Here is a 144,179-nt window from a genome sequence, read left to right as displayed (position 1 = left end):
GTAGCACATCCATAATTTTATTAATAAAATTACTAATTAAATTTAACAATTTTCTCTTACTTATATTTTAACTTCCAGCTTTAATCAGACACTTTAAGACCAAGGTACAGAAATCATATTTTATTCTTAAAATATATGAACTTCTTTAACGTTATTATATTATTTGTTGTTAATACCAGGAGTCCATAAACAATATCAAACTGTCGGTCTAGATTGGTCAGTGTAGTTAAATTTCATATGAATTATTTATATTTCAATCTAATCAATCTTCAAGCAGAGTCCAAATAGATGAATTGATTGATTAAAATAACTGAATTCATATGATAAATAAACAATATTGTTAATATCTTCAAAAAACTTATAATTGGAAAATTTATTACTTATCCTTATTTTTAAATATTAATTCTAAGGGGTACAAGTTGACTTAAGATATTTTTCTAAAAATGACCATTTATGTTTCCTGTCTTTATTGTCCTGTAATCTTTAGCTCTGGAGCCATTTACTCCCTATCTGTAACTTTACTTCAGGCTCTCTGACTAATGCAACTCCTATGAGGGCACATATAAGGAGTCTTGTTTACATATCTCATTCACTGAGCATTCATTCATTCAACAAACATTGACTGCCTACAATGTGCTTCACATTAAGGACAAAGTAGTGAACCAAAGATCATCATCACTGCTTTCATGGAATTTTGCTTTTGGCTTCCTCTTACCCTTGTACCACAATCCCAATAACTGGATCTATGTTCTGTCCCCTTCAAGTTATCTATCTATTACCTATTTAGCAATCATCTATCTATCTTTATCCTCTGTCAGTATGTGTATGTATATCAGCAAGTTTATTAATCTCATATCTTAATTCCAATAATTTACCTGATTTTTCTTGAATTTTCAATGTAAACAAGCATACCAAATGAAAATGATGTTTTTTTATGTTTTCTTTCCAAATATGATCATTTTTATTTATTTATATTTGCATTACCACAATAGGTGATACTCTCAGTGCAATATTAGATAAGAGTGGAGGTAGTGGGTATCATTATCTCATTCTAGATGTCAGTGCAAAATCTTTCATTTCACCGTTAGGTGTGTTGTTTGCTATAGGCTAATTAATAGATATCTCTTAATATTGGATTAAGAAAGACCCTTTCTATTTCTAGTTTAAATAACTTTTTATCATAAATAGGAGCTGGATTTTATCAAATGCATTTTCTGTATTTGTTGAAGTGATCACATTCTTTTTCTCTTCTTTTCTGCTAATGTGATAAAATACATAGAGTGATTTTCATTTGTTAAAACAACTATTAATTCCTAAAATAAACCAAAATTAGCTTTACTGTATTACCCCTTTCCTATATTGCACACTTTGTCTTGTTAAGATTTTATTTATAACTTTTGCATTTACCTTCATGGATGAGACTGTCCTATGGTAAGATTGGTACTATTTCTTCCTTAAATGTTTGGTAGATTTAACTATTAAAGCCATCTTGGCCTGGGTTGCTTTTAAGAAAGATTTTTCATTATCAACTGAATGTTGTTAATAGTTATGGAACTAATCCCAATATATGTTTCCCCTATGGTATTTTTATTAGAATTGTTTCTATTTCATCCATATTTCCAATTATATGACATAGAGTAGTTTATGATAAATTCCTGCTAAACTTTCTCATGTACATAGAACTTTTAATAATATCCCCTATTTTAAGCAAGATATTTGTTTTTGTTCCTTTACATTTTTTTTATTTTTTTCATCATTCTAGCTATAGATGTTTTGATATTATTATTATTTCAAAGAAGTAACCGTTTGTCATATTGATCCTCTGTTTTTATTTGTTTTCTTCTTTTTCTGTATCTTCTAATGTCACTTTTGTCTTTATGTGCTTAATTAGCTGTTTTTTCCTAACATTTTTATATGTTTACTAAGCTCACTGACTTTTCAGCCTTCATTCTTTTAAACAATGTGTGGAAAAAGTTAATGGTGTGTCTGAAACTGCTATCCTTAAAAGAGACTTGCTTGCTAGATTAAACATTGGCTGGTATCTGGAAAATTAACTGGGAAACAGTTTCCTACATTAACATAAAATGCATCCTAAATAATTAGAGTAGTTCACTGTGCCTAAAAATTTGAATAAACAATGTGGTTTATATTGAATGCCTGCTTTACTTCTGGGAGTTTGGGATTTGGTATGTGCTAGACACAACATTGCAACATGGCTGATCTTTAATTTAAAATCCCAAAGGTCACAGACGGCATCATACTCAAAACACGAAAGTGTTTCTTCTAGTATCAAGAACAAGACAAGGTGACTCACTCTAACCACTTTTTTTCAACATAGTACTGGAAATCTTATCTGGAGCAATTAGGCAAGAAAAAAATAAAAATAAAAGTCATCTAAATCAGAAAGGAAAAAATAAAACTTTCTCTATCTGCACATGATATTATATATTGAAAACCCTAAACATTCCACAAAAAAACTTAGAAATAATAAATGAATTCAGTAAAATTGCAGGATGCAAAATCAATATAGAAAAATCACTTGCATTTCTATACACTATGAATGAACTATCAGAAAGAGAAATTAAGAAAATAATTCCATTTGCAATTGCAACAAAAAGAATAAGATACTTAGGAATAAACTTAACCAAAGAGGTGAAACATCTGTACACTGAAAACTACAAAAGTATAAGACACTGATGAAAGAAATTGAGGATGACACAAATAAATGGAAACATGTTTCATATTCATGGACTTGAAGAATTAATATTGTGAAAATTTTCTACTCCACAAAGTAATCTAAGGATTCAATGCAATCTCTAAAAATTTCAGTGGCATTTTTTCACAGAAATAGAACAATTCTAAAATTTTTATGAAACCACAAAAGATTCCAAATAGACAAAGCAAGTTTGAGAAAGATTAAAGCTGTATGTATCACACTTTCTGATTTCAAACTATATTACAAGATCTATAGTAATCAAAATAATATGGCATTGACATAAAAACAAACACACAAATCGGTAAAACAGGATACTCCACAAAGAAACCCATGTCTATATGGTCAATTAATTTATAACAAAGGAGCCAAGAATATGCAATGGGGAAAGGGTAGTCTCTTCAATAAGTGGTATTGGCAAACTGGACAGCTACATGCAAAAGAATGAAACTGGACACCTATCTTAAACCATACACAAAAAAATCATATAAAATTGGATGTAAGACTTCAATGTAAGACCTGAAACCATAAAACTGCTAAAAGAAAACGTAGGTGTAAGCTTAACATAGGTCTTGGCAATGATTTTTTGAATTAGACCCTGTAAACAAAGGTGACAAAAACAAAAATAAACAAGTGGGATTACATCAAACAAAAAAGCTTCTGCATATCATTCATGATTAGTGATATTGAGCATATTTCCATGTGCCTGCTGGCCATCAGTAAGTCTTCTTTGAAAAAATGCCTGTTCAGCTCTCTGACCATTTTTTAATCAGTTTGTTGGGCTTTATTTGATATTGAGTTGTATGAGTTCATTACAAATTTTGGACATTTACCTCTTATCATACATACCTTTGCAAACACCTCTTCCCATTCAGTAGGTTGCTTTTTTGTTTTGTTGATCGTTTCCTTCTCTGTGCAAAAGCTTTGAAGTTTAATTAGGTCCTATTTATTTACTTTTGTTTTTGTTTCCCTTGCCTGAGCAGAGAGATCAAAAAAAAATATTGCTAAGACATGTCAAAGAGTGCACTGCCTATGTTTTCTTATGAGAGTTTTATGGTTTCAGGTCATACATCTAGATATTTAATCCATTTTGAGTTTATTTTTGTTTATGGGGTGAGAAAATGCTCTATTTTTATTCTTTTACATGTAGATTTCCAGTTTTCCTAACACCACTTACTGAAGTGGCTGTCTTTTCTCCATTGTATATTCTTGGCTTCTTTGTCATAAATTGACCATATGTGAGTGGGTTTACTTCTGGGTTCTTTATTTTAGTCCATTGAGCTGTGTGTTTGTTTTTGTGCCAGTACCATTCTGTTTTGAGCTTTGTATTATAGTCTGAAGTCAGGAAGCATGATAACTTGTTCTTTTTTTCCTTAAGATTACTTTCACTATTTGGGATCTTTTATGGTTCCACACAAATTTTAGTATTATTTGTTTTAGTTCTGTAAAAAATGTCATAGGTATTTTTATTGGGATTGCATTAAATCTGAACATTGCTTTGGATAGCATGGCATTTTAGGGGCAAGATAGGTGAAGGGATTAAGAGGTACAAACTAGTAGGTATAAAATAAATAAGAAGGATGCAATGTACAACACAGGAAATATAGCCAATATTTTATAATAACTTCATATGGAGCATAATCTGTGGAAATACTGAATCATTATGTTGTACACCTGAAACTAATATAATATTATAATCAACAATACTTTAATAAGAAAATAACCCACAATATCACCTCACAGCTGTTAAGATGTCTATTATCATAAAAACAAGAAATAACAAGTCCTGGAGAGGATGTGGAGAAAAGGAAACCCTGTATATTGGTGCAGCTACTATGGAAAACTGTATGGAGATTCCTCAAAAAATTAAAAGTGGCACTACCATATGATCCAGCAATTCCACTTCTGGATATATATCTAAAGGAAATAAAATCACTACCTTGAAAAATATCTGCATCCCCTTGTTAATTGCAGCATTATTAACAATAGCCAAGACATGGAAACAACCTAAGTTTCCATGGACAGATGAATGGATAAAGAAAATGTGATGTATATATATATATATATATATATATATATATATATATATATATATATATACACATATATAATTTTTCAGCCATAAAAAGAAAGAAATCTTACTTTTTGTGAGGACGTGGACCTTGATGGCATTTTGCTAATTGAAATAAATCAGATAGAGAAGACAAATACTGTATGATCTCACTTATATGTGGAATTTAAAAAAAAAGAATTAGATACAGAGAACAGATTAGTAGTTGCCACAGGCAGGGGTGGCTTGGAGAAAAGGGGTGAAGGTGGTCAAAATGTAAAATCTGGTTATAAGTTCTGGGATGTAATGTACAGCGTGGTTATTATAGTTAACAATGCTATGTGGTATATTTGGAAGTTGCTAAGAGAGTAGTTTTTTTGGGGGGTGGGGAGTAGGTATTAAGTGTTCTCATCACAAGAAAAAAGTTTGTAACTATATAAGGTGATTAACATTAACTAAACTTATTGAAGTTATTTATTTTTTTTTTATTTTTGAAGTATATACACATGTCAGATCATTAGACTGTATACACTCTTCCTGCTTGCATAGCTTCTGAAGAGAAGCCCAATGTAATTTTTATTCTTATTCCTCTATAGGTAAGTTTTTGTTTTGATTTACTTTATGTTTAGTTTGGTCTTCTGGCTTCTTTCAAGATTTTTTCTTTGTCTTTGCTATTCTGCACTGTTCTGTTCCCATATTTCTTCTCCTTTTCTTATTCCTATTATGTTTATGTTACACACTTTATAATTTTCCTACATTCTTGAATATCCTTTTTTTTTTCTTTTCATTCATTTTCTCCTCACTTTTTAGTTTGGAAAGTTTATTTTGACATTTCTTCAACCTTGATAAATATTTCCTCAGCCATGTCCAGTTATTTAAAGAACTTATCAAAGACATTCTTCATTTTTGTGATGCTGTTTTTGATTTCCACCATTTCCAATTAATTATTTCTTTGAGCTTCTATTTGTCTGCTCATATGTTTATATTACCCATCTGTTTTTGCATAGTTTCAACTTTTTTCTGTTAAAGCCCTAGTCTATTAATCTTTATTGTTGTATCCAAGTCTAATAATTCAAAAATTTCCATAATATATAATCCTGTTTTGATGTTAGCCCTGCTCTTTCAAACTGTTTTGTGTTTTTTAGTATGCTTAATAATATTTTTGTTGCAAGCTGTATAAGATGTACTGGTTAAAAAACTGAGGTTAGTAGGTCTTTAGCGTGAGGTTTCATGTTTATCTGTCTAGGGATTAGTTTGTCTTTACTGTTTGCTATAGTTTACTTACAGTGTCAGATGCTAAAATTTATTCTGTTGTCCTTGTTTTTGTTGCCCCTGTTGTCTTTGGGTTTCCCTTGAGATTTCTTAAAAATCATAGGGAACCTACAGTTTTTTAACTTGTATTCTGTTACTATATAAGAGCCCTATTGATGTAGAGGTAAGGCATAAAGAGAGAAGGGAGGCATTCTATCTACCTATAATTGTCTCAGTCTTTCACAGAGCCTGTGCCCCTGGGCTGTGGCCTTTACAAGCATATCTCAGTTTTTCTATTTTGTTTTTTATGGTGAGTATTTTCTTCCTTTTCTTTATTTTATTTTATTTTATTTTTTAACATTTGTATTGGAGTATAATTGCTTTACAATGGTGTGTTAGTTTCTGCTTTATAACAAAGTGAATCAGTTATACATATATCACCATATATCCTCCCCTTTCATCTCCCTCCCACCCTCCTGATCCCATCCTTCTAGCTGGTCAGAAAGCACTGAGCTGATCTCCCTGTGCTATGTGACTGCTTCCCACTAGTTATCTATTTTACATTTGGTAGTGTATACATGTCCATATATACACTACCACTCTCTGACTTTGTCCCAGCTTACCCTTCCCCCCACTGTGTCCTCAAATCCATTCTCTAGTAGGTCTGCATCTTTATTCCCGTCATGTCCCTAGGTTCTTCGTTTTTTTAGATTCCATATATATGTGTTAGCATATGGTATTTGTTTTTCTCTTTCTGACTAACTTCACTCTTCATGACACACTCAAGATCCATCCAACTCATTACAAATAACTCAATTTCATTTCTTTTTATGGCTGAGAAATATTCCATTATATATATGTACCATATCTTCTTTCTCCATTCATCTGTCGATGGACACTTAGGTTGCTTCCAGGTCCTCGCTATTACAAATAGAGCTGCAATGAAAATTGTGGTACAAGACTCTTTTTGAATTCTGGTTTTCTCAGGGTATATGCCCGGTTGTGGGATTGCTGGGTCGTATGGTAATTTTATTCTTAGCTTTTTAAGGAACCTCCATATTGTTCTCCATTTTGGCTGTATCAATTTACATTCTCAACAATAGTGTAAGAGGGTTCCCTTTTCTCCACACCCTCTCCAGCATTTATTGTTTCTAGATTTCTTGATGATGGCCATTCTGACTGGTGTGAGAAGATATCGCACTGTAGTTTTGATTTGCATTTCTCTAATGATTAATGATGTTGAGCATTCTTTCATGTGTTTGTTGGCAATCTGTATATCTTCTTTGGAGAAATGTCTATTTAGGTCTTCTGCCCAATTTTGGATTGGGTTGTTTGTTTTTTGGTTATTCAGCTGCATGACCTGCTTGTAAAATTTGGAGATTAATTGTTTGTCAGTTGCTTCATCTGCAAATATTTTCTCCAATTCTGAGTGTTTTCTTTAGTTCTTGTTTATGGTTTCCTTTTCTGTACAAAAGCTTTTAAGTTTCAATAGGTCCCATTAGTTTATTTTTGTTTTTATTTCCATTTCTCTAGGATGTGGGTCAAAAAGGATCTTGCTGTGATTTATGTCATAGAGTGTTCTCCTTATGTTTTCCTCTAGGATTTTGATAGTTTCTGGACTTACATTTAGGTCTTTAATCAATTTTGAGCTTATTTTTCTGTATGGCTTCAGGGAGTGTTCTAATTTCATTCTTATACACGTAGCTCTCCAATTTTCCGAGCACCACTTATTGAAGAAACTGCCTTTTCTCCATTGTATATACTTGCCTCCTTTATCACAGATAAGGTTAGCATATGTGTGTGGGTTTATCTCTGGGCTTTCTATCCTGTTCCATTGATCTATATTTCTGTTTCTGTGCCAGTACCATACTGTCTTGATTACTGTAGCTTTGTAGTATAGTCTGAAGTCAAGGAACCTGATTCCTCCAGCTCCGTTTTTCTTTCTCAAGATTGCTTTGGCTATTCGGGGTCTTTTGTGTTTCCATGCAAATTGTGAACTTCTCTGTTCTAGTTCTGTGAAAAATGCCAGTAGTAGTTTGATAGGGATTGCACTGAATCTGTAGATTGCTTTGGGTAGTAGAGTCATTTTCACAATGTTAATTCTTCCAATCCAGGAACTTGGTATATCTCTCCATCTGTTTGTATCATCTTTAATTTCTTTTATCAGTGACTTATAATTATCTGCCTACAGGTCTTTTGTCTCCTTAGGTAGGTATAGTCCTAGATATTTTATTATTTTGTTGCAATGGTAAATGGTAGTGTTCTCTTAAGTTCACTTTCAGATTTTTCATCATTAGTGTATAGGAATGCAAGAGATTTATGTGCATTAATTTTGTATCCTACTATTTTACCAAATTCATTGATTAGATCTAGTAGTTTTCTGGTAGCATCGTTAGGATTCTCCATATAGTATCATGTCATCTGCAAACAGTGTGAGCTTTACTTCTTTTCCAATTTGGATTCCTTTTATTTCTTTTTCTTCTCTGATTGCTGTGGCTAAAACTTCTAAAACTATTTTGAATCATAGTGGTGAGAGTGGGCAACCTTGTCTTCTTCCTGAACTTAGTGGAAATGCTTTCAGTTTTTCACCATTGAGAATGATGTTGGCTGTGGGTTTTTCATATATGGCTTTTATTATGTTGAGGAAGGTTACCTCTATGCCTACTTTCTGCAGGGTTTTTATCATAAAGCAGTGTTGAATTTTGTCAAAATATTTCTCTGCATGTATTGAGATGTCCATATGACTTTTCTCCTTCAATTTTTTAAAATGGTGTATCACATTGATTAATTTGCATATATTGAAAAATCTTTGCATTACTGGGATACACCTCACTTGATCATGGTGTATGATCCTTTTAATGTGCTGTTGGATTCGGTTTGCTAGTATTTTGTTGAACATTTTTGCATATATGTTCATCAGTGTTATTAGCCTGTAGTTTTCTTTCTTTGTGACATCTTTGTCTGGTTTTGGTATCAGGGTGATGGTGGCCTTGTAGAATGAGTTTGGGAGTGTTCCTCTCTCTGCTATATTTTGGAAGAGTTTGAGAAGGATAGGTGTTCGCTCTTCTCTAAATGTCTGATAGAATTCGCTTGTGAAACTATCTAGTCCTGGGTTTTGTTTGTTCGAAGATTTTTAATCATAGTTTCAATTTCAGTGCTTGTGATTTGTCTCTTTATATTTCCTATTTCTTCCTGGTTCAGTCTCGGAAGGTTGTGATTTTCTAAGAATCTGTCCATTTCTTCCAGGTTGTCTATTTTATTGGTATAGAGTTGCTTGTACTAATCTCTCATGATCCTTTGTATTTCTGCCGTCTCAGTTGTTATTTCTCCTTTTTCATTTCTAATTCTATTGATTTGAGTCTTCTCCCTTTTTTTCTTGATGAGTCTGGCTAATGGTTTATCTTTTTTTTTTCTTAAAGAAAAAGGTTTTAGTTTTAATGATCTTTGTTGTTATTTCCTTCATTTTTTTCATTTATTTCTGATCTGATATTTATGATTTCTTTCCTTCTGCTAACTTTGGGATTTTTTTCCTCTTTTTTCCCTAATTGTTTTAGGTGTAAGGTTAGGTTGTTTATTTGCTATGTTTCTTATTTCTTAAGGTAGCATTGTATTCCTATAAACTTCCCTTTGAAAACGGCTTTTGATGCATCCCATAGGTTTTGGGTTGTCGTGTTTTTATTGTCATTTGTTTCTAGGTATTATTGACTTTTTCTTTGATTTCTTCAGTGTTGTCTTGGTTATTAAGTAGTGTATTGTTTAGCCTCCATGTGTTTGTATTTTTTACAGATTTTTTCGTGTAATTCATATCTAGTTTCATAGCCTTGTGGTGTGAAAAGATACTTGATACAATTTCGATTTTCCTAAATTTACCAAGGCTTTATTTGTTACCCAAGATATGATCTGTCCTGGAGAATGTTCCATGAGCACTTGAGAAGAAAGTGTATTCTGTTGTTTTTGGGTGGAATGTCCTATAAATATCAATTCAATCCCTCTTGTTTAAGGTATCATTTAAAGCTTGTGTTTCCTTATTTATTTTCATTTTGGATGATCTGTTCATTGGTGAAAGTGGGGTATTAACTCCCCTACTATGATTGTGTTACTATTTCTGCTTTTATGGCTGTTAGAATTCCTTATGTATTGATGTGCTACTATGTTGGGTGCATAAATATTTAGAATTGTTATATATTCTTCTTGTACTAATCCATTGATCATTAGGTAGTGTCCTTCTTTGTGTCTTGTAATAGTCTTTGTTTTAAAGTCTATTTTGTCTGATGTGAGAATTGCCACTCCAGCTTTCTTTTGATTTCCATTTGCATGGAATATATTTTTCCATCCCCTCACTTTCAGTCTGTATGTGTTCCTATGTCTGAAGTGGGTCTCTTGTAGACCGCATATATATAGGTCTTGTTTTTGTATCCATTCAGCCAGCCCTTGTGTTTTGCTTGGAGCATTTAATTCATTTACATTTAAGGTAATTATCGATATGTATGTTCCTATAACCATTTTCTTAATTGTTTTGGGTTTGTTATTGTAGGTCTTTTCCTTCTCTTGTGTTTCCTGCCTAGAGAAATTCCTTTAGCATTTGTTATAAAGCTGGTATTGCCGTGCTGAATTCTCTTAGCTTTTGCTTGTCTGTAAATGTTTTAATTTCTCCATTAAAACTGAATTAGATCTTTGCTGGTTAGAGTAATCTTGGTTGTAGGTTTTTCCCTTTCATCACTTCAAATATATCCTGCCACTCCCTTCTGGCTTGCAGAGTTTCTGCTGTAAGTTCAGCTGCTAACCATCTGGGGATTCCCTTGTATGTTATTTGTTGTTTTTTTTTTCCTTTCTGCTTTTAATATTTTTTCTTTCTTTTTAATTTTTAATATTTTGATTAATATGTATTTTGGTGTTTCTCCTTGGATTTACCCTGTATCAGACTCTCTGTGCTTCCTGGACTTGATTAACTATTTCATTTACCATGTTAGGGAAATTTTCAACTATAAGTTCTTCAAATATTCTCTCACTCCCTTTTTTTTAACTCTTCTTCTGGGACCCCCATAATTCGAATGTTGGTGCATTTAATATTCTCCCAGAGGTCTGTGAATCTCTCCTCAATTCTTTTCATTCTTTTTTTCTTTATTCTGCTCTGTGGTAGTCATTTCCACTATTTTATCTTCCAGGTCACTTATCCGTTCTTCTACCTCAGTTATTCTGCTATTGATCCCTTCTCGAGAATTTTTAATTTTATTTTTTTTGTGTTGTCCATGATTGCTTGTTTGCTCTTTAGTTCTTCTAGGTCCTTGTTAAAGGTTTCTTGTTTTTTCTCCATTCTATTTCCAAGACTTTGGATCATCTTTTCTTTCATCATTCTGAATTCCCTTTCAGGTAGACTTCCTATTTTCTCTTCATTTGTTAAGGCTGGTGGGTTTGTACTTTGCTCCTTCAGCTGCTGTGTGTTTCTCTGTCTTCTCATTTTGCTTGAATTACTGTGTTTCGGGTCTCCTTTCTGCAGGCTGCAGGTTCATAGTTCCTGTTGTTTTTCATGTCTGCCCCCAGTGGTTAAGGTTGGTGCAGTGGGTTATGTAGAATTCCTGATGGAGGGGACTAGTGTCTGTGTTCTGGTGGATGAGGCTGTATCTTGCCTTTCTTGTGGGCCGATCCACGTCTGTTGGTGTGTTTTGAGGTGTCTGTGACCTTGTTATGATTTTAGGCAGCCTCTCTGCTAATGGGTGGTGTTGTACTCCTGTCTTGCTAGTTGTTTGGCATAGGGTATGCAGCACTGTTGCTTGCTAGTCATTGAGTGGAGATGGGGCTTGGCATTGAGATGGAGATCTCTGTGAGATTTCTGCCATTTGATATTACTTGGAGGTTGGAAGTCTGTTGTGGACCAGTGTCCTGAACCTGGCTCTCCCACCTCAGAGGCACAACCCTGACACCTGTCTGGAGCACCAAGAGCCTATCATTCACCTGGCTCAGAATAAAAGTGAGAAAATAGGGAAGAAAGAAAGAAAATGCTAAAATAAAATAAAGTAAAATCGTTATTAATATAAAAAACAAAAAAAATAATTAATATTTTTTTAAGTAATTAAAAAGAAAGAAAGAAGGGAACAACCAAACCAAAAAACAAATCCACCAATGATAACAAGCACTGAAAACTATACTAAAAAAAAAAAAAAAAGGACAGAGAGAACACTAGGTCAAGTGTTAGTAGCAAAGCTATACAGACAATATCACACACAGAAGCATACACATACGCACTCACAAAAAGAGGAAAAAGAGGAAAAAAATATATATGTCGTTGCTCCCAAAATCCACCTTCTCAATTTGGGATGATTCGTTGTCTATTCAGGTATTCCACCGATGCAGGGTACATCAATGTGACTGTGGAGATTTAATCCGCTGCTCCTGAGGCTGCTGGGAGAGATTTCCCTCTCTCTTCTTTGTTCACACAGCTCCTAGGGTTTAGCTTTGGATTTTGCCCTGCCTCTGCATATAGGCCTCCTGAGGGCATCTCTTCTTTGCTCAGGCAGGACGGGGTTAAAGTAGCAGCGGCTTCTGGGTCTCAGGCTCTCTCAGGCTGGTGAGATGGAGGGGTGCGGAGTTTGGAGCGAGTTTGCAACAGCAGAGGCCAACATGACGTTGCACCAGCCTGAGGTGCGCCGTGTGTTCTCCTGGGGAAATTCTCCCTGAATCAGGGGACACTGGCAGTGACAGGTTGTGCAGGCTTCTGGGAGGGGAGGTGTGGATAGTGACCTGTGCTCGCACACAGGCTTCTTTGTGGCAGTGGCAGCAGCAGCAGCCTTAGCGTCTCATGCCCATCTCTGGGTTCCACGCTGATAGCCGCAGCTCGCGCCTGTCTCTGGAGCTCCTTTAAGCAGCGCTCTTAATCCCCTCTCCTCCCGCTCCAGGCAACAAAGAGGCAAGAAAAAGTCTCTTCCCTCTTCGGTAGTTCCAGACCTTTTCCCGGACTCCCTCCCGGCTAACCGTGGTTCACTAGCCCCCTTCAGGCTGTGTTCACACAGCCAACCCCAGTCCTCCCCCTGGGATCCGTCCGAAGCTGGAGCCTCAGTTCCCAGCCCCCGCCCATCCCAGTGGGTGAGCAGACAAGCCTCTCGGGCTGGTGAGTATGGGTTGGCACCGATCCTCTGTGTGGGAATCTCTCCGCTTTGCCCTCTGCACCCCTGTTGCTGTGCTCTCCTCCACAGCCCCGAAGCGTCCCCCCTCTGCCATGTGCAGTCTCTGCCCACGAAGGGGCTTCCTAGTGTGTAGAAACCTTTCCTCCTTCACAGCTCCCTCCCATTGGTGCAGGTCCCATCCCTCTTCTTTTGTCTCTGTTTTTTCTTTTTTGTTTTACCCTACCCAGGTACGTGGGGAGTTTCTTGCCTTTTGGCAGGTCTGAGTTCTTCTTCCAGCGTTCAGTAGGTGTCCTGTAGGAGTTGTTCCACGTGTAGATGTATTTCTGATGTATTTGTGTGGAGGAAGGTGACCTCCATGTCTTACTCTTCCGCCATCTTGAATCTCCTCCCACTTCCCAGTTTTTCTTGGTTTATTCCCCCTTAAGTAAAATAGAAAGACTATTGGGGGCTAGAGTTGGGTATATTCCTCTCTGAAGATGAGTTAGGCTTTGGTGAAATAGTTTCTCTCAAGAGCATATCTTGTTAAGAAGAACAGAATTCTCTGGGCATATTTTAAAATGGCTTCTTCTTCCCTACTTCCACTGGAAGCAGAGGAGGAGTTTTCTCAGCTTTCAATGTAATAACCTGGTTGAGTCCTGGTGGTAAAACTCATGAAGGTGTGGGGACTCACTTTTCTTCCCCACTCCCTGGTACTTTTACTCTCAAACTGTCCACACTGATCCTCCAGTAGTTTTTCAGTTACCATTTAATCATTCCTATCTCAGTAGTAGTTTTCATGGAATTTTCTGCTCCAGGACTTCTGCTCAGGTAAGTTGTGTTTCTCTGTATTGTTCTGTCTGTCTCTTTAATTTTGAGGACAAGTGATTTGCCCTATGACCTCAGTTCTCTGATTGACCTAGGCAGAGTTGTTGATTTTCCATTTGTTCAGCGTTTTGTGTGTGTGTGTGTGTGTGTGTTTGGTTAGGAGGGGTGGCTTCCTAGCTCCATACTTTCTAGGTCAGAAACTGAAAATCCCCACTGATCTTTTTAACATCTTTATATTTTGAACTTTTCCAGAATATCATATAATTGGAATCATGTAATATCTAGCTTGTTTAGAGTAGCTTCTTTCTCTTATCAATGTACATTAAAGATACATTAATTGGGGGGCATTGAGGATGGTGCTTGGTAGCTTATTTGTTTTAATCATTGAGTAATATTCCATTGTTTGGATGTACCATTATTTCTTTATCCATTCATCAGAGGACTTATTGGGGACTTCCAGTTTTTGTGGACTATGACTGTAGCTACCATATATATCTGCATTCATAATTTTCTGTGGACATAAGTTTTTAACTCATTGCGATAAATACCCAGAAACATAATTCCTGGATCACATGATAGTATTATGTTTAGCTTTGTAAGATACTACTAAACTGTATTCCAAAAGGGCTATACCTCTTTACCTTCCTACCAGCAAGCAATAAGAGTTCTTTGTACTCCACATCCTTACTAGCAATAATTATAGCCATTCTAAGAGGTATGTAGTAGTATATTATTGTTGTTCAATTTGCATTTCCTTAATGATAAATTATGTTTAGCATCTTTTCATATGTTTAGCTTATTTGTTGAAGTAAATACATAGATTTTTCCCTATTTTAAAAATTGCATTTTGTTTTTTCTTATTAGTCAGCTTTTAATAGCTATTTGTACACTGTGGACAAAAATCCTTCATCTGATATGTGTTTTCCAAATATTTTCTGCCAGCCCAAGGCTTGGCATTCTTCTTCTAAGAATATCTTCAACAAATCAAATATTTAAAATTGTGCATTAAATTGTTTTTGCTCCTTTGTCAAAGATAAATTGATTATATTTGTGTGGGTTTATTTATGGACTGATTCTATTCCTTTGACATATATGTCTATTCTTTTGCTAATACCATATTGCCTTGATTATTATAGTTTTAACGTAGTGAAACTAAGTAATCTGAATAACCCAGCTTTGTTCTTCATTTTTGTTTTTAGTATACTAAAAAATGACTATATAAACTTTAGAATCAGTTTCATGATAGGTATGAAAGTGTTTACTGGGACTTTAATTGAATCTATAGATCAATATGAGAGAAATTGTCATATTAACAATACTGCATCTTTCAATCCATGAACCTGGAATATTTTTACACTTATTTAGATATTCTTTAATTTCTTTCACAGTTATTTAGCTTTCCCCACAGATTCTATACATATTTTATTAGATTTATATCTATGCATTTCATTTTTTTGGTGTTTTGTAAATAGCACTGTTTCTTTTGAAATTTCAACTGTTCATTGCTAGTATAGGAAGGCAAGTAATATTTGTATATTAACCTTGAATCTCACAACATTGCTATACTTACTTATTAGTTTCAGGAGTTTTAAAAATATATTATTTGGGTTTTTTTACATATGCAATTGTATAATCTGTAAATGACATTTTACACCTTCATTTTCCATCTGAATACCTTCTATTTACTTTCTTATCTTATTGCACTAGCTCCAGTATCAAAACACACTTTTTATTATGTCCTAAAATTTTTCTAGGAAACTCTAACTTGGAAAATACTGTCCTGCTGAAGACAGGAGCTGGCAACTGAAGCACTTTACAAAAATTCTGCTATGCAAGCAAAGAAAGAGAGTTGCTGCTTTCCTTGCCCTGAGGAGCAAAAGTCTAGATTTCCCAAAATGCATCATAAGGTGAGTACAGAATATTCTCCAATAATTACACAAATGTACAAAGAAAATTATTTTTGAATGGACAAATATTTGCTAGAACCTGGACTGAGGCCACCAAACTCATTTTCACACATAAAAATAGCTGCCTTTGAACTCAAGTGTTAATAAAAAGTTTGAAGGCCTGTTTTTGTCAAAAGAGTTTTCACCTTTACATGGCAAAACTTTACTATGAAAAAAGCTGTGCAGCTTGTCAATTATTCTACACATTTTTAAATTGCTCATTTCAACATACAAACCAGCTTAATAACTGTCATCAGTTTGAGCAATGTTTCAGATTTTTATAGTCTGTATTTCATATGGATGAGTAGATCCAATAATATTAATAATAAGAAATATGTCTCTGAATGCATAATTTGTCCTGTTTTATTTTTTTTTGTTTCTTTTTATTTCTCTTAATATAAACCAAGCCTAAAGATATATATCCCAAATGCTAGGACATTCAAATATGACCTTATTAGTTAGTCCCTAATATGCAGCTACAACTATGACTCTTGTTCTACTGTGTCATAGCAAAATGGGGGAGGAAAATAAACTTGGATAATTGCATTTAAATATTTAATTTTACTTTTTGATGCATTAAATCTTGGTGATACTCAATGACAGGAAATGAATATTTGGAATCAGAGCATTTCCAAAGATCCCCATTAAGAAACTTACTGTTCTACAAGTTTTGGTACATATACACCAACATGCAAAATTATTAAAAATAATTTTAAATTAAAAACATTGAATGGTAGTTATAGACTATAATTACACTAGAATGGATCAGGACGAGATTTTTCTCTGCACAGCAGAGAATATAATAGAATGAACATCAAGTTCATCATACAACCTGAATGATCTTCTGTTAGTGGAACAACAGCATTCAACTTTCTAAATTTACATTGAGAATATAACTCAACACTTGCAAATATTCTCAGTACCCACGAGACACTATGATTGTGGGGATACAAATTTTAACACATTTTGCATATCAGTTTTTATCCCATAGCACTTCTTAACACACACGTTACCTGAAAAAACACACACTTCCCTTTAAAAGATTAATAAATGAGAGTTTGCTAGTGTGAAGAGATAGTAACATAAATATACATAGAAAGTAGACTTCCAGGTGCTGAAGAGAAGGATATCAGTTACAGCCATAAAGAACAGCAAGAAGGTCGGGCTTCCCTGGTGGCACAGTGGTTGAGAGTCTGCCTGCTGATGCATGGGACACAGATTCGTGCCCCAGTCCAGGAGGATTCCACATGCCACGGAGCGGCTGGGCCTGTGAGCCCTGACCGCTGAGCCTGTGCTCCGCAATGGAAGAGGCCACAACAGTGAGAGTTCCGTGTAACATTAAAAAAAAAAAAAAAAACAGCAAGAAGGGTAAAATAAAAATAAATCAACACATGGAGGGTGGGAGGGAGGGAGACACAAGAGGGAAGAGATATGGGAACATATGTATATGTATAACTGAGTCACTTTTTTATAAAGCAGAAACTAACACACCATTGTAAAGCTGTAAAACAATTATACTCCAATAAAGATGTAAAAATAAATAAATAAATAAATTTTAAAAATCAACAAAAAGTTTATACCCTCATTATAACTTGAAGACAGAGAAACCCACTTTAATTCTAAAAATTAAACACACACACACACACACACAGTTATCTGTAAAGAGAGAGCACAAACTACAGTGAAAAAAAATGCATGTGCTTGCAGTTTCCACCTGAGAATGTGGCTGGGAAAATCACTGCTTCCAACATTACAATGAAAAAAAAGAAAAGAAATCAGAACAATTTAGCTGTGATGACTGTAACATTCTTACTAAAAATAACTCAGACTAATCATTGAAAAAAATCCGGACACACCCAATATAAAAGGGCGTTCTAAAATATAGCACATCAATACTCTTCAAAAGTTATAAAAGGCAAAGAAAAACCAAGGGACTGATCTAGATTGGAGGAGACTAAATAGATATAAGTACTAAACAGATATGAACTGTGGGATCCTGTGTTGGATCCTGGACCAGATAAAGGGTATTAGGGAGAAAACTCATAAAATAAATTCTGTAGATTAGTTAACAGTATTGTACTAAATTTAATTTCCTGCGTTTAATAAGTGTCGATGAAAAATTAATCAGTCAATCTAAAAAAGAAATGGCATTTTTTATTTGAGCCAAATTGAGGATTATAACCTGGGAACTGCGTCTCAGAAAGCTCCAAGAACGGTTTTGCCTGTTAGAAGTCAAAACACAGTAATATAAGTTTTTTCAGACAGACAGCTCTATATTAAATAATGTGTCTAAGTATCATCATGGCCCCTTACAAAATCAAGAAGGAATGTTATCTTTAAGGAGTTGTCTTATTGGTGCTAAGAGAATGTTGCTCTTTATAGTCGAACAGGTAATTCTGCCGATGGGGAGGTTTGGTCGATGAATAATGCAGATACACAATGCACAGTAGAGGGGAAAGAGGGGACCAAAGGGAAGAGAAAAAATTTTATGTTTACATTTTTCTTATCTTGCTGTAAAATATGAATTTTATTTCACATAAGTATACTACGGTTATGTAAGATATTAACATTAGTGGAAATTAAGTAAGGGGATAAGGAAACCTCTGTGATATTTTTACAAGTTTCTTAAGTCTAGATTTTTTTCCATATAGTAATATGAAATATCTGAATAAAGATATTTAACTTATTATATATATATATATATATATATATATATATATACATACATTTTAAATGAGAAATATCTCAATTATTTCAAAAAGTTCATTTTCAGAATTGGAAAGTAAATCAAATTAACTTTATAGTAATAAGCACTTCCTACTTACTATTGCATATTTCTTAAATTCCTCAAAGGACATTCTAATAAATTATCTCACTTGCCACTTACATCAATCCTGTAAAGAAAATATCAGATCCATGTTACAAATTAGGAACAAATGCTCATTGAGGTGACAGAATATCTTGTCCAAGAGCATACAACAATTTGTAACAGAGCTGTGTCTTAGTTCACTGCCCTTTACCATGATATCCTGCTGCTTCCAAATGCCTACTATGTGCAAGATACCCTGCTAGATTATCTGATATGACATTTGATACATTGTTAAAATAAAACTGCACAGAAATTTTAAAAAGCGTATTCTAAAACTGAAAGGCTTTGTTGTAGCTTGTTGAGAGCATTAGACATGGATCAAAGATGTGATATCAGGTGATGATAAAGAAGTAGTCAACTGAGCAGGCACCTTTGATCAGGAACACAAGAGTGTAATCTCTCTTTTATTATGTTGTAGCCTCAAGCTCCTCAGATTTTAGACAGACTCTGATACTTTTCTGAGCAACCAAGTTGCTTTTTTATTTTTTTATTTTTTTAAGATAATACAGCATCAATGATGGAGAGAAAACCAATTTGTTCTGTCAAAATTCACTTATTGTGCACTGTGGGTGTTTCTCCATTTGGCAGATTTACGCTTCATATTAAAACTAAAAGCAATACAATTGCCAATTGACATACTTATCTTTGACATTTACTGTCACACTTCTCACTGCTCAAAGGACAACAACAGCTTAATATTTCTATTTTGTTGATGTTAAATTACTAACCTACTACCAAATCTTACTCCCTCAAGATATTGAGCAGCACGGTGAAAATCATCAGTGGCAGAAGCAGACATAGGGCTAGTAATGCTATCTTTTGTAAAACATATAATCCCTAGTTGGAATGGATGAAAGAAGAAGGGTGATTATGTTTGAGAATGTTTTTAGTAAAGCTATCACTATAGAAGGTGGCTAGTTTGACAATGCAGGCAAAGCCACCTTTTAATCACACCAGAGTTACAACCTGGAAAGTGTCAGAGAAAACTGCTCCACATTGTGTTTTCTAATTGTTAAAAGTCACTCTTGAAAATGTTTCATTTTTGACCACAGTAACTTGGTTCCTTTAACTGTCAGGACCAAGTAAAGTTAGTGAGTCATCCTAGCTTTGATTTTAGGGATACAAATTTACTAGGAGCTGTACTGAAAAACTCAATTTACATTAAGAATTCTTAAAAGAGCTTCACAAGTTTTGGTGATAAAGAGTAGGTGAAAACCATTTCCTCTGGCGCCTTCATTCACTCAAAATCATTCTTTCAATGATTATTTATTGACTATATTTCATATGCTATGCACTTTTCTAGATGCTAGAGAAAAGGCAGTGAATCAAATATTCAAAATCTCTGCTTTCAAAGGCTCACATGCTTTTGGGAAGATGATAACTAATGTCAACAGAAAAATTAATCAGTTGATCCAGGAAAGAAATGGAAAATTTTATTCAAGCCAAATTGAGATTGTCACCTGGGAACAGCATCTCAGAAATCTCCAAAACTGTTCCACTCATTTGTAGTCAAAGCACAGCTATACAAGTTTTTTTTTTTTTTGAGACAGAGAGATGTACATTAAATGAGGTATTATTGACAGTTTATACAATTCAGATCTGCAAGTACAAAGTGGTAGGTCATCATAATCCTTTACAAGATCAAGAAGGAATGCTATCCCAAATTAAGAGTTTGAGATTAAAATATACAGGCTATTACTATATATAAAATAGATAACCAAAAAGGACCTACTGTAGAGCACAGGGAACTATAATGAATATCTTGCAATAACCTACAATGGAAAAGAATTCTAAAAAAGTATCTGTATACATATGTATAACTGAATCACTTTGCTGTACGCCTGAAACTAACACAACATTGTAAATCAACTATATTTCAATAAAATTTTTTTAAAAAGAAAAGGAATGTTATCTTTTAAGGAGTTGTCTTGTTGGTGCTATGACAATGTTCCTATTTATGGTTGAGCAGGTATTTCTGCCAATGCAGGAGGTTTGGTCGATGCATAATGCAGATACACAATGCATAGTAGAGGGAAGAGAGGAGGCCAAAGGGCAGAGAAAAATTTTATGTCTAAATTTTTCTTATCTGGCCATAAAATATGAATTTTATTTCACACTAATATTTGTTAAGGTAGTATCCTACTTCTAGTCATTTAATTATCACAGCAACCCTATGATATATATATATATATATATATATATATATTAAGAACCACCTTAACTAATGCTTCCATAAAATACACAATTGGAGAGAGTTTTTATAGTATTATTGCAAGAAATCTGTTAATTTTTATAACATTTAGGTTGATTTTTAAGATACTTACACAAATTTTTAAAATTATTTTACCAACTAGATTTCTTACCTAAGAATATTACCCTTATATGAGATTTTTCATATCATAGTTCACACATATAAATACGTTTAACATAATGATTTCATATCAAAAGTTATTGTGGTTAGTTTGGTTTATTTATGGTTCTACGTACTATTTTTACTCTTCTCTCCATATTGAAAATGAAATAATTACAATACAAACATTATTAAGATATTATTAAAAAATAAAAGCCCATTAAAAGTATCTCACTATGAAATTTATCCCTTGCTTTGTAAAATTAATAAGTATGATGATGGTGACCCTATATCAGATGCTGACTGCAGAAATGGAGAGGTGTTACAGGTATACACATACACATGAAAAAATTAATTTAATTTAGATAACTTTCACTTTGACAAAAAGTAATTTATCACATGTGTGACAGTTTAGATATGATAAAAGGAAAAGTATTCCAGAAAAAAATTTAAAGAAATTTTTCAATGAAGTAATCTCTGAATTTTCCACTATCTTACTTTTTAATTGAGATATAATTCATATCACAAAATTCACATTTTAAAGTGTAAAATTCAGTGTTTTTTGTATGGTCACTAGATTGTTAACTATCCCCACTTTCTAATTTCAGAATATTTTCTTCACCCTGGGGGGAAAAAACATACTCATGGCCATCAATCCTCATTTGTCCCATTCCCCAACTCCTAGCAATCACTAATGTAATTTCTATCTCTATAGATTTGCATATCCTGGAGGTTTCATATAAATATAATACATTATGTGGTATTTTATGTCTGAATTATGTCACTTATCATAATGTTAAGTTTCATTCATGTTGCAGCATGGTATCAGCACTTCATTTTTATAGCTGAAAATATCCTACTATTTGTGCTTCTTCATCTATCAATTGGTGGATATTTAGGTTATTTTAACAGCTTGATTATCATGAATAATGATGCTATGAATACTCATGTACAAATTATTGTGGAGATGCATGTTTTCAACTTTGTTGGTATATATCAAGAAGAAGAATTGCTGAATAATATGATAACTCTATGTTTAACTTTTTTTAACATCTTTATTGCAGTATAATTGCTTTACAATGTTGTGTTAGTTTCTGCTGTATAACAAAGTGAATCAGCTATATGTATACATATATCCCCATATCCCCTCCCTCTTGCATCTCCCTCCCACCCTCCCTATCCCACCCCTCTAGGTGGTCACAAGGCACCGAGCTGATCTCCATGTGCTATGCAATTGCTTCCCACTAGCTATTTTACATTTGGTAGTGTATATATGTCAACGCTTATGTTTAACTTTTTGAGGAGCTGCCAGACTGTTTTCTAAAAGGATTCATTCAATTATTTTACATTCCTAACAGAAATAAATAAGGCTTCCAATTTCTCCACATCCTTGCTAAGTTTATTATTGTTTGATTTCTTGTAATTAGCCATCAGAGTAGCTAAAAAAAGTGGTATCCCATTGTGGTTTTGATTTACATTTCCCTAGTGAGTAATGATTTTGAACATCTTTGCATGTGCCTATTCGCCAATCATATATATTATTTGGAGATTACCTATTCAAATCTTTTGTCCTTTTAAATTGTGCTATTTGTCTTTTAATTATTGAATTACAAGTGTTTTTGTTTTTACGTTTCCTTGGGTAAAGGTATTCCTAAACATTGTAGTCTTTTCGTGTTGTTGTAAAAAGTATTTTCTTAATTTCATTTTCTGATATTTTATTGATTCTATGTATTATTGTTATATTACTGAGAGCAATCAAGAAATACCAAAACAACCGAGAAATATCATATATCCAATGATGTAACTAAAATAAAATCATAAAATCTTATTTAATCAAAAAGCAAGGGAAATATAATAACGATAAAAGGAAAGATGGAAAAATAGTAAACACCAAGCATGATGCTCAACTAGGACTGATAATATCGATTATTGCAATAAATGTAAATTCACAACCCACTCTCCACCAAGAAAGAAAAGACTGTCATTTTGGATACAAAAGCCATACAACAACAACAAAACAGTGTCTACAAGAAACAAACAAACAAACAAATCCCAAACCGTGTATATAAAAACAGGTCAGAAGAAAATATTAGATAATATACATCATTCAGACACAAATGTAAAGAAAACTAGAGTGGGTATATTAATATCAGGCGACATAGATTCTAAAGCAAAAAGGAAAAATCCATAGCTATTAATATCTCAATTCATCAAGAGGAAATTTTAAAAACCTAAATGAGCATTCACCTAATGAAAAATCTTCAAAATACATCCAGCAAAAACTAATAGAACTGGATAGAGAAACAGACAAATCAAAAATCATAATTGGGTAAATATAAATGATGTAAAAATTTAAGTTTTTAAAAAGGTCAATGAAATTAATTATCCTCTAGCCAGAATGATCAGGAGAAAAGAAGATATACGTTAACAAAATCATGTAAAAAGAGATTTGACTACAGACACTTCAGGTATTAAAGGGATAATAAAAGAATAGTGTGAAAGACTTAAATATTTAACTAGTATATTATATGCATACACTCCTTGAAAAACATAAACTAGTAAAGTTCATACAAAAGTAGGTACAAAACCTGAAAAGCCTTACTGTATATCTAACTAAAAAGAGAAGGATTCATAGTTACAAACCTTGACACATGGAAAACTCCAAGCACTATATTGTCAATAGTGGTTTCTACAACTACTTTGAAGAAGAAATAAAATCAATTTTATACAAAATTTTCCAGAAATTAAAGGAAAAATACATTCTCACTCATTTTATGAGTCCATTATTATCATGGTAATAAAAAATAAAACAACTTACCACAAAGAAAAACTGGTATGTATAAAATAAATAAGTTACAAAAATATATTGCACAGCACAGGGAATATAAACAATATTTTATAATAACTTTAAATGGAGCATAATATATACAAAATTTGAATCACTATGTTGTACACCTAAAATTAATATATTATAAATCAGCTCTACCTCAATAAAAATACATTTAACCTCTTTTCTCCAAAAATGCTGATGTCAAAAGAGACAAAAAAGGCCAAGAAACTTTTTTTCAGAGTAAAGAAAACTGAAGGAACACCATAACTCAAGGAAATATATGATTTTAGATTAGGTAGGACCAGAACAAAATAACAATAAAGGTCTCCTAATTGTATAGTGGTATTATACAATGTTAAAATTTTCTGATTTTTATAATTTCACTATGGTTATAAAGGGAATGTTCTTATTGTTAAGAAATAAACACTAAAGTATTTAGGGGTAAAGAGGCATGATGTTGGCAACTTACTGTCAAATGAATATATATATATATATATATATATGTAGATAGATAGATAGATAGATAGAAAGGGAGTGGAAAGGAAAGAGGGAGAGAGAGAGAAAGAGGGAGAGAGAAAGAAGGGCAAAGGAATAGAGACAAATCTTACTTGCAGGTGTTGTAATTCTGTACATAGAAATTCCAAGAATATCTGCATTTGAATGTAACACTCAGGAGTATCTATATTGAAATTATTTGAATGAATTAAAAATTCAGTAAATTTTCTGTATGTTGTGTCAATAAACAAAATCATTCAGAAGTTAGTAAGGCATCATTCAACACTCAAGTCAGGTGCTTGAATGCTTAAGCATGAAACATGAAGTTGGTACATGGATGTAACCAAATTAGACATGATGGAAATTCTGGTCAAACTCATTCATTTTGTCTGGAAACATTATGAAGATAAATTAATTTAAAAAATTGTGTATAGTCACCTCTTTCCTCTCCTTGTAAGGAGGAATGAGCAGACCAGCCAGAACACTGACTATGGACTAGGTCCAGTATCGGTTTATGAGGAACTGCCTAGAGAAGGTAAATTGCCCAAGATAGCTTATGCCAGATAAAACTAGTAAAGTAAATGAAAATGAATTATTGTAAAGGAACAAGATTTAGATACCAAAATTATCAGTTTAAAAACAAAACAAACAAAATATCCAAAGAAGTATGAATATGACTGATACCAGGAGGTGGAGAAAGGAAGCTAGTTAATTCCAGTGAAGGGAAGCAGGAGAGGAGCAAGTAAGGAAGATTCTGGATCATTTATTATTTTAAACACCATGTTTAGTACTTAAAATATAGGTCAATGAATGTAGTATGGATAGACATGGATGGTTGGCTAATTGATTTTGATTGATGTGAAAAAAATATGCATCTATTTAATCATATTGCAGTCTTTATGAACTGCATAGGTCATATTTATTTACTCTTAACCACATCCAATTTTTATCACGGCCATTCAGATCTAACCCCTGCCTGGGGAAGTGCATACCATGGTGGAATAGAAGGGTCTACTGGACACTTTGTATCACTAAGAAAAATTCCCATCACCTCTAATACTTTGAGAGCTATATTCTAGTGTTTGACCAAATATCAAACAAACCAAAAAGAAAAACAAAAAACAATCAAAGCCCCCAAAATAAAGGAAACAAAAAAATATGTGTGATACATAATTCTCAACATATAATTCAGCATTATAGAAAATTACAAACATAAAAAGTATTTCAAAAGTACTAAAATGGAGACAATCATCAAACAGAAGACCACTGTTATCACCTTGAATTAAGAAACAAAAAATGAGCTGTCAGGTCAAAAAAGTTGAAAATATATTTTCTAATTAGGAATCTCGTGGCACATAATTTATATCCAGAACCATTTTATGATAAACTGTGAGTTCCAAGGACATGGGCTTTGAAGACCTCAATACTTTTAGGGTAACATTTTATCTAAGGTGTTTTATATAGAGTCCAACGTTAAATGTCTGAGGTTACTCACACATATACACATACAGAATTACAAATAGAATTAATTTAAAATGAATCAAATGATTGTTTTTTAAAAAAAGCTGTAGTCTCATAAATAAAAACTTACAAAATAAAGAATACTTTTGACTTCCAGGACTCCTATCAACTAATTGGATTAAGTCCATGAGAAAACCCATTTTTATTTTAATGAATAACCTATGTACAAGAATCACTAAAGAAAGATAGCACCACACGAGATCAATAACTTTCTTTAGTCTCCAGAATATACAGTCATCGATTTATTTGTCAAAGATCCCCAGGTTTAGATTTGGCCAGTCTTCAGGTAATGCTTCCAATAGTGAGTCTGTAATTTATATAGAGCTATCAAGCTATCAGCCTATTAAATAACTCTAAGAAATTAAATATTCATATCAATATTTTAAAATATTTACTATTGTTCTAAAATAATTTTAGGTTACTTTAAGAGTAATTTTAGTTAAGAGTAATTTTAGTTAGCAAAAAGTCCTAGCCGAGATTATTATTATTATTATTATTATTTGGCACTATGGCTTGCAGGATCTTAGTTCTCTGACCAGGGATCAAACCCAGGCCCCTGCAGTGGAAGCGCAGAGTGCTAATGACTGGACTGCCAGGGAATTCCCTGAGATCATTATTAAATTTGTTGATATGGCTTTGTGATATCACGAACTGTATTTTTCTCATTCACTAATATGTCTCCTGCTCTAGCACACATAGTCAACATTTGTTAAATATTAATTAAATACACATATGAATTAGTGAATGAATGATATAGTCTTTAATTCACAGATATTCTCTACCCAGAGAAGAAAAAGTTTAAGTAAGTTAATAGTAAGTATTGTACAAACCAGTAGTTAGTTATCAGGTTAAAAGAAAAATTACCTTCCTTAGGGAATACATAAAATTTAATTATGAAACAGATGCAGATCATATCTACTGTTAAATTATCCATTTCTTCAGGTTAATATTAAAGATCAATTGTGGAGAGATGTTTGTCCTCCAACTATGATAAGAATAGCACAAATGGCTAAATATGGCTTAAGTATACCCCATGGGGAAAATAAAGACAGTAAAAACTTAACTTGTTAGCTTCATAACTAATTTAAGAAAGAGAAAGAGAGTGATAGAGAGATAGGTTCCCACACATCAGGAATGAGTAAACCAAAACATTAAAAATGTATCCTGTTACAAGCAGGTAATTTATATCAAAACATTAAAAAGGTGTCTAGAAATTCTATATCTTGGAAATAATCATAAAGGAATAAGAATGTGCATAAAGAAACTCATTGCAAGGGTGATATATTGCTGTTAAATTTGTGATTATATTTTATATTATTTACATATAAAAACTAGGTGTGTTCTGCAATACAGTTTCATGAAAAGATTTGAAACTAATTCTTGGACAGAAACACATTTTCCCTACTCCTGATGCCTTCTTCCATATAGAATGAAACACATATGTCATCTCTGGCCTAATTTTACCCCTATTCATCCTCTAAGAAGATAAAGGGACTTATCTGATTAGTGAGTTTGTAAGGAAAAACACGGCCTGCATAGCCTGGCCCCTTCCTCTTCTCTTATTTTTGGAGGAGATTTATCTTCAGAGTGCATTTCTCCTCTACCCCTCCATTTGGTAAGTCTTATGGGGGCATATTGCCCATATGGGGAAGCCTATAGGAGCTGAGCATTGTCTGGGAAATGGTAGCAAAGTCTATGTGATATTGAGGTTCAAAATTAGAAAGTATCCAATAAAGGTGGATTTTGACCACCGTATATCTTATTCCTTTGTTATATTTCTTAACTCTCAGGCTGGGAGAAAGTTGTTATTTATTGCAGCTCCCTCAACTTGTTCTGAATTATATGTAGTCTGACTCCCCAGATGAAAGCCTCACAAATCAGCAAGAGTAGAACCAAAATAGTTTCCACTGAATCTATTGTTTCTCATTATGAGAACACAGCCTCAACTAAACTTCAGCAGAATAAAAAATCAGATAACTACTAAATCTACAGCACTTGATAATTTTCAGCATGCTAATTTTGCATCCCCAAATGATACATATTGTTAACTATTTGAAGATAAGAACATATCTTTTTGTACCTTGACATCTCAATAACACTAGCAACAATATCACCAATATCAATAACAACAGCATCAGAAAAAAAAGCATTAATAAATAACATCATTCACTGAATATTTACCATGTACTAAGTTAACTTCTATTATTTAATCTTTATAACAAATCATTCAGGTAGGTAATTTTATCCCATGTTTGAGATAAGAGAAATGAAGATGTGAATGACTAAATACCTTGCTAAGGTTCACATAACTCTTAAGTAGCAAAACCATGGCTTGAATTCACTTCTCTCTGCTTCCAAAGCTTGTGCACTAAAGCACTGTGTTTAGTAAAACCATAAATATCTGTTTGCCGGGGATTAAACAGATCCTAGTTAGAGCCTTTTGCTCCAGCATCTCAACTAGTTAGTATCCTTGTTGGCACTCAAGAGTATCCCAGTTGGGTGATAAATAAAATGGTCACCGTAAATATGTTATACAGCCTTCCCTGCTGTATTCAGCTATCCTTGGGCAGTATGCCAACATTTTATGTATCTCTTTCCTCCTATTAAATTTTGACCAATCTTATGTCCAATGTCTAAATATATCTTCCATATGAGAACTTGCTTGTTAGAAAACTAAGTCATACACTTCCAGTTGACATCTACACTTTTTCAGAGATTTCTGGAGATACTGAAATGAACCAAATGACTCTAACAGTAGGATGTTCAGAGTCTGGGACAGAATACTATATTTTAGGCAGTCTATACCTTGGGCACTCCTAAATTAAGTGTCATACTTAAATTTTACATTGACTTGAATCAATTTATTACTTTAACCATTAGAGATTATAATATTATAGTATTTGATTGTATATTGGTATCTGCATATTTTGAGATTATTCACACTTGGAAATAAGATACTTCACTACAAAGTAATAGTAAATTAGATTAAAATAGACTAGCTTATAATCGTGGTTGTTAAATTCACATTTATAAAGTGGGTGCCAATGGTGAACTGAGGTTCAATGAAAGACCAGAGGAGAAATTGAATTAGATAAGTTTATTACTTACAGGTCCTGGAATAAGTAAATGTCATGCCTCAAGGAACCACATGGGGACATCAAGGCAGAGTGCAGAGAGAGAGAGGCAGGACCTGAGGCATATGTCTTTATTAGGGTCCATGGGTGGAGTGCTTTGGTAATCCTGGCTTAGGGCTGGATTGGTCAATTCAAACCAAAAGAGAAGGATTTTGGTGATCCCCATGGGATTCATATCTAAGGGGCATATAAGGCACACTAAGACTTTTTTTTTCTTTTTTTTTTTTGCGTTACGTGGGCTTCTCACTGCTGTGGCCTCTCCCGTTGCGGAGCACAGGCTCCGGATGCGCAGGCTCAGCAGCCATGGCGCACGGACCCAGCCGCTCCACGGCATGTGGGATCTTCCCAGACTGGGGCATGAACCCGTGTCCCCTGCATCGACAGGCGGACTCTCAACCACTGTGCCACCAGGGAAGCCCACACTAAGACTTTTTATTTGCCTGTGACTCTGCAGGCTGCTATGTAGGGTGTGTGCTTGCATGAGGGGCTATTGTCAGTGTAAGGTCCCTGCAAACTACTTGGCCAAGTAAATTGGATGCCAAGGCAGCGATACCATGGAGTAGCTCAGCTAAACTCTGGCTATATGCTTTTAAGATAAGATATAAAATATTTTCTTTGGGACAATAAACTGTAAGAGCTCACCTCATGGGCAGATTCTATTTTTCCCTGTATATTTTTTTCCTGTGGTGGTTTTGAAACATAGCTATAAAATTCTTTGAAACTCTGCCAAAGAAGGGAGTGTCTATGTCTGCTCTCCTTGAATTTGAATTCTGTGGTTGCTTGATCAGCAGAATACAGCTATAGTGATAGTTTGTCATTTTGTGGGCTTAAGCCTTAAGAAATCTACAGTTTCCACTTGTTGTGTCTTGAGATGCTTTTCCTTGGAACCTAGAGACTACAGTGTGAAGAAGTCAAAGCTCCTCTGCTGCGAGAGCTACACAGAACAGAACTGAAAGCCACCATCAGCTTGCTAGCACATTTGTGATCCAACTTGGGAAAGGATTCTCCAGTTCCTGTGGAGATGCCCTAGCTAATGCCATATAGAATAGAAAAGAGTTGTCCCCACCAAGCCCTGACCAAATTGTGTATTCATAAGAAAAAATAAATGATTGTGTTGTTTTAAGTCAGTGAGTTTTGGGGTATTTTGTTATGCAACAATGATAATTAGAACAAAGACATTTAAAAAATAACTTACTTCAAGAATTTGATACTGTTAAATTTGTAATGCAAAAATTTATCAATAAACAGAAACAGAAAGAATAAAATAAAATGTAGTCTCCTTATAGACACAAACTATGTAACTGAAATGTCTTCCCTGCCTGACATGTACATTTTTTCTCTTATGTTTTAGTTTTTAAAGTGGAATTGGAGGTAGTTTTCTCTTCATTTTGAGAAAAAAGGATAAAAGTAAATTCTGTTTTGAAGTAAATTACTTTCATCACTCATCCTTCTAATAGTCTCTTCAACTGTCTCTCATTGAACTTTTAATATTTGAGAAATAAAGTCATTTTATTTTAGTCAGTAGCAAGTTTTATTATAGGGTAAGTTTCATTTAAAAATTTATTGTCATAAGGAATTTAATCTCCATGGTCTTACAAGTACAAAAAAAGTATATTGCTGATATAAAATGCTCAGTATTGTTCACCTAGGAATTCATCTATAATTTCTTTTAGCAGATGAGGTAAGTATCATTCTTTGTGGCTAAATATTAAGATGAAGAAAGTCATTAAATAGCCAGTTAAGGATTTCAAAGATTTTTATACAAACTGAACAATGGAATACTTGTGATAAAGCCAAAGACCCTTCAAAGGAAATGAATGCCAACTTTTCACACTGTAGTCTGTTACTCTGTTAAGAAAAAAATGAAAAATGTTGAAGGACGTCTAACTGAATAATATATTTTTATGGTATTCAAAAGAATACTAACTTTCCCTGTGTCTAAGTTCTTTTTTTCCTAAGAGTCAAGCTAAGGAATACCAAGTAAAAATGCACTGATATTTCTATACCAGGGTTCATAACAGGCCATGTATTAGGTGTAAAGAATCATACTCTTTAGATATAAATGGATTGCCATACATGTCTTCCTAAAAGCAAGGTAGTGAAACAATGATTTTTTTCAATTCTTAATTCTGGTTGCTATGGTTGAAACTACAAGTGAAGAACTAACTATTTCAAATTCTACTTGCTTCAGCTCCACAACCAAAATTTTCAACCTGTATTATTTCTTCTGACTCATTCTTTATGTTTACTCTTCCTCTCCTTTACCACGAAATCCAAACCCACAAAGACATACAGTCTCTTACAAAAACTTCCAGTACCTTATGCCTAGGATATTCTATCCCTTCTTAGTTTCATGAGTCTTGTTTTCCCACCACATTCCTAAACTTCCTTATACAATCCAAATAATTTCCTTTTGCAAAGGTCATTTCAACAACAAAAAAGTGCTTGCTGAATGTTTTTTTTAAGTTTCAAGGTAAAATTAAAATTCTTATATTAGCCGTCTACAAAGTAATATTTACTTTCTCTGCTATTTTTGTTCCTTACAAGCACACTTGGTAAAAATATTATTTAATGAATAAATATTTTAGATAATATAAAGACTGATAACAACTAGTTACTGAACACTTACTATGCATCATTTTTAGATGCATAGTATGTAAATATAGTTACTATATAATATTAGCTTCCATTAATAATTAGAACAAAGCACAACACTTCAGTTTTTAAAGAGAGGTTAGAGTACCTCCTTTAAGTAACCTCTCGACTATGTATCTTACTAGTTAACAATCCAAGACCATTATTAATACAGGCGTTCCTTACTTCCCACAGTTTTTATATGCACAAATTTCTGTTAGGCAGTGTGTGTAGCTTTATTGAGATATAACTCACATACCATAAAATTTATTCATTTGAAGTGTATGATTAGTTTTTAATATGTTCGTAAAGCTGTACAACCCTCCCCACAATCTAGTTTTAGAATAATTTCATCATGCCAAAAAGAAACTCTCTATCCGTTAGCAGTCACTCCTTATTTCCTCCAGACTTCTCAAACATAGGTAATTATTAATCTATTTTCTATCTCTAAATATTTGCTTTCTGTGGACATTTCATATAAATAGAATCACATATGTCCCTTTGTGACTGGCTCAATTCCCTTAACATATTTTCTAGTATCCATCCATGTAGCATCATGTGTCAGAGTACATTACTTTTATTGCCAAATAATGTTACATTGTGTAAAGATACCTTATTTTGTCTATCTATTCATCAGCTGATGGGCATTCTGGTTGTTTCCACTTTTGTTTATTATGAATAATACTGCTATGAAAATTATTGTTCAAGTTTTTGTGTTTTACCATGGTATGTTAACTGTGAGTAATTGCATAAAAGTACAAACTTTACAACTAGCTTTTCAGTCCACAAATAACTACATAAATAACAGTCACATCATAATCAGTGACCAATCATATCACTTCTTTCAAAGCCTGTTGGTGATTGGCTCACTGTCTATGTTTTTAGTTGACACATAGCAGCAAATCATGTAGGTGTGTTGGCTTCTGTCTCCCAATGATAAACCCTTGTGACAGTCTACAAAAATAGACAATCAAAAGGGGAAATTGGCCAATATAAAATAAAAATTAAAAAAATAAAATTCATCTTTACCTTTGGCTATTTGAGAAAAAAAGAGGAAATTGGCCAATGAAGATGCAAGTGCAGCAAAGAAACAAGAAGTAATAACACTGAAGTGAAGTTAGAATCAAACATAAATGCAATTATAGAAGAAGTAGCTGCCCAAGAAGCTTCATATATGCAGATGGAAGAACTTGGTGAAGGAGAACTTATTGATATAAATGAGGAAACCAAAAGGATAAAGATGACCCAGAGGAATTATGTCAGCCAAAACTTCACATTAAAGGAACTCTCAGAGACATGTCAAACATTAAAAGCACAAGGATAAAATGTTGGAAGCTGATCCAAACTTACAAAACAGTAGACAATTCACCAAACATAGAAAAGGTGCTCTCTGGTTGAAACCACTCTTGATAAGTTTTCTTACAAAATTTTAAAACACTTCGATTTCCAATGTTTCTAATGGTTTAAATGTCAGTGAAATAAATATTAAGTTTACTATTTTTATTTTCCTATACATTTATAATTGATAGAGGGGTTTTTTGTTTGTTTGTTTTTACAAAACATGGGACAGGTCACAGAACAATTGTGAATTTTCTGATTAATTATTAAAGTTGCTTTTCATGGCTTCAGCTTGCACAGTCATTTTTAGAGTTCCACAGTACCATATAAACTGAGGACTGCCTGGATATTAAAACACCTATTATTTACTACCTTATATGTCTCCAGTGACCATTTATAAACTTTTGAAGGCAAGCTTTTTTTTAATGTTTTAACAAATCTAGATATACAGAAAGGATGCAAAGATAGAGTTCCTGTATACCTTTCACTCATTTACCCCTAAATGTAACATCTTACATAACCATGGTACGTTTGTCAAAACTAAGAAATTAATATTGGTACCAGACTATTAGCAAACTACAGACTTTATTTGAATTTCAACAGTTTTTTCATTAATGTCCATTAATGGCCTTGTTATTTCAAATCTTTGCATATTCCAAGTAAGTCCTCCAGAAAATTAGCACTCATTTCTTTGTTCCTTTGTTCCTTCCTTCATTTACTTAAGAAACATTTTAAACGTCTATATGCAAGGATACATCGACTAACAAGATACCATACTAGCTCTCATGCAGCCCATATTTATTAAAACATAAAGTTGGATTTAGACAGTTTTTTCCTTGTTATAAGAATGGGCAAAAATAGCTATAAATAGAGAAATATTTTTAGACAAACATCACTTAAAAGATTCTAACCTTTATTTCTAAAGTTTAATAACATCATTGGCTATGATGATCTCGCATTCAGCTGTCTTAAAAAATGTTTTTGTGAATTATCCAATAATTCCAAACTTTCTACTTTCCTTTGGCACACCTCTATTGTTTAGTTCCCAAATCTGTTAAATAAAAGAAAAAAAAATTCTTTATTAATTTTCCCCCCAAACCTAACTTTTGTGAAATATCAGATGCAAAGTTTCAAGTCTTTCCTATTGTGGTTGGACTCACTCAGAAGTTGAAGCATTTGTTGAAGGAAAAAATGGCCCAAATCTAAAATTTACCTTCAACTCAAATTATTGAGAGGTAGCTTATATCTTGCTTCAACTCATAGACACTATAAGTCTCTCAAACTAGTAGGATTTTTGTGGTTGAATCTATCATTATTGATAAAAGCAGCTATGGTAGGGCTTCTTATTTTCTGCCTCTTAAGAGGAACATATGGTTCATTGCTAAGATATCTTATCATGCAGAGTATCTTGCCAATTTCTGTTCTTGTGAGAATAAAGTCGTCTTATATTTCCGTTTGGTTTTAAATGCATTAAACCACAGAATAAAATCAGGTTGTTGGTTGAGTCTTCAGTGACCTGCATGGGAATGGAATGGAAAGCAGTTACAAACATTTGCCTATATAAAAGTTTGTTAAAAATTTATATTAGTCAAATAATTGAGGTATGAGTAAAAATCATGTCCTTAAAGGGTTGACATTATATGAAGGCAGTTATGTATATGCACTGACTTGAAAATTTTTAGTAAAGGAACGCAGGCCTAAAGAAATACCATTCTCCACATTCTCTATCCTCTGATCTTTGAAGAAAAGAAGGGACAACAAAACTCTTGAACATAGGATACCATGGTGGAAAATATTTGGCAGCCATGTTTGTGGTTGCATTGACTATGGCATTGGGGAAGAAGAATATCCAAATAAGACAAAGGGCAAAAGTGGAATGAATGAGAGATGTTCTCAAGAGAAATTTTGAGTCATAGAATGTCAGAGGTTATTCATGTGTCAAATTACCTCATTTTGCAAATAATAAAATTAATTTTTAGGGAAGTAATGTTAATTATTGTATGGTTAGATAAAATAGGACCTGGGACTAGAATAAAATTCCCAGACGTTCAAACGAGTGCTATTTTCATGACAGCACTTCCTATTTCCTAACTTTTTCTGAGAATTGTTATCATAACACAAAATAATTCATGGTGAACAAATGAGAAAATGATAAATCAGAAAGCATTATTAAATTATCTAGTTATCTGGGTTGGTAAGTATACTAAGAATATTTAAGCATGTGATATTTCCATATATCCTAAAAAATTACTGTCATTCAAAATTTGATTGGAACATACAACGTCTTTAACATAAATCTTGCAATTTTAAGCCAAACTAATCTTACATCTTTGAATTTAAAAGGTTAAGTTTCCAAGGCTAGGAAATACATTTAAACTTACAAGTCGGGTAAACTACCTAAAATGTTTTACACAATTTACTTAAGGGATTTACATTATAAGCTATTGCCTTGTTAACCATTTTTAAAAAATTAATTTCAACATCAATAGACTATTCAAATAATTACCTTTTCATAGTTGTCAGCATTGATGGTGATACAGCTAATGCTATGAAAGGATGAGGAGGATTCTATCTAATGTATTTGTGCATCAAAGGAAGATATGCCAATTATGATACATTTATCTTAACTAGAAAAACAAGTTAATTTTTTACTGTATGCTTAATGCTTCTGTGCTTTCAACTCTTTCAGTAATGTGCCAGTGATTTTATTTTTAAATTATGTTATTTACCAGACTGGCATCTCTGTCTCAAACCACCTCATTGTTCTGGCTGAGTTTGATTTTCATATGGATTTCCACCCCACCTCAGCTACCCTCCCCCATGGCCACATCTAAGACTAAAACCTGAAACTGCAATATATAAACTCTTTCCTTTACAGCTTGTTAGCTTTACTATTGGCATTATATATCTTCTCTGACCTTGTAAGGACCTCCAGTCCATTGACATCTCTTTGTTTTTCCCATATATGAACTTCCCTCTGCTTTTACTTCCCCCACAATGAAGATTAGATTTACCATATTAATCAAATGTGTTCCATGTATTCATCTTCTACTTAGTCCTTCAGCCATTCCAATCTGAAAACTGCTGGTGATTCAATCTAGTCATTTTCATCATCAAACTTGCTAAACTTATCTTTTTTTTCTATTTTCAGATACAGGTCTTCTAGTGGTAGTCAGGTGATGTTTAGGGAGAGAAGGTAATCTGGAAGATGTTATTAAGGGAGCTTCCTATGTTTGAGCTGAAAGAACATCCTACCCCAGTTTCTAATTTAGTGCTCTATCTAAATCAGCTTCACAGTAAGTCACTAATGGAGGCAGAATATGGAAATTTTTTTCTTCATACAAAGAAGCTGTATCTATTCTATGGATCAGTAAATGGCTTTTGCAGCTTTATATGCCACTTCCTTTCACATAGAACAATAAAATGAATTGCGAACAGAAACATCTGGCTATGTAGTGGGAAAGTTAACTTAAAAATCAGTAAATTTGCATACTAGTGCTCTAAAATGCATTGGTACTGTAACCAGTGTTTTTAAATGCTTTCATTCAGATTTCAATTAGTAGTACAATCAACTGTATTACAAGAGCAAAAGACAAAGATGGACATGTGAAAATTAACCACTATATGAAACTTTTGAGGCACCAAAATTCAGCATACCAACTTCAACTTAGGTTAATAAATTGAAAACTATAAAATCTTAAAAATAGTGGTGATAAATACTGAAAATAATTTCTACTTTAGGTCAAATAATTGCTTCATTTATGCTAACTTTTATTAAAGTAGTATTTCCTAATGGCAATAAAGCTGATCTTAACATTTTAGTAATTTCACTAAATAGCAATATTTCAGATTGGCCATGTCATTTCTGAATACATTAACAGAATTGTTTAAATTGTGAATAGTGACTAATATTAGCAGGAGCTTTAAATACTTAAATTTTTGTATTAGTGTTATGGAAGACAAAATGGCAACATATTGGTGAAGACTTGGTTTCCCAAAATGGACAGACATATCTATGTCTATAACCATATCTATACACATACCCATATCTATATCTATATGGTATGCATAAAACAGTAAATATTCTGAAGACTATGGATTCCTCGAGTGCAGCAGAATTGTCCATTGTAGTTTCTGTAAAAGTCTTTTCATCTTCAGAACAATACAGAAAAAAATATGTTTTAAAACTGACAAGAAACAATCACTACAAAGAATTTTTGAGTTCTCAAAGCAAAAAGGACATTTAATCTCAATCTTATATGCATATTTTAGATTCTATGATAAAGACAAAGATATTTCCCAAAGGTTTCTAAAATTTTGGCTTTTAGGCTTTTTGGCTTCTAAAATTCTGTTTTCTTAATGTTTTAAATTAAAGGTTTTCATGAGGATTATCAAAAATTTTACATAATACTGGAGTTACAAGTAATTTACCTCAAGAGTCTACAATGTTCCACACTGGTTGCAAATACAATGTCAATTTTCCTCTTAAGAATAAAGATGCATTGAATATGAATGTTAGAGAAAGAAAATAACTAAGCTAATTACTGATGGTCATTGTAATGATCCAAACAAATCTTATTATTTGGTTTACATTTCTGATTCTAACTTTGCTTGTTTACTTAAACGTTTCACTTTAACGGTGGTGAGCTGAGAGCTGAATTGTTTCAGTGTGGCTGTAACTACTACTTTCTCACTTCCCTTTAAAAACTTTGAACTCTTATCTGGAAATTTTTCTTTCAAATCAACTTAGCTTTTATTTTAACTTTGAAAGAATAGAGCTATTTTAGAGAAAAATGGTATTTATCTACCCAGGGCAAATTTTGTTTTCAGTTTGCCTAACTATATTTGAAGCTGAGTATTTTTTTAAAAAAAGACACATGACTGTTTCCTCAGAAATACATCAGTGTGAAGTCTCATGGAGACATCATTTTTTCATTGAGATCTCAGGGTTCTTCTACAAATGTCCCTTTTTCTCTAGACTAAATAGAATCATTTTCTCAATAAACACATATTAGATACCGCCAAGGTACATCAATAATTAGGTAAATAGCATCATGTAATTTATAATTTACAGGGACAGACAGCATTAAATATAATAAAACCCAAGGAAATAAATACTATGATAGCACAAAAGAAAGGATGAATAATTTTGATTATACCAAGTGGAAAGTGCTTCATTGTGCTCCCATTTTAACTAAAATTTGAAATATTAATAAATTTTAGTTAAAAAATATACAAAAGTCATTCCAGGTTAAGACTATTAAAATAGAGAAAGGAGGCCTAAAAATGTATGGCATATTCAGAGAAATTTGGTTTGTAGGATGGATCTAGGCCCTTGAATACTCTGCTATGGTGTTTGGATTTGATTTATGAAGCAACAGGAAAACATTGGAGGTTTTCAAGTGGGATATTGACATACAGATATACTGGAGAAATGAGAGGCCAGTGGCAAGGAGACCAATCAGGAACTTACTGCAGTAGTGCAAGTGATACATGATTGAGGCCAGAACTGTGTTTGGACCACCATTATATAGGGAATAAATTGTAAAGAAAGGCCACATTAGGTAGGTGGGAAAAGAACATGAACATGTTCGTAAATCAAGGCTATATTCTCATTCTCCAATCCCAGAAATAAAATTAAAAAAAAAATGTTTCACTATAATCCTTATGTTATATAGGTAAAAATGAATATTAGAAATTTGATATGTAGTTTATATAAACTTAATATTCTCCAAACCACTTGTCCTAGGAGATATAAGAAATCAAGATATACATATTTTAAGTAACGCTGTCACTGTTGTGCTATCATGTTCTCTCTTTCTCTGCAGCTCTAACAGATAAAACATATATAAATGAATTATAATATTTTAAAATATGAATCTGACATCTTTAATATAAAATATGGTATTTTTAAGCATAAACATAATATGATAATTGACTGACAACACTGAACATTGAATGGCAATGTTATGCATCATGAAAACTCTGTTTATTTGTTGTGCTTATTATGCACATCTGGACTCTTGAGTCAACAAGTGAGTTTTTTAACCTACTTGTCTACTCCCTTCCTGCTCCCTAGAAGCCATTGATAATGTTTCAAGTATTGTCAGTTAACATTATTAGTCTGTACTAGGAATCACCCAGTCTACATAGTCAATCATCAAAAATAGAGAAATATCTCATCATAATATTCCATAAACTTCTTATCTTTTTCTCCCTTATTTTCACCACTGCTCATTTCCTATTACAGATAATTTTTGAACAAATTTGGTCAAGAATTTTGATCAGAAGGACAAAGAAGTTGCCTATGAAAGTATTTTTCTAATTACAAGAGAATGGCATGGAAACTATTGTGCTAGTATCTTGAGAATCTTACCCTTTAATTACTAACTATCTATTCACAAGTACTTGGAACAGTGGTTTTCAAAATTGAGTACACATTAGAAACATGTTTGGAATCAGTTTTAAAAATCAATTTTCCATACCCTATCCACAAGAGACTGATTCAATACCTTTGGAGTCAAGCTGAGGAATTAAAAAAAAAATTATACTGATTACATATTGAATTGAAATGTACTATAAGATTTCAAAGACTTAATACAAAAAAAATGTGAAAATACCCCAGAAATCAGTTTTATATAAATTATATATAGAAATAATATTTTTGATATATTAGTCTAAATAAAACATATTATTACATTTAGTTTTATCTATTTTCTTTGACTTTTTAAGAATTTTATTGAAGTATAGTTGATTTACAATGTTGTGTTAATTTCTGCTGTACAGCAAAGTGACTCAGTTATACATATATATTCTTATTCATATTATTTTCCATTACGGTTTATCACAGGATATAGAATATAATTCCTTGTGCTATATAGTAAGATCTTATTGTATATCCACCCTGTATATACTAGTTTGCATCTGCTAATCCGAAACTCTCAATCTTTCCCTCCCCAATACCCCTCCCCCTTGGCAACCACAAGTCTGTTCCCTATGTCTGTTTCTGTTTCATAGATATGTTCATTTGTGTCATATTTTAGATTACAAATATAAGTGATATTTTATAGTATTTGTCTTTCTCTTTCTGACTTGCTTTGCTTAGTATGATAATCTCTAGGTCCATCCATGTTGCTGTAAGTGGTATTATTTCATTCCATTTTAAGGCTGAGTAATATTCCATTGTATATATGTACCCATCTTCTTTATCCATTCCTCTGTCAATGGACATTTAGGTTGTCTTGGCTATTGTGAGTAGTGCTTCTATGAACATAGGGGTGCATGTATCTTTTTGAATTAGAGTTTTACCTGGGTATATGCCCAGGAGTGGGATTGCTAAATCATATGGCAACTTTATTTTTAGTTTTTTGAGGAACCTCCATACTGTTTTCCATAAAGGCTACAATTTACATTCCCACCAACAGTGTAAAAGGGTTTCCTTTTACCTACATCCTCTCCAACATTTAGTATTTGTAGACTTTTTAATGATGGCCATTCTAACCAGTATGAGGTGGTACCTCATTGTAGTTTTGATTTGCATGTCTCTAATAATTAATGATGATGAGCATCTCTTTATGTGCCTATTGGTCATTGTATTTCTTCTTTGGAGAAATGCCTATTTAGGTCTTCACCCATTTTTCAATTGGGTTGTGGGTTTTTTTGTTTGTTTATTTGCTATTGAGTTGTATGAGATGTTTGTATATTTTGGAAATTAATCCCTTGTCAGTCTCATCATTTGCAAAGATTTTCTCCCAGTCTGTAGGTGGTCTTTTTGTTTTGTTTATGATTTCCTTTGCTGTACAGAAGCTTGTAAGTTTGATTGGGTCCTATTCATTTATTTTTGCTTTTATTTCTATTGCCTTGGGAGACTGACTTAAGAAAACTGGTGTGATTTATGTCAGATAATGTTTTGCCTATGTTCTCTTCTAGGAGATTTATGGTGTCATATCTTATATTTAAGTCTTTAAACCATTTTGAGTTTATTTTTTTGTTTGGTGTGAAGGTGTGTTCCGACTTCACTGATTTACATGTGGCTGTCCAACTTTTCCAACACCACTTGCTGAAGAGACTCTCTTTTCCCCATTGTATATTCTTGCCTCCTTTGTTGAAGATTAATTGTCCATAGGTGTGTGAGTATATTTCTGGGCTCTCTATTTTGTTCATTTGATCCATATGTCCTTTTTGTGCCAATACCATGCTGTTTTTATTACTGTAACTTTGTAGTATTACTTGATGTATGGGAGAGTTATGCCTCTTACTTTGTTCTTTTTCCTAAGGATTGTTTTGGCAATTCTGGGTCTCTTATGGTTCCATATAAATGTTGGGATTATTTGTTCTAGTTCTGTGAAAAATGTCATGGGTAATTTTATAGGGATCGCATTAAATCTATACATTGTTTTGGGTAGTATGGTAATTTTAACAATATTAATCCTTCCAATCCAAGAGCATAGGATATCTTTCCATTTCTTTGAATCATTTCAATTTCCTTTATTAATGTTTTGTAGTTCCCATCATATAGATCTTTCACCTTCTTGGTGAGGCTTAGGAATCTGTATTCTGTTTATTTATTTATTTATTTTCTTTACTTTTTTGGCTGTGTCAGATCTTAGTTGTGACTTGTGGGATCTTCATTGAGGCTCATGGGATCTTTCATTGTGGTGTGGGCTCCTCATTGTGGCTCGCTGGCTTCTCTGTAGCTGTGGTGAACAGACTTCTCTGTAGTTGTGGCATGTGGATTTTCTCTCTTGAGTTGTGGCACATGGACTCCAGGGTGCATGGTCTCTGTAGTTGTGACACATGGTCTCTCTCGATGCACGTGAGCTCAGTAGCTGTGGTGCATGTGTTTAGTTGTCCTGTGGCATGTGGGGTCTTATTTAACTGACCAGGGATCAAACCCATGTCCCCTGCATTGGAAGGCAGATTCTTTACCACTGGACCACCAGGGAAGTCCCTAGGAATCTATAGTCTTAATAAGCATCCCAAATGATACTGATGTGATGATCTATCTATCATCCACAATTTGAGAAACACTTGACTTTGAAGATGGCTAAGACGGGGAAATATGTCAAGACAATAAAATTGGCAGAGTTTTCGAGGTTTTGGAGGTTGAAATTAAGTAACAAAAGTAAACCAAACATACCAAATGATTTTAAAATTGGTAAACTAACAATTGTGATTTCATGTAAGAAATAGGATAATAACAATACCATTAATTAGCATTGATGAATCACTGTTATGTGTGGGGCACTATTTTAAGATTTACATGTATTAACTCATTTACTTCTCACAATATCTTTATGAGTTACCTTTATTAGAATTTTCACTCTACAAATGAGAAAACTGAAAAATAGAGAATTTTAACAAATTTTCCATATATGTGATTGGATTCCAGCAGATCCTGAAGGCACATGTAAGTTACATGAAGAAGTGGCCCAAATGCCCATGGTTCCCACTTCTGCCACACTGTCTTCTTTCTCCCACCCTGTGCCAATGGTCTTATGGGGAGTTCCCTATAATCTGTTAACAGAGGAAAAGAAGACTGAAACCTAGTTCACATATGGTTTGCACAATACTCAGGCACCACCAAAACTGGACAGCTGTAGCACTACAACCCCTATCTGTGGCATTCCTAAAGGACAATGGCAAAAAGAAATCCTACCAGTGGGCAGAGCTTTGAGCAGTTCACCTGGCTCTTCACTTTGATTCAAAGGAGAAATGGCCAAATGTGTGATTATATACCAATTCATAGGCTATACCAATGGTTTGGCTGAATATTCAGGGACTTGGAAGAAACATGATTGCAAAGTTGGTGATAAAGAAATTTGGGGAAGAGGTATGTAGACTGATCTCTCTGAATGGGCCAAAAATGTAAATATATGTGTCCCATGTTAATACTTACCTTATTCAACAAAAAATATTTTAGTAATTGAGTGGATAGGATGACCCACTCCGTGTATACAAGTCAGCTTTTTTCCCTCAGCAACCCTTGTCATCACCAATTAGTCTATAAACAAAGTAGCCATGGTGGCAGGAATGGAGGTTATGTATGTGTTCAGCAATATTGACTTCCACTCACCAAGACCAATCTGGCTACACCCACCATTGAGTGCTCAATCTGCCCATAGCAGAGACTATCACTTAATCCCTGATAAGGCACCATTTCCCATGGTGATCATTCAGCTATCTAGTGGAAGGTTGATTACATTGGACTACTTCCATTGCAGAAGGGGCAATATTTTATTTTTACTAGAATAGATGATCTGGATATGGATTTGCCTTCCTTGTACACAACGATTCTGCCAAAACCACCATTCTTGGACTTACCTTATCCACCATCATGGTTTTCCATACAGCATTACCTCTGATCAAGGAACTCGTTTAACAGCAAAAGAAGTGCAACAATGGGTACATGCTTGTGGAATTCATTCAGTTTACCATGTTCCCTATAATTCTGAAGCATCTGGCTTGATAGAAAGGTGGAAGGACCTTTGGAAGATTCAGTTAAAATTACAGTTAGGTGACAATACATTGTAGGGCTGGGACGAGAAGTTTATATATGTTCTTAATCAGCATGTAATATATTATGCTGTTTTTCTAGTTGCCAGTATTCACAGGTTCAGGAATCAAAGTGTGGAAATGGGAATGGCATCACTCACTATTACCCCTAGCAATGCACCAGCAACATTTCTGATCCTTGTTCCTGTGACCTTACACTCTCATGACCCAGAAGCCAAAGGGAGGAATGCTTCTACCAGGAGATACAACAATGATTACACAGAACTGGAAGCTCAGTCTGACACCTAGCTACTTTCGACTTCTCATACCTCTGAATCAACATGGAAAAAACGGCATTGCTGTGTAAGCTAGGTAACTGATCCTGCCTATCAAGGAGAAATTGTACTAGTACTCCACAATAGAAGTAAGCAAGATAACCTCTGAAATACAGGAGATCATTTAGGGCGTCACTTAGAATTACCAGGTCCTATAATTAAGGTCAATGGAAAACTACAACAACCCAATAGAGTCAGGACTAGTAATTTCCCAGACCATTCAGGAATTAAACTTTGGGTCACTTCATCAGGTAAAGAACTAAGAAGGCTGAGATGCTTGCTGAAACAAAAGGGAATACAGAATGGATAGTGGCAGAAGGTAATTATAAATACCAGCTATGACCAAAAGACCAGTTGCATAAATGAGAAAAGCAATTGTCATATATTACTATAAATACATGTATGTGTGTATAACATGTCTTTGTTCTCTTTCCTCTTTTATTCCCCAAACATGTAAAACAAGATGTATTAATTTTATATCATAGTATTTAAGTATTGTTAATTTTACATCATAGTATTTAAGGTATTTTATATCAAAGAGAAGAGTAAATACCACTAAAACATTTACCTTCCTCTCCTGGGGAAAGAGTTAGTTTGGTTTTAGTTGTACACAGGATAGCTGTGTCATGCTGGGTGTAATTATAAACTTGTTATTGTCTTTATTTAGAGATTGGAGACTAAGTATTGTTAAAGAGATGTGCATAGTTTTTAAGATTGCATGGGATGGACTTGTGATGGTTAATTTATGGGTCAGGTGGACTGGCCATGGGTTGCCGAGATTAAACATTATTTCTGGGTGAGTCTGTGACAGTGTTCCTGGATGAGATTAACATTTGAATCAATGGACTCAGTAAAGTAGACTGCCCACCAAAAGTGGGTGGGATCATACAATCTGCTGAGGGCTTGAATAGAACAAAAGGCAAAAAAAGAAGGAATAGAGTTGAGATTCCACATATAAACCCTTACATTTATAGTCAATTCATTTTCAACAAGGCCATCAATAATATTCAATGGGAAAAAGAATAGTGTTTTGAGCAAATGGTGCTGGGAAAACTTAATAATATACCTTCAAAATAATGAAGTTGGACTACCTTCCCCACACAATATAGACAAAGAAACTTAAAATGAAGAAAAGACTTAAACTTTAAGAGGCTAAATTAAAAAACTCTTAGAAAGAAAACATAACTGAAATATCCACTATTGTGCATTAGCCAGTTTTCTTAGATACAACACCAGAAGCACAAACAACAAAAGAAAAAAAAAGTTAAGAAGCTTTATCAAAATTAAAGCCTTTGTGCCTTAAAGAATAACCTCAAGAAATATAGAAAACAGCTCAGAGAATGGGAGAAAATATTTGCAAATCACTTAACTGATAAAGGACTTTTATGTAGAATATATAAACAACTCTTACAACTCACTAATAAAATACTAAATAACTCAATTAAAATAAGGCAAAGGATATGAATAGATCATTTTTCACAGAATATGTAGAAATGGACAATAGTCACCTGGGAATATGCTCAACATCATTAGATTTTGATGATATGTTGCACAATCTTTGAAAATACTAAATACCATTGAATTGAACACTTTAAAGGGTATATTGTGCAGTATGTGAAATATGTATGTCTAAACAAAGTTGTAAAAAAGGTGAATGAGAAGAAATTTACCTTGTGTAAGAATCCTGGGATAATCTGTGTCAGGTGTCATTCCCTCCACAGTGGAGATAGGAAGAAGAGCCCATATTATTTCAATATTTAAGGAAGAGCAATAAGATAACCCAGTAAGTGGGGATTTTATTAGGAGAGTGTGAGCCTGGAAAAGCTTACTGATTTTAGGTTGGCCCAAAAGAATTATACCTAAAATCAGAGCTTTAGGATATCATTAATGACACAATTTGATATCTGACAATATTTAAAATTGAATTCTAATTATGCTGAGATAAGGGGAATCAGGTACAGTGCTATGTTCACCATCACCCTAAATACTGTGCCAAAGTTTTCCATCCTCATTGCCTTACTCATGGGACACTTCTGCCTTTAATGGTGAAAGACATAGAAATACCAAAGCTGTCTTTTCCAATTGTGCAAAAAATAAATAAAATAGGAATAAACAACTCTTGGCATATACTACAATAAGCTAAACTTTTGAGAACAACTTATTTTTCATCACACTCCTAATGATGAAACTTCGTGTGACCTCTTTCAGTCTTAAGCTAGCCTTCAGTAAGGATTTTACCTATCATTTGGTGAGGAGGAATTAGCTCAAGTTGTAAGAATCTCCCTTACAATTCATATCAACTCTTTGTGAAGCTATAGAATTGCACAGTCTTCCCCTCATAGGTAAGCCTGAGTTAAATTCTGCTGCCCATATAACCAGAATTATGTTTGAAAATAGAACCACTTCAAACTTTCTCTTCATACAGCATCCAACATACATCTGGGATCTTGTTTTAGTAATAAGTACAAGCAGCTATTATTGTATGATCATCATCATTACCAGACTAACATTCTTGGATCATTCCTCCTATGATGTCAACAAAAGCAATTTTCCAGTGCAGACTATGAGTGTTTCTGTCTCCTTATGGAGGCATTTTAATTTAAACAAGATTAACAGGTAGTAAGACAAAAAGATAGAGTAAGAGTAGGGTCCGCTCCTGTGAGAATGTGATCTAATACCCTCTTGGACTGTGTCCTTGTCATTTTCTTTGATGATGGAATATTTAGTAGCCCTGCAAAGCCAATTGAGATTTTAAGGTATTTATATAAAGAAAACTAATGAAAGAAAATAATAATGTTTTATACTTAAAACCACATTCCCTGCAAGAGTTCTGTCTGCTCATCTAGGTTATTAATTAGATAAAATATTGCTAGTTATTTTGTCTCGGTAATGACTGTGGTGGGAATAGAGCACAAGAATGTGATTAGAAATAAACTACAAGAAAAAAACTGTAAAAAAAAAAAACACACAAAAACGTGGAGGCTAAACAATATGCTACTAAACAACCAATTGGCCACTGAATAAATCAAAGAGGAAATAAAAAGAAAACTTAGAGACAAATAAAAATGAAAACACAGCAATCTAAAACCTATGGGATGCAGCAAAAGCAGCTCTAAGAGAGAAGTGTATAGCAGTACAATCTTATTTCAGGAAACAAAAAGAATCCCAAATAAACAACCTAATCTTACACCTAAAGCAACTAGAGAAAGAAGAACAAACAAAACCTAAAGTTAGTACAAGGAAATAAATCATAAAGATCAGAAAAGAAATCAATGAAATAGAGACAAAGAAACCAATAGCAAAGATCAATGAAACTAAAAGCTAGTTCTCTGAGAAGATAAACAAAATTGATAAACTTTTAGCCAGACTCATGAAGCAAAAAAGGGTGAGGACTCAGTTCAATAAAATTAGAAATGAAAAAGGAGAAGTCACAATGGACACCACAGAAATATAAAGGATCATAAGAGACTACTATAAGCAACTGTATGCTAATAAAACAGACAACTTGGAAGACATGGACAAATTCTTAGAAAGGTACAATCTCCCAAGACTGAAACAGGAGGAAATAGATAATATGAAAAGACAAATCACAAGTACTGAAATTGAAACTGTGATTTAAAATCTCCCAACAATCAAAAGTCCAAAACCAAATGGCTTCACAGGCAAAGTTAAACTGTCACTGTTTGCAGGTGACATGATACTATACATTGAAAATCCTAAAGATGCTACCAGAAAACTAGTAGAGTACATCAATGAATTTGGTAAAGTTGTAGGATACAAAATTAATACACATAAATCTGTTTCATTTCTGTACACTATCAAAGAAAGATCAGAAAGAGAATTTTTTTAATCCATTTATCATTGCATTTAAAACAATATAATGCCTAGGAATAAACTAACTAAGGAGACAAAAGACCTGTACTCAGAAAACTATAAGATGATGATGAAAGAAATCAAAGAGGATACAGATGGAAAAATATACAATGCTATTGTATTGGAAGAATCAATATTGTCAAAATGACTATGCTACCCAAGGCAAATACAGATTCAATGCAATCCATGTCAAATTACTAATGGTATTTTTCACCAAACTAGAACCAAAAAATCTTAACATTTTTATGGAGACCAAAAAGTCACTGAATAAGCAAAAAAATATTGAGAAAGAAAAATGGAGGTGGAGAAATCAGGCTCCCTGACTTCAGACTATACTACAAGAGCTACAGTAATCAAAACTTTATGGTGGGGGCTTCCCTGGTGGTGCAGTGGTTGAGAGTCCGCCTGCCGATGCAGGGGACACGCGTTCGTGCCCTGGTTCAGGAAGATCTCATGTGCCGTGGAGCAGCTAAGCCCATGAGCCCTGGCCGCAGAGCCTGTGCTCCACAACAGGAGAGGCCACAACAGTGAGAGGCCCATGTACCACAAAAAAAAAAAAAAAAAAAAACTTTATGGTACTGCCACAAAAATAGAAATACGTATCAATGGAAAAGGATAGAAAGCCCAGAAATAAACTCAAGCACCTATGTTCAATTAATCTATGACAATGGAGGTAAGACTATACAATGGAGAAAAAAACAGTCTCTTCAATAAAGGGTGCTGGGATAACTGGACATCTACATGTAAATAACTGAAATTAGAACCCCATACACAGAAATAAACTCAAAATGAATTAAAGACCTAAAATTAAGACCAGACATTATAAAACTCTTAGAGGAAATCATAGGCAAAATACAGTTTGATATAAATTGCAGCATATATCTTTTTTCGATCTGTCTCCCAGAGGAATGGAAATAAAAACAAAAATAAACCAATGGGACCCAGTTAAACTTGAAATCCTTTTCAGAGCAAAGGAAACATAAACAAAATGAAAAGACAACCCTCAGGATGGGAAAAAAATACTTACAAATGGTGAGACCAACAAGGAATTAGTTTCCAAAATTTACAAACAGCTCATGGGGCTTAATATAATAAAAACAAACAACCCAATCAAAAATGGGCAGAACACCTAAATAGACATTTCTCCAAAGAAGACAACAGATGGCCAAGAGGCACATGAAAAGATGTTCAACATCGCTAATTATTAGAGAAATGCAATTCAAAATTAAAATGAGATATCACCTCACACCAGTCAGAATGGCTATCATCAAAAAATCCACAAACAAGAAATGCTGGAGAGAGTGTGAATCCTCCTACACTATTGGTGGGAATGTAAATTGTTACAGCCACTGTGGAGAACAGTATGGAGGTTCCTTAGAAAACTAAAAATAGAGCTACCATATGATCCTGCAATCCCTCTTGTGGGCATATATCTGGAGAAAAACATGGTTCAAGAAGGATACCTGCACCCCAATGTTCATTTCAGCACTGTTTACAATAGCCAAGATATGAAAGCAACCTAAATGCCCATCAGCAGATGAATGGATAAAGAAGATGTGCTACATATATACAATAGAATATTACTTAGCCATTAAAAAGAATGAAATAATGTCATTTGCAGCAACATGGATGGACCTGGAGATTGTCATACTGAGTGAAAGAAGTCAGAGAAAGAAAATATCATATGATATCACTTATATGCAGAATCGTAAAAAAATGATACAAGTGAATTTATTTATAAAACAGAAACAGATTCACAGACTTAGAGAAGAAATTTATGGTTAAAAGGGGGTAAGTGTGGGGGAAGGGATAGATAGTGAGTATAGGATTGACATGTACACACTGCTATATTTAAAATGTATAACCAACAAGGACCTAATGTATAGCACAGGGAACTCTGCTCAATATTATGTAACAACCTACAGAGGAAGAGAATTTGAAGAAGAATACATACATGTCTATGTATAACCGCATCACTTTGCTTTACTCCTGAAACTAACAAAACATTGTTAATCACCTCTACTCCAATATGAAATAAAAAGTTAAAAAAATAAGAAATTGTGTAAGTATAAATTCTATTTTATTTATGTTTTCTGGAAAAGATTGGTTATTTTCATAACATCTGGATAGTTATTAATCATTACGTCTTCGAATGTTGTTGCCTGTCCTCCACTATCTACATTCTCTCTTACTGAGTTTCCCATAAAACATATTCTGGAAGTTTTCTATCCATACCTGATGTTTATAAAGTATCATATTTAACTATTTAAACCCTTTTGAGTTGATTTTTGTATATGGTATAAAATACGTGTTCAGTTCCATTCTTTTACATGTGGATATGTGGTTTTTGCAGCACCATTTGTTGAAAAGAATATCTTTTCCCCATTGTGTATTCTTAGCACCTTTGATGATAATCAGTTGATTGATTGCATGGATTAATTTCTGGACTGTCTATTCTGTTCCATTCATCTATATGTCTATCTTTTTTTTTTTTTTGCGGTTCGCGGGCCTCTCACTGTTGTGGCCTCTCCCGTTGTGGAGCACAGGCTCCAGACGCGCAGGCTCAGCGGCCATGGCTCACGAGCCCAGCTGCTCCGCGGCATGTGGGATCTTCCCAGACCGGGGCACGAACCCGTATCCCCTGCATCGGCAGGCGGACTCTCAACCACTGCACCACCAGGGAAGCCCCTATATGTCTATCTTAATGCCAGAACTATATTGGGTTTTTTTTTTTTTGCTTGTTGTTTTTTTTGTTTTTCATGTCTAGACAGTATTCTTTAATTAATTTCTTTTTTTAACATCATTATTGGAGTATAACTGCTTTACAATGGTGTGTTAGTTTCTACTTTATAACAAAGTGAATCAGCTATACATATACATATGTTCCCATATCTCTTCCCTCTTGCATCTCCCTCCCTCACACCCTCCCAATCCCACCCCTCTAGATGGTCACAAAGCACAGAGCTGATCTCCCTGTGCTATGCAGCTGTTTCCAACTAGTTATCTATTTTATGTTTGGTAGTGTATATATGTCCATGCCACTCTATCACATTGTCCCACTTTACCATTCCCCCTCCCGATATGCTCAAGTCCATTCTCTACTAGGTCTGTGTCTTTATTCCCATCTTGCCCCTAGGTTTTCATGACCATTTTAATTACTATTATTTTCTTTTTTAGATTCCATATATATGTGTTAGCATACAGTATTTGTTTTTCTATTTCTGACTTATTTCACTCTGTATGAAAGACTCTAAGTCAATCACCGAACTACAAATAACTAATTTCGTATCTTTTTATGGCTGAGTAATATTCCATTGTATATATGTTCCACATCTTCATTATCCATTTATCTGTTCATGGACACTTAGGTTGCTCCCATGTCCTGTCTATTGTAAATAGAGCTGCAATGAATACTTTGGTAGATAACTCTTTTTTAATTATGGTTTTCTCAGGTTATATGCCTAGTAATGGGATTGCTGGGTCATATGGTAGCTCTCTTTGTAGTATTTTAAGGAACCTCCATACTGTTCTCCATAGTGGCTGTATCAAGTTACATTCCCACCAACAGTGCAAGAGGGTTCCCTTTTCTCCACACCCTCTCCAAAATTTATTGTCCGTAGAGATTCTGAGGATGGCTGTTTTGACTGGTGTGAGATGATATCTCACTGTAGTTTTGATTTGCATTTCTCTAAAGATTAATGATGTTGAGCATTCTTTCATGTGTTTGTTGGCAATCAGTATATCTTCTATGGAGAAATGTCTATTTAGGTCTTCTGCCCATTTTGGATTCAGTTGTTTGGTTTTTTTTAATATTGAGCTGCATGAACTGCTTGTAAATTTTGGAGATTAATCCTTTGCCAGCTGCTATTTTGCAAATATTTTCTCCCATTCTGAGGGTTGTCTTTTGGTCTTGTTTATGGTTTCCTTTGCAGTGCAAGAGCTTTTAAGTTTCATTAGGTCCCATTTGTTTATTTTTGTTTTTATTTCCATTTCCCTAGGAGGTGGGTCAAAAAGGATTTTGCTGTGATTTCTGTCATAGAGAGTTCTTCCTGTGTTTTCCTCTAAGAGTTTGATAGTGTCTGTCCTTACAATTACATCATTAATCCATTTGTAGTTTATTTTTGTGTATGGGGTTGGGGAGTATTCTAATTTCATTCTTTTACATGGAGTGGTCCAGTTTTCCCAGCAACAATTTTTGAAGAGGCTGTCTTTTCTCCACTGTATATTCTTGCCTCCTTTATCAAAGATAAGGTGACCATATGTGCGTGGGTTTATCTCTGGGCTTTCTATCCTGTTCCTGACCTATATTTCTGACCTATATTTCTCTTTTTGTGCCAGTACCATACTGTCTTGATTACTGTAGCTTTCTAGTATAGTCTGAAGTCAAGGAGCCTGATTCCTCCAGCTCCATTTTTCTTTCTCAAGATTGCTTCGGCTATTCGGGGTCTTTTGTGTTTCCATACAAATTGTGAAATTTGCTGTTCTAGTTCTGTGAAAAATGCCAGTGGTATTTTGATAGGGATTGCATTGAATCTGTAGATTCCTTTGGGTAGTATAGTCATTTTCACAATGTTGATTCTTCCAGTCCAAGAACATGGTATATCTCTCCATCTATTTGTATCATCTTTAATTTCTTTCATCAGTGTCTTATAATTTTCTGCATATAGGTCTTTTGTCTCCTTAGGTAGGTTTCTTCCCAGGTATTTTATTATTTTTGCTGCAATGGTAAATTGCAGTGTTTCCTTAATTTCTTTTTCAGATTTTTCATCATTAGTGTATAGGTATGCAAGAGATTTCTGTGCATTAATTTTGTATGCTGCAAATTTACCAAATTCATTGATTAGCTCTAGTAGTTTATTGTTAGCACTTTAGGATTTTCTATGTATAGTATCATGTCATATGCAAACAGTGACAGCTTTACTTCTTCTTTTCGGATTTGGATTCCTTTTATTTCTTTTTTTTTCTCTGATTGCTGTGGCTAAAACTTCCACAACTATGTTGAATAATAGTGGTGAGGGTGGGCAACCTTGTTTTCTTCCTGTACTTAGTGGAAATTCTTGCAGTTCTTCACCATTGAGGATGATGTTGGCGGTGGATTTGTCATATATGGCCTTTATTATGTTGAGGAAAGTTCCCTCTATGTCACCTTTCTGGAGGGTTTTTATCATAAATGGGTGGTGAATTTTGTCAAAAGCTTTCTCTGCATCTCTTGAGAAGATCATACAAATTTTCTCCTTCAATTTGTTAATATGGTGTATCACGTTGATTGATTTGCATATATTGAATAATCCTTGCATTCCTGGGTTAAACTACACTTGATCATGGTGTATGATCCTTTTAATGTGCTTTTGGATTCTCCTTGCTAGTATTTTGTTGAGTATTTTTGCATCTACGTTCATCAGTTATATTGGCCTGTAGTTTTCATTCCTTGTGACATCTTTGTCTGTTTTTGGTATCAGGGTGTTGCTGGCCTGGTCGAAAGGGTTTGGCAGTGTTCCTCCCTCTGCTATATTATGGAAGAGTTTGAGAAGGAAAGGTATTAGCTCTTGTCTAAATGTTTGAGAGTATTCCCCTGTGAAGCCATCTGGTCCTGGACTTTTATTTTTGGAAGATTTTTAATCAGAGTTTCAATTTCATTGCTTATGATTCGTCTGTTCATATTTTCTACTTCTTCCTGGTTCAGTCTCAGAAGGTTGTGCATTTGTAAGAATGTGTCCATTTCTTCCAGGGTGTCCATTTTATTGGTATAGAGTTGCTTGCACTAATCTCTCATGATAATTTGTATTTCTGCAGTATCAGTTGTTACTTCTCCTTTTTCATTTCTATTCCTATTGATTTGAGTCTTCTCCGTTTTTTTCTTGATGAGTCAGGCTAATGTTTTATCAATTTTGTTTATCTTCTCAAAGAACCAGCTTTTAGTTTTAGTGATCTTTGCTATTCTTTCTTTCATTTCTCTTTCATTTATTTCTTACCTGTTCTTTATGATTTATTTCCTTCTGCTACCTTTGGTGTTTTTTTGTTCTTCTTTCTCTAATTGCTTTAAGTGTAAGGTTAGGTTGTTTATTTGAGATTTTCTTGTTTCAGAAGGTAGGATTGCATTGCTATAAACTACCCTCTTAGTACTGTTTTTGCTGCATCCCATAGCTTTCAGCTCATTGTTTTCATTGTCATTTATTTCTAGGTATTTTTTGAGTTCTTCATTGATTTCTTCAGTGATCTCTTGGTTATTAATTTGTGTATTGTGTAGCCTCTATGTATTTGTATTTTTAAAATATGTTTTCTTCTAATTGTTATCTATTCTCATAGCGTTGTGGTCAGAAAAAGTATTTGATACAATTTCAATTTTCTTAAATTTACCAAGGCTTGATTTGTGACCCATGATATGATCTATCCTGAAGAATATTGCATCAGCACTTGAGAAGAATATGTATTCTGTTGTTTTTAGATAGAATTTCCTCTAAATATCAATTAAGTCCATCTTGCTTAAAGTATCATTTAAAGCTTGTGTTTCCTTATTAATTTTCATTTTGCATGATCTGTCCATTGCTGAATGTGGGCTGTTAAAGTCCCCTACTATGATTGTGTTACTGTCGAATTCCCCTTTTGTGGCTGTTAGTATTTGCCTTATGTATTGAGGGGCTCCTATGTTGGGTGAATAAATATTTACAATTGTTATATCTTCTTTGTGGATTGATCCCTTGATCATTATGTAGTGTCCTTCTTTGTCTCTTTTAATAGTCTTTATTTTAAAGTCTATTTTGTCTGATATGAGAATTTCTATTCCAGCTTTCTTTTGATTTCCATTTGCATGGAATATATATTTTCCATCCCTTCACTTTCAGTGTGTATGTGTCCCTAGGTCTGAGGTGGGTCTCTTATAGACAGCATATATACGGGTGGTTTTTTTGTGTGTGTCCATTCAACCAGTCTATGTCTTTTGATTGTAGCATTGAATCAATTTACATTTAAGGTAATTATAGATGTGTATGTTCCTATTACCATTTTCTTAATTGTTTTTGGTTTGTTATTTTAGGTCTTTTCCTTCTCATGTGTTTCCTACCTAGAGAAGTTCCTTTAGCATTTGTTGTAAAGCTGGTTTGGTGGTGCTGAATTGTCTTAGCTTTTGCTTACCTGTAAAGGTTTTAATTTCTTTGTCAAATCTGAATATGATCCTTGCTGGGTAGAGTAATGTTTGTTGTAGGTTTTTCTCCTATATCATTTTAAATATGTCCTGCCAGTCCCTTCTGGCTTGTAGAGTTTCTGCTGAAAGATCAGCAGTTAACCTTATGGGGATTCCCTGGTGTGTTATTTGTTGTTTTGCTCTTGCTGCTTTTAATATATTTTCTTTGTATTTAAATTGTGATAGCTTGATTAATATGTGTCTTCCCATGTTTCTCCTTGGATTTATCCAGTATGGGACTCTCTATGCTTCTTGAACATGATTAACTATTTCCTTTCCCATATTAGGGAATTTTTCATCTATAATCTTTTCAAATATTTTCTCAGTCCCTTTCTTTTTCTCTTCCTCTTCTGGTACCCTATATTTCGAATGTTGGTGCATTTAATGTTGTCCCAGAGATCTCTGAGACTGTCCTTAATATTTTTCATTCTTTTTTTTTCTTTATTCTGATCTGCAGTCTTTATTTCCACTACTTTATCTTACAGGTCAGTTATCCATTCTTCTGCCTCAGTTATTCTGCTATTGATCCCTTCTAGAGAATTTTAAATTTCACTTATTTTGTTGTTCATCACTGTTTGTTTGCTCTTTAGTTCTTCTAGGTCCTTGTTAAACATTTCTTTTATTTTCTCCATTCTATTTCCAAGTTTTTGGATCATCTTTACTATCATTATTCTGAAATCCTTTTCCAGTAGACTGCCTATTTCCTTTTCATTTGTTAGGACTGGTGGGTTTTTGCCTCGCTCCTTCATCTGCAGTGTGTTTCTCTGTCTTCTCATTTTGCTTAACTTACTGTGTTTGGGGTCTCCTTTTCACAGGCTGCAGGTTCATAGTTCCTGTTGCTTTTGATATCTGTCCCCTGTGGCTAAGTTTGATTCAGTGGGTTGTGTAGGCTTCCTGGTGGTGGGGTCTAGTGCCCGTTTTCTGGTGGCTGAGGCTGGATCTTGTCTTTCTGGTGGGCAGGTCCACATCCTCTGGTGTGTTTTGTGGTGTCTGTGGTCTTAATATGATTTTAGGCAGCCTCTGTGATAATGGATGAGTTTGTGTTCCTGTCTTGCTTGTTTTTTGCATAGGGTGTAATTCACTGTAGCTTGCTCATTGTTGAATGGAGCTGGGTCTTTGTGTTGAGATGGAGTTCTCTGGGATATTTTCACCGTTTGATATTATGTGGAGCTGGGAGATCTCCTGTGCACCAGTATTCTGAAATTGGCTCTCCAACCTCAGAGGCACAGCCCTGATACCTGCCTGGAGCAAGAAGAGCCTGTCATCCCCATGGCTCAGAATAAAATTGAGAAAAATAAAGAAGGAAAGAAAGAAGAAGCTAAAATAAAATAAAGTAAAATAGAATAAAATAAGTTATTAAAATAAAGAAAATAATTATTAATATTTTTTTCATGTAATTAAAAAAACAACAGAAACGGACAGACAGACCCTAGGACAAATGGTAAAAACTAAGCTTTACAGACAAAGTCAAACATAGAAACACACACATACACACTCACACAAAGAGAAAAATCCAAATATATATATATATATATATATATATATATAGTTGCTCCCAAAGTCCACCTCCTCAATTTGGGATGATTTGTTGTCTATTCAGGTATTCCACAGATGCAGGGTACATCACGTTGATTGTGGAGATTTAATCCATTGTTCCTGAGTGTGCTGGGATTGAGTTCCCTTTCTCTTCTTTGTTTGCACAGCTCCTGGGTTTCAGCTTTGGATTTGGACCCGCCTCTGCATTTAGGTCGCCTGAGGGCATCTGTTCTTCTGCTCAGACAGGATGGGGTTAAAGTAGCAGCTGATTCAGGGACTCTGGCTCACTCAGGTTGGGTGGAGGGCGTACGGATGTGAAGCAAACCTGCGGCAACAGAGGCCTGCATGATATTGCACCAGCATGAGGGGCACTGTGTGTTCTCCCAGGGAAGTTGTCCCTAGATCACGGGACCCTGGCAGTGGCCGGCTGCACAGGCTCCCGGGAGGGCAGGTGTGGATAGTGACCTCTCCTAGCACACAGGCTTCTTGGTGGCTGCAGCAGCAGACTTAGCTTTTCATGCCAGTCTCTGGGGTCCGCCCTGAAAGCCGCAGCTCGTGCCCATCTCTGGAGCTCCTTTAAGCGGTGCTCTTAATACCCTCTCCTCGCATACCAGGAAACAAAGAGGCAAGAGAAAGTCTCTTGCCTCTTCGGCAGCTCCAGACTTTTCCCCGGACTTTCCCAGCTAGCTTTTGTACACTAGCCCCCTTCAGGCTGTGTTTATGCCACCAACACCAGTCCTCTCCCTGGGATCTGACCAAAGCCGAAGCCTCAGCTCCCAGCCCCCACCCACCCCAGCGGGTGAGCTGACAAGCCTCTTGGACTGGTGAGTGCTGGTTGGCACCAATCCCCTTTGCAGGAATCTTTCTGCTTTGCCCTCCACACCGCTGTTCGTGTACTCTCCTCTGTGGTTCTGAAGCTTCCCCCCGCCACCTGCACTCTCCGCCAGTGAAGGGGCTTCCTATTGTGTGGAAACCTTTCCTCCTTCTCAGCTCCCTCCCACTGGTGCAGGTCCTGTCCTTATTCTTTTGTCCCTGATTTTTTTTTTCTTTTTTCTTTTGCCCTACCCAGGTATGTGGGGAGTCTCTTGCCTTTTTGGAGGTCTGAGGTCTTCTGTCAGTGTTCAGTAGGTGCTCTGTAGGAGTTGTTCCACATGTAGATGGATTTTTGATGTATTTGTGGGGATCAAGGTGATCTCCATGTCTTACTCATCCGCCATCTAGAAGCTCCTCTCAAAACCATACTGCTTTAATTACTATACCTTTGTAATAGATTCTGGAATCAGGAAATGTAATGTCTCTGGGTTTGTTTTTTCCTTCTCAAGATTGTGTTGGCAATTCAGGGTCTATTGTGGTTCCACAAGAATTTTATTTTTTTCTCCTATACTTCAAGGATTTAAGAATGCAATAAAATTATCTAGGGAAAGGAAACAACTTTCAGAATATGCTGTTGGTAATTTTTTAAATTTTTATTTTATTTTGGAATATAGTTGATTAACAATGTTGTGATAGTTTCAGGTGTACAGCAAAGTAATTCAGTTATACATATACATGTATCTACATCTTTTTAAATTATCTTTCCCTTTTGTTTATTACAGAATATGGAGCCGAGTAATCTGTGTTATACAGTAGGTCCTTGTTGGTTATCTATTTTAAATATAGCAGTGTCTATATATCAATCCCAACCTCCCAATCTATCACTACCTCCTACCCTTCCCCCCATCAATAAGCATAAGTTCGTTCCCTAAGTCTGTGAGTCTGTTTCTGTTTTGTATATAAGTTCATTTGTATCAATTTTTTTACCATTCTGCATATAAGAGATATGAGAATTTGTTTTTCGCTGTCTGAGTTACTTCACTTAGTATGATAATCTCCAGGTCCATCCATGTTGTTGCAAATGGCATTATTTCATTCTTTTTAATGGCTGAGTAATATTCCATTGCACATATGTACCACATCTTCTTTATCCATTCATTTGTGGATGAAAATTTAGGTGGCTCTATGTCTTGGCTATTGTAAATAGCACTTCAGTGAACATTGGTGTGCCTGTATTCTCTTGAACCATGTTTTTCTCCAGATATATGCCCAGGAGTGTGATTTCTGGATCATATGGTAGCTCTATTTTCAGTTTTTTAAGGAAGCACTATACTGTTCTCCACAGTGGCTGTACCAATTTACATTCACAGCAACAGTGTAGGAGGGTTCCCTTTTTTCCACACCCTCTCCAGCATTTATTGTTCGCAGACTTTTTGATGATGGCTAATCTGAGTGGTGTGAGGTAATATCTCATTGTAGATTTGATTTGAATTTCTCTAATAATTAGCAATGTTGAGAATCTTTTCATGTGCCTCTTGGCCACCTGTATGACTTCTTTGGAGAAATGTCTATTTAACTCTTCTGTCCATTTATGATTGGGTTGTTTTTTTTTTTTCATATTGAGCCACACTTGCTGTAAATTTTGGAGATTAATCTCTTGTCAGTCACATCATTTGCAAATTTTTTCTCCTATTCTGTAGGTTGTCTTTTCACTTTGTTTATGGTTTCCTTGGCTGTGCAAGAGTGTTTCAGTTTAATTAAGTCCCATTTGTTTATTTTTGTTTTTATTTCCATTACTCTAGGTGATGGGTCAAAAAATATATTGCTGTGATTTATGTCAAAGAGTGTTTTTCTTATATTTTCCTCTAAGAGTTTTATAGTATCCAGTCTCACATTTAGTTCTTTAATCAATTTTAAGTTTATTTTTGTGTATGGTGCTAAAAATGTTCTAATTTCATTTTTTTTTACCTGTAGCTGTCCAGTTTTCCCAGCACCATTTTTTTAAGAGATTGATTTTTCTCCTTTGTATAGTCTTGCCTCCTTTGTCATAGATTAATTTACCATAGTTGCCTGGGTTTATTTCTGGGCTTTCTATCCTGTTCCATTGATCTATATTTCTATTTTTGTGCCAGTAGCATGCAGGGATTTGTTAGTTTGTTTCTTTTTTTTTTTTATTTAGGTGGGCAGATTCAGATTTGACTTTGGAGGGATGCAAAACAGGATTTGCTGATGAATTTGATATGGTGAAGAGGAGGGAGAGGTCATTGATAACTTAGATTTCAGGGCATGACCTAGTGAAACCAGTTTGGATCTAAAGACAGAGTTGCAATGCAAGAGGCACTTGATTGATTGATTGATTGATTGATTGATTGATTGATTGATTTTTGACTGTATTGGGTCTTCATTTCTGTGTGGAGGCTTTCTCTAGTTGCAGCATGCGGGGGCCACTCTTCATCACGGTGCATGGGCCTCTCACTATCACAGCCTCTCCTGTTGCAGAGCACAGGCTCCAGACGCACAAGCTCAGTAGTTGTGTTTCACAGGCCTATTTGCTCCACGGCATGTGGGATCTTCCCAGACCAGGGCTCGAACCCGTGTCCCCTGCATTGGCAGGCAGATTCTCAACCACTGTGCCATCAGGGACACCCAAACATGCAGTTTTGATTACTGTAGCTTTGTAGTATAGTCTGAAGTCAGAGAACCCAATTCCTCCAGCTCTGTTTTTCTTTCTCAAGATTGCTTTGCCTATTTGTGGTCTTTTGTGTCTCCATACAAATTTAAAATTTTTCTATTCTAGTTCTGTGAAAAATTGGTAATTTGATAGGGATTGCATTGAATCTGTAGATTGCCTTGGATAGTATAGTCATTTTGACAATATTGATTCTTCCAGTCCAAGAACTTGGTATCTTTCCACCCGTTTGTGTCATCTTCAATTTCAAATTATTTCTTCAGTATCTTATAGTTTTTGAACTACATGTCTGTTGCCCCTTAGGTAGGTTTATTCCTGCGTATTTTATCCTTTTTGATGCAATTGTAAATTGATTATTTTCTTAATTTCTCTTTCTGACATTTCTTTGTTAATGTATAGAAATGAAACAGATTTCTGCATATTAATTTTGTATCCTGCAACTTTACTGAATTTGTTTATTAGTTCTAATACTTGTTTGGTGCCCTCTCTAGGATTTTCTGGATATTGTATCTTGTGATCTGCAAACAGTGACAGCTTTACTTCTTCCTTTGACAAGATATATTCCTTTTATTTCTTTTTCTAGTCTGATTTTTGTGGCTAGGACATCCAATACTATGGAGGATAAAAGTGACAAGAGTGGTCATCCTTGTCTTATACCTTATCTGATAGGAAAAATTTTTAGCTTTTTACTTTTGAGTGTGATATTTGCTGGAAGTTTGTCATATATGGCCTTTATTAGGGTGAGGTATGTTCTCTTTGTACCCACCTTGTTACGATTTTTTAATTATATATGGATGTTGAAATTTGTCACAATTTTTTTGCATCTATTGAGATGATCATGTGATTTTCATTATTTAATTTGTTAATGCAGTGTATCACATTGACTGATTTGCAGATATTGAAATATCCTTGTATCCCTGGGATAAATACCACTTGGTTACGTTGTATGAGCCTTTTAGTGTACTGTCAATTTCACTTTGGTAGTATTTTGCTGAGGACTTTTGCATTTATGTGCATCAGTGATATTGGCCTGGAATTTAGTTTTTTTTGTGGTGTCTTTGGTATTTGCTTGAGGGTAATGTTGGCCTCATAGAATGAGTTCAAAAGTGTTCTTTCCTCTGCTGTTGTTTAAAAATAGTGTGAGAAGGACAGGACAATTCTTCTCACTATTCTTGGTAGAATTCACCTTTGAAGACCCTTTGTCCTGGATTTCTGTTTTCTGGGAGTTAATTGATTACTGATTCAATCTCATTACTGGCAATTGGTCTGTTAATATTTGTATTTCTTCCTGATTCAACTTTGGAGATTGTACGTTTCTAGGAATTTATCCATTTCTTCTAGGTTGTCCAATTTATTGGGTATAATTGTTCATAGTAATCTCTTATGATCTCTTGAATTTCTGTGGTGTCAGTTGTAACTTTTCCATTTTTATTTCTGATTTTTATATTTGAGTCCTCTTGTATCATTGAAGAGATTGGCTGAAGGTTTATAAATTTTATTTATATTTTCGAGGAACCAGTTCTTAGTTTCATTTCTATTGCTCTTTCATTATTATTGTATTTATTTATGCTCTGATCTTCACTATTTCTTTCCTTCTACTAACTTTGGGTTTTATTTGTTCTCCTTCTAGTTCATTTAGGTGTTAGTTAAGTTGTTTATTTGAGATTTTTTCTTTTTACCTGAGGAAGGTCTGCATCAGTCTAAACTTCCCTCTTAGAACTACTTTTGATGTGTCCCATAGATTTTTTAAATGTTGCATTTCCTTTTTCATTTGTCTTAAGGTATTTTTTAATTTACTCTTTGATTTCTTCAATGACTCATTGGTTTTTTAGGAGCATATTGTTGCTTAGCCTCCATGTGATTTCTAGTCCCATAATGTTGTGGCCAGAAAAAATGGTTGATATGATTTCAGTCTTCTTAAATTTATTAGGCTTGCTTTGTGGCCTAGTATGCGATCTATCCTGGAGAATGTTCCTTGAGCACATGAGGAAAGTGTATTCTGATGTTTGGGGATGGAATATTCTCAATATATATGTTAAGTCCGTATGATTTAACGTGTTGTTTAAGTCCAATGTTTCTTTTTTGATTTTCTGTCTGGATGATATATCCATCGATATAAGTGAGGTGTTAAAGTCCCCTATTATTATTGTGTTACTGTCACTTTCTCCCTACATTTGTTAATATTTATTCTATGTATTTATTTGCTCATATGTTGGGTGCATATATAATTGTTATATTTTCTTGTTGTGTTGACCTCCTTATGTAATGTCCTTCCGTGTCTTTTTCCACAGTCTTTGTTTTAAAGTCTATTTTGTGTAATATAAGTATTACTACTCCAGGTTTCTTTCTGTTTCCATTTGCTTGGAATAACTTTTTCCATTTCCTCATTTTGGTGAACTTCTTTTTATTTTTTTTCACTTAGAGAATTACTTTTAACATTTTTTGTAAATCCAGATTAATGGTACTAAAATATTTTAGCTTTGCTTGTGTGTACAATTACCTCTCCTTCAAGTCTGAATGATAGCATTGCCAGTTAGAGTATTCTTAGTTGTAGATTTTTTTTCTTTTATCATTTAAAATATATTATGCCACTCCCTTCTGGCCTCAAATTTTCTGCATATAAGTCAACTGACTGTCTTAAGTGAGTTGCCTTGTATATAATCAGTTTCTTTTCTCATGTTGCTTTTAATATTCCCTCTCTATGTTTAATTTTTGACATTTTAATTATAATGTGTCTTGCTGTGGACCTCTTTGTGTTGATCTTGTTTGGGACTCTCTTGCTTCCTGGACCTGGATGTCTATTTCTTCTCCCAGGTTAAGCAAATTTGCAGCTGTTATCATTTCAAATAAGTTTGCTTCCCATGTCTCTCTCTCTTTTCCTTCTGGGACCCCTAAAATGTTAATATTAGTATGCTTGATGTTGTCTTATACGTTTCTTAAACTGTTTTCATTTTTAAAAATTATTTTCCCTTTTTATCTGCTCAGCTTGGGTGATTTCCACTACTCTGTCCTCCAGTATACTGATCCATTCCTCTGTATCATCTAATCTACTATTTATTTCTTCTAGTGAATTTTAAAATTTCAGTTATTGTAGTCTTCAGATCATTTTTGTTCTTCTTTGTGTTTTCTAACTCTTGGTTAATATTTTCACTATGTTCATCCATTCACTCCCGAGTTTACTGAGCATCATATAGTCATTACCTTGTACTCTTTATTTGGTAAATTGTGTAGTTCTTTTTCTGGGGTTTTATTTTCTTCTATTGTTTGGAACATATTCCTTTGTCACCTCATTTCATCTATTTTATTTGTATGTTTTATGTATGTCAGTTACATTTTCCAGTCTTGGAGAAGTGACATTATGTGGGAGATATCCTATGGGGCCCAGCAGCATGCTCCCCTCTAGGCACCAGAACCCTTATGTAGGCTGAGTGGGCCCTTCTATTGGTATAGGCCCAACTACTGGGGTCACTCTGATAGGTGTAGCTGGTCCCTGGTACAATGGGCTGCTTGACCCTGTCTTGTGCAAAAGCTCCCAGCTGCTGCTGGGCAAAGCCAAGTTCTTGTACAGATGGCTGTGTGCCCTGGAGAGTCCTAAGGTGGTTCTGGACCTCTGGAGGGTGAGGCCAGGTCCTTGTGCAGCTGGTTATGGGGCACTGGGGTCCTAAAGCCTGTGCAAGCCCACTGGTGGGCAAGGCTGTGTCCTAGCACAATTGGCCTGGTGTCCCAGAGCCTCTAGCTGCAGGGACAGGGGCTCTGGGGCTGGTGCCAGCCCACCTGTGTGTAGGACTAGGTCTCAGCTCAGCTGGCTAAGGGTTTAGGGTTGTCCTGGAGCAGTTGGCTCTGGGGATCAGGGCACTTGCAGTTGCAAGTCTACTGGTGGGTAGTACTGTGTCTCAACATACCAAGCTGCTCAGCCTGGGAGTGGCGGGGGAGGTTCCAGGACTGGTGTCACTTAACTGGTGAGCAAGGGAAGGTTCTGGCACTAATAGTCTAGAGAGAGGACTGCAGAATGGTACTTTCCAGCACCAGTGTCCTCATGGTAGAACAAACTCTGAAAAATTGCTGCCACCAGTGTCTATTTCCCCAGAGGAAGTCCCATTGACCTCCTGCCTCTTCAGGAGGCTCTCCAAGATTGGCAAGTGTGTCCACCCAAGCTTCTATCAAACTGTTGCCTCTGCACTTGGTCTCAAAGCATGTGAGATTTTGCATGTGCTCTTTAATATCAGAGTCTCTGTTTCTTACAGCCTTCCAGCTTCCCTGTATGAAAACCCCACTGGCCTTCAAAGCAAGGTGTTCTGGGGGCCTCAGCTTCCTGATGCAGGATCCCCGGACTGGGGAGCCTAATGTGTGACTAGCTCAGACCCCTTCCTTTTTGAGGAGAACAAAGACAATTATGATTATCCTCCCATTTATAAGTCACCTACCCAAGGGTGTGGGTCATGACTGTACCTCATCTCCATGTCTTCCAAACATCTAATTTTGGTTCCTTCTTTATATCCTTAGTTATGGAAAATCTGTTCTGCTAGTCTTCAGGCTGTTCTTATCAATAGTTGTTCTATAAATCATTGTAATTTTGGTGTGTCCTTGGGAGGACATGAGCTCAGGGTCTTCCTACTCCAACATTTGGGCCACACTTCCTTTTCTTTTCTTATTACATTAGCTAGGACTTCCAATACTGATGAATTATGATGAAACTATAATGGCAAGTGGGGACGTCTTTCTTTGTTCCTAATTTTAGCAAGAAATCTAGTTTTTCAACATAGTATGATGCTAGCTGTAAGTTTTCTGTGGATGTGATTTATTAAGTTGAGAAAGTTTCCCTCTATTCTTAGTTTGTTGAGAGTTTTTAAATCATGAATGAGTTTTGTAATTTGTCAAATGATTTTTCTGCATTTACTCATATGACCATCTAAATTTTATTCTTACTTGTTGATGTGATGGATAGCATAAATTGATTTTACAATGTTGAACCAGACTTGTATATGGGGAATAAATCCTGCTAGTTTGTGGTGTATAATTATTTTATTAATTGTTGGATATGATATGCTAATATTTTTGTGTCAATATTCATGAGAGATATTGTTCTACAGATTTCTTTTAGTATCTTCATCTAGTTTGGATATTAGGGTATTGTTGACCTCATAAAATGATTTAGAAAGTATTCCCTCTACTTCTATCTTCTGGATGAGATTGTAGAAAATTGCTATAATTTCTTCCTTAAATCTAAGTAAAAATCCATTGAACACATCTGTGCCTTTTTTTTTAATTTGGAAAGAATATTATTTTTTTCAATTTTTTTAATGGATATAGGCCTATTCGAATCATTTATTTCTTCTTGTGTGAATTTTGGCAGATTGTGTCTTTCAAGGAGTTAGTCAATTCCATCTTGTTATCTAATTTGTGGATATAGTTTGTCATATTTTTTATTATCCATTTAATGTTCATTGAATATGTTCTGATGCCCCCTCTTTTATTTCTGGTATTAGTAATTTGTGTTTTTTTCCTGCCTAGAGCCTATCAATTTTATTGTGTTTTCAAATAATGAGATTTTGGTTTTGTTAATTTTCTTAATTGATCTTTTTCTTTTCAATTTCATTAATTTGTGCTCTAATTCTTATTATTTATTTTCTTCTGCTTACTGTATACATAATTTCCTTCTCTTTTTCTAGTTTCCTGAGGTAAAAGCTTAGGTTATTGATTTTAGAACTTTCTTCTCTAATACATGCATTCAGTGTCACTAATTTCCCTCTAAGGACTGTTTCGCTGCATCCCACAATTATTGATATTGTATTTTCATTTTCATTTAGTGGACACTTCTATTTAACATAGTATTGGAAGTCATAGTAACAGCAGTCAGACAAGAAAAAGAATAAAAGGAATCCAAATAGGAAGGGAAGAAGTAAAACTGTCACTATTTGCATGACATGATATTATATATAGAAGACCCTAAAGTGTCCACTTCAAAACTATTAGAACTAATAAATTAATTCAGACAGTTGCAGGTTACAAGATTAATATACAAAAATCTGTTGCTTTCCATTACACTAATATTGAACAATCAGAAAGAGAAAGTAAAAAAAAAATCTTCTTATAATAACATCAAAAAGAGTAAGATACCTAAAAATAAATGTAACCAAAGAGGTGAAAGACCTATACTCTGAAAACTATAAAACACTGATGAAGGAATGTGAAAATGATGCAAATAAATAGGAAGATAGTTTGGGTTCTTGGGTTAGAAGACTTAATATTGTTAAAATGTCCATACTACCCAAAGTAATCTACAGATTTAACCTAATACTTATCAAAATACCCATGGCAGTTTTCATTGAGCTAGAACATATAATTCTAACATTTATATGGAACCACAAAAGAACCCAAATTGCCAAAGCAATCGTGAGGAAAAAAAGGACAAAGCTGGAGTTATCACACTTCCTGACTTAAGAACATACTACAGAAATACAGTAATCAAAGCAGCATGTTACTGACACAAAACCAGACACATAAATCAATGGAAAAGAATAGAGAGACCAGAAATAAACTGATGTGTTTATGGTTGATTAATCTATGACAAAGGAGACAAGAATATACAATGGAGAAAAGACATTCTCTTCAATAGGTGGTTCTGGGAAAACTTGATAGCTACATGTAAAAGAATAAGATTACAATGTTTCCTCACACCATATACAAAATAAACTAAAAATGGATTAAATAACTAAATGTAAGACCTGAAATCATGAAACTCCTAGAACATTCTTTGACATAAATTGTAGCAATTTTTTTGATCTGTTTCCTAAGGCAAAGTAAATAAAAGGAAAAATAAATAAATGGGACCTAATTAAACTTAAATATTTCTGCACAGTAAAGAAAACCATCAACAAAACAAAAAGACAGCCTACTCAATTGGAGAAAATATTTGCAAATGATATAACTAATAATGGGTTAATATCCAAAATTTATAAACAGTTCATACAACTGAATATCAAAAAAACAAAAAGCCAAATTTAAATATGGGCCAAAGACCTGAATAGACATTTCTTTCTAAGAAGATATACAGATGGCCAAAAGGCACATAAAAAATGCTCAACATAGCTAATCATCAGAGAAATGTAAGTCAAAACCACAAAGAGATATCACTGCACACCTGTCAGAAAGGCTATCATCAAAAAGTCCATAATTAACAAATGCTGGCAATAATGTGGAGAAAAGGGAACCCTAATACACTGTTGGTGGGATTGTAAATTTGTGCAGCCACTATGAAAAACAGTATGGAGGTTCCTCAAAAAAATAAAAATAGAACTACAATACAACCCAGAAATTCCAATCCTGGGTATATAGCTGAAGAAAACAAAAACACTGATTCAAAAAGATGCAGGCACGCCAGTGTTAACAGCAGCATTATTTACAATAGTCAAGATATGGAAGTAACCTAAATACCCATCAACATAAGAATGGGTAAAGAATATACGGTATACTGAGAAAACTATAGTTCAAAAAGTCATATACCACAATGTTCATTGCAGCTCTATTTACAATAGCCAGGACTTGGAAGCAACCTAAGTGTCCATCGACAGATGAATGGATAAAGGAGATGTGACACATATATACAATGGAATATTACTCAGCCATAAAAAGAAACGAAACTGAGTTATTTGTAGTGAGATGGATGGACTTAGAGTCTGTCATACTGAGTGAAGTAAGTCAGAAAGAGAAAAGCAAATACCATATGCTAACATACATACATATATATATATATATATACGGAATCTAAAAAAAAAAGAAAAAAAATGGTCATGAAGAACCTAGGGGCAAGATGGGAATAAAGATGTAGACTTACTAGAGAATGGACTTGAGGACATGGGGAGGGGGAAGGGTAAGCTGGGACAAAGTGAGAGAGTGGTAGTGTGTATGTGGACATATATACACTACCAAACATAAAATAGATAACTAGTGGGAAGCAGTTGCGTAGCACAGGGAGATCAGCTCGGTGCTTTGTGACCAGCTAGAAGGGTGGGATAAGGAGGGTGGGAGGCAGGGAGACACAAGAGGGAAGAGACATGGGGATATATGTATATGTATAACTGATTCACTTTGTTATAAAGCAGAAACTAACACACCATTGTAAGGCAATTATACTCCAATAAAAATGTTAAAGGAAAAAAGAATATACGGTATATATATACACACAATGTACTATTACTCAGCCTTAAAAAAGAACAAAATTCTGCCATTCACAACAACATGGATGAACCTAGGGAATATTATGCTTAGTGCAATAAGTCAGACAGAGAAAGACAAATAATGTATGATATCACTTATTTGTGAAATCTAAAAAAAATTTAAAAAAAAACAAGTTAATGTACATGCAAAACAGGAACAGACTCACAGATATAGAAAACAATCTTGTCATTACTAAAGGGGATAGAAAGAGGGGTTACTAAGGGGGAGACACAGATTTGGGGTATGGAATTAACAGATACAAACTACTATGTATATAATAGATAAACACCAAGTATATACTGAATAGAACAAGGAATTATAGCCATTATGTTGTAAAAACCTATAATGGAGTATATTCTGTAAAAATAATGAACCACTAAGCTGTACACCTGAAACTAATATTGTAAATCAACTATACTTCAATTTGAAAAGATCTACAGATTCAATATAATACCCAAGGCAATCTACAGATTCAATGTATTTTCTATCAAAATACCAATGGTATTTTTCACAGAACTGAAACAAATAATCCTAAAATTTGTATGGAACCACAGAAGACCTGAAATAGTGAGAGGAATCTAAGAAGGAACAAGACTGGATGTATCTTGTTGCCTGATTTCAAACTATATTACAAAGCTATAGCAATAAAACTGCATGGTACTGGCATAAAAATAGACACATAGATTATTGGAATAGAATAGAGAGCCCAGAAATAAACCCATGCTTATATGATCAATTAATTTAAAACAATGGAACCAAGGATATACAATGGGAAAATGTCTCTTCAGCAAATGGTGTTGAGAAAACTGAGCAGTTACATGCAGAAGAATGAAACTGGACTCCTTTCTTACACCATATACAAAAATAAACCCAAAATGTTATAAAGACTTAAATGTGGGACATGAAATAATAAAACTACTAGAAGAATATACAGGCCAAATGGTCTTTGACCTCAGACTTAGCAATATATTTTTTCAATAATTCTCTTCAGGCAAGGGCAACAAAAGGAAAAATAAACAAATGGGGCTACATTTAACTAAAAAGCTTTTGCACAGCAAAAGAAACCATCAACAAAATGAAAAGAAAACCTACTGAGTGGGAGAATATATCTGCAAATCATATATCCTATATGAGGTTAATATTCAAAATATACAAAGATCTCCTATAACTAAACATCAAACAAACAAACAACCTGGTTAAAAAATGGGCAGATAATTAGAATAGACATTTTCCCAAAGAAGATATATAGATGGCCGACAGACATATGAAAAGCTACTCAACATCACTAATCATCAAGGAAATGCAAATCAAAACCACAATATCACCTCACACCCATCAGAAAGACTATTATCAAAAAAAGCCTTAGCAAATAACAAGTGTTGACAAGGATGTGGAGAATGGGAAACCTTTGTGCACTGTTAATGGGAAAGTAATTTGGAGTGGTCACTGTGTAAAACTGTACTGAGATTCCTCAAAATGTTATAAATAATGTCATTTCATAGGGCTGGTTTGAGAATATGCTAAGATATGCCTGCAAAAAGCCTAACACAATCCCTGGCCTGTATTTAGCACTCATTGAATATTAAATTATTTTATTCCACTTGACCCTGAAAATTACCATGGGCTCTGTACAAATCCAGCAGCACAGTCAGAAAGTAAAAGAACTGAGAATAAAGATGGAAGGCTATCTCCCAGACAAAAATGTTTTTTAACCTCTTTACCTACCCAAATATCATTATTTTCCTCAAGTCCAGTTTATAAGATTTTATTCTATAATATCACTTCCCTTTCCTACTCATGCTTTTTCATTTTAATCTGATTTCACATGGATGAATATGTTGGGAGAAACAAGTCTATTTTTTTTTTCAGGGCCCTTCATCTTCCTACTGAAAGCCTTGTCTCTTGATTCTATGAAAACTCTCATTTCCATAGCTGGAGAGTATATGCAAAATACAGTCTTCATTACTATGGTGATCAATACAAGTTTTTCAATTTCCTAATCCTTATTTGTGCTTAATAGACAATGACAAAAGATTAACAGACTGTGTACAAATACTTCAGACTTTGAAGATTAAAGTCTGAAGCTTAAGAACATCACTACAATTTCAGAGGAAAAGATAGATGAGAAACAAAGCAAATCTAACTTTTAAAACAGTGATTAATTAAGTGATTAATTTTATTGAGACAATAGTTAAGATTCTGTTTTAAATCTTCTATTTGTTCATAATGATTAAGAAAATCATCACATTTTGTTGCAATGTGTTAGGCTGATTCAATCACTCAATGTAAATAGTGGTTGATTAATATAACTTGACTGAAGTTATTGCACAGGAAGTATGAAAATAAATACAAATAATTTGGTGAAAACCTAATGTAAGTAGTTCTTTTTCCAAATAAACAATTGCAAAAATCTTTCTTCTGACAGTTCACAATTAGTCCTGATATGAAATGAAAGGAAATGATTATATTACAATTGAGATATACTTTTAAATACTCATATTTAAAGAATTTATACTAGAAAAAGACATGTGTTCCTCAAGGACAATATTAAAAATTTAGAGTATTTTTTGGAGGACACTTGTGGGGGCTGCAATGCACCATCTGGATCTCCCATAAGAACTGAAATGATTCATTTCCCCAGTGGCTAGGAGTGTTGCTGGTTGACAGTCCTCTGCTGTCAGTCCTTTAAAGGAATTGCCCTACACTGTAGAAAGCTGTTTCACCCTCTTCTCCAAGAGTAGCTCATATCTAATACAAATTCATATGGGCTTAAAAAGTCCTGATATCCTTGTCCTATCTTGGGACAATTTTGAAGAGTCATTTCTGTTTGAGAGATTCCCATTGGGTCAGCTGAGGCCTTTGTTGAGACTGCTCACAAAGTGAGAAAATGCTGTTGGAAAAATGATGCTGATATACTTATATGATGCAGGGTTACCATAAACCTTTAATTTGTAAAAAAAGAACCCACAATACCTGCAAGGAGTAATAAAGTGAAGAGCAGTCAAATGAGATGTGCTTGTAATGCCATTCTGGTACTGATGATATATAAATACTTAAATTATTAAAAGTCCTCGGAATTCTTGAATGCTTAAACAACAGTATCTCAACCAAGCAAATGTTGGTATATTTAAGGGTCATGGCCAATTCAGGGGCTATCTTTAAGCTGTACTCCTCTCCAGAACATTAAGAACTGCACCTTGTTCCTCAGAGTAACAGAAAGTCACCCTCAGACTTTGTTACACCAGTCTAGTCACACCCAAGAGATAAGCCAAATAATCAATTTAGGTAAGATCTTTTTATTATGTAGGTCTGTTGCCTTTTAGTAAGCTGACTCTTTCTGGAGAATTCCATTGATTAGAGAAGGATGTTAATTTAATAAAGCGAAGGCCAGGTTTCTAAGGATAAATTCCTGTCTTACTTTATTCCATGTTACAGACACAGACACCCATCTTAAAAATAGCAACAATGCCCATAATAGGAACAGAATGAGAAGGTGAAACTAAATTTATAATTATTTTAATTTTAAAAAATTCAATGAAAAAAATTTTACAGTTACTCAGTAGTAACAGCTTCACATAGCAAAAACACATAGTTTCGCACTTCAACGGATATGCTAATTGCTTATATCATTTAGGGATTTCCATTTCCATACCTTGGGCACCTGAAGCTCAGTTGAAGTATAATCTTACTTCTGCATGAATACTCCCTGACCAAAATAGGTAATATTTTCCTTTACAAATCCTTTTCTTTTTCCACTTCTTAAAATTCTGGATTTAGATTAACAGAGTTAAATTACATTAATAAATTGTTCATCAACTCTTTGTTTGAAAATATTCTGCATTGTTAGCTTGTCCATTTGAGATAACATAAGAAGGGTATTACAATCATAAGTTATAATTTACTGAGAATTCATCTTACTTTTTATATACTGCAGAAATTTTTCCAAAATATTATATGACAGGAAAAGTCAAAGTGAATTCTTATTACAGAAGTTTGATTTAATCTAGTGCTCATTCCATTTGCAAAGACAAGTCCACAAATATTAGGTACAAGAAAACTTTCATCATCACATATTTTAAATGCCAAGTTATTTCATGTTCTACTTGTATTCAATATAAATTATTTATTACATGTGTACATTTACTGTATATGAATATATATATGGTGTGTAAATGTTGATGTGTTTTAATGCCATTTGTTCAGTAGGACATATTCATTGAAAACAAATTATTATTATTATTATTTTATTTTTTATTTTTTTTAATTTTTTTTTTGCGGTATGTGGGCCTCTCACTGTTGTGGCCTCTCCTGTTGTGGAGCACAGACTCCGGACACGCAGGCTCAACGGCCATGGCTCACGGGCCAAGCCGCTCTGCGGCATGTGGGATCCTCCCAGACCAGGGCACGAACCCGTGTCCCCTGCATCAGCAGGCGGACTCTCAACCACTGCGCCACTAGGGAAGCCCTGAAAACAAATTATTTTTGCTTTATCTTCTACTCTGGTCACTTACTAATTCTGGTTAAAATGGTGAGGAAATCTGTCCTCATTATGGTCTGAGTAGCAGCAATTTATGGATGCATAACATGATATAAATGATAGCAATAATAAACGCTAACATTTATGTTTTGTTTACCATATGATGCCAGATGCTATCTTAAACACTTCCCATTTATTAACTTATTAAACTTTAATAGCAATCACAGCAGACACACAATCTTATTATCCTTATTTAACAGCTTAGAAAACTGAGGCACAGACACTATGTAACATGTCCAACATAACAAAGTTAACATTTACTGAGGCTGGGATTTGAACCCAGGCAGGCTGTCTCTAGAATCTGTACCCTTAACTGCTATGTATATTGCTTCTCATAAATCATAAAAGACCTAGGGATTCCATGAATCTACCTAACATTTTTTTAATTAATTACATTTTATTTATGTAATGCATTAATGTGATTTAAAACTAAAACACAAAGACTTATATTGAAAAAAAATTAAAACAAACAGTTCAATGCCTCATCTTTCTGCATCATCAGTTTTACTCCCAGAAACAACAGTTTTCAAATATTTTAGTTACTTTTCTGAAACTTACCTTTCTGTTTCAAAACAATGAGCTTAAAATATTTTATTTGATGAATCAATTCTAGACAGAATTTTCTGGTTTGTTTTATAGCAAAGGAAGATTTATTTCTAGTACCTTCTCCCATCTTTTTAATTTATATATATATATATATATATATATATATATATGTATATATATTGTTTTCTTAAATGGATAGTTAATATTTGCAACATTAAACTAAGTTAATGGTGTTCATTGCAGAGCTATATAAATACATTATGACTCTCTTTCCTTTCCTGGGCAACAATTTTCTCCATGAGTTAATAATTGCCTTATTTAAAAAAAAATGCTTAGTTTTCTATGTACCTATCCACAATTATTTTCATATACACTCAGATCTGTAATTATATACCTTTAAACATTAATTTTCTAATAAAATTGTTAGATAGTGTAGCACTTTTTTTCCTCTTTCTCTGGAAATCTCTTTCCTGGAGGTTTTTGTCCACTTGTCTCATTCCTGACCTGTTCTGTAGGATTGCTGTGTAGTTATTCTGGGACTTCCATTAATTCCTTTTCTTCCATGGAACCACTATTTCGTATATCGCATATCTTCTTTCTATTTTGTCTAAATCTTTCTTTTTAAAGGAGAAGCTTCCAGAGAAAGTGTGCATAGAAGGTTAAATTTTGATGACCTACTCTTATACTTGATTCTTAGTTTGGTCTGATATAGAATTCCATATCGAAAATTATTTTCCCTCAGAATTTTGAAGGCATTTGTCTATTATTTTCTATACTGTAGTGTTTCTTTTAGAGTGTGTAATGACATTCTAATTACTTATTATTTATGTATGTAACATTTTCTTCTCAATAACTTTAAGGTTTCTCTTTGTCCCTAGGGATAGGACATTATAAAATAAAATGTTATAACCAAGCAGGACCCTATGGGGTCTTCCTGGGTCAGATCCCTCCCCCATCTCTGGGCTTTAGCTCCTCTCTGAAGTACCTAGATAACAGAATCCAATGCACATTTCCTGAGTTGTTTTACAGGTGCTAAAACTCCCACCAAAAGGAAAATGTTAACTACTTGATGACCATGGGCACATAGGTCCCCAGGCCTACAGGAGCCTAAGGACTGATAATGTTATCCCCAGTGACACTGCCCTGCTACCTCACCATCAACCAATCAGAGAATTTTGCATGAGCTGATCACATACCCTGTGACCACCTTCTCTCACCTGGCCTTTAAAAATGCTCTCCTGAACCCCATCAGGGAGTTCAGGTGTTTTGAGTATTAGCTGCCTGGGACTCCTTGCTTGGTGCCCTGTAATAAACATTGTATTTTCCTTCACCACAACTCAGGCTTTACTGCATGGATGAACGGACCATGTTTGGTTTGGTAACAATGTGCCATGGTAAGGTTGTGGTTTTTGTTTTTGGATTTTTCAAATCAGTGTCCTAGGACTGTACCATTCTTTTACATTTGTTTTTCTTTTATTACATATATATAATTGCATCTACTGTCTTTTTTTTCTTTTCTCTTTTTCAAAGTACCATTAGTCATATGTGAAAAACTCATAGTTTTATCTTGCCCAATTTCTTCTAATAATAAATCTACAGTCTTCTGTCTGGGTGGAGAAAGAGTTTTCATATTGCTGAATGGTGTAAAAATCACAGGGGATCTAATGACTGCATGTAACAGTGTTTAATCTCCCTGGGTTCAGTCATTCCCTCCTCACCACTGTCTAACACTTCTGCTCCCCAACCTTCAATCATACTTCAGATCTTTAAATTGTGAGGCTTCCAGAGGTTCTGTGGAAGGGGTTGATCCATTTAATTTTATCATGTCCTTTACAAGGCATTTTAGACTGTAGCTTTCTCAACTCTGCAAAGACTGTTACCACACTTTTATTCACTTTCTGCTTTTAATAATAGTATTGCAATCTCTTGCCCACTGATATTCCCCTCCTGTTCACTGTCAATTTATACCTTATACATACCTTCAATGTCATTATAGTATGGTTTCAGATGGGAGAGTAGATAAACACATGAGATTAACCTGTTGTGTTTAGAGAAAAGTTTAACAAAGCATTTTCCCTTACAAATGTGACTTACATTTCCCCCAATAATTTTCCTACCAAAGGTTGACAGCACACAATTTTAAGAAATTGTGAACATTTTACTGAAGTAATCCTATCAAAAAATGGTGTGCACTTACAAAGAGTTTACTGAATTTAAGAGTCACAAGATATACATTTCAACATCTCTCCTGTCTGCATAGCTGGGTAAAAATTTATATCACTGTCCTTTTCACTGTGCATTAAGGACAATTCTTCCAAAAGGAGAAAGGCTAGTCCAAATGATGCCCTAAGTTTATCCCAGAACTATAATTTCATTAATTCATCTAAGGTAATAAATGGCTAATAGTCTCTTGAATTTTTTTTCCTCTTCATTTCATTTATGGCTCTGGATAGTTTCCCTTCTCAACACATCATCTTTAAAATTCCCATATTATAGGGGAGACACCTTCAAGATGGTGGAGGAGTAACACATGGAGATCACCTTCCTCTCCACAAATACATCAAAACTGTATCTACATGTGGAACGACTCCTACAGAACACGTACTGAACGCTGGCAGAAGACCTCAGACTTCCCAAAAGGCAAGAAACTCCCTGCATACCTCAGTAGGGCAAAAGAGAAAAGGAAAACCAGAGACAAAAGAATAGGGATGAGACCTGCACCTCTGGGAGGGAGCTGTGAAGGAAGAAAAGTTTCCACACACTAGGAAGCCCCTTCACTGGAGGAGACGGTGGGAGGGGTGTTGAGGGGGAAGTTTCAGAGCCATGGAGGAGATCACAGCAACTGGGGTGAAGATGGCAAAGCAGAAAGATTCTCACACAGAGGAGTGGTGCTGAATAACACTCACCAGCCTGAGAGGCTCATCTGCTCACCTGCCGGCCAAGACAGGTGGAGGCTGGGAGCTGAGGCTCAGGCATTGGAGGTCAGATCCCAGGGAGAGGACTGGGGTTGGCTGTGTGAACACAGCCTGTACACCACAGCTAGCTGGGTGGGGGCCTGAGGGAAAGTGTGGAACTGCCTAAGAAGCAAGAGACCATTCTTTCGGGGTGCACGAGAAAGGGGATTCAGAGCACTGCTTAAATGAACTCCAGAGACAGGTGCAAGCCGTGGTTATCAGCACGGACACCAGAGATGGGCATAAGATGCTAAGGCCACTGTTGCAGCCACCAAGAATACTGTGTGCAAGCACAGGTCACTATCCACACCTCCCCTCCCGGGAGACTGTGCAGCCTGCCACAGCCAGGGTCCCATGATGCAGGGGCAGCTTCCCAGGAAGAACACACGGTGTGCCTTAGGCTGTTGCAATGTCATGCTGGGCTCTACCGCCACAGACTAGCCCGGCATTCTGTACCCCTCCCTCCCCCTGCCCTGAGTGAGCCAGTGTCCCCTAATCAGCTGCTACTTTAACCTGTCCTCTCTGGGTGGGGAACAGACGCCCTAAGGGGACCTACATGCAGAGCCACGATCAAATGCAAAGCTGAACCACGGGAGCTGTGCAAACAAAGAAGACAAAAGGAAATTTATCCCAGCAGCCTCAGGAGCAGCGGATTAAATCTCCACAATCAACTTAATGTGCCCTGCATCTCTGGAATACCTGAATAGACAATGAATCATGCCAAAACTGAGACAGTAGACTTTGGGAGCAACTGTAGAGTTGGGGTTTGCTTTCCGCATCTAATTTGTTAATGGTTTATATTTATCTTAATTTAGTATTTAGAGCTTATTATCATTGGTAGATTTCTTTATTCATGTGGTTGCTCTCTTCCTTTTATACATATATATATATATTTTTTCCTTTTAATATATCTGTGAGAGTGCATGTGTATGCTTCTTTGTGTGATTTTAACTGTATAGATTTGCTTTTGCCATTTGTCCTAGGGCTCTATCTGTCCATTGTTTTGTTTTTTGTGTGTGTTTTTTTCATTTATATATGTTTTATTTAGTATAGATTTTTGCACTTGTTAGCATTGGTGGATTTTCTTTTTTGGTTTGGTTGCTCTTTCTTTCCTTTTTTATTAATTTTTAATTTTATTTTTAATACTTTATTTTAATAAATTTATATTATTTTATTTTTCTTTCTTTCTTTCTTTTTCTCCCTTTTCTTCTGAGCCATGTGGCTGAAGGGTCTTGGTGCTCTGGCTGGGGGCAGGCCTTAGCCTCTGAGGTGGGAGAGGCGAGTTCATCACATTGGTCCACCAGAGACCTCCCAGCCCCACATAATATCAAACAAAAAAGACCCTGAAGAGCTAAAGCAATCTTGAGAAAGACAAACAGAGCTGGAGGAATCAGGCTCCCTGTCTTCAGACTACACTACAAAGCTACAGTGATCAAGACAGTATGGTACTGGAACAAAAACAGAAAGATAGATCAATGGAACAGGATAGAAAGCCCAGAGATAAACCCACGCACATATGGTCACCTTATCTTTGATAAAGGAGGCAAGGATATACAGTGGAAAAAAGACAGCCTCTTCAATAAGTGGTTCGGGGAAAACTGGACAGCTACATGTAAAAGAATGAAATTAGAGCAATCCCTAATAACACATACAAAAATACACTCAAAATGGATTAAAGACCTAAATGTAAGGCCAGATAATATCAAACTCTTAGAGGAAAACATAGGAAGAACACTCTATAACACAAATCACAGCAAGATCCTTTTTGACCCACCTCCTAGAGAAATGGAAATAAAGACAAAAATAAACACATGGGACCTAATGAAACTTAAAAGCTTTTGCACAGCAAAGGAAACCATAAACAGGATGAAAAGACAACCCTCAGAATGGGAGAAAATATTTGCTAATGAAGCAACTGACAAAGGATTAATCTCCAAAATTTACAAGCAGTTCATGCAGCTCAATATAAAAAAAAAACAAATAACATAATCCAAAAATGGGCAGAAGACCTAAATAGACATTTCTCCAAAGAAGATATACAGGACCCCGGAGGAAGATGGCGGAAGAGTAAGACGCGGAGATCACCTTCCTCCCCACAGATACATCAGAAATTCATCTACACGTGGAACAACTCCTACAGAACACCTACTGAACGCTGACAGAAGACCTCAGACCCCCCAAAAGGCAAGAAACTCCTCACATACCTGGGTAGGACAAAAGAAAAAAGAATAAACAGAGACAAAAGGATAGGGACGGGACCTGCACCAGTGGGAGGGAGCCGAAAAGGAGGAAAGGTTTCCACACTCTAGAAGCCCCTTCATGGGCGGAGACTGCAGGTGGCGGAGGGGGAAAGCTTCAGAGTAGCGGAGGAGAGCACAGCAACAGGGGTGTGGAAGGCAAAGCGGAGAGATTCCAGCACAGAGGATCGGTGCCCTCAGGCACACACCAGCCCGAGAGGCTTGTCTGCTCGGCCGCCAGGATGGGCGGGGCTGGGAGCTGAGGCTCGGGTATCGGGTTTCAGTCGGAGCACAGGGAGAAGACTGGGGCTGGCGGCAGGAAGAGAGCCTGAAGGGGTTAGTGCACCACGGCTAGCCCGGAGGGAGTCCAGGGGAAAAAGTCTGGAGCTGCCAAAGAGGCAAGAGGCTTTTTCTTCCCTTTTGTTTCCTGGTGTGCGAGGAGAGGGCATTAAGAGAGCTCCTTAAAGAAGCACCAGAGATGGGTGCGAGCCGTGGCTACAGGCGCGGACCCCGGAGACGGTCGTGGGACGCTGGGGCTGCTGCTGCCACCACCACAAGGCCTGTGTACGAGCGAAGGTCACTGTCCACCCCGCCTTCTGGGGAGCCTGTGCACCACGCCACTGCTGGGGTCCCGGGACCCAGGGACAGCTTTCCGCGGAAAGCGCACGGAGCGCCTCGGGCTGGTGCAACGTCACGACAGCCTCTGCCACCGCAGGCCCGCCCCACACTGTGCACCCCTCCCGCCCCTCTGCCTGAGTGAGCAAGAGCCCCCAATCAGCGGCTCCTTTAAACCCATCCTGTCTGAGCAAAGAACGGACGCCCTCCGGCGACCTACGCACAGAGGTGGGGCCAGGTCCAAGGCTGAGACCCGGGAGCTGTGAGAGCAGAGAAGAGACAGGGAAATCTCTCTGTGCAGCCTCAGAGGCAGTGGATTAAAACTCCACGGTCCACTTGATGTGCCCTGCGTCTGTGGAGTGCATGAATCGACAGCGAATCATCCCAAATTGAGGAAGTGGACTTTGAGGACAAGATTTAAGACTTTCCCCCCTTTTCCTCTTTTTACAACGAATTATCCCAAATTGAGGAGGTGGACTTTGAGAGCAAGATTTTCCATTTTTCCACCTGCTCTCCTTTTGTGAATGTGTATGTGTATGCTTCTGTGTGAGATTTTCTCTGTATAGCTTTGCTTCCACCATATGTCCCAGGGTTCTATCTGTCCGTTTCTTTTCAATAATTACTTTTAATTTTAATAACGATACTATATTTTATACTTTATTCTATATTACTTTACCTGCTCTTTCTTTTTTTCCTACCTTCCCTTCCACCCTCCCTCCCTCCACCCCTCCTTTCCTTCTTTCTCTCTTTCTTTCCTTCCTCCCTCCCTCCCTTCTTCCTTTCACTCTCGCTTTTTCTTTCCTTCCTCCCTCCCTCCCTCCCTTCCTCCTGTCTGTCTTATTTTCCTTCCTCCCTCCCTCCCTCCCTTCTTCTTTTCACTCTCTCTTTTTCTTTCCTTCCTCCCTCCCTCCTGTCTTTCTTTCTTTCTTTCTTTCTTTCTTTCTTTCTTTCTTTCTTTCTTTCTTTCTTTCTTTCTTTCTTTCTTTCTTTCTTTGTTTCCTTCCTCCTTCCCTCCCTTCTTCCATTCACTCTTCCTTTTCCTTTCCTTCCTCCCTCCCTCCCGCCTTTCTTTCATTCTTTCCATCCTTCCTCCCTCCCACCCTCCTTTCTTTCTTTCTTCCTTCCTTCCTTCCTTTCTTTCCTTCTTCCTTTCTTTCTCTTTCTCTTTCTTTCTTTTACAAATTCGTTCTTTCTACTTTTTCTCCCTTTTATTCTGAGCCAGGTAGATGAAAGGCTCTTGGTGCTGCAGCCAGCAGTCAGTGCTGTGCCTCTGTAGTGGGAGAGCCAACTTCAGGACACGGGTCCACAAGAGACCTCCCAGCTCCACATAATATCAAGCAGCGAAAATCTCCCAGAGATCTCCATGTCAACACCAGCACCCAGCTTCAGTCAACGACCAGCAAGCTACAGTGCTGGTCACCCTAAGCCAAGCAACTAGCAAGGCAGGAACACAAAACCACCCATTAGCAGAGAGGCTGCCTAAAAATATAATAAGGCCACAGGCACCCCAAAACAAACCACCAGACGTGGACCTGTGCACCAGAAAGACAAGATCGAGCCTCAACCACCAGAACACAGGCACTAGTCCCCCCCACCAGGAAGCCTACACAACCTACTGAAACAACCTCAGCCACTGGGGACAGACACCAAAAACAACGGGAAATACGAATCTGCAGCCTGCAAAAAGGAGACCCCAAACACAGTAACATAAGCAAAATGAGAAGACAGAAAAACACACAGCACGTGAAAGAGCAAGATAAAAACCTACCAGACCTAACAAATGAAGAAGTAATAGGCAGTCTACTAGAAAAAGAATTCAGAATAATGATAGTAAAGATGATCCAAGATTCTATCTCCAAGATCCAAAATCTTGGAAATAGAATAGACAAAATGCAAGAAACAGTTAACAAGCACCTAGAAGAACTAAAGACGAATCAAGCATCGATTAAAAACACAATAAATGAAATGAAAAATACTCTAGATGTGATCAATAGCAGAATAACTCAGGCAGAAGAACGGATAAGTGAGGTGGAAGATAAAATAGTGGAAATAACTGATGCAGACCAAAATAAAGAAAAAAAGAATGAAAAGAATAGAGGACAGTCTCAGAGACCTCTGGGACAACATTAAATGCACCAACAATCAAATTATAGGGTTTCCAGAAGAAGAAGAGAAAAAGAAAGGGACTGAGAAAATATTTGAAGACATTATAGTAGAAAACTTCCCTAATATGGGCAAGGAAATAGTTAAGCAAGTCCAGGAGGCACAGAGAGTCCCATACAGAATAAATCCAAGGAGAAATACGCTAAGACACATATTAATCAAACTGTCAAAAAATAAACACAAAGAAATCATATTAAAAGCAGCAAGGCAAAAACAACAAATAACACACAAGGGAATCCCCATCAGGATAACAGCTGATCTCTCAGCAGAAACGCTACAAGCCAGAAGGGAGTGGCAGGACATAATTAAAATGATGAAGGACAGAAAACTACAACCAAGATTACTCTACCCAGCAAGGATCTCATTCAGATTTGATGGAGAAATTAAAACGTTTACAGACAAGCAAAAGCTGAGAGAGTTCAGCACCACCAAACCAGCTTTACAACAAAAGCTAAAGGAACTTCTCTAGGCAAGAAACACAACAGAAGGAAAAGACCTACAATAACGAACCCAAAGCAATTAAGGAAATGGGAATAGGAATATACATATTGATACTTACCTTAAATGTAAATGGACTAAATGCTCCCACCAAAAGACACAGATTGGCTGAATGGATACAAAAACAAGACCCATATATATGCTATCTACAAGACACCCACTTCAGACCTAGAGACACATACAGATTGAAAGTAAGGGGATGGAAAAAGATATTCCATGCAAATGGAAATCAAAAGAAAGCTGGAGTAGCAATTCTTATATCAGACAAAATAGACTTTAAAATAAAGGCTATTAGAAGAGACAAAGAAGGACACTACATAACGATAAAGGGATCAATCCAAGAAGAAGATATAACAATTGTAAATATTTATGCACCCAACATAGGAGCACCTCAATACATAAGGCAAATACTAACAGCCATAAAGGGGGAAATCTATAGTAACACACTCATAGTAGGGGACTTCACACCCCACTTTCACCAATGGACAGATCATCCAAAATGAAAATAAATAAGGAAACACAAGCTTTAAATGACACATTAAACAAGATGGACTTAATTGATATTTATAGGACATTCCATCCAAAAACAACAGAATACATATTTTTCTCAAGTGCTCAAGGAACATGCTCCAGGACAGATCATATCTTTCGTCACTAATCAAGCCTTGGTAAATTTAAGAAAAATGAAATTGTATCAAGTATCTTTTCCGACCACAATGCTATGAGACTAGACATGAATTACAGGAAAAGATCTGTACAAAATACAAACACATGGAGGCTAAACAATACACTACTCAATAACGAAGTGATCACTGAATAAATCAAAGAGGAATTTAAAAATACCTAGAAACAAATGACAATGGAGACACGACGACGCAAACCCTATGGGACACAGCAAAAGCAGTTCTAAGGGGGCAGTTTATAGCAATACAATCCCACCTTAAGAAACAGGAAACATCTCGAGTAAAAACCTGACCCTGCACCAAAAGCAATTAGAGAAACAAAAACAAAAAAACCCCAAAGTTAGCAGAAAAGATCAGATCAGAAATAAATGAAAAAGAAATGAAGGAAACGATAGCAAAGATCAATCAAACTAAAAGCTGGTTCTTTGAGAAGATAAACAAAATTGACAAACCATTAGCCAGACTCATCAAGAAAAAAAGGGAGAAGACTCAAATCAATAGAACTAGAAATGAAAAAGGAGAAGTAACAACTGACACTGCAGAAATACAAAAGATCATGAGAGATTACTACAAGCAACTCTATGCCAATAAAATGGACAACCTGGAAGAAATGGACAAATTCTTAGAAATGCACAACCTGCCTAACCTGAATCAGGAAGAAATAGAAAATATGAATAGACCAATCACAAGCACTGAAATTGAAACTGTGATTAAAAATCTTCCAACAAACAAAAGCCCAGGACCAGATGGCTTCACAGGCGAATTCTATCAAACATTTAGAGAAGAGCTAACACCCATCCTTCTCAAACTCTTCCAAACAATTTCAGAGGAAGGAACACTCCCAAACTCATTCTACGAGGCCACCATCACCTTGATACCAAAACCAGGCAAGGATGTCACAAAGAAAGAAAACTACAGACCAATATCACTGATGAACATAGATGCAAAAATCCTCAACAAAATACTAGCAAACAGAATCCAACAGCACATTAAAAGGATCATACACCATGATCAAGTGGGGTTTATTCCAGGAATGCAAGGATTCTTCAATATATGCAAATCAATCAATGTGATACACCATATTAACAAATTGAAGGACAAAAACCATACGATCATCTCAATAGATGCAGAGAAAGCTTTTGACAAAATTCAACACCCATTTATGATAAAAACCCTGCAGAAAGTAGGCATAGAGGGAACCTTCCTCAACATAATAAAGGCCATATATGACAAACCCACAGCTAACAATGTCCTCAATGGTGAAAACTGAAACAATTTCCACTAAGATCAGGAACAAGACAGGGCTGCCCACTCTCACCACTCTTATTCAACATAGTTTTGGAAGATTTAGCCACAGCAATCAGAGAAGAAAAGTAAATAAACGGAATCCAAATTGGAAAAGAAGAAGTAAAGTTGTCACTGTTTGCAGATGACATGATACTATACATAGAGAATCCTAAAGATGTTACCAGAAAACTATTAGAGCTAATCAATGAATTTGGTAAAGTAGCAGGATACAAAATTAATGCACTGATATCTCTGGCATTCCTGTACACTAATGATGAAATATCTGAAAATGAAATCAAGGAAACACTCCCATTTACCATTGCAACAAAAAGAATAAAATATCTAGGAATAAACCTACCTAAGGAGACAAAAGGCCTGTATGCAGCAAATTATAAGACACTGATGAAAGAAATTAAAGATGATACAAATAGATGGAGAGATATACCATGCTCCTGGACTGGAAGAATCAATATTGTGAAAATGACTCTACGACCCAAAGCAATCTACAGATTCAATGAAATCACTATCAAACTACCACTGGTATTTTTCACAGAATTAGAACAAAAAATTTCAAAATTTGTTTGGAAAAACAAAAGACCCCGAATAGCCAATGCAATCTTGAGAACGAAAAATGGAGCTGGTGGAATCAGGCTCCCTGACTTCAGACTATTCTACAAAGCTACAGTAATCAAGAAAGTGTGGTACTGGCACAAAACCAGAAAGATAGATCAATGGAACAGGATAGAAAGCCCAGAGATAAACCCACGCACATATGGTCACCTTATCTTTGATAAAGGAGGCAGGAATGTACAGGGGAGAAAGGACAGCCTCTTCAATAAGTGGCGCAGGTAAAACTGGACAGGGACATGTAAAAGTATGAGATTAGATCATTCCCTAACACCATACACAAAAATAAGCGGAACATGGATTAAAGACCTAAATGTAAGGCCAGAAACTATCAAACTCTTAGAGGAAAATATAGGCAGAACACTCTGTGACATAAATCACAGCAAGATCCCTTTTGACCCACCTCCTAGAGAAATGGAAATAAAAACAAAGATAAACAAATGGGACCTAATGAAACTTCAAAGCTTTTGCACAGCAAAGGAAACCATAAACAAGATGAAAAGATAACCCTCAGAATGGGAGAAAATATTTGCAAAGGAAGCAACTGACAATGGATTAATCTCCAAAATTTTTAAACAGCACCTGGAGCTCAATAGCAAAAAACCAATCAACCCAATACAAAAATGGGCAGAAGACTTAAATAGGCATTTCTCCAAAGAAGATATACAGACTGCCAACAAACACATGAAAGAATGCTCAACATCATTAATCATTAGAGAAATGCAAATCAAAACTACAATGAGATATCATCTCAAACCAGTCAGAATGGCCATCATCAAGAAATCTAGAAACAATAAATGCTGGAGAGGGTGTGGAGAAAAGGGAACACTCTTGCACTGCTGGTGGGAATGTGAATTGGTACAGCCACTATGGAGAACAGTATGGAGGTTCCTTAAAAAACTACAAATAGAACTACCATATGACCCAGCAATCCCACTACTAGGCATATACCCTGAGAAACCATAATTCAAAAAGAGACATGTACCAAAATCTTCATTGCAGCTCTATTCACAATAGCCCGGAGCTGGAAACAACTTAAGTGTCCATCGTCGGATGAATGGATAAAGAAGATGTGGCACATATATACAATGGAATATTACTCAGCCATAAAAAGAAACGAAACTGAGCTATTTTTAATGAGGTGGATAGACCTAGAGTCTGTCATACAGAGTGAAGTGAGAAAGAGAAAGACAAATACCTTATGCTAAGACATATATATGGAATTAAAAAAAAATGTCATGAAGAACCTAGGGTTAAAACGGGAATAAAGGCACAGACCTACTTGAGAATGGACTTGAGGATATGGGGAGGGGGAATGGTAAGCTGTGACAAAGCGAAAGAGAGGCATGGACATATATACACTACCAAACGTGAGGTAGATAGATAGTGGGAAGCAGCCACATAGCACAGGGAGATCAGCTCGGTGCTTTGTGACCCCCTGGAGGGATGGGATGGGGAGGGTGGGAGGGAGGGAGATGCATGAGGGAAGGGATGTGGGAACAGATGTATATGTATGACTGATTCACTTTGTTATAAAGCAGAAAATAATAAAAAAAAGTAAAAGTCATTGTCAATCAACTATACTCCAATAAAAATAAATTAAAAAAAGAAGATATACAGATTGCCAGCAAACACATGAAAGAATGCTCAACACCATTAATAATTAGAGAAATGCAAATCAAAACTACAATGAGATATCACCTCATACCGGTCACAATGGCCATCATCAAAAAATCTAGAAACAATAAATGCCGGAGAGAGGGTGGAGAAAAGGGAACCCTCTTGCACCCTTGGTGGGAATGTAACTTGATACAGCCACTATGGAAAACAGTATGGAGGTTCTTTAAAAATCTACAAATAGAACTACCATACAACCCAACAATCCTACTACTGGGCATATACCCTGAGAAAACCATAATTCAAAAAAGGCCATGTACCAAAATGTACATTACAGCTCTATTTACAATAGCCAGGACATGGAAGCAAGTGTCCATCTAAGTGTCCATCAACAGATCAATGGATAAAGATGATGTGGCACATATATACAATGGAATATTACTCAGCCATAAATAGAAAAAAAAACCTGAGTTACTTGTATTGCGGTGGATGTTCCTACAGTCTGTCATACAGAATGAAGTAAGTCAGCAAGAGAAAAACAAATACTGTATACTAACATATATATATGGAAAAAGTACTAGTTCATTTAATTTCCTACTCTGACTAAGCAGATTTATTCATTCAATTGCAAGAAAAAGAAAAAAAAGGAAAAGAAAGAAGAGGACTTCAGCTCTTCCTAAATGTAAATTACTAACACAATTGCAGATACTTCTGCCAACATAAAGCTGAATTTAACAGGCTCTCTGGAGTTTGAAATCCTCTGAACAGTTAATCTAATTGTTGGTATGCACTTTCTTTCAGGGAAATCTTCTGTATTAAAATGAGAAATATGCAAGTAGGGAAAAAGACACCTTGGTGGACTATTTGCATAATAAAAATTAATGGTCAGTTTCTTCTTTATGTCCAGATCTCAGATTATCAATAAAATATATTGCACTGGATTCCATTATCCATATTTATTAAAATTACCCTCCGAGTCTATTAGAGAATGTTTGTAATGTAACAAACATTGAAAAGGTTTTCTGACATGCAATAATAATTAACTTGAAGTTTAGGGGAACACTTTGCCACAATTGTATTTTCGTAATTGTCTTCTATAATATACAAACTTTTCTTGGCCATATTGCTGAACCATAATAATCCTGAACTAATTTTCTTAAGAAATTTTATTCCATGATAAAATACTGTAATCTGAGTCATAAATCAATCAAAAGCTGATTTAATGTAATGGACAGTGTAATTAGTTTTTCGAAATAATTGAAATGCCAACTCTTTTCCAATACAAATGAAGAAATTGTCATTTTATGCCTAGATAATTCAGGAGGAAAATATGGTAAAACTGAAGAATGTTCTATGTAAGAGTTGCATATTAATACACATGCTTTCTAATATTTTGAGTTCTTAACTCTTCAGATTTTAGGTCAGGCTAAACGAACAGGGAGGTGCACTAAACAAGCATTCAGTCACATAAAACTAATTGAAAATCAACCCTATTAACCATTTAATTTCTTATTACACTAATTAAATATACAGAATTCATTGATATATACCTACATATATTACAGTTGGAAGAAACATATTCTAATATAAACAAGACTGTAAGATCCTTGTGGGTAAGATATTGCTATATATTTTAGACTATTGTATTCCCTAGCATACAGTTAGGCATAGCCCAACAAATGAATATCTCTAATCATTAAAGGACTAGCTGTATACCCTTCAACTATGCCACTAAGGAAAGTAATATTTTGACAAAAAGCTCTAAAATTAATATTGACTCATACAAATCATCACTGATGTGGAAAATGTTTCTGAGAACTTTCCACTGGATACATTCACTATAAAATCACAGTAGGATTAATATATTTGATTTAAGAAATGGAAAAAAAATTAAATAGTAGGATATTAGACCCATAAGTCATCATACAGAATATCTACTTCAAGCCCTACAATACTCATTTGAAAGAATTTGTAACCAGAGAATTGTCTTCCTGTGCTCAGCAAGTTAATTGGCCATATATTACCATTTTTATCTTAGTCTCACCCTTAATTTTTTAAAAATAAAAATACACATATATTTATATATTAACAAAGAGAAAATTCTTCTTCTCATTTTATTTATGGTAAATAATCAAATTTTAAGAAAAAGACATTCTTCACCTTTATAGTTATAGTTCTCTCTGGCATTTGTTGAATACCTGGATTGTGCTTGTCTTACAAAGGAGGACCAATATGAGAATACTGACTGTGTTGAATTATCTTAATAAGGTGCTACTTCCCCTACCCAAAAGCTATTTATTTGTAAAGCAACCTGAAGCCAACTAGATTTAGAGAATGTGCATAGCCAAAGCATTAGGTTATTTATTCTAAAATGGTTGCCTGCTTTCCTTACCAAACCTAGGCTGCATGCATTAGAAGACTGTTTACTAAGCACACAACATAAGAAAATGGTGAAACCTCAACTATTCCTATTCAGAGTCTTTGGATTTGGCATACATTAAAAGAACTGGAAAGATCAGTTATAACAGATATTGTTTTTACTTTTATTTTAGAAAAAGCTATTCAAAATCTCTGAATTAAGCTGCTTTTCAACCCCAGTTCAACTGTGCGAAAACTAATCTTAAACTTCTAAATATATTACTTGACATGTTATAGCCTTCAGAGCTGAATATCAATTTTTTAAATGTTAGTGGAAATTGGATAAGAAACCACATCTCAAAGGAGAATCACCAGAATATGGAGGAAAGGCTATTAATTTACTCCCCATTACCACCTGGAATCTCCTTTCAATGCTCTCACCTATCTAATGTCTGCTTTGCTTAGACTATACCCATAAAAATAATTTCCTGAGTAAGGGACAGAAAAATACCATTTTATGATTTACATTTGATCACTAATCTATGATTCGTACTTGAAATTAACTTTTTTTTTTTTTTTTTTTTTTTTTTTGCAGTATGCAGGCTTCTCGCTGCTGTGGCCTCTCCCGTCGTGGAGCACAGGCTCCGGACGCACAGGCTCAGTGGCCATGGCTCATGGGCCTAGCAGCTCCGTGGCATGTAGGATCTTCCCAGACTGGGGCATGAACCCATGTCCCCTGCATCGGCAGGCGGACTCCCAACCACTGTGCCACCAGGGAAGCCCTGAAATTAACTATTTTAAATCATATTTAATTTTGATGTAACAAGATAGCTACTAGTGAATATTATGTTAAATATGTTTTAATGGCTAGAGGTCATTTGTGTAGATTTCACATCATCTCAGTGTACATGTTTTGGCCTTTGATATGCAAGATAATAATCAACAAATCATAGACTCCTGAGATAATAAATAACCTGTTCTGCTGTTTCACCTTTAAGCAGAATCTCATTTAACCCACTTTGATGTTCTTTCTTTCATACAAAAAGAAAGTGTTCCCTTTTCTTAAAAAAAAAAATTCCATATTTGTTGAAAGAATAAATAAAAACACAGAAAAGCTCCCCACTATGTCCCATGTTTTATAATCCTATCACCAAGAGATAAGTATTATTGTGTATATACTTCAAGGTATCTTTACCTTCTTTACCTGTGTGTTTGCATGTATGCACATGTTTTTTAAGCGATAACTATATATGGTGTATATATATATATAGTTATTGATTTGTTATTGTCACTTAGAAATACATTTGTGAACCTCTTTCTAGGTCAATAAACATAAAGAAAAGTTATCATTAATTCTTCCAGAGTATCCCACTGCCTGGATGCACTATAGTTTAGCCACACCCATATTGTTGGTCTTTTTACTCTTTAAAAATATTTTGTTTTATTTTAGATACTGTTTCAATGAGCATCCTAGTATATATGTTTTGTGGATTTGTCTTGGCTTTTTTTCTTTTGGATAAACTTCTAGAAACAGTATTTTTTTAGTCAAAGTATATCATGTTTTGGGAGATGTTTGGGAGATTTGATAATACTGACAAATTGTACTCTAGAAAGGTGTAACAATTTACGCTCCATCAGTGATATTTGAGATTGCCTAACTCCCCAAGCTCAGACAAAATGGTAGCAATGATGATCTTTAATTTGATGGGTAAAAGAAATGGAGCTTCATTATTTCTATATATGATTCTTTGATTTTTCAGTAAGGTTAAATAGTTTTTACATAATAGTTAACATTTTGAACTCTTGTGTTAATTGACCACCCTTGTCCTTACTAATTTTCTGTGGTATTTTTATCATTTTATTGTGGGTCTGTACTGCCATGTTTTCTAAAATGAAGAATAAATAAATTCAGTTCTGGAACAAATTCTTTTTTGTTGGTTCACCTGGGAATCTCTTACTTTTTTGAGCAGTAGGATGAAATTTTAAGGAAAACCTCTCGTTAGCAGAGATTCAATTTAATCAAGTTGGATTGAATAATTAACAGAGAATAAACCTGTTAAGAATAGATTTTTTTGATAACTAATCATATTCTCAATTATAGAATAAATACACAGAAAATATAATTTCCTTTTTGTCTTTGGCTAATGTTACTTTCCTCTTGAGGAGCAACTCACTTGTTAGCACAGGGCAAAAATATCCAATCTGGTTTTATCTTATATGAAATTGCTTACTTGGACTTTCAGCTGTACTGCCACTAATCAAAGCCACTTTGATTCCATTGTAGTGACTACATTTTACAAATTCTCAAGCCAAACACTTAACTACAATAGGTCCTGTTTATGCCACGTGAGAGATAGCAATATCCACCCTCTATCTGTTACAGTCCACCATCTCTATCTCATGGTAATCGCTGTCATCCATTTCTATAATTTTGTCATTTTAAGAATGTTACATAAATGAAATCATACAGTGTATAAACTTTTGGGATTGGTTTTTTTTTGCCACACAGCACGTTTTCTCTAAGATCCATCCAAGTTGTTGCATATTTCAATTGTTTGTTTATTTTTATGGCTGAATAGTATTCCATGGTAGGAATGTACCACAACGTGTTTAACTATTGACTTTTTGAAGGGTATCTGAGTGGTTTCCAATTTTTGGCTATTACATATAAATCTGCTGTAAATGTTAATGTACAGGTTTCTGTGTGAATGTACTTTTTATTTCTCTGCAATAAATCTCCAAGTGTACAATTGCTGGTCACACAGCAGTGGCATGTTTAGTTTTATAAGAAATTGCCAAACCCTTTTTCAGAGTTGCACCATTTTACATTCTTAAAAGCTGTAACAAGTGACCCAGTTTCTTCATACCCTTACCAGCATTTGGTGTTGTCACTATTTTTTTATTTTTTTTTATTTTAGCCATTCTGTTATGTATATAGTAATAGCTCAGTGTGGTTTTAATATTCATTTCTCTGATAGTTAATGATGTTGAAGATATTTTCATGTGCATACCTATAATCTGCATATTCTCTTTGGTGAAATGTCTGTTCATGTCTTTTGCTTATTTTCTAATTGCATTTTTCCCAGAAGAGTTTTGAGGCTTCTTAATACATTCAAGATACAAGTCCTTTGTCAGATATGTGATTTAGAAATATTTTCTCCCAGTCTGCTTTATTTTCTCGTCATCATAAGGTCTTAGAGCAAATTTTTAACTTTGATAGGGGCTGATTTATCAAGCCTTACTTTTCCTTTTCAACAAATGGTGTTGGAGAAATTGAACATTTAAAGACCAAAAAAAAAGTAACTAAACCTCACACTTTATACAAAAATTAACTCAAAATTGATCATAGACTTAAATGTAAATATAAATTTTTAACTTTTTAGAAAACAATTTTAGACAAAAATTATTAGCATAATATATCAGAGAAAATATTCAGGATTCGGGGCTAGAAAAAAACATTTTTTTAAAGATATAATCTAGTTTTATTTAGAAGCTGCTGGTCATATGCTGGAAAGGCATGCATGATACAAAATTATAGCAATTTAGTTCATTATACAATACACATCATTAAGTCTTTAAAATCCATTACAGAGACTTTGGACTTTTTGGACTCCTATTTCATGTGTACCAAATCAATATATTCTCCTAATAAAAATAATTTCTTTACATATGAATCCATCATGTTTATTGAACTCTGCACAGAGAGAAGATGTTCCAAGACTCTTGAAACAAAATTAGTGCCAGCAGCCTGGCAGAAGGCAGGATGGACTTCTCTGAAAGAAAGGTGCATGTGCATATAGTCGAGTCAGTGTTTTGGGCATAAAATATAGGCTGCACTCTAGGTCCCCAGAAGGTAGGTGCGGACAGACAGACAGTTGCCCGCCACCTTGGGCACTCCTGTCTGAGGAGGCTCTGGTATCTGATAGCATCATGAGATGCAGGGACCAGGAGGAGGACAGAGAGGCAGCTAATCACTTGGCAAACAGCTAATCAGCTAAACAGTTAGGAACTGTTATCTGATTTTTTAGAAAAAAATTAGACAAAAATATTAGAAAAATACATAGGAGAAAAGCTTCAGGATTGTGGGCTGGGCAAAAACCTAATTTTCAATGCCAAAAGCTGAACATTATTTGGGTCTTAGTCTTTGTGTTTCTTCTGTAGAAAACCCTAATTCCCCTTCAGACCGATGGATGCCTCAGACAGAGTAGAATTACAACTGTGTGTTTGGAAAAGCAAAAGAAAAATGTACATACACTTTTTCAAAATATTACCTTGTTTATTCATTTTAATATGAAATTGACCAAATCTTCAGATGTAAATGGTCAACAAAAATACCCATGGGGCTTCCCTGGTGGCGCAGTGGTTGAGAGTCCACCTGCCGATGCAGGGGACACGGGTTCATGCCCCGGTCCGGGAAGATCCTACATGCCGTGGAGTGGCTAGGCCCGTGAGCCATGGCCACTGAGCCTGTGCGTCCGGAGCCTGTGCTCCACAATGGGAGAGGCCACAACAGTGAGAGGCCCACGTACTGCAAAAACAAACAACAACAACAACAACAACAACAAAAATGAATCTGCCTCCTGTGCAGTTAATTTTACTAGAGCATATAATTTTTATATTTTCCAAGGTTAGTCTGTTCTAAACTCCATGACACTGTATCTTACTAGGTTTCTCATAGATAAGAAAGCATATCAATGTAGGCAGAATCTTCTCTCTCTGATTTTCCTGTATTCATGCCTACATTGAAATTTGATGGGCACAGAAGGTAGCTTACTAATAATTCACCATGTTTAATCAAACATATGTTTAATCAAGTAAGTCATTACATTTTGCTGTGTTAACAAGACAAAACAAACAAACTTTAATCAGTGTGAGTTAGAGTGAGAATGAAAAGTAACTTTATAGGTTGATTAATCACCACAATATTCATAAGGACCAGGTTCCCACTTTATATATTTAAGTTAAAACAAGTAATTCATTTTCCATTGGAATCAACGTATATGGCAATTAAGTCCTATTTTGATTAGTAATTAAATGCCACACACCAACAAAATGCTTCCTGAACTTCATCTGAAGACTCACCCTTCTTAAAATATAAATATTTCAGGAAAAAGTAGGTTTTAAACTAATTATTAAATATTTTAAGGCAGGCAAGGGTGAGGTAATGAAACACTAAATGAAAATTGTGAATGTTGGTGGAGGTTGGAATTGTCTCCAAATAAGGAAAACATAAATGGAAGGAGGATGGAAATAGCATACATGGTTTACCTCACATCTTTACAACAAGCTAGCAAAGGCTACATTGTTGTGTAGTCAGAGGTTGCTGATCCCTTTTAACACCAATATATGGTGGGAACATGTCTCCAAATCATACTGGCTACAGGTTCAAGTGATTCATAGATTATAGTTTCCGTGGGAACCAAGCCCCAAATCAGTGAAGCATATTCAACTCAAGTACAGTCTAGAGGCAGTCTGAGCTACTCATATCATAGAGCAATGAACAAATGTTCCAAAAATGACCCCTCACAGCCCATATTAGCTGCAACTTAAGATCATTTAAGTGGCTAATTTTCTGTCAACTTCCTTTAGTGAAAAAAAAAGCTGAGCCACTAACTTTATAAAGTTATATATTTAAAGAATAAATTAAGATATAAAGTTATATATTTAAAGAATAAATTAAGATTATTTGATCTTAACTTCATAATATTTTCCTCCAGCTCTCATTTCTCACTGTCAGGCTCTTTAAATATATGGATATATCAATATTCTCACTAAATGTTCATGTTTTACTTTTTCATTTATAGTTTAAAAAAGACTAAATATATTCTTACCTTGCATTTTTATGACATTCGGAGGATAAATACTCTATTATGAACATATCACCTGCTTTATATTGAGAGTCAAGAGGAAAACAGTATTCGGTATACTGTACACATTTCTATTTTACATATCTTGATGGCATATTTGAAGTAATAGCTTTTAAAATCATTTAACTAACTCAGGCATATCTACTGGATGCTGACTACTGAAATACAGTCTTCTATTGTTGTTTCTCTAATTCCCCAAACAGAAAGAAACCTCTATGTGCAAACTCTTTCATCAAGTAGATTTTAAAATGTTCATTGCATCTCCCCAATCACCACCTGTGAAATAAACACCAAAGAAATTTAAATTGAATGTAAGACTTTTCCCAAGCAGACTTAAACGAACTTATTTCTGAAGAGAGAAAGTGTCATGCCCAACAGTTTCTCTTAATCTAATCATCTCCAGGAAGAATTGTTTCTTCCTCAGAATAAATCTATTATCTGGAGGATATAACCTATGATCATAGCCAAGGAAATGACAGATTAAACTGTGAAATGAAGCACTTTTTTATGAAACTGTTGAAAAAAAATATTCTTTACTATCAAAGCATGCTATAATTTGTACTATGAAATGTTAATTGATAATCATCATGTAACAATTGAGGCATACTCTTCAAGGGACTAAACTGGTCCGTTTGCTTAAAATTAAGGTGAGGGCTTCCCTGGTGGCACAGTGGTTGAGAGTCCACCTGCCAATGCAGGGGACACGGGTTTGTGCCCCGGTCCGGGAAGATCCCACATGCCGTGGAGCAGCTGGGCCCATGAGCCATGGCCGCTGAGCCTGCACGTCTGGAGCCTGTGCTCCGCAACAGGAGAGGCCACAACAGTGAGAGGCCCGTGTACTGCAAATAATAATAATAATAATAATAATAATAATAATAAAATAAATAAATTAATTAATTAATTAAGGTGAGCTCAAATGCAGTATACTATTTTCCTAAAAGAGTAAAGACAGCTTCTCAACACATGTAGTTAGCAACTTATAAATGGCTTTTTTTTTTGAAAGTTCATTTGTAAGTGACTTTTACGATATACTGGAAAAAAAACACAATTCAAAAAACTCAACTATGAATGACACAACCATTCTTAGTCTAACCCACAAGGGCTTATTTAATCCATAATGTTGTTTACATGTTGTGTATGTAAAGTTAGCATGCAAAAATATTGAAAATAACCATTATGTACAACTTTTGTCCTCATTTAAAAATGATAATTATGTCACTAAATTTTCAAAAAGTGTTCACAATTGTTGTCTGATATGCTGAACTATTATCTAACAAAAACAAATCAAAGAAACAAATATAATTATTTTTTAAAAAATCATCTTAAACGGCCATGCTTGAGAAAAACAGATGCAGATGTGAAAGTAGATAAAACTTTCCTAAAGATTATTATTAAGAGGTATTTGATTATTTCTAGGAGTATAAAGGGTGATGGCATTTTTTCCTTATACATATTTATACATGAAAAAGTGTAGTTTTGTTAGTAGAGGAACATCCCTAATACTAGTCTACTGTGTAGTCAGGGTGAATTTAGAACTCATAAATGGAAAAAATAAATGCATACTCTTTTTCTTTGAAGGTAATAAAATTTCCTCAATCACAAAAGGAAAAGACCTTTTAAAATTTTTTCCAGGATTACCTCTCTATTTGTATTGTAGGCATTCTTGGTCTCTCAGTAGTTCTCTCTAAGGTTCTAACCAACCCCCCCCCCAATATTCTAAACTTTCACTATTTCTGATTTGAAAGTACTCAGGTGATGTCAGTACAGTGACATTCAAGTCTTGTCCTCTCACTAAGATCATGGCTCCTCTAACTTCCAGAGACCTGTGACTGTTGGACCTGAACTCCTAGGACATATGTGGTAGATTAATGGAAAATAATTATGTCTGCCACTTGATCCCTGAATATACATCCACTGGGGGAAGAGGAATGGAGAAAGGGGGAAGAAATAATCTAAGAGGAGCAGAGATTGAAAGATTTTGTGCAGCAGAGAGGAAAAATAACTAAACAACACTCAGCCTTAGGTTCGAGCCCATGTCTCCATCCTTACAAATCTCAGAAGAATCAAGGAAGATGAGAAGCAAGATGGTATTGTCCCTGTGAATATATTGAGAGTTGCAAGACTTAAAACCATCCACCATTAGACCTATAACCTATGAACAACCAATAATTTAGAAGGACACTTTAAAAAGGTGAGAGTAAATTGTAATTTAAGTGTTATATACTAGTAGGCATTTCATATAATATCAAATAAAACCTACTTCCCAGAACACTTACCTAGTTGTAGCTATTCATCTAGGGGGGCAAAGTCTGAAATTGTCTTTAGGAATCATGGTGTTTGAACATTCCTACTGGGCATATGAAATTAATCCTCAAACTTATAATGAATTGGAAAGAAGATTATTCCATATTCTAAGAAACTCATCATTATCTAGTTTTAACTGATGTGTCCCAAACACACTGCAGTCACTTCAAGAGATTATGGAGGAAGTTCTATAAGGTCATATTTTCAGTGATACATAATTTTAAATACCCTTTCTATACATTAAGAGGGTTGGGTTCAGAAAAAATTACCACTCTTTTTATTCGAATTTTCAAAAGGAATTCAACTTTCTAGTCTATTTTCTATCATTTTACCCCATTCTCATCTTTTTTGGGTTACTTTGTGCAACCATATTTTTTTCTCTACTTTGCATCACCCCCAAATTATAGATATGACTGGGTTAACTAATATTCCTTTTAATAAAACAATATTATCATATCTGGAAAGGAACTTAAAACCCTCTGGTTCCACACCCTCTCCCCCATTTAACAGTAGAGTATAATAGGGCTTATAGTCATACAGTAGAAGATACTAATTCTAGGATTCAGACCTCAAACCTCTAGTGTTGTGTTCTCTGAACTGAACCACATTTTCTAGTTCATCTGGATTCTTGGGTTTTAGCATCTTGTATTTAATATTTTAAAAAATATATATTGCCAATATAAGAGACCTGAAATGAAACTAATACAGAAAAAGTATAGAAAAATGAATTGAATAATTCATTAAAAATGTAAGTCAGGTCACATTTCTCCTCAGTTCAAAACTCATCAGTGTCATTTCATCTCATTCAGGATATTAGCCAAAGTCCTCACAATGGCTTTTGAGAGTTTTTATCATCTTGATCTCTGCTGTTTCTCTGACCTCTTCCATTTTAGTTCTCACTCTCATTGACTCTGATCCAGCCATACTGGCCTCTACTCTTCTTTAAATGCACCAAACGGTTTCTCCCTTAAGGCCTCTCCACCTGTTACTCCCTCTCCCTAGAATACTCTTCTTTCAGATATCTACATGGCTTACTCCCTCACTTTATTCTGGTCTCTGATGTCTTGCCTGACCATAATATTTAAAATAGAGATAGTCCTCCTTCAGTGAGCACTCCTTTTTTCTTCTCTGTTATTTTTTATACTATTTATTCCCATGTAACATAATCCACTTAATACACTTCATAAGGGTAAGGACTTTGTTACTGTTGTTGGTTGCAAGAAAAATTCTTAACAAACCAGTCTCACAGACTGTCAGTAGATATATGAGCCCAATCAAGAATGAATATGTGGGGCTTCCCTGGTGGTGCAGTGGTTGAGAGTCCGCCTGCTGATGCAGGGGATACAGGTTCATGCCCCGGTCTGGGAAGATCCCACATGCCGTGTAGCGGCTGGGCCCATGAGCCATGGCCTCTGAGCCTGCGCGTATGGAGCCTGTGCTCCGCAACAGGAGAGGCCACAACAGTGAGAGGCTGGCGTATCAAAAAAAAAAAAAAAAAAAAAAAGAATGTATATGTGATGATGTACAACACCTAACCAAATTTGTCAGTCCTTCTTCTTTGGAATTGGGAATTTGACCTGATTTTTAGCAGCCATCCTCATTTGTGGAACATCTTCTACAAAGCGATGGTAAACCCAAGGTTATTCTTTGGACAAAACAATTTATACAGGGACAAACATGGGTATTCCCTTCCTCCATGTTTGCCCCTCCATAAATATTTTCTTGCCACATAAATACAGAGCTCAAATCCAAAGTAAGAGATACTCAGAAAAAAAAAAAAAAAAAGAAAAGAGCGAGAGAGAGAAAGTCCATGCCTGATTCCAGTCAGGATAGGTACTTAGAAAATGGGGACATTTCTAGGTGTTAACAACCAGCAAGGAGGATGCAACTTGTTTTTCTGTGTTTGTAGCATTAAACACTCCATCCATCAAAATGAGTTTGCTTCCTCAAACTCTCTTAGAATTCCTGTAGGATCATAAACTAATGTAAGAATGTTCTTTTCTGCCTCATTGGAAAAAAAAGAAATAAATATTCAGTTTTTCACTTTTCATGATACTACACAGATCAAACAAATCGTGAAAAGGGATCCATATGCTTTGAGTCATATTGTAAATAAATGCAATCTGGGAACCTATATGTTCATATGTATCAAAAACCTTTTTAAAGTTTTATATCTCTAGGTCTGATGATTTATAAGAATTTATCATAAAGAATGAATTACTCCAGTACAGATTTATTAACCAGGATACTCATATTACATTATTTATAATAGTGAACATATTAGGAAGAAATACTTAAATGTCCCAAAATGCAATATTGATGTCTCACATTTTCCACAACGATCATTTACTATTTATGTACTTTATTCAGAAACCATCCTATTCCTTCATGCATATGCATTAGTATTATGACATAAAAGGTATGATACGAACAATGCAATAAGTAGTACTAAAGTTAATCATTAACTAAAGTTTACAAATACTTTTTTTGTATTTTTAAATTGACAACTGCTATGAAACCAAATGTCTCCTAACACATAAAAGTGAGTTTGGATAACAATGGATGTCTGTATTTACCATCAATTAATCACCATTTTCTTAATATATTTGGTCATGGAATCCTTTCTTTTTGGTAAAATGTTAACATCTTAATATAAAAGTTTCCTTTGATATAAATTTAGGAAACACTGTCCTTATACTACCTCATCATTTTAGGTAGTAAGTGGTGATGTGAATCAACCAACTTTGCACATTGTAATTATTTACAAAATTGAGATTATAACTCATATCTCCAGACACCGAGAACAGTATTGTATTTCTTTTATCAACTTTTACTCTGTAGGCATGCGTTTTATGTAACTGTAAGTTGTATGAGTTTCTGTGCATATACCTTTTTTTTCCACAAGGGCAAAGGTGAAATTAATGAGAATGTTACATGTTTTAGAGAACAAAATATGTTAATAAACACGTTGTAGAAGTAATACACATGAAATAATGTTTAAAAATTGATAATATATATTTTTTCAAAGATTTCATAATTATAACAATAATAAAAATTTACATGTATACAGTGATTTAGAGATAATAAAGAAAATTCAATCTCGTTGTGTCACTTAAATGTTCTGCGACATGATGAACTTCAAACTCATTTGTCCTCATTGGAGTAAGCATGGCCTGATGTGCACATGAATTTTCAGAGGGCACGGACTTTTTCATGACTGTTTCTTGATTTTCAATCAGTAGTTCTTTCCAAAGACTTGATTTGAGGAGTGTTCCTGGATTTATATTTGATTGACCTCTCAAGTTTTAAATAATTTGGGATCCTTAACTTCAGGCTATTTCCCTATCTGGTGAATTAATATGGTTCTCAGACTACACTTTTTATAAACTCCCTCATCTTTTTAAGTCTTTGCTCAAATGTCATCTCCTCAGCGAGGTCTACACTATCCACCCTAACAAAAGCTGCAACCAACCACTTCTCCCCTAATTCCACTTTTTAAACTCTTCTTTACACAGCCCTCTATATTATCCATAGTACTTATCACCTGCTAACACTCTGTATGATTTAGTAATGTGTTATTTTTCTAACTCATTATCTATCCTTTATTGCTAGAATTTAAGTTCCATGAGGGCAGAGCTTTTTAATTCTTATTTTGTTCACTGACATATGCTTATTGAGTGCTTACTATATGCCAAGCTCTTCTCTAGGCATATAGTAAGCACTCAATAAATATTAGCTGGAAGAAAGAAAAAACTCCCTCTTGCTCAAGGACTTTCAGTGACTCCTTCCTGCCAAATATGATAGGCTAAAGTCTTCTCCATATTCTAAATTCTTTAAAACCTGTTGACACACTACTTACATATTGCCTTTCCTCCTCAACTTACATCCTTTGATGTAATCACAACAATCACTTAAGAGTCCTAAACTGTCAACCTTTACAAAATAAAGACCAGATTTGTGAACGTTGTATACTAATCTTCCATAATCTATCCTCATCATGTCTTTTCAGTGTCAGCTTCTGGCATTCATCTTTCCTTGTATCCTGTTAAGACATAAAAGAGACATAACCACCATTCCTTCTTCCAGGACTCAAGTTTCACTTCATCATTGAAGCCACTCCAATATTCCTACCTCCAGCGTTATTCCTTTTCATTCTGAATTGAGCTCTACACATACTTCAATATGGATATATTGGTCTACCAACTAGACCATTATCCCTTAACATTTGGGGAAATTTCTTATGTATTTTAGTATTATTGAATCCAGCACAGTGCATGACATATATTAAATATTAAAAACATATTTGCTGAAAGAATGACTGCCATGCCAACTTGTACCTTAGAATATTCACCCATGTCATTCTTCTCTTTTGGATGATCTTTATCTTGCCCCTCTAATTAACTTCTAACCATCTGTTGTGGCTTTAACAATTCTTCTTCCTTCATCTGCCCAAATCACTTCAGTCTACTTTAGTACTCAGAAATAACACTTACTATAGAGCTTTATGTTAGACTTCATATAGTCATTCATTGTTACCTGTTTCCTAAGTGTCCAACATTTCTAAGGCAAAGTACCATGTCTTATAATGTTGGCCACCACCCTCCACCAAAGTTTGAACACATAGCAGCTAGTCAATACACAAATCAACTGATAATGATTCTGGAGCCTCAGATTCCTTTTTGTGTAGGAGTTCAGGACTGTCTTGACCTTTTAGTTCGCACAGAATCTCTAACAAGTAATGTCCTCACTTTTTGGAATCCATAGGAACTAAGATCATCTTCTGATTATAGCAGAATTCTAATTATGTCCCCTGATGTCTTTTCCTCAATTCCTTTATCTTAAATGCATTTTTTTAGTATGAAACAATTTCATGGTTCCTTAGCTTCTTAGCTAGGAAACAAGAAGACATGCTTTTTTACTAAAAATGATTTTCAAAGAGATATTCTTTTCTTTTTAACAGCTTTATTGGAGTATAATTGCTTTACAATGGTGTGTTAGTTTCTGCTTTATAAGAAAGTGAATCAGCTATACCTATACATATATCCCCATATCTCCTCCCTCTGGTATCTCCCGCCCACCCTCCCTGTCCCACCCCTCCAGGTGGTCACAAAGCATTGAGCTGATCTCCCTGTGCTAAGTGACTGCTTCCCACTAGCTATCTATTTTACTTTTGGTAGTATATATAAGTCCAAGCAATTTATTTTTTCAAAGGGATATTATTTTAGTAAAGAAGTTTTTTGGTCAATAGGTTTGGGAAATACTACATTACCTAGCCCTTCTCTTTGAGAGTCACAACACATATTAGCAGATTAAAGATCTGAGGAGATTTTTAGATAAGCTTTTTGCTTTACAAGTTATTTAATTTAATCTTCAGAATATCCTATACGGAAGGTACTCTTTTATTCTCATTTTATAATAGAGAAAACTAAGGCACAAAGAAATTAGTTAATTTGCTTAAGGTCACACAGGTGGTGAGTGGTGAATCCAGGACAAGCATAGTTAACCACATGAATTGGACATTTGTGTTCTTTTCTTTTCTTTTCTTTTCTTTTCTTTTTTTTTTGCAATACGTGGGCCACTCACTGTTGCGGCCTCTCCCATCACGGAGCACAGGCTGCGGACACACAGGCTCAGCGGCCATGGCTCACAGGCCCAGCTGCTCCACGGCACGCGGGATCCTCCTGGACCGGGACATGAACCCATGTCCCCTGCATCAGCAGGCGGACTCTCAACCACTGCGCCACCAGGGAAGCCTGAACCTTTGTGTTCTTAACAAGCGCACCTATTTTGTCAATAAAATAGTCCATAGAAACAGCTTTTATTTCAAGAGCATGCAGCTTTTTATTGAAATATAATTGATTTACAATATTATATTAGTTTCAGGGATACAGCATAGTGGTTCAGTATTTTTATAGATTATACTTCTTTAAAAGTTATTACTAGATAATGGCTATAATTCTCTGTGCTGTACAGTACATCCTTATTGCTTATCTATTATATATGTAGTAGTTTGTATCTCTTAATCCCATATTCCTGTCTTGTCCCTCCACTTTCCCTCTCCTCTCTGGTAACCATTAGTTTATTTTCTATATCTGTGAGTCTGTTTCTGTTTTGCAATATATATATTTTTGGTTTTATTTTTTTAGATCCCACATGTAAGTGACATCATACAGTATTTGTCTTTCTCTTTCTGACTTAATTCACTAAGCATAATACCCACCAGTCCATTCATGTTGTTGCAAATGGCAAAAAAAAATATTCTTTTTTATGGCTGAGTAGTATTCCCTTGTGTATGCATGTGTATGTGTGTGTATGTATATATATCTCACATCTTCTTAGTCAGTCATCTGTTGATGAACTTGTGTTCCTTGCATGTCTTGGCTATTGTAAATAGTGCTTCTATGAACATTTGGGTGTGTGTATCTTTTTGAATTAGTGGTTTTGCTTTCTCCAGTTACATATCCATGAGTGAAACTGCTGAATCATGTGGTAGTGCTATTTTTAGTTTTTGAGGAACTTCCATACTGTTTCCATAGTGGCTGCACAATTTTACATTGGTGGGAATGTACAAGTCCACAAGGGTTCCCTTTTCTCCACATCCTCTCCAACATTTTTTATTTGTAGATGTTTTAATGATAGCCATTCTAAGAAGTTTGAAGTCATATCTCATTGTTGTTTTGATTTGCATTTCTTTAGCAATTAACGATGTTAAGCATCTCTTCATGTGCCTATTAGCCATCTTTTTGTCTTTGGAAAAATGTCTATTCAGGTCTTCTGCCAATTATGTGGTTGGAGTGTTTGTCTTTTTGATACTGAGTTGTATGAGCTGTTTGTATTTTTGAATATTAACCCCTTGTCAATCAGATCCTTTGCAAATATTTTCTCCATTCGTTAAGTTGTCTTTTCATTTGTTGATGGTTTTCTTTGTTGTGCAAAAATTTTTAAGTTAAATTAGGTTCCATTCCTTTATTTTTGCTTTTATTTATTTTGTCTTAGAAGACAGATAAAAAAAAAGTATTCCTATGACTGTCAAAGAGTTTTCTGCCTGCATTCTCTTCTAGGAGTTTTATGGTTTCCACTTTTACATTTAGTTCTTTAATTCATTTTGAATTTACTTTTGTATATGGTTTGAGGGTGTGTTCTAATGTCATTCTTTGACATGTAGCTGTCCAGTTTTCCCAGCACCACTTATTGAAGTGACTGTCTTTTCTCCATTGTATAGTCTTGCCTCCTTTGTCATAGATTAATTGACCATAGATACAAGTGTTTAATACTGGGCCCTTTATTCTGTTTCATTGACCTATGTGTCTGTTTTTGTACCAGTACCACACTGTTTTGATTACTCTAGCTTTGTAGTATAGTCTGGAGTCAGGGAACATTATACTACCAGCTTTGATTTTTTCTTTCTTTTTCCTCATGATTGTTTTGGCAACTGAGTTTTTTGTGGCTCCATATGAACTTTAGGATTATTTGTTCTAGTCCTGTGAAAAATGTTATGGGTATTTTGATAAAGATTGCATTAAAACTGTAGATTGCTTTGGGTAGTATAGTAATTTTAACAATATTAATTCTTCCAGTTCAAGAGCACAGGATATCTTTCCATTTCTTTTAAGACATGGCTGGAAACCAAGTGTCCATCAACAGATAATTGGATTAAGAAGATGTGGTATATATACACAATGGAATATTGTTCAGCCATAAATAGAATGAAATATTTTCATTTGTAGCAACATGGATGGACCTAGGGAATATTGAGCTTAGTGAAATAAGTCAGAGAGAGAAAGACAAATACTGTATGAAATAAAACCAAATATATATATTGCAAGATAGAAACTGATTTACAAATATAGTAAACAAACTTGTGGTTACCAAAGGGGAAAGGGAAGTGTGGGAGGCACAAATTAGGGATATGGAATCAAGAGATACAAATTATTGATACTACGTATAAAATAGATGAGCCACAAGGATATACCGTAAAGCATAGAGAGTTGTAACTATTATCTTGTAATAACCTATAATGGGGTATAATCTGCAAAAATACCCTTTTCTCTCTTCTCCTTCTGGGACCCCTAAAATACAAATGTTGATATACTTAATGTTGTTTCAGAGATCTCTTAAATTGTTTTCTTTTTAAATTGTTTTCCTTTTTGCTGTTTTGATTGGGTGATTTCCATTGTTCTATCTTCCAGATCACTTATGTGTTCTTCTGCATCACTTAGTTTGCTATTCATTCCTTCTAGTGTGTGTGTGTGTGTGTGTGTGTGTGTGTGTGTTTTAATTTAAGTTATTGGAGTCCTCGTTTCTGACTGGCTCCATTTTTTATATTTTCTAATTCCTTGTTAAAATTCTCACAGTGTTCCTCTATTTTTTTTCTAATTCAGTTAACATTTTTATTACCAATGCTTTGAATTCTTTGCCTGGTAAATTATTTACTTCTGTTTCATTATTTATTTTTTCAGGGGTTCTCTCTTGCTCTTCCAATTGAGACCAGTTCCCCTACCTTTTCATTTTGCTTAACTTTCTCTGTCTCTATGAAATTATGTGAAACATTTACCTACTGTGGTCTTGAAGGGGTGTTCTTATGTGTGTGTCCCTATAAAGAGTACGTGTACCCAGTATCCTTGGTGGTAGAGCTGGATTTGATGTGGATGCAAATCACCTCTTTCCTCAGAATGTACTGGCAGCTACCACCTTGGTAGGGTGGTCAGGCTGGAGATGGTGGGTCTAGAGCTGGAATTCAGTGTGAGCCGGGAGTTCCTCTCTGCTCAGTGGTTGTCACCACCCCATTGGGGGTGGGGTATGATCCCAAGTTGCTGGAGCAGAACCCCTCATGGTTGGGCCTGAGCTGGCCTTATTTCCTTTAAGAATGTACTTTCAGACCGCAGCATTGGGACCCTTGCCCCAGAGTGGGGAGACACCAAAGCAAGGAGGAGCCTGTGCAGCAGACAAAAATCTAAACTCTCTCAGATATACTGCCCATGAAGGTGCCAACAATCATTTTCCTAGCTCTGTGAGGGGTTCCAAGTCCCCACTGTGCATCACAGCCAATCACTTCCCACAGCATCTGCCACCCCTACCTTTCTGTGGAAACACTGCAGGGCAGGCAGTGCCTGCATGGACTCTTGGTATATATCATAGTGTGAGTGGTGGTGATGCAGCTGCTATTAGAGATCTGGGCTGCTTCTTATGTGCTGCCTGAGTAACCACCAACAATGGCTGCTGCTGCCCAGCCCAGACTCTGCTCCAGGACCAGGTTGCCTTTGTTTCCCTTTGTCCAGTTTTCTCCCCCTTTGTGTCATCCCTAGATCCATTGCTGTGCTGTGACATGGAGTAAGTGAGGCCGGAGCCTTTATTAGGCTCAGGATGGAGTGCACCCTGAGGCAGTCATGGGAACTGAGTCAGCCAGCCCCACTGTTTTAATTTGCCCTTTCTGCCCTGCCTCTGAAGCTCCTCCCAGGGGCACAGGTTCCAACCCAATCACTTTTCTGCCCCTCCTACTTGACTATGTGTGTATCTTTCTTACAACCGTGGTTGTACAGGAGTCTTTTGGCCAGTTTCCCATTAGGTGTAAGTAAGAATTGTTCTAGGTGTAATGTATTTTCAATGTGTTCATGGAAGGACGTGAGTTCCATGTCTTCCTACTCTGCCATCTTGATCAATCCCTTGTATAAGGGCATGAATTAATAATGATAATAAAATTTCATTAGTGCTTTCTATGTGCTATTCTGTCACCATGCTGAAAATGTTTATATGTATCATGACACAATTCTAAAAATAACACTATGAAATTGATGGGGGATATAATAATAGACCTGGAGAAATAGAGACTTAGAGAGGTTAAGCAACTTGCCCAAGTGTTCACAGCTGTTAATTGGTAGAGCTGAGAGTCAAAGTCTGGAAGGGAAATACACTTAAGATTAAGGTATTTCTTAACAGGAATTTATCTGCATTTAAAAAGACAGTGTCACCCAAATGAAATCATTGCTTATCTCTGAATGGCAGTGCCCACATGATTCCTCCAAAGCAATTTAGAATCAAAACTCTTTTGTGTCCTAAAAGAAATAAATAAAACGTAATTCTGGAAGTTAAATAACTGTTAAAATGGATTGTGATTACTCATTAAACAAATAAGTAAATATTACTCTTTCAAAGTTTATTTGCTTAACTGTTTCCACACCTTGGATGATTTTGTACTTAAAGACATTTTAAGTCTGATTGATAGGGGATGTATTCACAAGTGCTTTTACAAACTTTTTTTTTTAGAAAAGAATAACATGTTTTGAAGTATATGTAAACACATTTTTAAAGGAAAGGTTAATTGAAATCAGAATGTAGAAAAGCTCTACATAATGTAAATTATAGCTTTATATATATATATATATATATATATATATATATATATATATATACACACACACATACCCATGACATTTCATTTTAGACATATGAGGGATTGCATATAACAAACACATGGAGGGTATTATGCACATAGAGATCTGATTTTCAGTTTTATATATCCACCTCTGTGCTGAATGTCCCTCCAATGTTTTTTTAGTTGCCTACCCTAAGAGTTTTTTAGTTGCCTACTCTAAGATGAAGGTGAGTTGATGCTTGTGATATAGTTTAAAGAAGACTGGTTTTGTAGTCAGAAAATTTAAGTCTGCATTTCATATAGTAGAATATGTAGTGTAGTATCTGACATACAGCAGGTGGCTCTTATTTAAAATGCAGTGAATGAATAAATGAATACCACTTACTGGCTCTATGAACTTGAGAAACTTAATCTCTTCTATTCCTTATTTTCTTCATCTGAAAGAGTGGAATACAGCTACTATTTATTAACCAGATTAGATTTGAGAAATAAATATGGTGATGTGTGGGGAAATCTTTAAAAAGTTCCTTTGTAGAATGACTTCTGGACTGGCAGAAATAACTTACAGAGAGCATGGTTCATTTCTCTTTAACCCATCTGCATGCTGTAAGTGAGGAAGTAAAATATACACCAGACACTTATTTAAAATAAAGTCTATTAGTGGGAGGGGTTGTAGACAATAAAGGAAGTGGTACTAGTTACCGTTCACACACCCCAGTTAAAAATCATCCAGCCTAATGAGAGGAGAGAGAAAACATAAAAGCAACATCTTAAATGGTGGTGTGTCAGAGAGAAGGAGTCCTATTCCCTGCCCTTGCCCCAGTATGAGTCACAGTGAGGTGAGGTAAATCATAGAATCCACTGATAGTTTTGAGGGGTGTAGGTATGAGAATATACATATGGTATGTCTCCAAGGTTAAAGCAGCAACAAGTCTTACAGAGTTCCACATCCAGGATGGCTCTGGAGTAATAGAGATGGACACTTGTGTCCTTACAGTTGGGCCTGAGTGAGCCCTGCAGAGTGCATGTTATGGAGAGTAGCTGAATATTTTCTCATGAGACAGAGAGCATCATAAGTATGGTACAGAGAAGCATCTGATGTCACATACCTTGTAGTTAAAATGAGGAAGATGATGTTAGCACCTATATGGAGGCCAACGAGGGAGCAGATGGGAGGACAAATGTTGATATAGTACCAACTTTGCCTATCCAGTTGGATTTTTTTGGCACTATTGTGCCTCCTAAACTTAGAAGAAATAAAAGAGAACAGGAAATAGCACCTTTAACTGATTGAGAAAATCTTGGATTAAGATTATACTTATTTGTCTTTAAGAAGGTTTTGACACCTGGTAGGATTGGTATCCAAAAGGAAAATTCAGTTGATACTGAAATAGAATAACATTTTTGACCCATCCAAGATTATGGACTGAGACTCACGTTGCTACAAGTATAAATCAACCTTGTAATAAAATTAAGAGTCATCTGTAATTTTAGAGCAAAGCATGCTTGCTTTTTGTACCCTAAATGTAGTATGAATTTGAGAACTTTTCCAACAATAATACCCTGAATAAAACTTCTCGGTGCACAAGCTGACAATTGCTTAACCTTAATATTTTCTCTTCCTCCAAGTTTAGATAATCCCAAGTAAAACTTTAAGGTATTTCATACATATATACTTTAAATATATTTTTCTGAAAGGAATACAACAAGCTATTTTATTTTTTACTTGGGAGAGGAGAGGAGCTGTTATTTTCAATTTTGTACTTCTGTGTACAGTTTGATTTTTTCAACCATGTATACATAAAGCATGTGTTTAACTTTTTTGTCAAAATTCAACTGGGCAATGAAATTATGAGTATTTTTTTCTTTAATTTTCTCTTTATTAACAATGAATGAAAGTTATTTTAAAATACCCAATACACTTATAAAGGAATATTAAAATGTGAAGCATTGTCTTGGTTGTTGATAGGGAAGGCAAACTATTTGAGCTACAATGTTGATTTTAAATATTCTAATCCCTGACAGAATAAGTGAAGAATGCTAGAATCTGGAAAATATTATAATATTTTCTCAAATACTCCAAAATAGTACAGACTCATTGGTATTAAGAATCTCTGAAAATACAAGTATCTTCTTTAAAAATTAAATCAGATTTAGACTAGGGGCCACGACTCAAAAGAGTACACATTCTGACTAAGGTTGAGAAGAGAGAAAGGAAATTCACGTAATACAGATTTAGCCAGGTTGAGAGATTTTAGAATATTTAAGAAGGATACGGTGACTCCTGGGCATCCAAGAGCAGGCAAACAAAAGCTGGAGGTGAAATATGGTTTTAGAAAAACAGATTAACCCTGGGTATATGAAAGTGAGCGAAAAATTCATTCCACCACCACCCACGGGATTTGTGGTCTAATGAGGAATCAGAAAATAATCAAGAAAATAGATATTTAATTGCAATTTAGGATAAGTATAATGAAGGAAAGATAGGGTATCAATAGAAAGGATATTGGAAGGGGGGTTATATTAAATTGGGCAATCAGAGAATGTAGTCCTAAGGTGACACTTGAACTAAGATCTGAATGATTAGAAGTTATCAGCATTGGTAAAGATCTGATTGCTGAATATTCCAGGCAGAAAGTATGAAGGTACTGAAATGGAAACAAACTTGAAGTATTTTGCAGTAGAAAGAAGACTGGTTTGACTGAAAGATAGTGCATAAAAAGTAGAGAGTGATAGATGATCAGGTCAGAGATATAATAGGGGGACCAAATCATGGAGAGTATTACAGGTTTGTCAACCATATAACATCATCTAAACCCAAGCGCTTCTGTAAAAATTTCAGCTTTATTGAGGTATAATTGATACACAAAATTGTAAGATATTTAAACTGTACATCATGGTGATTTTATGTACATATACATTGTGAAAGGATTCTCTCATCTAATTAACACATCCATCACCTTACCTATATATGTTTTTTTCTTTTTTGGTGAGAATATTTGAGTTCTACTCTCTAAGCTAATTTCAATTAAATATAGTGTAATCAACTATAGTCACCATGTTTTACATTAGCTCCTATGACTTTATTCATCTTATAGCTGAAAGTTTGTACCTTTTTATCAACCTCTCCATATTTTACCCTACCCAAGACACTGACAATCATTTTTCTAATCTCTGTTTCTGATTGACTCTTTTTCCTCAACGTGACGGAGATATAACTGACATAGAGCATTGTGTAAATTTAAGGTGTACAACAAATCGATTTGATACATTAATTTTTTATCAATTTTTTTTCATGAGTCACAAAACTACTTTACTTTATTTTATTTATTTATTTATTTATTTTTCATTTACTTATGTCTAACTTTATTTCTAAGTAAAAAGAAAACTAAATCTTCAATTTGTCAATATTTCCTATTGAATATTTTCTCTTTATTTCTTAACATCTTTATTGCATTACATTTACAATGCATTGCATTGCTTTACAATGGTGTGTTACTTTCTGCTTTATAGCAAAGTGAATCAATTACACATATACATATGTTCCCATACCTCTTCTGTCTTGCATCTCCCTCCCTCCCACCCTCCCTATCCCACCACTCTAGGTAGTCACAAACCACCTAGCTGATCTCCTTGTATTATGTGGCTGCTTCCCACTAGCTATCTATTGTACGTTTGGTAGTGTATGTAAGTGCAAGCTCTAGTAGGTCTCTGTCTTTATTCCCGTCTTACCCCTAGGTTCTTCATGACATTTTTTTCTTTGTTTTTTTCTTTTTTGTTTAGATTCCATATATATGTGTTAGCATACAGTATTTCATTTTCTCTTCCTGACTTACTTCACTCTGTATGACACAATCTAGGTCCATCCACCTCACTACAAATAACAATTTTGTTTCTTTTTATGGCTGAGTAATATTCCATTGTAAATATATGACACATCTCCTTTATCCATGAATCCATTGATGGAAACTTAACTTGCTTCCATGTCCTGGCTATTGTAAATAGAACTGCAATGAACATTTTGGTACATGACTCTTTTTGAATTATGGTTTTCACAGGGTAAATGCCCAGCAGCGGGATTTCTGGGTCATATGGTAGTTCTATTTGTAGTTATTTAAGGAACCTCCATACTGTTCTCCATTGTGGCTGTATCAATTTACACGCCCACCAACAGTGCAAGAGTGTTCCCTTTTCTCCACACCCTCTCCAGCATTTATTGTTTCTAGATCTTTTGTTGATGGCCATTCTGACCAGTGTGAGATGATATCTCATTGTAGTTTTGATTTGCATTTCTCTAATGATTAATGATGTTGAGCATTCTTTCATGTGTCTGTTGGCAATCTGCATATCTTCTTTGCAGAAATGTCTATTTAGGTCTTCTGTCCATTTTTGGATTGGGTTGTTTATTTTTTTGTTATTGAGCTGCATAAGCTGCTTGTAAATTTTGGAGATTAAACCTTTATCAGTTGCTTCATTTGCAAATATTTTCTCCCATTCTGAGGGTTGTCTTTTGGTCTTGTTTAGAGTTTCCTTTGCTGTGCAAAAGCTTTTAAGGTTCACTAGGTCCCATTTGTTTATTTTTGACTTTATTTCCATTTCTCTAGGACGTGGGTCAAAAAGGATCTTGTCATAAAGTGTTCTGCTTATGTTTTCCTCTAAGAGTTTGATATTTTCTGGCCTTACACTTAGGTCTTTAATCCATTTTGGGTTTATTTTTGTATATGGTGTTAGGGAGTGTTGTAATTCATACTTTTACATGTACCTGTCCAGTTTTCCCAGCACCATTTATTGAAGAGGATGTCTTTTCTCCAATGTACATTCTTGCCTCCTTTATCAAAGATAAGGTGACCATATGTTCGTGGGTTTATCTCTGGGCTTTCTATCTTATTCCATTGATCTATATTTCTGTTTCTGTGCCAGTACCATAATGTCTTGATTACTGTAGCTTTGTAGTATAGTCCAAAGTCAGGGAGTCTGATTCCTCCAGCTACATTTTTCGTTCTCAAGATAGCTTTGACTATTCGAGGTGTTCGTGTTTCCATACACATTGTGAAATTTCTTGTTCTAGTTCTGTGAAAAATGCCAGTGGTAGTTTGATAGGGATTGCATTGAATCTGTAGATTGCTTTGGATAGTAGAGTCATTTTCATAATGTTGATTCTTCCAATACAAGAACATGGGATATTTCTCCATCTGCTTGTGAGTTCCTTGAGTTCTTTCATCAGTGTCTTATAATTTTCTGCACACAGGTCTTTTGTCTCCTTAGGTAGGTTTATTCCTAGATATTTTATTCTTTTTGTTGCAATGGTAAATGGGAGTGTTTCCTTGATTTCACTTTCAGATTTTTCATCATTAGTATATAAGAATGCCAGAGATTTCTGTGCATTAATTTTGTATCCTGCTACTTTATGTAATTCATTGTTTAGCTCTAGTTGTTTCCTGGTAGCATCTTTAGGATTCTCTTTGTACAGTATCATGTCTTCTGCAAACAATGACATCTTTACTTCATTTCTGATTTGGATTCCTTTTATTTCTTTTTCTTCTCTGATTGCTTTGGCTAAAACTTTCAAAGCTATTTTGAATAAGAGTGGTGAGAGTGGGCAACCTTGTCTTGTTCCTGATCTTAGTGGAAACGGTTTCAGTTTTTCACCATTGAGGGCGATGCTGGCTGTGGGTTTGTCATATATGGCCTTTATTATGTTGAGGAAAGTTCCCTCTATGCCTACTTTCTGCAAGGTTTTTATCATAAATGGGTGTTGAATTTTGTCAAAAGCTTTCTCTGCATCTCTTGAGATGATCATATGGTTTTTCTCCAATTTTTATTAAGGTGTATCACATTGATTTATTTGCATATGTTGAAGAATCCTTGCATTCCTGGAATAAACCCCACTTGACCATGGTGTATGATCCTTTTAATGTGCTGTTGGATTCTGTTTGCTAGTATTTTCTTGAGGATTTTTACGTCTATGTTCATCAGTGATTTTGGCCTGTAGTTTTCTTTCTTTGTGACATCTTTGTCTGGTTTTGGTATCAGTGTGATGGTAGCCTCACAAATGAGTTTGGGAGTGTTCCTCCCTGTGTTATATTTTGGAAGAATTTGAGAAGGATAGGTGTTAACTCTACTCTAAGTGTTTGATAGAATTCGCCTGTGAAGCCATCTTGTCGTGGGCTTTTGCTTGCTGGAAGATTTTTAATCACAGTCTCAATTTCAGTGTTTGTGATTGATCTGTTCATATTTTCTATTTCTTCCTGGTTTATTCTTGGCAGGTTGTGCATTTCAAAGAATTTGTCCATTACTTCCAGGTTGTCCAGTTTATTGGCATCGAGTTGCCTGTAGTAATCTCTCATGATTCTTTGTATTTATGCAGTGTCAGTTGTTAATTCTCCTTTTTCATTTATAATTATATTGATTTGAGTCTTCTCCCTTTTTTTCTTGATGAGTCTGGGTAACAGTTTATCAATTTTGTTTATCTTCTCAAAGAACCAGCTTCTAGTTTTATTGATGTTTGCTATCATTTCCTTCATTTCTTTTTCATTTATTTCTGGTCTGATCTGTATGATTTCTTCCCTTCTGCTAACTGTGGGGTATTTTTGTTCTTCTTTCTCTAATTGCTTTAGGTGCAAGGTTAGGTTGTTTATTTGAGAGGTTTCCTGTTTCTTTAGGTAAGATTGTACTGCTATAAATTTCCCTCTAAGAACTGTTTTTGTTGCATCCCGTATGTTTTGGGTCGTCGTGTCTCCATTGTTATTTGTTTCTAGGTATTTTTTTTATTTCCACTTTGATTTCTTCAGGGATTGCTTCATTATTAAGTAGTGTACTGTTTAGCCTCCATGTGTTTGCATTTTTTTACACATCTTTTCCTGTAACTGATATCTAGTCTGATAGCACTGTGTTCAGAAAAGATACCTGATATGATTTCAAATTTCTTAAATTTACCAAAGCTAGATTTGTGACCGAAGATATGATCTATCCTGGAGAATGTTCCATGAGAACTTGAGAAAAATGTGTATTATGTTGTTTTTGGATGGAATGTCCTATAAATATCAGTTAAGTCCATCATGTTTAATGTATCATTTAATCTTGTGTTTCCTTATTTATTTTCGTTTTGGATGATTGGTCCATTGGTGAAAGTGGGGTGTTAAAGTCCTCTACTATGATTGTGTTACTGTTGATTTCAACTTTTATGGCTGTTAGAATTTGCCTTATGCATTGAGTTGCTCCAATATTGGGTGCATAAATATTTACAATTGTTAGATCTAATTCTTGGATCGATCCCTTCATCATTATGTAGTGTCCTTCTTTGTCTCTTGTAATATTCTTTATTTTAAAGAGTATTTTGTCTGATATGAGAATTGTTACTCCAGCTTTCTTCTGATTTCCATTTGCATGGAATATCTTTTTCCATCCCCTCACTTTCAGTCTGTATGTATCCCTAGGTCTGAAGTGGGTCTCTTGTAGACAGCATATATACAGGTCTTGTTTTTGTATCCACTCAGCCAGTCTGTGTCATTTGGTGGGAGCATTTAATCTATTTTCATTTAAGGTAATTATCTATATGTATGTTCCTATTCCCATTTTCTTAATTGTTTTGTGTTTGTTATTTTAGGTCTTTTCCTTCTCTTTTTTTTTTCCCCCTAGAGAAGTTCCTTTAGCATTTGTTGTAAAGCTGGCTTGGTGGTGCTGAACTCTATCAGCTTTTGCTTGTTTGTAAAGGTTTTATATTTCTCCATCATATCATTATGAGATGCTTGCTGGGTAGAGTAATCTTGGTTGTAGGTTTCTCTCCTTCATCACTTTAAATATGTCCTGCCACTGCCTTCTGACTTGCAGAGTTTCTGCTGAAAGATCAGCTGTTAACCTTATGGGGATTCCCCTCTGTGTTATTTGTTGTTTTTCCCTTGCTGCTTTTAGTATGCTTTCTTTGTATTTAATTTTTGATAGTTTGATTCACATGTGTTTTGGCATGTTTCTCCTTGGATTTATGCTTATGGGACCCTGTGTGCTTCTTGGACTTAATTAGCTATTTCCTTTCCCATATTAGGGTAGTTTTCAACTATAACCTCTTCAAATATTTTCTCAGTCCCTTTCTTTTTCTCTTCCTCTTCTGGGACCCCTATAATTCGAATGTTGGTGCGTTTCCTGTTGTCCCAGAGGTCTGTGAGACTGTCCTCAGTTCTTTTCATTATTTTTTCTATATTCTACTCTGCAGTAGTTATTTCCACTATTTTATCTTCTGGGTCACTTATTCCTTCTTCTTCCTCAGTTATTCTGCTGCTGATCCCTTCTAGTGTATTTTTAATTTCATTTGTTGTGTTGTTCATCATTGCTTGTTTCCTCTTTAGTTCTTCTATGTCCTTGTTAACTGTTTCTTGCATTTTGTCTATTCTATTTCCAAGATTTTGGATCATCTTTACTATCATTTTTCTGAATTCTTTTTCAGGTAGACTGCCTATTTCCTCTTCAATTGTTATGTCTGGTGGGTTTTTACCTTGCTCCTTCATCTGCTGTGTGTTTTCCTGTATTTTCATTTTGCTTAACTTATTGTGTTTGGGGTCCCTTTTTTGCAGCCTGCAGGTTCATAGTTCCCGTTTTTTTTTTTTTTTTTTTTTTTTGTCTGTCCCTAGTGGCTAAAGTTGGTTTAGTTGGTTGTGTAAGTTTCCTGGTGGAGGATCTAGTGCCTGTGTTCTGGTGGCTGAGGCTGGATCTCTTCTTTCTGGTGGGCAGGTCCAAGTCTGGTGGTGTGTTTTTGGGTCTCGATGGCCTTATTATGATTTTAGGCAGCCTCTCTCTTAATGGATGGGGCTGTGTTCCTGTTTTGCTAATTGTTTGGCATAAGGTGTCCAGCACTGTAGCTTTCCGGTCGTTGAGCATAGCTGGGTCTTGTTGTTGAAACCTAGATCTCTGTGAGATTTTTGCCCTTTGTTATTACATGGAGCTGGGAGGTCTCTTGTGGACCAGTGTCCTGAAGTTGGCTCTCTCACCCCAGTGGCACAGCCCTGACGCCTGCCTGGAACACCAAGAGCCTGTCCTCCACACAGCTTATAATAAAAGGGAGAAAATATAGAAAGAAAGAGGATAAAATAAAATAAAGTAAGATAAAATAAAATAGTTATTAAAATAAAAATTAATTATTAAGAAAAAATATTTTAAGTAAAAAAAAAAGATAAAAGACGAAAAAGAAATACCAGACAGACAGAACCCTAGGACAAATGGTGAAAGCAAAGTTATACACACAAAATCTCTCACAGAAATATACACACTCACAAAAAGAGGAAAAGGAGAAAAACTAATGTATCTTGCTCCCAATGTCCGCCTCCTCAATTTGGGATGATTCGTTGTCTTTTCATGTATTCCAGAGATGCAGGGTATGTCAAGTTGATTGTGGACCTTTAATCCGCTGCTTCTGAGGCTGCTGGGAGAAATTTCCCTTTCTCTTCTTTGTTCGCACAGTTCCCAGTGTTCAGGTTTGGATTTAGCCCTGCCTCTGTGTGTAGGTCATCTGAGGGAGTCTGTTCTTTGCTCAGACAGGACAGGGTTAAAGGAACAGCTGATTTGGAGGCTCTGGCTCACTCAGGACGGGGGAAAGGTGGGGTATGGATGCAGGGCGAGCTTGCAGCGGCAGAGGCCAGCGGGACGTTACACCAGTCTGTGGCATGCCATGCGTTCTCCCAGGGAAGTTGTCTCTGGATCACGGGACCCTGGCAGTGGTGGGGTGTACAGGCTCCCGGGAGGGGAGGTGGGGATATTGACGTGTGCTTGCACACAAGCTTCTTGGTGGATACAGCAGAAGCCTTAGTGTCTCATGCCCGTCTCTGTGTTCCGCACTGATAGCTGCAGCTCGCGCCTGTCTGGAGCTCCTTTAAGCAGTGCTCTTAATCCCCTCTCCTCGTGCACCAGGAAAGAAAGAGGCAAGAAACAGTCTCTTGTCTCTTCGGCAGCTCCAGACTTTTCCCGGACTGCCTCCCGGGTAGCCGTGGTGCACTAACCCCTTTAGGCTGTGTTCACGCCACCAACCGCAGTCCTTTCCCTGTATCCGGCTGAATCCTTAGCCTCAGCCCCCAGCTCCAACCCATCCCGGCGTGTGAGCAGACAAGCTTCTCGGGCTGGTGAGTGCTGTTTGGCACTGATCCTCTGTGAGGGAATCTCTCCGCTTTGCCTTCCACACCCTTGTTGCTGCACTCTCCTCCATGGCTCTGAAGCTTCCCCCTCCACCACCTGCAGTCTCTGCCCGCAAAGGGTCTTCTAGTGTTTGGAAACCTTTCCTCTTTCACGGCTCCCTCCCACTGGTGCAGGTCACATCCCTATTCTTTTGTATTTGTTTTTTCTTTTTTCTTTTGTCCTACCCAGGTACATGGGGAGTTTCTTGCCTTTTGGGAAGTCTGAGGTCTTCTGCCAGCATTCGGTGGGTGTTCTATAGCAGCAGTTCCACGTGTAGATGTATTTCTGATGTATCTGTGGGGAGGAAGGTGATCTCCATGTTTTACTCTTCCATCTTCTCAAATCCCCCTGATACATTTATTTACTGCAAAATGATTACCACAATAACATTAGCTAACACCTCCAAACCGTCACCTAATTACCATTTATTTTTTGTTGTGAGAACTTTTAAGATCAACTCTCTTAACAACTTTCAAGTATATAATACAGTATTATTAGCTATAATCACCATGATGTACATTAGATTCCCAGAACTTGTTAATCTTATAACTAGAAGTTTGTATATTTTGACCAGTATCTCTTCATTTCCCTCAACCTCACCCCTGGTAACCACCACTCTACACTGTTTCTCTGTATTTGGTTTTTTAAAATTCTACATATAAGTGACATTATACAGTATTTTTCATTCTCTAACTTATTTCAGTTAACATAGTGTCCATCCATGCTGTTGCAAGAGGCAGGATTTCTTTCTTTCTCATGTCTGAATAATATATATAATTCTATCATCTATTCACCCATTAACAGACACTTAGCTTGTTTTCATTTCTTGGCTATTGTAAAAATGCTGCAATGAACATGGAGGTGCAGATATCTTTTCAAGATCTTATTTTCATTTCATTTAAATATACACTCATTAGGGGGATTGATGGATCATAAAGTAGTTCTATTTTTAATTTCCTGAGGAACCTCCATACTGTTTTCCATAATGGTTGCACCAGTTTACATTCCCATCAACAGTGCACAAGTGTTTCCTTTTCTCCACATCTTTGCCAACAATTGTTATCTCTTGTCTTTTTGACGATAGCCATTCTAATAGGTGCCAGGAGATATCTCTTCGTGGTTTTGATTTGTATTTCCCTGATGATTATTGATGTTGAACATCTTTTCTGTTGGTCATCTGTATGTTTTCTTTCAGAAAATGCCTTTCCAATTCCTCTACCCACTTTTTAATCAGATTTTTTTTTAAATATTGAATTTTATGAGTTCTTTATACATTTTGGATATTAACCCCTTATCAGATATAGGCTTTGCAAATATTTCTCCCATTTTGTAAGCTGCCGTTTCATTTTGTTGATTGTTTCCTTTTCAGATACCTTCATTTAAAAAAAAATTATTTATTTATTTACGTGGCTGTGCCAGGTCTTATTTGCGGCACATGGCATCTTTAGTTGTGGCATGTGGGATCTTCAATTGCAGCATGTGAGATCTTTTTTAGTTGCAGCATGTGGATTTCTCAGTTGCGGCATGTGAACTCTTAGTTGTGGCATGAGGATTTCTTAGTTACTGCATGCATGCAAGATCTAGTTCCCTGACCAGGGATTGAACACAGGCCCCATACATTGGGAGCAGAGAGTCTTACCCACTGGACCACCAGCGAAGTCCCCAAATGCTTTCTAGTTTGATGCAGTCCCACTTATTATTTTTTGCTCTTTTTGCCTTTTCTTTGCTGTCAAATCTGAAAAAAAAATCATTTCCAAGAACAATATTAAGGAGCTTACCCACTGTGTAAACCCAAACACTTTTTTTTTTTTTTTTTTTTTTTTTTTGCCGTACACAGGCCTCTCACTCTTGTGGCCTCTCCCGTTGTGGAGCCCAGGCTCCGATGTGCAGGCTCAGCAGCCATGGCTCACAGGCCCAGCCGCTCCACGGCATGTGTGATCTTCCTGGACTGGGGCACAAACCCGTGTCCCCTGCATCGGCAGGCGGACTCTCAGCCACTGCACCGTCAGGGAAGCCCCCAAACACTTTTGAGAATGAAAGAGAAAGCTATTACAATTATGTGGAACAACAGGCATAAACCAAGACTCTACTGGGAAAACTAGATGTATCGCCATACTTATGTCATGATTGGAATTTAAATTTTATTCTAAATATGATGAGAAACAATGGAAAACTTTTAAGCAGAGAGGTGATGTTATCTGATTTCCACATATTTGCCAAAATTTTCTAGATTCAATTAATATAAGTGGCATAAAAATCTATATATTTTGTTGGACTCTTGTTTGCAAAAGTAGAGGTTACTTTAAGTAATTATTACTGTATTATTAAGACATAGAAAATAAGAGAAGCAGTTATTCTTAATCCCAGTGTCATGCCTCACACAATTTAGAAAATACATATAGCTAGGCCTCATGGAAAAATAGAATACAGGCCTTAAATAGATGGGAATTTGGAGTTTGGTCAGTGTTTAAAGCTGATCTAATTGTTAGGTTATCTTGTTAATTTCCCTCCTATTTTTAACAGCCATGTTTTATTGACCTTTTACTCTTTTGTCACTACCAATCAACTATCTCACTTTATAATCTATAAATCTTCTTGACTTCTACTTATTCAAAGTTTTTTTCTTCTTCATGACTTTATAACTCCAATATTTCCACCTACTGCTTTCTTTCTGTCCTTCCACTTTTTCTCCCCTTACTAGATAACCAATACTCTTTCTGTATCATATTTAAACTCCTCTATAGAGATGACGTGGCTAGTTCATTTAAACACTATACCACAGGTGGATTTTTTTTTCTAAGAGATCAAATCATATTCTGTAGGTCAGACAACATATTGGTTGTGCTTCAGCCAGGTACCATCTCTGTCTAAAAGCTGTGACTTTGTGGATGTTCAAAGACTTAGCCAATTCAATATAATATTATCAGCAATAGTTTAGAAATTAAGAAATGGTTTTCTCATATTTACAAGCTACTCTCACTCCAAGATAGTATAATTCAATCAGTGTATCTCTCTCACTAAACCGTTACTCCCCACTGAATGAAAATAAATTTTCTCCCTTCTCATATTATTCATTCAGTCAGTCAGTCATACATTTTCCCAATGCCTTTTGGTATATATCTGAAGGTATTTCTACATTCATTGGAGATTTTAAAAAAGTCATTTTTATATTAATAAACAGCCCCCAAATGTGTATCTTACATCAAATGTTTATTCCTCCCTCACATTTTATACAGCTATGGTCCAGCTATAGCTTTGTTCCATACACCTTCATTCAGTACCCAGACAAAAGGAATAGCCCCTATCTGTGACATGTTCTAGAACATGATATGCTTGTGGCAAAGGAGAAAGAACAATAATCTGGCAGACGGCACTTAAAGTTTCTGCTCAGAAGTCAAATTGACTCATATTCGATTGGGCACAGCAAATCATATGGCCAAGCTTAATGTCAATGTGGTGGGAAATGAGGCCATAGGAAGCACTGTAAGTCAAATGTCAACAATTAAGAATGTACGAAATCTCTTACTGGAAAGAAGAGTAAATAGATTGAACAGATGAGAAAATATATTCTCTATTACATTCCACCCTCTTAGTCACAAATATTCACTTTCCTTCTTCCTGAATGTAAATAAACTCACTCTTTCCCAAGAAGGCATTAAAAAATCCCACCAAATCATGGCATCAATATGAAAGTTTGAGATTTTGGAATGGTCTCTACATCAGGCTTTTTTTTTCTAAATTCAAGAAGTAGAATTAAAGACAAATTTCACAGTCTTCCAAACACCTAACATACAATGATGAATCAGTGACACTCACATTTCAAACTGAAAACACATAAACTGTAGTAACTCACTGGACAGTAGGAATTATAAAACCTGCTGGAAAAATATTGTAGATAAGAATTGTTTCTTGATTACACTCCAGTTCCACTTTTTGGGAGGAGATTTGCAGTCAAGTTTTCTCCATTGCTTAGTCCTACCCTATGGAAAGTACTTCCTTTTTTCCATGATTCTCCTTAGCCACATCTGAAGAGAACATGGAAAATATGTTCTCCTATTTCCCTCTAGTCAGTTTAATATGCCAATAGCTACATGCACAATTCTTTTCAAATTATGCCCCTTTATTAGACTTACAGGTAATTTGAATTCATTATGCTTTAGTGAAACCACTCTCTTAGTCTGTTTTCCCTGAGCTATTTAATCAAATTTAAAGGATTTACTTAGAATCACCTAAATCCATTCAGAGGTTTTTAACAAAACATGTGACCATGCCTGTCATTGATTTGGTCCTTGATAGAGGCTAACTGTCTTCATTGGCTTTTCTTGCTCAAAGCATTTCTTATTAATATATTTTTTCATTTTCCAGTTTGATATTAGGAGGAGTTGTACCTTTCTCTCTTTTTGCTTTCTGCTTATAAAGTACCTGGTTGCTCTTTTGCTTGTTTGTTTGTTATTTTTATTAATTATTTCCTATAATACCTTGTCAGATTATAGCACCAAACAATCAAATAATGAATCCAACATTCTGTTTTCCACTTCTTCATCTAAAACAGGTTTATTAGATAATTATTTGCTTTCCAAGTTATCACAGATGATACTTTTATTAAAAAAAAAGTCATTGCATATATGAGCTGATATTTTTCCAGTCTCTGAAGATAATTTCCTTTCTACCTATGACTTGAGCCCCAAAATAATGACATATATATTAAGTGTTTCGTGATGTTATCACCTTAAATATTAATATATATATTAGTCAGCTTTGCTGTGATAACAAACAACAGTAAGTTCCCAGGAGCTTATCACAACAGAAGTTAATTTTTGTTCACATTTTATGTTAGTTGTAGGTCAGCTGTAACTCTGACTCCCATTTCTTTTTTCCATCACTCAGTCTGCCTGATAAGCCCCTATCTGGAAAATGTTTTGATAACATGTCATTATGGCAAATGGAAGAAAAAAATCTGATCTGGCAAAAACATTCAATGGCTTTTAAAGCAACTAGTTATACATCATGTCTGCTCACATTTCTTGGTCAAACATCAACAAGATGAGGAAATAGACTCCTCCCTAAGGAGGCATTGCAACTCCCATGACAATAGACAGATCCTATAGACACTCTTACAAGAAGAAAGAGTATATAGCTCAGATTGATAAAATCTACTATGACTTGTTAGAAAAGGTAGATATTTTTAATACAAAGAAGAGAAGAGTGAATCAATATCCACTTTAAAATTACTTCTATCTTCTTAAAGGTCTTTACTAAATTCTCATTTTGAACACAGAGGAGTATCAATAGATGTGAGCGTGCCTTTCTGGATTTTAGAAGATTTTGGATAAACTCAAAAGGCTACTGAGACCAATTGTCAACTTTGTCTCCCTATTGATGAAAACATATAATATTGAAACTCTGGGTAGAGAATACAGATGCTTTTTTTCACTAACTTAAAGTAATTGGAAAATAGTAACAATACGATTCTAGAAGACTAGATAGTGAGATGGAGGAGAGGGAGTGTAAAGGAGACAGATAAATGAAAGTAAATGTATTGCAGAGAGTGAAACTGACAATCTGATCCTAGGGAAGGGAATTGACTATTATTGCTTACGTTACTCTACGCTAGCCACTGTACTTGGAGTTTTGTATAATGATTTTATCAATTGTCAAATAATGTATAATTACTTCCAGTTTGTCAATCAGTAAGTCATGATTGAAAAGTATAATTTGTAAAATTTTGGAGCTAAGTTTCAAACCCAGGCCTCTCACTTCTTCCTATTTCTCCTGCTGAATATCTCAAGCATATTTTCATTGTGGCAATACTTGTGCTTTTATGGATAGGAAAAGAAGTTTCTATGACATTTCTGGTGATCTTGAGTCACACTTGCCTTAATAATTTCCTCGATCTACTGTATGGCAATCACCTCAGCATTATAAAAGAGCTCTGAATTAGAGATAACTTTCAAACCAGTAAGAGGGAGTTACTGTGAAGACTAACAAGGGAGTTAACAGCTTTCAGTTCAGTTTAGCAAATATTGTATTAAGTATCTACTATGTTCTATTTACTGATGAAATGAGTAAGATAGTCTCTGATCTCAAATTACTTAGAGACTTTGGAACCAGAAGCAAGAGAATTCTTCCTGGATATGCTGGTAAACTTCCTAATAGTTGCATAAAGATAACAAAACTTTCTAGCACACGGACTCATAATGGAAGCCTATTGAGTTAATGTCCAGAACTCAACCACCACTTCTACTCAAAGAAATATACAACCATTTTACACTTTACCAGAACCTAGGGAGTGAATTAAGAAGTCTACAAAAGACATGAAAAAGATAACCTCACATTACTTATGTTTCAATAAAAAGGAAATTTAGTAATATATACATCCCGCTACTTATGAACGTTAAGTTTTAAGGAATTATAAATTCATTTAAGTCCAATATGATATCATACAAGGGAGTGCTTGCACTAGTTATCAATTGCAGACATGGTTGACATACTTTTGTTCTAATGTTCACATTTTCTTTAAAACATTTCAGGCTAAAATATTAAAAATAGAGAAATTTCTGTATCAAATGAAGGACTGTTGAAATAAAAAAAGCAGAAATCACAAAATTACTGTGTATAATCATTTTATAACAACAAAAAACATTTTAAACATTTGTTGTAATAACTAAAAAAACTTTTAAAAATTAAAAGAAATTGCTGTGCTTGTTTCAGAACAATGGGTTCTGAAACTTTAGGTACTAGATTATTGGGTATTAAAAAAAATGTGGAAGCTGTAATATGATGGTGAACCTGTCTGAAAAGAGAAACTGAAGGAGGCCATAGGGAGTATGTGGTGGCTGGTGGAAATTTCTCAAACCTGAAGAGAGGACAGAAATAAATAAATAAATAAAACAATTGGGTGAAGTAATCAGAAAGATAACATGAGGAGGGATTGAGTAAATGTGGTCCTGACCTAATATCTTGTAGTTAATTGATGATATTTTGGCACAAGCATAAATTCCTGGAAATGTAAGAGTGATAAGATTCATTTAATTGATCTAAATTCAGCGTTCAGAATGACTTAGTCAATGGTTTTAGTCATTCCATTTCTCTATGGGCCATACAGAGTATAACTCTAAAGCACCAGTAACTTAGACACTATAAAGAAACTACTTATTTCTTTATAGTCACACCTAAACTACTTGTGTAAGTCTTAGAGACCCTACAAGTTACTATCCTGAGCAAAACTGTGATTCATTTAATTATAATACTATGTAGATTGAACTTTGAGGTTTAGTCAATCACTAAGACCAAAAAAGAGAATTCTCAGAATGGCTCATCCTAGCCACTGATAAAAAATACATAATCTACTTGGTTACATCTTGACTATCACATATATAATAAATGGTATTTGTGAACATCACATTATAAAATAATTATCTCTTCCTTAGCTTTCATGTTAACATACTTTCCTGATCTTCCTTGTTCATTTATGGCTATTCCTTTAAGTTTCATTGTTGGCTCAAGCATTGCTATTTATTCACTAAATGCTGGCCTTCATTAAGTAAATTTATGTAAATTACTTCTCACTCTATATTTTTTCCCATGGAAACCACATTCATTCTATTGGCATCAATGATCATTCATGACTCCCAAAATCATATCTCTAGCTCAGAACTCTTCTGATACTCCAGACCTTATAATTGAACTACCTTTTTAGCACTTACGTTTGGATAACTAAAAAGGACCTGAAACTCAAAGGCCCCAAATTTTACTCATAAGCAAACCAACATCTGCCTGGGGAGCACAGGAACAGATCCTCTCCAAATGTTCCCTCTCTAATAAATAGTACTACTATTCATCCAGTTTAAAACCTAGCACTAATTCTTGACATTTTCTTCCTCCTCACTTCCCATATAATCCAGCAATAAATGGTACTGATTTCATTTCCAGTCTCTCATATCTATCCATTTTCTTTTCAATATCCACTGTCTTTCTTTATTTGAAGCAACCACAAAGAGATCTTTATCCTTTTCTAAGCTAATTCAGGTTCTGAAGCTAGCTAGAGTAATCTTTTCAAAATGAAAACCTGTTCTTGTCACCACCACCCGTTATCATGCTCCTTTAAATATTTAAGTACTTTAAAGCCCTTAAATAGTATTTTAAATATTTTCCCATTAGGACAATTACTAAAATCTATAACATGGTCTAACAAAATTTGAATGTTCTGACCTCTGCCTATCTTTCCATCTTCATCTTGAACCGTAATCACCTTCTTTCTATATTTTAGCCACACTCACTTTCTTTCAGTTCTTCAAAGTCACCACATTCCTTCTTGTTAATGGAATTTTTATATAGTGTTCCCCTTGCCTGGAAGACTTTTAGTTTTTCCTGACATACTCCAAGATTATTTAACTATTCCTTCTTATGATCTCAGTTCAAAAATTACTTACTCAGGAAAGCCCTCTCTGATCACTTGATCTAGTAGACATCCTATTGTTATACATTCACCATGCACTGTGTACTATTTATCCCTAGAAGTTATCGGAGTTGTAATTTAATGGTTATTTGATTATTTGATTAATATCAGCATTCTTTATTAACCTCTAAATTTCAAGACACGTGAATTACTTTTTTTTTCTGTTTTGTCCACAGCTGTATCCCAGTTGCATAGGATAGTGCCTGGCAACACACTAAGAATTCAATACCAATCTGTTGAAAAAATGATTGAAAAAAGTAGATGTGACACTAAAGAGTTTCAGATTTATAATACAAAACTCTTTATTTTGTTTTTATAAAGGCTTGTAACAATTTTCCTTTTTAAAATGGCTATAAGGGTATATCTATAAAATGTTAACATCATTAAACAAATCCAGCATTGAACACATCTTGCTTTTCCAGTCATTCTACTTCTATATGGGCAATAAAAAGTATGACTCTAATGTATCAGTAACATAGTTATTTCTTTATAGTCACACCTGAACTCCTTGTAAGTGACAGAGACCCACAACCTATTTTGCCCTATCACCACCAGAAAGCACTATTCCTTACACATTCTTATCATATTTAAGACCCATTATTATGGGGGGAAAAGAAGACAAGCTTTTAAATTGTCTTTGTTGTCATTTCAACAGCTTTAAAAAAAATGACTATGGTGGTGGTTCCCAATCATAGTCTTCTATAAAAAAAAAATCTAACACTTATTTAAAAAAAATAAGGAAGACTTTATTCAAAACAAATGCAATAGTGGTCAAGACTACTGCAATGGAGGAGAGAGATTGAACTCAACTTCAAATATAGCAAAGACAGCTGGAGATTTATAGCTAAAGAATAGAATGAGGGGATCAGTGGATGGAAAATTACTAAGAAGAACTAGATTAGATACCAAGGAGAGGGATCTTTCCTAAACTGACCTAATAAAATTCTCACTAAAAGAATGCCAAGGGCTTAGATATTAAGGATGGGGCTGTTGAAGAATTTGATCAAATATCAAGTGGTGGTAAGATTCTCACAAACTGACTTCACAGAATTCTCTGCTAAAACTGGGCTGAGCCAGTCAAGATCAAGACCTAGTTGAGAAGAGGGCTTAGAGGAGCCTGAATAAAGATTGGTGACTAAAGACTGGTCAAGAATGGAGTCCTTATCACTTCTCATAACAAAGTTTCAACTCACATCTTCAAATCTCATTCCATACTAATTAATTGCATTACATTCATCTAATATTATGAAAACTTGCAATCTTAGGAAAAGTACCTGAGTGGACCTGAATATCCTGTTTCCAGTTTAAGAATCCATTTTTAATTTTTAGGCTTAAAATGTTTAATCATCCCCTCATATAAAGGACAATAAAATAATCAAAAATGAAGCTAATAAAAGAATGCATTAGAGCAAGATCAATCATCTCTTGGAGGATATGGTCAGAGGCAAGTCATGCTATGTGAATTTAAAATTCTCCCAACATAATGACTGAATGGGTTGTTTCTTCCTGTGATTATATCATTTTTGCATCATATATTTGTCTATGCAATTAGATGCATGCAAGTTCAATTTTGATATGCATGTGTGTGTGTGTGTGAATTATATCTTTTATGTAGTATCTCCACCAAATAATTTTGACTCTAAAGTCTATAAACTTATATTGTTGATATTAAAATAAATGCACACACTTCCATTTTGTTTATATTATATATATATTTGATATGATATGTATATATATATTCCTTTCTTTTACTTTTAATTCTTCTTTAGTCTCTTGTTTATTATGTGTCACCTGAACAACATACAGCTGGATCTTGTTTTCTTATATTTTATTTTTAACCAGACTAACAAAGTTTGTCTTTTAATTTGAATATCTGGACCACTTACACTTACTTGAATTACTGGTATATTTTTATTTATTTTGATGATCTGATTTTGTGTTTCCTATTTGTCCTGAGATATTTTTGCTTACAATCCTTTCTTCTCTTCATTTAGATGATTTGTCATTTTAATTTTCTTTCTAATATTTTTAAAAACTTATTCACTGTGATTATTATTTTTTAAGCATTACCACAAAAAAATCCTAATGCAACTCCTTAAATTAGTTTTTTTAAACATCTTTTATATTTTTTAATTGAGGTAGATTTGATTTATTATATTATGTTAGTTTCAGGTGTATGGCATAATGGTTCAGTATCTTTGCAGGTTATACTCAATTATAGGTTATTACAAGGTAATGGCTATAATCCCCTGTGTATAGAGTATGTCCTTGTTGCTTATCTATTTTATATATGGTAGTTTACATATGGTAGGTTTATCCCATACCCCTAACTTGTCCCTCCTGCCTTCCATTTCCTCTTTGGTAATCACAAATTTGCTTTCTGTACCTGTGAGTCTGTTTCTGTTTTGCATATACATTCATTTCTATTATTTATACAAGTGATATCATGCAGTATTTGTATTTTTCTGTCTGACTTATTTCAATAAGCATAATATTCACTAGGTCCACCCATTTTGCTGCAAATGGCAGTATTTCATTCTTTTTATACAGCTGAGTAATATTTCATTGTGTGTATATATATACACATATATGTGTATATATGTATATATATATACATATATACCACATTTCTTAATACAGTTTACTATTGATGGGCACTTGGGCTGCTTCCATGTCTTGGCTATTCTAAATAATGCTGTTATGAACATTGGGGTGCATTTATCTTTTCAAATTAGTGTCTTAATTTTTTTCTGGTTATATACCCAGGAGTGGAATTGCTGAATCATATGGTAACTTCTAGTTTTAGTTTTAGTTTTCTGAGGAACCTCCATACTGTTTTCCATAGAGGCTGCACCAATTTACATTCCCACCAACAGTGTTCAAGGGTTTCTTTTTCTCCACATCCTCTCCAACATTTGTTATTCATAGACTTTTTGATGATAGCCATTCTGATAGGTGTGACGTGATATCTCATTTTTGTTTTGATCTGCATTTCTCTAATATTGGGTGGGCCAAAATGTTCATTCAGTTTTTTCTGTAGATGGCTCTAGTAGCACTTAGTTGTCTTTAACTTCATTCGAAACAGTTTTGTTAGATTGTATGTGACAGCTGTCCTAGCATGCATTTACAAAGAGACTTATCAAAATTGGTGAATTTTTGTATAGCTATTTTAATATTGAATATGGAAGAAAAAAACATTTTTGGCATATTATGCTTTATTATTTAATGAAAGGTTAAAAATGCAACTGAAATGCGCAAAAAGATTTGTGCAGTGTATGAAGAAAGTGCTGTGACTGATCGAACGTGGCAAAAGTGGTTTGTGAAGTTTCGTGCTGGAAATTTCTCACTGGACGATGCTCCACGGTTAGGTAGACAAGTTGAAGTTGATAGTGATCAAATTGAAACAATAATTGAGAACAATCTATGTTATTCTACACGAGGGATAGCCAACATACTCAAAATATCCAAATCAAGCATTGAAAATCATTTGCACCAGCTTGGTTATGTGAATCACATTGATATTTTTGTTCCATATAAGTTAAGCGAAAAAAAAAAAAACGTGTTGACCATATTTCCGCATGAGATTCTCTACTGAAATGTAATGAAAACGTTCCATTTTTAAAACAAATTGAGACAGGCGATGAAAAGTGGATACTGTACAACAATGTGGAATGGAAGAGATCATGGGGCATGTGAAATGAACCACCAACAGCCACATCAAAGGCTGGTCTTCATCCAAAGAAGGTGATGTTGTGTATATGGTGGGGTTGGAAGGGAGTGCTCTATTATGAGCTCCTTCTGGAAAACAAAAGGATTAATTCAAACAAGTACTGCTCCCAATTAGACCAACTGAAAGCTGCACTTGATGAAAAGCGTCCAGAATTAGTCAAAAGAAAATGCATAATCTTCCATCAGGATAACACAAGACCACATATTTCTTTGATGACCAGGCAAAAGCTGTTACAGCTTGGCTGGGAAGTTCTGATTCATCTGCTCTATTCAACAGACATGGTAGCTTCGGATTTCCATTTATTTAGGTCTTTACAAAATCCTCTTAATGGAAAAAAATTTCAATTCCCTGGAAGACTGTAAAAGGCACTTGGAAGAGTTCTTTGATCAAAAAAGATAAAAAGTTTTGGGAAGATGGAATTATGAAATTGCCTGAAAAATGGCAGGAGGTAGTGGAACAAAAGGGTGACTACATTGTTCAATAAAGTTCTTGGTGAAAATGAAAAATGTGTCTTTTATTTTTACTTAAGAAACCAAAGGAACTTTTTACCCCACACAATACTTGATGATGTTGAGCATCTTCTCATGTGTCTGTTAACCATTTGAATGTCTTCTTTGGAAAAATGTCTTCTGCCCATTTATTGATGGGTTGTTTTTTCTCTGATATTGAGTTCTATGAGTTGTTTGTATATTTTGGATATTAACCCCTTGCTGGTCACGTCATTTGCAAATATTTTCTTTCATTCCTTAGGTTATGTTTTTGTTTTTTCAGTAGTTTTCTTTGTTGTGCAAAAACTTTTAAATTTAATTACACCCCATTTGTTTATTTTTAACTTTATTTCTTTTGCCTTAGAAGACTGATTCAAGACAATATTGTTATGACATGTCAAAGAGTGTTCTGCCTGTATTCTCTTCTAGGAGTTTTTTGGTTTCTCTTCTTACATTTAGGTCATTCAACCATTTGAGTTTATTTTTGTATATGGTATGAGGGAATATTCTTATCTCATTGTTTTACATGTGACTGTCCAGGTTTCCCAGCACTACCTGTTGAAGTGACTGTCTTTTTTCCATTATGTATTTCTTCCTCCTTTGTCGTAGGCTAATTGACCATAGGTGCATGGGTTTATATCTGGGCTCTCTATTCTGTTTCATTGATCTCTGTGTCTGGTTTTGTGCCAGTACAATGATGTTTTGATTACTATAGCTTTGTACTATAGACTGAAGTCAGGGAGCATGATACCTCCAGGACTGTTCTTTTATATCAAGATTCCTTTGACAATTTAGAGTCTTTTGTGGTTCCATATGAATTAGAGGATTATATGTTCTAGTACTTTTAAAAATGTCATGAGTACTTTGATAGTGATTTCATTAAATCTGTAGATTTTTTTGTGAAGTATGGCCATTGTAGCGATATCAATGCTTCCAGTCCAAGAACACTGGATATCTTTCTGTTTCTTTGTGTCATGTTCAGTTTCCTTCATCAATTTTTTAGAGTTTTCAGAGTGTAGGTCTTTCATCTTTTTGATTAAGTTTATTCCTAGGTATTTTATTCTTTTCTGATGCAATTTCAAATGGGATTTTTTTTTCTTCCTCATACTTCATTTTTAGTGTATAGAACCACAACAGACTTCTGTATATAAATTTTTTTTCCTGCAATGAATTCATTTATTAGTTGTAATAGTTTTTGGTTGGAAACTTTAGTGTTTTCTATATAAAGTATCATGTCATCTGCAAATAGTGAGAGTTTTACTTCTTCCCTTCCAATTTGGGTCTGTTTTATTTCTTTTTTCTTTTCTGATTACGGTGGCTAGGACTAAAAATAATATGTTAAATAAAAGTGGCAAGAGTGGGTATTCTTGTCTTGTTCCTGAAATTAGAGGAATGGCTTTCAGCTTTTCACCTTTCAGTATGGTGTTTGCTGTGGGTTTGTTGTAAATGGCCTTTATTATGTTGAGATATATTCCCTGTATACACACTTTGATGAGAGTTTTTTAATCATGAATGGATGTTGAATTTTGTCAAAAACATTTTCTGCTGCTATTGACATGATCATGTGATTTTTATTCTTCTTTTTGTTAATGTGGTGTATAATACTGGTTGACTTGTGAGTGTTGAACCACCCTTCTGACCCGGGAATAAATCCAGCTTGACCATTGTGTATGATCCTTTTTATATATTGTTGGATTCCATTTGATAATATTTTGTTGAGGATTTTTGCATCTATATTCATCAAAGCTATTTGTCTGTACCTTTTTTGTAGTGTCTTTGTCTGGTTCTGGTATCAGGGTAATTATGGCATCATAGAATGAATTTGGGAGTGTTCCATCATCTTCAATTTTTTGGAATAGTTTGAGAAGGATAGGTATTAGTTCTTCTTTATATGTTTGGTGTAATTACATTGTGAATTTGTCTGGTCCTGGACTTTTGTTGGCTGGGAAGTTTTTATTATGAGTTTACTTTCACTTCTAGTGATTGGTCTTTTCAGTTTTTCTGTTTCTTCATTTTTTTTTTTTTTTTTTTTTTTTTTACCGAGCTTATCTCCCTGTGCTATGCGGCTGCTTCCCACTAGCTATCTACCTTACGTTTGGTAGTGTATATATGTCCATGCCGCTCTTTCACTTTGTCACAGCTTACCCTTCCCCCTCCCCATATCCTCAAGTCCATTCTCTAGTAGGTCTGTGTCTTTATTCCTGTCTTACCCCTATGTTCTTCATGACATTTTTTTTTTCTTAAATTCCATATATATGTGTTAGCATACAGTATTTGTCTTTCTCTTTCTGACTTACTTCACTCTGTATGACAGACTCTAGGTCTATCCACCTCATTACAAATAGGTCAAATTCATTTCTTTTTATGGCTGAGTAATATTCCATTGTATATATGTGCCACATCTTCTTTATCCATTCATCCGATGATGGACACTTAGGTTGTTTCCATCTCCGGGCTATTGTAAATAGGGCTGCTATGAACATTTTGGTACATGTCTCTTTTTGAATTATGGTTTTCTCAGGGTATATGGCCAGTAGTGGGATTGCTGGGTCATACGGTAGTTCTATTTGTAGTTTTTTAAGGAACCTCCATACCGTTCTCCATAGCGGCTGTACCAATTCACATTCCCACCAGCAGTGCAAGAGGGTTCCCTTTTTTCCACACCCTTTCCAGCATTTATTGTTTCTAGATTTTTTGATGATGGCCATTCTGACTGGTGTGAGATGATATCTCATTGTAGTTTTGATTTGCATTTCTCTAATGAGTAAAGATGTTGAGCATCCTTTCATGTGTTTGTTGGCAGTCTGTATATCTTCTGTGGAGAAATGTCTATTTAGGTCTTCTGCCCATTTTTGGATTGGGTTGTTTGTTTTTTTGTTATTGAGCTGCATGAGCTGCTTATAAATTTTGGAGATTAATCCTTTGTCAGTTGCTTCATTTGCAAATATTTTCTCCCATTCTGAGGGTTGTCTTTTGGTCTTGTTTATGGTTTCCTTTGCTGTGCAAAAGCTTTTAAGTCTCATTAGGTCCCATGTGTTTATTTTTGTCTTTATTTCCATTTCTCTAGGAGGTGGGTGAAAAAGGATCTTGCTGTGATTTATGTCATAGAGTGTTCTGCCTATATTTTCCTCTAAGAGTTTGATAGCGTCTGGCCTTACATTTAGGTCTTTAATCCATTTTGAGCTTATTTTTGTGTATGGTGTTAGGGAGTGATCTAATCTCATACTTTTACATGTCCCTATCCAGTTTTCCCAGCACCACTTATTGAAGAGGCTGTCCTTTCTCCACTGTACATTCCTGCCTCCTTTATCAAAGATAAGGTGACCATATGTCCGTGGGTTTAACTCTGGGCTTTCTATCTTGTTCCATTGATCTATCTTTCTGTTTTTGTGCCAGTACCATACTGTCTTGATTACTGTAGCTTTCTAGTATAGTCTGAAGTCAGGGAGCCTGATTCCTCCAGCTCCGTTTTTCGTTCTCAATATTGCTTTGGCTATTCGGGGTCTTTTGTGTTTCCATACAAATTGTGAAATTTTTTGTTCTAGTTCTGTGAAAAATGCCAGTGGTAGTTTGATAGGGATTGAATTGAATCTGTAGATTGCTTTGGGTAGTAGAGACATTTTCACAATGTTGATTCTTCCAATCCAAGAACATGGTACATCTCTCCATCTATTTGTATCATCTTTAATTTCTTTCATCAGTGTCTTATAATTTTCTGCATACAGGTCTTTTGTCTCCTTAGGGAGGTTTATTCCTAGATATTTTATTCTTTTTGTTGCAATGGTAAATGGGAGTGTTTCCTTGATTTCACTTTCAGATTTTTCATCATTAGTATATAGGAATGCCAGAGATTTCTGTGCATTAATTTTGTATCCTGCAACTTTACCAAATTCATTGATTAGCTCTAGTAGTTTTCTGGTAGCATCTTTAGGATTCTCTATGTATAGTATCATGTCATCTGCAAACAGTGACAGCTTTACTTCTTCTTTTCCAATTTGGATTCCTTTTATTTCCTTGTCTTCTCTGATTGCTGTGGCTAAAACTTCCAAAACTAGGTTGAATAAGAGTGGTGAGAGTGGGCAACCTTGTCTTGTTCCTGATCTTAGTGGAAATGCTTTCAGGTTTTCACCATTGAGGACGATGCTGGCTGTGGGTTTGTCATATATGGCCTTTATTATGTTGAGGAAAGTTCCCTCTATGCCTACTTTCTGCAGGGTATTTATCATAAATGGGTGTTGAATTTTGTCGAAAGCTTTCTCTGCATCTATTGAGATGATCATATGGTTTTTCTCCTTCAATTTGTTAATATGGTGTATCACGTTGATTGATTTGCGTATATTGAAGAATCCTTGCATTCCTGGAATAAACCCCACCTGATCATGGTGTATGATCCTTTTAATGTGCTGTTGGATTCTGTTTGCTAGTATTTTGTTGAGGATTTTTGCATCTATGTTCATCAGTGATATTGGCCTGTAGTTTTCTTTCTTTGTGACATCCTTGTCTGGTTTTGGTATCAGGGTGATGGTGGCCTCGTAGAATGAGTTTGGGAGTGTTCCTCCCTCTGCTATATTTTGGAAGAGTTTGAGAAGGATAGGTGTTAGCTCTTCTCTAAATGCCTGATAGAATTCGCCTGTGAAGCCATCTGGTCCTGGGCTTTTGTTTCTTGGAAGGTTTTTTATCACAGTTTCAATTTCAGTGCTTGTGATTGGTCTGTTCATATTTTCTATTTCTTCCTGATTCAGTCTTGGCAGGTTGTGCATTTCTAAGAATTTGTCCATTTCTTCCAGGTTGTCCATTTTATTGGCATAGAGTTGCTTATAGTAATCTCTCATGATCTTTTGTATTTCTGCAGTGTCAGTTGTTACTTCTCCATTTTCATTTCTAATTCTATTGATTTGAGTCTTCTCCCTTTTTTGCTTGATGAGTCTGGCTAATGGTTTATCAATTTTGTTTATCTTCTCAAAGAACCAGCTTTTAGTTTTATTGATCTTTGCTATCGTTTCCTTCATTTCTTTTGCATTTATTTCTGATCTGATTTTTATGATTTCTTTCCTTCTGCTAACTTTGGGATGTTTTTGTTCTTCTTTCTCTAATTGCTTTAGGTGCAAGGTTAGCTTGTTTATTCGTGATGTTTCCTGTTTCTTAAGGTGGGATTGTATTGCTATAAACTTCCCTCTTACAACTGCTTTTGCTGCATCCCATAGGTTTTGGGTCATCGTGTCTCCATTGTCATTTCTTTCTAGGTATTTTTTAATTTCCTCTTTGATTTCTTCAGTGATCACTTCGTTATTAAGTAGTGTATTGTTTAGCCTCCATGTGTTTGTATTTTTTACAGCTCTTTTCCTGTAATTGATATCTAGTCTCATAGCATTGTGGTCGGAAAAGATACTTGATATAATTTCAATTTTCTTAAATTTACCAAGGCTTGATTTGTGACCCAAGATATGATCTATCCTGGAGAATATTCCATGAGCACTTGAGAAAAATGTGTATTCTGTTGTTTTTGGATGGAATGTCCTATAAATATCAATTAAGTCCATCTTGTTTAATGTATCATTTAAAGCTTGTGTTTCCTTATTTATTTTCATTTTGGATGATCTGTCCATTGGTGAAAGTGGGGTGTTAAAGTCCCCTACTATGATTGTGTTACTGTCGATTTCTCCTTTTATGGCTGTTAGTATTTGCCTTATGTATTGAGGTGCTCCTATGTTGGGTGCATAAATATTTACAATTGTTATATCTTCTTCTTGTATCGATCCCTTGATCATTAGGTAGTGTCCTTCTTTGTCTCTTCTAGTAGTCTTTATTTTGAAGTCTATTTTGTCTGATATGAGAATTGCTACTCCAGCTTTCTTTTGGTTTCCATTTGCATGGAATATCTTTTTCCATCCCCTTACTTTCAGTCTGTATGTGTCTCTAGGTCTGAAGTGGGTCTCTTGTAGACAGCATATACATGGGTCTTGTTTTTGTATCCATTCAGCCAATCTGTATCTTTTGGTGGGAGCATTTAGTCCATTTACATTTAAGGTAATTATCGATATGTATGTTCCTATTCCCATTTTCTTAATTGTTTTGGGTTCGTTATTGCAGGTCTTTTACTGCTGTTGTGTTTCTTGCCTAGAGACGTTCCTTTAGCATTTGTTGTAAAGCTGGTTTGGTGGTGCTGAACTCTCTCAGCTTTTGCTTGTCTGTACACGTTTTAATTTCTCCATCACATCTGAATGAGATCCTTCCTGGGTAGAGTAATCTTGGTTGCAGGTTTTTCTCCTTCATCACTTTAATTATGTCCTGCCAATCCCTTCTGGCTTGTAGAGTTTCTGCTGAGAGACCAGCTGTTATCCTGATGGGGATTCCCTTGTGTGTTATTTGTTGTTTTTGCCTTGCTGCTTTTAATATGATTTCTTTGTGTATAATTTTTGACAGTTTGATTAATATGTGTCTTGGCGTATTTCTCCTTGGATTTATTCTGTATGGGACTCTCTGTGCCTCCTGGACTTGATTAACTATTTCCTTTCCCATATTAGGGAAGTTTTCAACTATAATCTCTTCAAATATTTTCTCAGTCCCTTTCTTTTTCTCTTCTTCTTCTGGAACCCCTATAATTCGAATGTTGGTGCGTTTAATGTTGTCCTAGAGGTCTCTGTGACTGTCCTCTGTTCTTTTCATTCTTTTTTCTTTATTTTGCTCTGCAGCAGTTATTTCCACTATTTTATCTTCCACCTCACTTATCCGTTCTTCTGCCTCAGGTATTCTGCTATTGATCCCATCTAGAGTATTTTTTATTTCATGTATTGTGTTTTTAATCGATGCTTGATTCATCTTTAGTTCTTCTAGGTCCTTGTTAACTGTTTCTTGCATTTTGTCTATTCTATTTCCAAGATTTTGGATCTGGGAAATAGAATCTTGGATCATCTTTACCATCATTATTCTGAATTCTTTTTCAGGTAGACTGCCTATTACCTCTTCATTTGTTAGATATGGTGGGTTTTTATCTTGCTCCTTCTCCTGCTGTGTGTTTTTCTGTCTTCTCATTTTGCTTATGTTACTGTGTTTGGGGTCTCCTTTTTGCAGGCTGCAGGTTCGTAGTTCCCGTTGTTTTTGGTGTCTGTCCCCAGTGGCTAAGGTTGGTTTAGTGGGTTGTGTAAGCTTCCTGGTGGAGGGGACTAGTGCCTGTGTTCTGGTGGATGAGGCTGGATCTTGTCTTTCTGGTGGGCAGGTCCACATCTGGTGGTGTGTTTTGGGGTGTCTGCAGACTTTTTATGATTTTAGGCCACCTCTCTGCTAATGGGTGGCGTTGTGTTTCTGTCTTGCTAGTTGTTTGGCATAGGGTGTCCAGCACTGTACCTTGCTGGTCGTTGAGTGAAGCTGGGTGCTGGTGTTGAGATGGAGATCTCTGGAAGATTTTTGCCGTTTGATATTATGTGGAGCTGGGAGGTCTCTTGTGGACCAGTGTCCTGAAGTTGGCTCTCCCACCTCAGAGGCACAGCACTGACTCGGGGCTCCTCAATTTGGGATGATGTGTTGTCTATTCATGTATTCCACAGATGCAGGGTACATCAAGTTGATTGTGGAGCTTTAATCTGCTGCTTCTGAGGCTGCTGGGAGAAGTTTCCCTTTCTCTTCTTTGTTCTCACAGCTCCTGGGTCTCAGCTTTGGATTTGGCCCCGCCTCTGCGTGTAGGTCGCCGGAGGGCGTCTGTTCTTCGCTCAGACAGGACAGGGTTAAAGGAGCAGCCTCTTCGGGGACTCTGGCTCACTCAGGCCGGGCGGGAGGAAGGGGCACGGAGTGCGGGGCGAGCCTGCAGCGGCAGAGGTCGGCGTGACGTTGCACCAGCCCGAGGCGCGCCGTGCGTTCTCCCAGGGAAGCCGCCCCTGGATCCCGGGACCCCGGTAGTGGCGGGCTGCACAGGCTCCCGGAAGGGCAGTGTGGGCAGTGACGTGCGCTCGCATACAGGCTTCTTGGCGGCGGCAGCAGCAGCCCCAGCGTCCCACGCCCGTCACTGGGCTCCGCGCTTTCAGTCACGACTCGCGCCCGTCTGTGGAGCCCCTTTAAGCAGCGCTCTTAATCCCCTCTCCTCACGCACCAGGAAACCAAGAGGGAAGAAAAAGTCTCTTGCCTCTTCGGCAGCTCCAGAGTTTTCCCAGACTCCCTCCCGGCTAGCTGTGGCACATTAGCCCCCTTCAGGCTGAGTTCTCGCCGCCAGCCCCAGTCCTCTCCCTGCACTCTGACCGAAGCCCGAGCCTCAGCTTCCAGCGCTGCGCGCCCCGGCAGGCGAGCAGACAAGCCTCTCGGGCTGGTGAGTGCCGCTCGGCACCGATCCTCTGTGTGGGGATCTCTCCGCTTTGCCCTACCCAGGTATGTGGGGGGTTTCTTGCCTTTTGGGAGGTCTGGGGTCTTCTGCCAGCGTTCAGTAGGTGTTCTGTAGGAGTTGTTCCACGTGTAGCTGTATTTCTGGTGTATCCGTGGGGAGCTCTGTTTCTTCTTGATTCAGTCTTGGCAGTCTAGATGTTTCTAGAAATGTGCCCATTTCTTCTATGTTGTCCAATTTGTTGGCATATAAGTATTGATAGTATTCTCTTATTTTGTTGTATCTCTGTGGTATTTATTATTATTTCTCTTTCATTTCTTATTTTGTTTATTTGGTTTCTCTCTCTTTTCTTCTTGATAAGCCTGGCTAAAGGTTTATCAATTTTGTTTATCTTTTCAAAAAAACAGTGCTTGGTTTCATTGATCTTTTCTATTGTTTTCTTGGTCTCTGTTTTATTTATTTCCTCTCTGATCTTTATTATTTCTTTCCTTCTGTTGACTTTGGGCTTTGTTCTTTTCTTCTGATTCTTTTAGGTGGTAGGTTAGGTTGTCTGAGATTTTTCTTATTTCTTGAGGAAAGCCTATAACACTATGACTTTCCTTCTTACAACTGTTTTGCTGCATCCCATAGATTTTGGAAAGTTGTGCTTCCATTTTTATTTGTTTAGTAGATTTTTCTGATTTCCTGTTTGATTTCATCATTGACCCATTGGTTTTTTGTAGCGTGTTGTTAAGTCTCCACGTTTCTGTCTTTTCCTTTCTGTAGTTGATTTCTAGTTTTATACCATTGTGGTTGGAAAAAAATGATTGATATAATTTTTATCCTGTTAAATGTGTTGAGGCTTCTTTTGTGGATAACATTTCATGTGCATTTGAAAAGAATGTGTATTCTGCTGTTTTGAATGTAATGTCCTGTAGATATCATAAGTCCAGCTGGTCTATTGTGTCATTAAAGCCACTGTTGCCTTATTGATTTTCCATCTGGATGATATGTCCATTGATGTCAATGGGGTGTTAAAGTCCCCTACTATTATTATATTGTTATCAATTTCTCCCTTTATGTCTGTTAATATTTTCTTTCTATATTTAGGTGCTCTTGTATTGGATGCATATATGTTAAAAAGTGTAATATCCTCTTTTTGTGTTGATCCCTTTATCACTGTATAATGTCGTTCTCTGTAATTTTGTTATAACCTTTGTTTAAAAGTCTATTTTGTTTGGCATGAGTATTGCTCCTCATGCTTTCTTGTCATTTCCGTTTGCATGAAATAGCTTTTTCAACACCTCACTTTCAGTCTGTGTGTGTCTTTAGCTCTGAAGTGAGTTTCTTGTAGGCAGCATATTAAAAGTTCTTATTTTTTTATGCAATCAGCCACCCTATTTCTTTTTTTGGAACATTTAGTGCACTGACATTTAAAATAATTATTGAGAGGTATGTACTTATTGCCATTTTATTCCTTGTTTTCCAGTTGTTTTTGTGGTTCTTCTCTGTCTATTTCTTCTTTCTTTTGTTTCTCCCATTTTGATTTAATGATTTTTTTTGTGGTAGGCTTAGTTTCATTTCTGTTTACTTTTTGTGTCTCTATTGTAGGGTTTTGATGTGTGATTGCCATGGGGTTCATATATGTTGACCAATAATTATATTTACTTGATTTAAACTGATAGTCATTTAAATTTAAATGCATTCTAAAAGATCTACATCTTTACCCCCCATTCTACATTTTGTGTTTTCGCTGTTATATTTTACATCTTTATGCTTATTTCTTTATTGTTTATCATAATTATAATTGCTTTTGTAAATTTTTTGTCTTTCAATGAACATACTACTTTACGTAAGTGATCTTCAATCCTACTATATGTTTGGCTTTCCTATTGGGATTTTCTCTTTCCAATATATTCTTACTTCTTTTCCATTTAGAGAAAATACTTCAACATTTCTTTTAGGGTATATTTGTTATTGCTGAATTCTTTTAGTTTTTGCCTGTCAGTGAAGTTATTTATATCTCCTTCTGTTCTAAAGGACATCTTGCTTGGTAGAATATCCTAGTTTGTGGGCTTTTTTCTTTTAGCAGTTTGAATGTATTGTGTCACTCCCTTGAGGCCTACAAATTTTCTGCAGAGAAATCAACTGATAGCCTATGGGAATTCCCTTGTATATAACTATTTATCTCTTGATGCCTTTAATTTTTTTCTTATTTTTAATTTTTACCATTTTAATTATGATATATCTTGCTGTAGGTTTATTTGGGTTCATCATGTTTGGTACTGCCTCTGATTCCTGTATGTGGATATCTGTTTCCTTCTTTAGGTTTAGGAATTTTTCAGCTATAATTCCATCAATTATAATTTCTTCAATTTCTTTGATAACCTTTTCTCTCTTTCCTCCTTCTGGACCACTATAATGTGAATGTTGTCATGTTTGATGCTATTCCAGAGATCTCATGTGTTACATTCGCTTGTTTGTTTGTTTCACTTGTCTTTCTAGCTGCTGTTCTGATTGAGTGATTTCCATTATTCTTATCATCCAGATCACTTATGTGTTCTTCTGTGTCATTTAGTTTTCTGTTCATTGCTTCTAGAGGGCTTTTATCTCATATATTGAATTATCTATTTTTGATTGGGTCTTTTTTATTTTCTAGTTCATTTTTTAAATGATCTGTGTTTAGATCAATTCTCTTCCCTAATTCAATTAGCATTTTTATTAGTCATGTTTTGAATTATTTGATAAATTGCTTATTTCTGTTTCATTATTTATGTTTTCAGGTTTTTTTGTTTTTTCAATTGAAAATAATTCCTCTGTGTTTTCATTTTACTTAGCTTTCTTTGCCTCTATGAACTTAGGTGAAATAGTTAACTACTTCACCTTAAAGTGGTGTTCTTATATGGGAGCATCCATATGCAGACTATATATGCCCAGTGCCTTACGTGGGATGGCTGGATTTGATGAGAATGCCAGTCACGTCTTTCCTCAGGGTGTGCTGGCAGCTATGAACTTGATAATGAGTGTGGCTGGTGATGGAGAAGCTAGAGCCTCTGCAGGTTGTGAGACATGAATTCCCCTCTGCTCAGTGGCCATCACCACCCTGTCAGGGTCAGGGTCTGTCCCCAGGTGGCTAAAATATAAGCCCCGATGGTCAGGGTAAATCTGGTTCTGTCCTTATTAAGTGTGCATTTCTCTTTCTCCTCACAGTGGGGTATTTGCCCCAAAGGAGGGGAGTGCTGAAGCAAACGGGGTTAATGTGCTTACAGGTGTCTGATGTTCTGCTTGTGTAAGCATTTGTGACTCCCCTCAGACACAACCCAAGGTCATTTTTCTTGCCTGTTGTAGCTGCCCCAGATCTAGAGACAGCTGTGGTATGGAGTGGTCAAGGCCAAGTGGTTCAGCTTATATTGGTCTGGGAGGGGGGCAAGCAAGGCAGTCTCAGAAATTCAGGTAGCCTTGCTGCTGTCAGAAGTCTGGGCTGCTTTTCATGTGCCACTTGCATATGTGCCAACATTGGCTGCCACTGCCTTACCTTGGTTACACCCCAGGCCCCTGTTTTGCCTCTGAGTCTATAGGTGGAGGATTTCCCAGGTCCTGGCCACCCTAGATCCAGTAAAGTCTTGTATTTTTACTTTTACTTTATCATTGTAGGAACACTTAACATGAATCTAGTCTCTTAATAGATTTATAAGTGTACTATAAAACACTGGTATCTATAGGCAAAATGTTGTGCAGCAGATATCTAGATTTTCATTCATCTTGTACAACTAAACCATTATGTTATTTGATTAGCAACTGTCCATTTTCTATACCCTCAGCCCTTGGCAACCACCATTGCATACTCTGCCTCTAAGAGTCTGACTATTTTAGATACCTCATATAAGTGGAATCATGCTGAAGTTATTCTTTCATGACTGGTTTGTTTCACTAAGTATAATGTCTTCAATATTTATTCATGTTGGCACATATTGCAGAATTTCCTTCTTTTAAAGGCTGAATAGTATTCTTTTATATGCATATACTATGTTTTGTTTATCCATTAATCTGTCAATGGACATTTGGATTATTTCCACATCTTGGCTATTGTAAATATTGCTGAAATAATCATGAGAGTGCCTATATCTCCTCAAGATTCTGACTTAAATTCTTTTTTTTTTTTTTTTTTTTTTTGTGGTACGTGGGCCTCTCACTGTTGTAGCCTCTCCTGTTGCAGAGCACAAGCTCTGGACGTGCAGGCTCAGCAGCCATGGCTCACGGGCCCAGCCGCTCTGCGGCACGTGGGATCTTCCTGGACCAGGGCATGAACCTGTGTCCCCTGCATCGGCAGGCAGACTCTCAACCACTGAGCCACCAGGGAAGCCCATAAATTCTTTTGATAAATACGCAGAAATAGAATTGCTGGATAATATAGTAGTCATATTTTTTAAAAATGTTTTGAGGAATTGTCTTACACTTTTCCATAGTTGCTATACCATTTTACATCTCCACCAATAGTGTACAAGTGCTCCAATTTCTCACCATCTTGACCAATATTTGTTGTCTTTTAAATATCTATATATAATAGCCATCATAATAGGTGTGATGTAATATCTCATTGTGGTTTTTACTTACATTTTCCTTGATGATTAGTGATGTTTAACACCTTTTCATATAACTGGTGTTGTGTGTCCTCTTTGGATAAATACACAATCAATATTTGGGCTATTATTCTATTATTTTTGAGTTGTAAGAGTGCCTTATATATTTTTGAAATTAACCTTTTATCTGATATATGGTTTGTAAACATTTTATCCCATTCCACAGTTGACTTTTCACTGTGTTGACAGTTCCTGTTTCTGTGCAGAAGCTTTTTAGTTTTATGTAATCCCACTTGTCTATTTTTACATTTGTTACCTCTACTTTAGGTATCATATTAATGAAATCATTGCCAAGATCAGTGTCATGATTGGTTCTTTTTCCTGTTTTCTTCTAGGATTTTTATAGTTTCAGTATTATATTTAAGTTTTTAATTCCTTTTTAGTTGATTTTTTGTGTATGATGTAAGGGGCTCATTTCATTCTTTTGCATGTGGATATAAAATTTTCCCAGCATTACTTGTTTAAGAGTCTATTTTTTTCTCCATCGTGTATTCTTGGCACACTTTTCAAAGACCAGTGGACTGTATCTGCATGGATTGATTTCAGGGCAGTCTATTCAGTTCCAATTGTCTATATGTCTCTTTAGCTAGTACTATATCTTTTTAATTATTGCAGATTTGTAATATGTTTTCAAACAAAGAAGTGTGATTCCTCCCGCTTTGTTTCTCTTTCTCAAGATCACATTGGCCATTCTGGGTCATCTGTGGTTCCATATTAATTTTAGGATTTTTTCTATCTCTATAAAACTTGCTATAGGAATTTTTATAGTGGTTGCATTAAATCTGTAGATTGCTTTGAATAGTATAGATACTTTAACAATATTAAGTCTTCCAATCCATGAACACATATCTTTCCATATGTTTGTTTCTCCTTTAATTTATTCCATCAGCATTTTTTAGTTTTCAATGTATACATATTTCCCCTCCTTGCTTAAATTTATTCTCAAGTATTTTATTAATTTTGGTGCTAATATAAATGGGATTATTTTACTAATTTCTTTTTCAGATAGTTAACTGTTACTGTATAGAAATACAGCATATTTAATTTTATTTATTTATTTTTTATACAGCAGGTTCTTATTAGTTATCTATTTTATACATATTAGTGTATATATGTCAAACCCAATCTCGCAATTCATCCCACCACTGAAATGCAACATATTTTTGTACGTTGATTTTATATCCTGCAAATTTACTGAATTCATTTATTACTTATTTTTCTGTGTGGACTCTTGAGAATTTTTTATTTATGAGATCATATAAACTGCAAACAGAGGTAACTTTACTTCTACCTTTCCAATCTGGATTCCTATTTTTTTTAAAGCCTAAATTTTCTGGCTTTAAATAGTAATATGTTTAATAGAAGTGGTGAAGTTGGGTTTTGCTTTCTTATTCCGGATTTTTGAAGAAAAATCCTCAATTTTTCATTGTTAACTATATAAGCTGTGGATATTTTCATATATGGATTTTATTATGTTGAGGTAATTTCCTTCTATTTCTAGTTTTGTGGAGAGTCTTTAGCATGAAACAGTATTGATGTTTGTTAAAAGATTTTCTGCAT

The sequence above is a fragment of the Mesoplodon bidens genome (assembly GCF_964165515.1).
Source record: "Mesoplodon bidens genome assembly, chromosome: X".
NCBI classification, from domain to species: Eukaryota; Metazoa; Chordata; class Mammalia; order Artiodactyla; family Ziphiidae; genus Mesoplodon; species Mesoplodon bidens.
This window is presented reverse-complemented; position numbering follows the sequence as displayed.